This window comes from Loxodonta africana, chromosome 6 (genome assembly GCF_030014295.1).
Source record: "Loxodonta africana isolate mLoxAfr1 chromosome 6, mLoxAfr1.hap2, whole genome shotgun sequence".
NCBI classification, from domain to species: Eukaryota; Metazoa; Chordata; class Mammalia; order Proboscidea; family Elephantidae; genus Loxodonta; species Loxodonta africana.
Genome location: NC_087347.1, coordinates 14697773 through 14841951, shown reverse-complemented (window position 1 = coordinate 14841951; position 144179 = coordinate 14697773). Strand labels below are relative to the sequence as shown.

Below are 144179 nucleotides of genomic sequence, written 5' to 3'. Positions count from 1 at the left end.
GATTCTTAGCTCTGTTACGTCCAGCGTGATTGTCTGCCCTGTAAAGAATTCATGTTTGAATTATCCTTGACGGCCTGATTCAGCAAAGGAGGAATGTGGGTGACTGATTTTAATAGTAATAAAGGACAAAGACAATGTTCTGCTACTATTCATAAGGTTTTCACTGGCTAATGCTTTTCAGAAGTAGACTGCCAGGTCCTTCTTCCTAGTCTGTCTTAGTCTGGAATGGGAATTCCAGAACACTTAAGTGTGTTCATGAGGAACCTTTACATAGATCAAGAGGCAGTTGTTCAGATAGAACAAGGGAATACTGATAGGTTTAAAGTCAGGAAAGGTGTGCGTCAGGGTTGTATTCTTTCACCATACCTATTCAATCTGTATGCTGAGCAAATAATACAAGAAGCTGGACTATATGAAGAAGAACAGGACATCAGAATTGCAGGAAGACTCATTAGCAACCTGCGTTATGCAGATGACACAACCTTGTTTGCTGAAAGTGAAGAGGACTTGAAGCACTTACTAATGAAAATCAAAGACCACAGCCTTCAGTATGGACTGCACCTCAACATAAAGAAAACAAAAATCCTCACATCTGGACCAATGAGCAACATCATAATAAATGGAAAAAAGATTGAAGTTGTCAAGGATTTCATTTTACTTGGATCCACAATCAACACCCATGGAAGCAGCAGTCAAGAAATCAAAAGACACATTTCACTGGGTAAATCTGCTGCAAACAACCTCTTCAAAGTGTTGAAGAGCAAAGATGTCAGGTGTGCCTGACCCAAGCCATGGTATTTTCAATCACAGCATATGCATGTGAAAGCTGGACAATGAATAAGGAAGACCGAAGAAGAGTTGATGCCTTTAAATTGTGGTATTGGAGAAGAATATTGAATATACCATGGGCTGCCAAAAGAACGAACAAATCTGTCTTGGAGGAAGAGTGGCCAGAATGCTCCTTAGAGGCAAGGATGGTGAGACTGTGTCTTACACACTTTGATCATGTTGTCAGGAGGGATCAGTCCCTGGAGAGGGACATCATGCTTGGTGGAGTACAGGGTCAGCGGAAAAGAGGAAGACCCTCAAAGAGGTGGATTGACACAGTGGCTGCAACAATGAGCTCAAGCATAACAACAATTGTAAGGATGGCGTAGGGCTGGGCAGTGTTGCATTCTGTTGTGCATAGGGTTGCTATGAGTCAGAGCCGACTTGACGGCACCTAACAACAACAACAAAGGACAAAGATCCTAGACTGTATACACTGTACAGATGCTTCACGTACTAAATATCACCATGAAGTCTCCACTAAGCCTTAGCTGCGCCATTCCCATAAATACCCTGAAAAATGCCAGAGGATCAGACAAAGCACATTAGGAAATGTAACACAGTTGTCCCTGAACCCAAGTGACAGATTTTAATTCAAGTTAGCTCAATAGTGCAGAAAAGCCCAACCTTATTTCTGTAGGAGAAAAAAAAATATAATCAAGGCACAATTTCAAGGAAGGGATGATTCCTTCAGAGGCTAAAGAGCTGTTGTTTTTCTTAGGTGCCGTTGAGTCGGTTCCGATTCATAGTGACCCTGTGTACAACAGAACCAAACACTGCCTGGTCCTGCGCCATCCTCACAACAGTCGCTGTGTTTGAGCACATTGTTGCAGCCACTGTGTCAATCCATCTCTTTGAGGGTCTTCTTGTTTTTTGCTGACCCTCTACTTTACCAAGCATGATGTCCTTCCCCAGGGACTGATCCCTTCTGATAACATGTCCAAAGTACATGAGCCGAAGTCTCGCCATCCTTGCCTCTTAGGAGCATTCTGGCTGTCCTTCTTCCAAGGCAAATTTGTTCATTTTTCTGGCAGTTCACGGTATATTTGGTATTCACAGCCAAAACCATAATTCAAAGGCATAAATGCTTCTTCAGGCTTCCTTATTTATTGTCCAGCTTTCACATGCACATGAGGTGACTGAAAATACCATGGCTTGGGTGAGGCATATCTTAGTCTTCAGGGTGACAGCTTTGCTTTTTAAAACTTTAAAGGGGTATTTTACAGCAGATTTTCCCAACGCAATATGTCTCTTGATTTCTTGACTGCTGTTTCCATGGGTGTTGATTGTGGAACCAAGTAAAATGAAATCTTTGACAATTTCAATCTTTTTTCTGTTTATCGTGGCATTGCTTATTGGTCCAGTTGTGAGGATTTTTGTTTTCTCTATGTTGAGGTGTAATCCATACTGAAGGCTGTATGTACTTCAGTAAGTACTTTCACTCCTCTTTGCTTTTAACAATCAAGGTTGTGTCATCTGTATATTGCAGGTTGTAAATGAGACTTCCTCCAATCCTGAAGCCACGTCCTTTGTCATATAGTCCAGTTTTTTGGATTATTTGCTCAGCATGCTGATTGAATAAGCATGGTGAAAGGATACAACCCTGACGTACACATTTCCTGATTTTAAACCATGCAGTATCCACTTGTTCTATTCGAATGACTACCTCTTGATCTATATATAGTTTCTGCAGAAGCACAATTAAATGTTCTGGAATTCCTGTTCTTCAAAATGTTATCCATAATTTCTTATGATCCGCACAGTCAAACGCCTTTACACAGTCAATGAAACACAGGTAAACATCTTTCTGGTATTCTTTACTTTTAGCCAGGATCCGTTTGCCATCAGCAACAATATACCTTGTTCAACATCCTCTTGTGAATCTGGCTTGAATTTCTGACAGTTCCCTGTCAATGTACTGCTGCAACCATTTTTGAATTATCTTCAGCATAATTTTACTTGTATGTGATTTAATGATATTGTTCGATAATTTCTGCTTTCCGTTGAATCACCTTTCTTTGGAATGGGCACAAATATGAATCTCTTCCAGTTGGTTGGCCAGGTAGCTGTCTTTCAAGTTTCTCGGCACAGATGAGTGGGTGCTTCCAGGTTTGCATCTGTTGAAACATCCCACTTAGTATTCCATCAATTCCTGGAGCCTTGTTTTTCACCAATGCCTTCAGTGCAGGTTGGACTTCCGTTAACACCACTGGCTCCTGATCATATGGTACCTCCTGAAATGGGTGAATGTCAACCAATTCTTTTTGGTACAGTGACTCTGTGTAGTCCTTCCATCTTCTTTTGCATCATTCAATATTTTGGTCATAGAATCCCTCGGTATTGCAATTTGGGTCTTGGATTTTTTCTTCAGTTCTTTCAGTTTGAGAAATGCCTAGCGTATTCTTCCCTTTTGGCTTTCTAACTCCAGGTCTTTGCACATTTCATTATGACACTTTACTTTGCCTTCTCGAGCTGCCTGGAAAAGGACACCACGCCTGGTAAAGTAGAGGGCCAGCAAGAAAGAAGAATACCCTCAACAAGATGGATTGTCATAGTGGCTGCAACAATGGGCTCAAACATAGCAACCAATGTGAGGGTGGCCAGGAACCAGGCAGTGTTTTGTTCTACTGTGCATAGGGGTGCTATGAATTGGAACCGATTCGATGACACCTAACATCAACCTTGACACTACTGATGTTTTGGATTGAATGATTCTTTGTGGATGCATCTGTCCTGGGCTTTGTAGGATGTTTAGCAGCATTCTTGGTCTCTACCCAATAGATGCCAGTAGTATCATTCTTTCTTCGCAGTTGTGTCAACCAAAAAGCCTCTATCTGTATTGTCAAATGTCCCAAGGGGGGCAAAATCACCCCCAGTTGGGAGCCACTTGACTTAAATTCAGCAGTGTGTTTTACGAATAGTCTCTGGGAATTATTTCAGAAACTTCCAAAAATTACAAACTATAACAGAGCAGGATTTGACATGGCTCTAAATTTTCCTCGGTCATTTGCCTAAAATGGCGTGTCAGCCTCTCCCAGGAGATTTGGGCCCTGTCCAGGAGTGGACTTTGATGATCTAATTGATCTTTCTCTTGTGTCAGTGTTCTGGCTAATGACAGCATAATCAATGCGCTGATGCTGAAAACATGCTGAGAAAACAATGGGAGCAGGGTCAAATTCTCCTGAAGAAAGATTTTTTTTTTTTTTTAGTAGCCTGGGCCAAACATAACATTGCAGTGTGCATTTTTCATAAGGTAGAAAACTCTAGTGACTCAAGACAGAGTAAAACGTCAGCTTTTTTTTTATTGTATTCAAGTCCAGTACACATTTGAATATAGATGCAGCTAAGATATAGTCACAAAAGGAGAAATCTTGAAATATGCTACCAGGTGGCTTAAAATCACAGCCAAATCTATATATTCAGTTTGGCAGTTAAACACATTATTTCCTTTTTCGGGGGGAAATATCACACTATGCTTTTTTTATTCATTGGAGTTATGAAATGCAGAAATTGAGACTTGGGTAGAAAAAGAAAACCACTTTCCCTTCCCCCTTTCTCCCTCTTTCCTTCCTTTTTTCTTTTCTTCCTTTTTTTTCTTATGGTGTTCACACATATAAGAAAAGTTGATTCAACACATCTGTATTGTGAAATAAAGCATGAGGTATGAATCTGTCAGTACAAGTATTGCATACTGTTCGTGTTTATTTGAACATTTAAAATTAAGCAGCTGCCTTAGCAAGCTCTACCAAGAAAGGAGTGTGGATTTTACCAGCTTCTTCATGGGTTGCAGAAGTTTTCGATAGTATGAACCGAGGACAGGTCCTTAGTTGTAAAAGCTAAGTATTATTCCACCGTTTTAATTCCTAGTGGGTGGCCCTGGCACACTGGCTGTAACACCCATGTAATTTTAACCAGGTGCCATGGAGTCAACTCTGACTCCAAGTGACCCCATCTGTATCAGAGCAGAAGTGTGTTCCACAGGATTTTCGATGGCTGATTTTTTGGAAGTAGATTGCCAGACCTTTCTTCTGAGGTGCCTCTGGGTCGATTCGAACCTCCATCCTTTCGGTTAGCAGTTGAGCACATTATTAACTTTTTGCACCACCCAGGGACTTCCCACGTAGTTTCACAAGTCTGAAAACATTTTCTTCTGCTAGGAAAGCTGAGACGGGGTCAGAAAAGTAACTGTCTAATTTATAAGAATTTCACTTTATTGGAAGACACCCCTATTAATGCTTTCTAAACTTCATTAACAGAAATTACAGTTAAAAGTTAAAAATCAGTAATAATCTGATCTTCAAGCACCCTACACTATAAACAAACTGAATTCTCTACTCTGTGTGTGAGTCTTGTATCTCCCCAACACCAGTAGCCTTTGTCCAGGTTGTTTCCTCTGCCTGGGTTGTTCTTTCTTCCCAGGGCCACGTGCCCTCCAAATCCTGCCCATCTCAACTGCCACCAAGTCTTTCCTTATCCTTGGAGACCGAGGGAATCACGTCTTCCTGTGGGCTGTCTTGGACTTTATCTCTCTGCCCTTGTGATAGCTCCCTTTCTGTCTTGTTTTAGGGTCATTTATGTTTTCTTTCCTACTGTACAGAAAACCCTTTGAGGGAAGGATCTGTGTCTGGTTCCTTGTTTTATTCCCCACACCGCATGGTGTAGGACTTGGAACTCTGGGTTCAGTAGATAACATGATAAATAAATGACCCATTAGGTATCGTGTCTCTGTCTGCTATTTGCTCCAGTCCCAGGAAGTCCGTCTGGAGATGGAGATATGTATTTGAGCCCTTCTCCAACCCCCATCAGCTGTCCCAGTGAAGAAAGGCAAAGGTCATTTATAGATCAACTCCCTGGATGGATGTTGCAATCATTCTCTTTGCAAATGTGAGTCAGCATTTCTGCCTCCATTTTTTTCTACGTATCTGCGCTGAACAAGCTCCTTAGTAAAGGCTGGCTGCATCTCGATACTTGCTACTAAAACCCTGAGACACAGCCATTCTTTTGCTTTCTCTGTTGCATAACACGCCAACCTGCTCTTTCCTATTTAGAAATATAAAAGCAATTACATCACCTAGTCCAACCCCTTTGGGGATACTACTGCCAGAGAGATGTTGAAATGACACTGTGCCTGACTTTTCTGAAAAAGACAAGAAAGATTGCTCAAGAAAGTGAATCATTACGAACGAGAATGGCCTATGTTTAGAATTCCTAAAAATTCTTGTTACTTCGAGTGAATCCATACCTTGGTTAAACAAGCTATTTGAGCTTAGTATTTTCTCCCACAGAATGAGAATTAGACTTGTTTAACTTGGCCTGGCCCTGGGTCTCTCTGTCTTCCTCCTTTCAAGGAACTGAACTCTGGCAAAGCAGTTCTGTACTTTCTGCTAATTTGTGGTCATTGCCTTTTTTGAAGTCTTTGAGATTTGTATAGGGTTTATTTTGTCTCCATGACTTTGTGCCATTTGTTGGGTCATAGACAGTGCTGGGAAAAAGGTAATAGTGATCTGTTGTTGTGTGCCATCGAATCGATTGGACTCCTAGTGACCCTATAGTATGACAGAGTAGAACTGCCCCATACGGTTTCCTAGGCTGTAATTTTTAATGGAAGCAGACTGCACATCATTCTTCTGTGGAGTGGCTGGTGGATTTGAACTGCTGACCTTTTGGTTAACAGCTGAGTTCTTAACTGTGGTACCACCAGGTCTAGTTCACAGTATTTGGAAGAAGACCTGGATTTGAGTCCTGGCTCTGCCACTTGTTGGCACTTTGGTTTGTGGAAAACCAGTAAACCTCTCTGCTTCCTAGTGTCCTATCTGAAAGGAGTAGGGTCAGACCTAGAGCAGGAACCGGAACCAAGCTCATGCTCAAGAACCACATTATATCGGGAGAGAACGAGGACGGGGAGGAAGTAGAAGCATTACAGGAGCAGAGACAACGGATGCAAACCTCTAGGTCCTTCCTTGTCTGAGAAGACTTACTTGATGGAAACGGTTTAGGAATGACAGGGCAAGAAGGACAGGGTTGTCAGCAATGTCACAGGGTCACAGAGAATCACCTGCCATTGAACCTAGTTAATGCCTGTGGACTACAAAGGCAGTGTTCTTTTTTTACCTAGTGCTGCCTTAGCAAAAATACCACAGATGAGTGGCTTTATAGAACAGAAATTAATTTTTTTCACAGTTCTGGAGGCTAGAAGTCTGAATCAGGACATGGCACTTGGGGGAGGGGTGGTCCTTATTTGTCTATTTCAACATCTAGTAGCTGCCAGAAATCCTTGGTGTTCCTTGGCATTCTTTGGAATTCCTTGGAGTCTGTCTTCCCCTTGTGTGTGTGCCTCTGTGTCTATTCTGCCCTTTGCATAACTCAGAAGTGCCTAGGTTTAGGACCCACCAAGCTGTCATGAATATAACAAAAGAAAATCCCTATTTCCCAACTGGATCATATTTACGGATGCAGGAGTTAGGACTTCACTGCATATTTTTGGCAGACACAATTCAGTCTATAACAGGCTGCAAGGAAGAGGGAGCCAGATTTTGCAAAGCCAGACCAGATTTAAACACAAGGCCTGGCTTTTCTTGGGAGGTTATTTTGTCTGGAAAAAAAAAAAAAAAAATTCAAGGTTATCCCCTTTTTCCTCCGCAAAGTGCTGATGACCTTTGACTTTCACCAGAGATTCATCTGAAAAACTTTCTTTTGGCCTTGTCACTCATCAGCCCTTAGCAATTACATGTACTCTTTTAAGAGGGTAAGTTTGTTTTTTTTTTAAGGTTGCACAGTAGAATGTCATTGCGTGCATATTTAATTAATCACGTTGTCATCTAGTCTTGAAAAGCTCTTCTGCAAAGCACACTGAAGGAAATAAACACCCTTTAGTTTTTTTTTTTTTTTAGTCTTTAGTACACAAATAGCAACAAAAACGTACGCTTCCCATAAGAAGTAGAAAGGCTCGAGTTACATCTAATTTGTAATATTTTGCATGAGGTTGCTTCTGCTCTCTCAAATTCAGAGTTTTATGGACACAATTTTATGGAGCCTCAAGTGTTAGAGTTTTCTTCAATGAAATCTGTGATGTCTTTATATGGCCCAATATCGTTAGCATTTGGATTCAAGGTTGCTTCTTCTGCAAAAGTTAATGGGGTGGGATGATGGGTATTCAATGACAAGACATTGCACTGTCTTAGTGTTACCCTGGGGCCTGTCATTTCATTAATAGTCCAGACAGCATGTCTCACTAAGGCTTTTTGGCTCCTAATCACAGAGCTCACCTCTGCATGCCAAGTCAGAGTCTCAGAAAGGTAGTTAGCATAAATCAGTCCATCATCCAACCACACAAGCATCCTTCTTTTGGCAAAATATTTATGACTTTTAAGTAACTTTCTTGTGCAAGCATTTCTGCTTCTTAAGTTCATCATGCAGTGAAGTAAAACTTCATGTTCTATCTGTGCAATCAAGGCAAAAAATCTGGTTTTTGCCTAAAAGGCTCAAAGAATTGCTGCAATCTTTTTGTTTCAAAAAAACAAAACACTGCTTTGTTTTAAAAAAAAATTACTCTAAGAACTAACTGCTAGAAGATTTATCAGTTTTGCTCCTATTAAAATGGATAAACACCATCCATGAGTATACATCATGAGGAAGGCCCTCAGTGAGATGGACTGACGCAGTGGCTGCAACAATGGGTTCAAGGCAGAACAATGATCGTGAGGACGGTACAAGACCGGGCAGTGTTCCGTTCTGCTGTACATGGGGTCGCTATGAGTTGGAGCTGACTCAACAAGCGGCAGCTAACAACAATGGGTATATATTAAGAAGAGAAATAAATCCTGTCTAGCATACGTATTCAGTCTTTTTTACTCTAGATTTTTTCCCCCATTCTTTTACTTCAGAAACACTTTAGAAGTGGTAGATAGTCTTGCTACTGGAAACCCTGGTGGCATAGTGGTTAAGTGCTACGGTTGCTAACCAAAAGGTTGGCAGTTCGAATCCACCAGGCACTCCTTGGAAACCCTATGGGGCAGTTCCACTTTGTCCTATAGGGTCGCTATGAGTCGGAATCGACCTGACAGCAATGGGTTTAGTCTTGCTACTAATCAGCAATCAGTCCCGAGCAAAGGCTTTATTCATTCATTTATTTGTCAATCATTTACTTATCAAATATTCATTAAGCAGCTGTTTAGTGCCTCACACTATTCCAGGCACTTGGAATACATCTGCAAAAAAACAGGAAAATACAGGAATATATAAGAGCCCTTGTAGAGCTTACATTCCCATGGGGATAATTAAATAACAAACAATAAACATAATAAATAAGAGAATTATATACAGTGAAACCTGTGACAGCCAGAACTTGGTGGGACTGCCTTGTTTTTCCAGGTCTCACAAGTTTTCCACCTTTGACAGGGTACAGTCTTTTTTGTCCTATGGCTCTTTATTTGTTGAAAATATTTTATTTTTCCTTCTCTGGTAGGTTTCTACCTTACACAGGTTCCAGCTTTCACAGGGTTAACGGCAATATATTTTTGTTATTGTTGCGTGCTATCAAGTCGAATCCGATCCATAGTGACCTTACAGGACAGAGTAGAACTGTCACGTAGGGTTTCCAAGGCTGTAATCTTTACAGAAGCAGGCTGCCACATCTTTCTCCAGTGAAACAGCTGGTGGATTTGAATCACCTACCTTTCAGTTAACAGCAAAGCACTTAACCGCTGTGCTACCAGGGCTCCTTACGACAAGGTCATAAGTGCTCTGGAAAAAAAAAAAGTAGAGGAGGATCAGGAGGGAGAGAGCTGGGAGTATGAGGGAGCCGGTTGCCATATTAAATAGGGTGGCCAGGATAGGTTTGTTGAGAAATGAGATGGACAGAAGGGAGGAATTAGCCAGGCGAACAGCTAGTTTGAAGCACAGAAACTAGTAGAGCAAAAGCCACAGGCAGGAGTGTGTCTGGCATGTTCCCCATACAGCAAGACAGCGTGTGGAGCAGAAGGAGTGAGGAAGAGGGGCCTTGTAAGAGAGGAGGACAGGGAGGTACCAGGACACTGTAGGCCATTAAAGGCCTGGTTGTTGTTCTTGTCAGGGGCTGTCGATTTTGACCCGTAGCAACCCATGTGACAGATAGACTGCCCCACAGGGTTTTCTTGGCTAGAGTCTTTACAGAAGTGGAGGCATCAGGTCTTTCTGCCATGGTGCCATTGTGTGGGTTCAAACCGCCAACTTTTCAGTTAGCAGCTTAACAGTTGCATGGCCAGGGTACCTTAAAGGCCTTGTGTGTCTTTGATTTTACTCTGAGTGGCCCAGGGACCCATTGTAGGATTTTGAGTAGCTGTGTAACATGATCCCACTTAATTGAACAGGGCCCCCCTCTTACTGGGTTGAGAATGGACAGTACAGAGGTAAGTGTGGAAGCAGTGAGATCTAGTTCATATTTTTTAAAGTCATACCGAAAACCCACTGCTGTCGAGTCGATTCCGACTCATAGTGACCCTATAGGGCCGAGTAGAACTGCCCTATAGAGTTTCCAAGGGGTGCCTGGCGGATTTGAACTGCCGACCTCTTGGTTAGCAGCTGTAGCACTTAACCACTACGCCACCACGGTTTCCTAAAGTCACATCAGAAAGTATTAAAAACCCTTCTTGGTTTACACTGTTTTAAGCAAGATTTAGGAAACAGGAAAACAACACAAAACAACAAACCACCTTCCGTTCAATCACCCTCTTGCACTCTATCTGTTTGTCTTAGTCATCTAGCGCTGTCATAACAGAAATACCCCAAGTGGATGACTTTAACAAAGACTAATTTATTTCCTCACAGTAAAGTAGGCTAAAAGTCCAAATCCAAGGCGTCGGCCCCAGGGGAAGGCTTTCTTTCTCTGTCGACTCTGGAGGAATGTCCTTGTCCTCAATCTTTCCATGGTCGAGGGGCTTCTCAGGCACAGGGACCCTGGGTCCAAAGGCCACGCTCTGCTTCTGGTGCTGCTTTCTTAGTGGTATGAGGTCCCCAAATTTTTGCTTGCTTCCCTTTCCTTTTATCTCTTGTAAGAGAAAAGGTGGTGCAGGCCACACCCTAGGGAAACTCCCTTTACGTTGGTTCAGGGATGTGACCTGGAAAGGGTGTTACAATCCTCTTCAACTTAAAATTACAATCACAAAATGGAGGACAACCGCAGAATACTGGGAGTCATGGCCTAACCTATTTGACACACATTTTGGTGGGGGAGGGGGGACACAATCCAAGCCATGACACCATTGCACAGGAAACGTCATTACCCTCCCCATACGGGCTACAACGTTCCTAGCATGCTGCTTCTTCCACTTTGGAAGAGGATTAAAACAGTATGAGCTGGGCTTGTATGTTGCTATGATGCTGGATAGGCTTCAGCAGGGCTTCCAGACTAAGACAGACTGGGAAAAAAGGCCTGGCTATCTACTTCTGAAAAATCAGCCAGTGAAAACCTGATGGATCCCAACAGTCTGATCCACAACTGGTCATGGGGATGGCACGGGGCCAGGCAATGTTTTGTTCCTTTGTGTACGGGGCTGCCATGAGTCAGCAGTCAACTTGATGGTAGCTGACAACAGCAACAAGCTAACTTAGTAGTTCCCTTCGAGGCACTGCAGTTATATCACAGAAGACAAGTCTTCGAGTCAAGGGGCATTGAGACAAATGCCAAGTTGGAAAGTTCCAGAAGTGATTCTGGAATGCCTGGTGACAAAAAGCAAAGAACGGAGTCAAGAAAAGGAATCAACGCTGGCTCCATCCCAATATATCCCATAGAGGTAAGAGATGCTCGGAGCTGATATTCTTTAAGAAGATGTGAAATACCACACCTTGCCTTACTCTGTTGTGGTCTTGAACTGGCACGATGCAGCTAAGACTTGTGTCAGTTCTATTTTTTTTTTTCTTTTCCAAGGTCTAATAAAAGACAGCAATTATTGATGTGACGGGGGAATCAAAAATCAAGACCTAAGATCTACCGCCAGTAATAAATTTGAACTTGAAACTTCTGAAGAATTGTCTTCATAGTCTATGTAAACATAGGTAAGTTTTAAGCAGTTATTTCTCTCTCTCTCTTAATTATGTCACATGACTGAGAATGCAAGAGTGCAGCTATTAGAAGAAATCCTCAGAGAGCTCACTGCCCTAGAAAGAGAGGCCTCTAGGCCTCTGCTGAACCAAGTAAAGCCATCAGAAGGTCTAAATGGGACTGCAGGGAAATATCTAATCATGAGGGACTAGATGGAATGTTGGTTGGTCACTTAAGCTGTGTGATGGCAAATAGGTTGCCGACATCATTGCCAATTGAGATCATTTGGGAATAACTTCTGGAGGACTCTGAGACCACGCCCGGCGTTGGCTGGAAATGGTACAGTGCTGCTGACTAATGCCTGCGATGGGCTAAGGAGGCAGGAATGCATACACACACTCTTTCTTCACGTCTGTCTACATGCAAACCATGTAGAAAGATGAGATGCTATTCCGCCATTCTGTTTTTTAAGAGGGCTGAAGAAAACATTATACAAACTTCTTCCAGACATGCAAAAATTGTAACTTAGAATAAATCCTCCCTGTGTTATCTCAGGTCTTTATGCTTGAGTGTAAGGTTATTTTCTTCCGGCCTGACCTGGGTAGGGAAGGGAGGAGGCCGGTGTCTGAGGAATCCGCTGTGGTGTCCTCACTACCATTTCCTCCTGAAGGTCTAGACTTTGGACTCTCCCTTTCTTCTAGCTTTTCCCTTCTTTGAATCCAGGGCCTCTCTCCCTTGTGTCCTCCCTGGCTTTGTCACCCTCCAGGCAAACTGGGGACTTCAGATGGAGGCAGAGAGAGAGAGCCTCAGGAAAATGAGGGGTTATGGTGAAGCCGGGTTCTTCTGGTTTCGCCACCAGGGCCCCTAAGACATTTACTGTACCGTTTGAAGCCTCATTTTCCTCATCTGTAAAATGAGTGGAATGTTAACCTAGGCACATAGACCCAAGGATTCCATTTTGCGTGTTTGGTGCACAGCTCAGGGAAGGGGGTTCTGTATCTTCCATCAGATTCTCAAAATGGGTTGTAATCGGCCTAGAAGATTTCTAACATTCTTCCAATTTCAAAGTTTGTATATGGCGATCCCTTTTTACATAGTCAATAATTGGGTATCATGCTCACAGCTGGAAAATGAGGCAAAGCATTCTTTAAATGGCAGTTTCCAGTTCCTACAAAGAATGGACCCATTAGTTGGGTTTGTAGATGATGACTTAAGTAGACTAAAAATGCAACCTGCATAAGAACAAGGAAGCCAGAGTTACTTAAAATTACCCTGAAGGCTTGTAAGTAGTAAAAGACGAGACACTGTTCTAGAGAATTTCCTTGGCTTTTTTGTTTTTATTGAGGTGAAAGTCACATAATGTAGAATTAACCATGTAATACATTCACAATGCTATGATCACCACCTCCATCTAGTTCCAAAACATCTTCATCAACTGAAAATAAAATCCTGCAGCCATTGAACAATTAATCCTCATTTCCTCATGCCCCCAGTCCCTGGCAGCCACTAATCTGCTTTGTGTTCCTGTGTATTTACTTATTCTGGATATTTCATGTAAATGTGAACTTTTGTGTCTGGCTTCTTTCATTTAGCCCAATGTCTTCAACGCTCATCCATGTTGCAGGATATATCAGCGCTTCATTCATTTTTATGGCCCAATAACATCCCGTTGTATGTATACACCAAATTTTGTTTATCCGTTGACGGACATTTGACTTGTTTCCACCTTTTGGCTATTGAGAATAGTGCTAGAGTGAACATTGGTATACTTGTTACCTATTTGAGTCCCTGTTTTCAATTTTCTCGGGTATATATCCAGGAATATATACCCAATATACACTTTTTTTTTAATATCTGTTTTTTCTACATCTAGGAGTGGAATTGCTGAGTCATATGGTAATTCTTTCATTTTGTGTATTTTGGGCATGTTATCAGGGGATTCCAGTCCCTGGAGAAGGACATCATGATTGGTAAAGTAGAGTGTCATCGAAAAAGAGGAAGACCTTCAATGAGATGGGTTGACAGTGGTTGCAACAGTGGGCTCATTGCATAACGATTGTGAGCATGGCGCAGGACTGGGCAGTGTTTCATTCTGTTGTGCATAGTGTCGCTATGAGTTGGAACCGACTCAACAGCACCGAGCAACAACAACAACAACATGGTAATTCTGTGTTTAACTTTTGGAGGCACTGTCTTCTAATGACAGTAAATCAGAAAAGACTCTTATTCGAGACCATCAAGATGCTCCCTGCTGTACCCTGTGAACAGCAGCAGCAGGCCTTACTCTGGCCATGGTCCAAGTCCACCTGGCTGCAATCACGGCTGTAGAATATTGTTTAATGGTTAACTGTTTAATGGTTAACTGCAGTAAAAAAGAGTTCGCCACACTCACCAAATGTAGTTGTTGTCCACTAGGTGAAGTACGTTGGCTATGTGTGTACAAGCACAGACGTTCTAGAAAGGTACAAAAGTGACACCACCATTGGGAGAGGGGACGTGGATGGGGGAGTCTGTGCCATGAACAAGGAGAATTTTGGCTTTACCAACATTGTCTGACTTTTTTTTTAATAAAAAACCAAACTCATTGCTGTCGAGTTGATTCCATATTTATATATTACTTAGGATATTAAGAAACAAAATGTAACCAAAAGATGGGTGTACAGGAAACCAGTACACACATACACATTTGTTTGCTTACTTTGGCTGAATTGTAGAGGAGGTGGTTGATGGGAAAAGAGAGGGATATAATAATAGTAGCTAATACTTATGGAAGGAGCTTTGGTGGTGCAATGGTTAAGCACTCGACTGCTAACTGCAAGATGGGCAGCTTGAACCCACCAGCTGCTCCTCAGGAGAAAAAACCTGGTCATCTACTCCTGTAAAGGTCAGAGCCAAGAAAACCCTATGGGGCAGTTCTACTCTGTCACATGAGGTCGCTGTGATTCGGAACTGACCTGGTGATACCCAACGACAATACTTATAGAGTGCTTACTATCTGCCAGACACTGTTTTAAGTGTTTTTTTATATCCTTACTTTTTTTATAACAAACTTGGAAACCCTGGTGGCGTAGTGGTTAAGCGCAACAGCTGCTAACCAAAAGGTCAGCAGTTCGAATCCATCAGGCGCTACCTGGAAACCCTATGGGGCAGTTCTACTCTGTCCTATAAGGTTGCTATGAGTTGGACTTGACTCGATGGCAATGGGTTTTTGGTTTTTATAACAAACTTATGAGGTAGACAATATTATCATCTCCAGTTTACAGGTGAGGAAACTGAGGCACAGAAAGGTTAAGCTGCCTGTTCAAGCAAGCAGGGGAGAGGCAGGGTTAGAACCCAGATGGCCTGACTCAGAAGCTGTGTTCAGGACTAGCATGCTGCATGGTCCTTAATGTAGGGCACACACAGAAGATACAAGTCTGATTCAACCTGACACCATCTCCCATACATGCACAGACATACACACTCCCTCTCTCCAAATAAAATAACAATAAACGACCATGTAGTTTCTATCCTTTCCATGTTCAGATGTGTTTGGGGCATTTCACCTGTAGAATCTGTTGATCTGGACATTGTCAGAGATTTACCTGGAAAGAACAAAACTATCCTGGACCAAGGAGAATATAGTTGTCTGTGCACATCACTGCCTTCCTTTGGAACTATTTAGACCCCAAGTGATTTCAACCAATCAAAGCACAGCAACACATGAGTCAAAGGGCAGAAGAGCACACAAATTCACTTACAGCAGCTTCTAGAAAATTGCAGCTAAGCTCCAGTTGTGGTTGACTTGGTACCTTAAAAGCAATACACACCTAGTCAATAAAAGGGGATTAATAAGATGGCAGTGGGTTGTGGGTAATACATATACTTAAGATGACAAGAATAATGATAGTAGAGCTTACATGTATGCCCAGTGCTGTGCTATGTATATTTTCTCATTCAATCCTCACCATCACCTTTTGAATCATTAATAGCCCCAGGTCTGGGATGGTGACTAACAATAAAACAGGAAGGTTATCCTAATAGTAAAATGGCTATGGCTGGTTCCTGTAAACTTGCTCCAGGGGCTTTCCCCCTCTGAAGCATCTTTACCATATATGCCTCTACGCCCATTCAGCATGCACAAATCTGTACAGCAACAATTACCTAGATGAGTACTCGGGACTTCTCACTGTGGGAGCATGGTGCAGTACCTTTTCAGGTAATTTCCCTCATCTGAATAACTTCTTGAGTGAAATCAAGTCCTTCAGTGCACAGCCTGAAGCTTGGGATGCAGGGTGGTGTCCTCACACACAAAAACCTCAGGCTAAACAAGGCCAGGTAGGTCCCAGAGCCCACATTAAGACCAGGAAAGTGTTCTTGCTTTTCCTACTCTCAGGTAGGGTCAGGATTGAGTCACAAGACGATGACCCAACAGAGAGTTGCAGTGCTGACTGTACACGTTAAATCAGGGTCTCTGATGTTAAACCAAAAAAAAAACCAACCCATTGCCTTCGACTCGATCCTGACTCATGGTGACCCCATGTGTTACAGAACTGCTCCATAGGGTTTTCTTGGCCCTAAGGTTCATGGAAGCAGATCACCAGGCCCTTCTCCCATGGTGCTGCTGAGTGGGTTCAAACTGCCAATCTTTAGGTTAGTAAAAACCAAAAAACCAAACCCGTTGCCATTAAGTTGATTCTGACTCACAGCGACCCTACAGGACAGAGTAGAACTGCCCAATATGGTTTCCAAGGAGCAGCTGGTGGATTCGAACTGCTGACCTTTTGGTTAGCAGCCAAGCTCTTAAAAAATGTGCCATGTTTTCGCTACCCAGGGACCTTGAAGTCAAACCACCAGTCTTCAGATCCCAGCTCCATCACTTCCGTTAGACCTTGCCATCATCCACTACTCGGGAGCCTTAGTTTCTTCATCTGTAAAATGGGCCTAACAATTAAACTGACCTCTAAAGGCTGCCACGAGGATTAATGGAATAACTCTGTGGAAAGTGCTCTCTGTAGAAAAGCTTGGTACTTGATATAGGAAATCTTAGTCTTCAGTGTTAGGGCATCAACAGCGGTGTTCTGAGTAATTTCTCCCTTCTCAGGGGATGGGGCACAAGGGAAAATCAGTCACCTGGGCTCAAGAGAATTTCTCTGTGCTCAGCTCACCCCATGTTGTGTAAGGAGCCACTACCTATCTGCTGACATTCAGTGAGAATTAGAAAAGAAAGGAGAGGAGTATTTTTCAGAGACCCACTCTGAAAATGCTTCCCACTGGCCCCTTCAAAATGGAGGGCTGTGAGGCAGGGCCCCTTTTCCTTTTCTCTAGGCTCAGCAAGTCCTGCTGATAACTAGAGCAGGTTTCTTTCCCCTACAGGGGCCCCTTTCTTTCCCCTGAACCAGAAGGGAAGGTCCCCTTTCTCTCTTCAGTAATGCCAAGAACAACGTTCCATTGACAACGTGAATGGAGTGTTTCTTACCCTGGGACTCTCCTCCCTCTGCAGAGAGGGACTTTTTCTCTCTTCCTTGGCTTCTGAAGATTATGATTCAAGTTCTCCACAGGCTGCCAGGGGGCAGCCCAGGAGTCCCGATCCAAACCAGCTAAAGAAGAAGGGAGACTGCTTGGCTGCAGGGTCTCCATGCCAAGTCATTTAACCTGTATTTTCTGATAAAATCAAAGTCTTTGAATTCCCCCTGCTTCCCCTATCTCTGGGTCTGCCCTGACCACCCAGTGGCTCCCTCTTCTATTTTGTTCTATCCCCTTACCCTACCTCAGTTTCCATCACTTGGTCCACTTATAACCAAAAAACAAACCCATTGCCAACAAGTCGATTCTGACTCGGGGCTACCCCACATCTTACATTGTAGAACTGCTCCATAAGGTTCTTTTAGCTGTAATCTTTATGGAAGCAGATAGCCAGGCCTTTCTTCTGTGGTGCCATCCTTTTGGTTAATAAAAAATAGCTGAGTACAAACATTTGTGTCACTTAGGGACCTTGATCCACTTATAATGACATGTTTATTGTCTGTCCTCTCCTTATGAGAACACAAGCTTCAGGAGACTAGGGACTTTGTCTTGCTAATTGCTGACTACCCAGTGACCAGCACAGTGGTTGGCCAAAACCAAACCAGTTACAGCTGAGTTGATTCCGACTCATAGCAACCCTACAAGACAGAGTATAACTGCCCCATAGGGTTTCCAAGGAGTAGCTGGTGGATTCAAACTGTCGATCTTTTGGTTAGCAGCCATAGCTCTTAACCAGTATGCCTCCAGATAGTAGGTATTCAATAAGTACTTATTGAATACATGAATGAAGGCTGAAAGTTACCTCTAGTTTCCCTCTGAAATCCAGAAAATGCCTTTCTGATAAGCAGATAAAGGAAGTCCAGTTGCAATGGTTCCGAGCTTCCAGAATGGCCTGAGGTCTCATCAGTGCCTCAACTGGCATGAATTCATGAGGCACCTTCTACACCCAGCACACTGAGGACACAGAAGGCTCTGACCTGGTCCCTGCTCTCCGGGTGCATAGAATTCCACTGGTGAGGCAAAGCTCACAAATGACAGCGTAAATGAACCAAGGTAGAAGAAACGCAGGCTGTCAGTGGCACGGGCAGCTTGAGAGGGCAGGTCTGAAGCCTCTCCAATTTTCCTGGCATCAGTCTGGATAAGGTGGCCAGGTGACCACCTGTCAGCTCCACAGCCGTGATGTTGATGGAATCACGTCCTTCCTACAGGTGCCCACTTAACATACTCGATGACCTGGAAACCACCCGGATGTGTCCAGGAAGCATGCACCAACTGCTTGCTCTCTGTAGTTTTTTTCCCCCTCTGCCTTTTCTACCTTGCTGCTTCTTGCATTTTCAAAAGCAAGTCAGGAAGCGATGTTAAAAATAATCAATCTACAAAGAAAGGAAGGCGCTATCAAAAGAAGAAAAAGAAAACGGAGTTGAACATTAATTCGGCAGTGCTTTATGCCCCAGGCCCTCTGACTATTCTTTCTGTGAAATCCCCCGGAGCCTGGGGGAGTTAATGGGGCCAACACCACTTTCCTTTTGCATTACTTAAATGCGCCATAAAAATTACCATTGGCTTCTTGGCCAAAGGGTGGAAAAAGTCACACTACAGGGAAGGAAGAATGCTAATAAAAGCGGACAACCCATCCTTCCAGTGTGCTGTTGTAAGTAAAAGCTTATTGCTTTCAGGTAACTCCCCTCCAGAATCGAGATCAGCTTGAGGCATCAGAAGGGGCCTGAGGCAAAGGAAGATTTGACAGCTGTGATTGTTGTTGTTAGGTGTTGTTGAGATGGTTCCCACTCAGAGTGCCCTAAGTACAACAGAACGAAACACTGCTCAGTCCTGTGTCAACCTCAGAATTGTTGCTAGGTTTGAGCTCATCGTTGTAGTCACAGTGTGAATCCATCTTGTTGAGGGTCCTCCTCTTTTTCACTGACCCTCTACCAAGCATGCTGTCCTTCTCCATGGACTGGTCCCTCCTGATAACGTGTTCAAAGTATGTGAGATGAAGTCTAGCCATCCTCGCTTCTGAGGAAGTCTAGCCATTCTCGCTTCTGAGGAGCATTCTGCTTGTATTTCTTCCAAGATAGATTTGTTCATTCTTCTGGCAGTCCATGATATATTCAATACTCTTGGCCAATGCTGTAATTCAGAGGCATCAATTCTTCTTCAGTCTTCCTTATTCATTGTCCAGCTTTTGCATGCATATGAGGCAATTGTAAATACCACGGTTTGGGTCAGGCACACCTTAGTCCTCAAAACCACATTTTTGCTTTTTAATGAGGTCTTCTGGAGTGGATTTGCCCAACGCAATATGTCTTTTGATTTCTTGACTGCTGCTTCCATGGGGTATTGATTGTGGATCCAAGTAAAATGAAATTCCTGACAACTTCAATCGTTTCTCCATTTATCATGATGTTGCTTACTGGTCCAGTTGTGAGGATTTTTGTTTTCTTTATGTTGAGGTGTAATCCATATTGAAGGCTGTGATCTTTGATCTTCATTAGTAAGTGCTTCCAGTCCTCTTCACTTTCAGCAAGCAAGGTTATGTCATCTGCATAACCTAGGTTGTTAATGAGTCTTCCTCCAATTCTGATACCCCGTTCTTCTTCATACAGTCCAGCTTCTTGGATTATTTGCTCAGCATACAGATCGAATAGGTATGGTGAAATAACACGACCCTGACACACACCTTTCTGATTTTAAACCACACAGTATCCCCTTGTTCTGTTTGAACGGCTCCCTCTTGATCTATGTACAGGTTCCTCATGAGCACAATTAAGTGTTCTGGAATTCCCATTCTTCACAATGTTATCCATTAATTTGTTACGATCCATCAGTCAAATGCCTTTGCATAGTCAATAAAACACACGTAAACATCTTTCTGGTATTCTCTGCTTTCAGCCAGGATCCATGTGACATCACCAATGATACCCCTCGTTCCATGTCCTCTTCTGAATCCAGCTTGAATTTCTGGCAGTTCCCTGTCGATGTACTGTTGCAATGGTTTTTGAATGATCTTCAGCAAAATTTTACTTGTGTGTGATATTAACGAAGAAGGATTTGATGCAAGAAACGTCAGAAGAAGATGGAAGGAATACACAGAGTCACTGTACCAAAAAGAATTGGTCAATATTCAACCATTTCAGGAGGTGGCATGTGATCAAGAACCGATGGCGTTCAAGGAAGAAGTCAAAGCTGCACTGAAGGCACTGGCAAAAAACAAGGCTCCAGGAATTGAAGGAATACCAATCAGATGCAGTGCTGGAGGTACTCACACATCTATGCCAAGAAACGACTGGAAAGAGATGTATGCCCATTCTAAAGAAAGGTGATCCAAATGTGGAAATTACCAAACAACATCACTAATATCACACGAAAAGTACAATTTTGCTGAAGATAAATTCAAAAACTATTTCAGCAGTACATCAACAAGGAAATGTCAGAAATTCAAGCTGACAGCCCTAAGAATGGGGAATTCAGGTGGTGCAATGGTTGAGTACTTGAATGCTAACCAAAAAGTTGGCAATTCAAACCCACCTAGCAGCTCCCTGGGAGAAAGACCTGGTGATTTCCTACTGTAAAGATTAATTACAGCCTAGAAAATCCTATGGGGCAGTTCTACTTTGTCACATGGGATCACGATGAGTCTAAATGACTCCATGGCACCTAACAACAACTCAGGTTTACCTGACTGAAACTGGGTGCCGAGAGGAAGGGTGCCAGTGGTAGAATTCTCTCCTTTCATGCGGGGAGACCCAGGTTGGATTCCCAGCCAATGCATCTCATGAGCAGCCACCACTCGTCAGCGGTGGCTTGTGTGTTGCTTTGATGCTGAATAGGTTTCAACAGAGCTTCTAGACTAAGACAGACTCGGAAGAAAGGCTTGGTGATCTACATCTGAAAATCAGCCAATGAAAACCCTATGGATCACAATGGTTTGATTACCGTTGCACATGGAATGTCATGAATTGAGTTGTGTCCCTCAAAACTATGTGTATCAACTTGGCTAGGCCACTATTCCTAGTACTGTGGGATTGTCCACCGTTTTTTCATCTGATGTGATTGTTGATTTGTGTGTTGTAAATCTTATCACTGTGATATTAGAGAGGGATTAGCTGCAGTTGTGTTGATGAGATCTACAAGATTAGATTGTGTCTTAAGCCAGCCTTTTTGAGACATAAAAGAGAAGCAAGTAGAGAGACAGGGAACCCCACACTACCAAGAAAGCCACGCCGGGAGCAGAGCGCATCCTTTGGACCCAGGTTCCTATGTGGAGAAGCCCTTAGTCCAGGGGAAGATTGATGAAAAGAACCTTCCTTCACAGCTGACAGAGAGAGAGAAAGCCTTCCCCTGCAGCTGACACCGTGAATTTGGACTTCTGGCCTACTCGATTGTGAGAAAATAAATTTCTCTTTGTTAAAGCCATCCACCTGTGGTATTTCTGTTATATTTCTAGATAACTAAGACATTGGGTCACCATGACTCAGGGAACAACTTGATGGCTGTTAACAACAACATTGAAACCCTGATGGTGTAGTGGCTAAGAGCTACGGCTGCTAACCAGAAGGCTGGCAGTTTGAATCCACCAGGCAGTCTTTGGAAACGTTATGGGGCAGTTTTACTCATGAGTTGGAATCAACCTGACGGCAATGGGTTTGGTTTGGGTTTTCCTTAACAACAACATAAATGGGAAGCCCTCCTGCCCCTGCCCCCACTGGACCTGCCTTCCTCTACTCACTCAAATATTTCTAGGGATGAAGCCACCACTGACCATCCTGGGATATTTGTCCTTGTTTGTCCTGCTTTGCTCTGAAGTAGACACAGAGAGGGGCCTCCTCTCTTGGCCTTGAGACAGGCATGGAGGGTGGGGTAGCCCAGCATTAGTTGGCAGCTGGCTTGCTGGCTCCCTGGAGCCTCTCCAAACACCAGGCTTTGTTTGGGACATTTTTCTCTGACTCACCCTGGGTGATAAGACAGGGGAGAGACTTGAGGCAAGTCCATCAGCACTCAGAGAGGTTTTAGATTGTTACTGTTGGAGGTTTGAATCCAGAACTTACAAGTTCCTTAACAAAATGATTGTAGCTTTGACAGAACTGTAGTCATTCTGGGAGCCAAAAAAGCAGAGACAACAACAAACAGAGTGCTGAACCCACTGCATAAAGCTGAGAGAAGCTTTATTCTCTCGCTCCCCATTGTTGCATTTATTTATTCATTCAACTGATATTTACTGAGCCCCTGCTAATTGCCAGGCCCTATGCTAAGTGCTGGAGAAATAATGGCAAGCAAACACAGACCTGGTCCATTCCCAGATGAAGCCAGCGGTATAGCTGGGGATGATAGAGCCTCCCTGAAAATCACAAGGCAAAGTAAAGTAGCAGCAAGTACCACAAAGGAGAGGTACACGGAGCTATGGGCATATATGATGGGGGTCTGACCCAGTTAGTCACATCAGGGAAGGATCCCTGAGGAATAGATTTTGAGCTGGACCTGGGGGCTGAGAAGGGAAAGAAGAGAAGGAAGAGGCAAGATGGTTCTTGGACATGAAAACAGCATGTGCAAAGGCCCTGTGGTGGGAGAGAAGACAATATTAAAAAATGAGAGGGGAATGGGGTTGGAGCAGAGCATTGGAGACCTAGGGTGGTGCCAGGAGAATACGGGGTACAATGGGGATGGGGCAAAGCAGGGCAGACCTAAAAGAAAGAGGCTACCTATGAGGGGCTGGCCTCCTTAGGTTTTCTTTCATCCTAAGAATATTGAAGCAGTCCCTACGTAGCACAAATGGTTAAGTGCTAGGCTATTAGGTGAAAGGTTGGCTGTTTGAATCCACCCAGAGACCTCAGCAATCTGCTTCCAAAAGGTCACATCCTGGAAAACTTTATGGAGGAGCTCTATTTTGCACACATGGGGTCACCATGAAGGAGAAAGGACTTGATGGTAACTAATAAAAACAACAAGAGTAATGAAAAGTCACTGAAAGGCTTTAAGCAAGGGGAGGTAACTGGGGAGGCCTGGATTGCATTTGCCTTCTGAGAAGATCATTCCAGCTGCTAGGCTAACATCGTAGAAGCTAGTTTCTGCTTTGAAAACCCAGTTAGCAGGGTTAGTATGCAGTCACTGGACACAGCAGCCAAGAGCTTGGCTTGAATCCTGGCTTCATGCCTCAATTCCAGCGTCGCCTTGGGCAAATCAGCCTTGCCAAGGGCTTGGTTTCCTCATATATAAAATGGGGATAATAATACCTCTCCCCATTGTTGTGAGCATTAAGGAAGTAAAGTAAATAAATAGTCTTGCTTGACCTGGCAGACTCTCTTTGGGGTTAAAGTAGAAACCTAGTTTGCTATTCTAAGTGGCATGAAAACACCAGCCCTCAGTAGGTCACACACTTCGAGCTTTACTTGAAGAAAACATCTTGGACTTTACCTTCCGACAAATCCACAGTTTGGAACTACCTTCTCCTGCCTTTCACGGTGACAACAAACATAATAATAAAACAACTGCTCACTGAATCGTTCACACAAGGTGCTGCCATCACGCCTTCTGATTTTGGAATTTATCAGATGATAGGCCGTGGCGAGATCACCAACCAGAGAGCATACAAATGACAAGTGACCATTACAAATATAGAAACAAAAAAGTAAGCTGTTGGCTGTGGGATCAGTGCATTTGTCAGTGGTGAATAAGAGACTGATGGACATTTTATATTTAGCCAGAGTGGGGCTGGTAAGTAAGCCTTCTGATTTGATCAGTCTGGGATAGGACATTTCAGGGTTTTTCTCTCCTAAAAAGGGAACCCTGGTGACAGTAGTTAAGAGCTACGGATGCTAACCAAAATGTCAGCAGTTTGAATTCACCAGGCACTCCTGGGAAACCCTTTGGGGCAGCTGAACTCTGTCCTATAAGGTCCCTACGAGTTGGGATCGACTTGACAGCAATGGGTTTGGTTTTGGGTTTTGGTTTGGATCTCTCTCAAAAAAAAAAAGAGCTCTGGTGGCACAGTGGTTAAAGAGATCACCTGCTAACTGAAGGTCAGTGGTTTGAAACCACCATCAGCTCTGCGGGACAAAGATGTGGCAGTTGCTTCTATAGAGATTTACAGCCTTGGAAACCCTATGGGGTTAGTCAGAACCAACTTGAAGGCAGTGGGTTTGGTTTTTGGTTTTCTCTCCTAAATAGCCAAGGGTCCTGCTGGAATGGACCTCCAGTAGACCTTAAGTCAAGGATCTTGTAAAAAAAGTCAAGGGCCAATGTTAAGAGGCTCTCATTGGCCAATGAGGACACAATTTGAAAATCGAAGATATATATATCAAATATGTTTAAATCCTTGATTTATAATGACACTGAAAAAATATCGATCATCACTGGAAGATGCTATGGAACCAGTATATTATTTTCAAAATTTGTGAAGAAAAGGAATCAAGCGTATTCTGCCTTTCTGACATGACCTGTACCAAAGAGTATAACAAGGAAAGTTTTCTTTTTTCGCAAAAATATTTCAGCTGATAAATGAAGAAGGAATGACAGAAATAGAATATCACCATTTTGTATGCCTTCATGAATTAGTGAATTTAGACATTAATCAACAATGGCTGCTAATATCATAAAAAGAGAGACAACACTCCATTGTATCCTTCCTGATGGAATAACATGATGAGAAAACATTTTGTTTAAAAAAAAAAAAATCGAACCTGATCCAAGTGAAAGAGATCCAACTACCAATTTCTGGGAAATATAGAGGACATAAGAATATGTTAAATGATACAGAGGGTCATAGAAAAAGAGGAAGACCCTCAATGAGATGGATTGACATAGTGGCTGCAACAATGGGCTCAAGCCTAACGACGACTGTGAGGGTGCCGCAGGACCGGGCAGTGTTTTGTTCTGTTGTGCGTGGGGTCGCTATGACTTGGAACCGACTTAACAGGCCCTAACTATGACAAGTGAAATTCTATAGGACAAAGGGCCAGTTCTTAAAATGAATACATTGCAAGGAAAAAAATAAAGAGAGAGAGAGATGGATGGGAAACCCATACAGTTAAAGAGACTCTGAGGGATCTATTACCCAATTTCAAACTGTAGATTCAAACAAACTGTAAAAATCTTTTTTAAACATTGATGAGATATTTGGAAACTTGAACACTGATGTGATATTTGATGATGTTAAGGGATTATTGTTAAATTTTTAGGTGTGCCAATGGTATAGAACCAGAATGCTCCTTATAAGCAAGAATGGGGAAACATTGTTCTGCTTACTTTGGACACGTCCTCAGGAAGGACCAAACCCTAGAAAAGGACATCATGTTTTATTCAGTAGCAAGTCAGTGACAACAAGGAAACCCTCAATGAGATGGACTGCCACAGCAGCCACAACAATGGGCTGAGACATATCAAAGACCGTGGAGATGGCAACAGACCAGGCGACATTTCATTCCATTACATGTAAGGTTGCCATGAGTCGTAGCCACCTGGAAGGCGACTAACAGCAATGGTATTCTGGTTCTTTTCTTAAAAAAGAAAAGTTCTTATTTTTACTGATACAAACTGAAATATTTGTAAATGAAATGATACAATGTCTAGGACTTGCATAAAAATAATAGCAGGGGGGCATAGACAAAACAAGATTAGCCATGAGCTGGTAAATATTGAGGGTAGCCAATGGGCTCATGGGAGGTCATTATACAATTCTGTCTACTTTTGCATATCCATGATATTTTTCATAATAGAAAGGTTAAAAAAATCATTTGACCAATCCAACATCTGTCTGTTTCTTTCTTTTACTATTAAAAAAACTAATTGTTATGAGTGGTAATATGCTGATATTAAGTCTCACTTGGTTGATTTACCCGTCACTTTCATTAGAGATCTGGAGGTTGGCTTTGGCAATTAGGAAACTTGGATCTAATCCCACTTTCCCATTCCCTGGTGGTGCAGTGGTTAAGCATTCGGTTGCTTAACTGAAAGGTCGGCTGTTTGAACCCACCAGCTGCTTTATGGGATAACGATGTGGCAGTCTGCTTCCATAAAGATTATTGTTGTCGTTGTTGTAAGGTGCCTTCGAGTTGGTTCCTACTCATAGTGATCCTATGTACAACAGAACAAAACACTGTACTGTCCTGCACCACCCTATGGGGACGGTTCTACTCTGTCCTATAGGGTCGCTACGAGTTGTATTTGACTGGAGGGTAACGGGTTTGGTTTAGCTGGGGACTAAGAAACTTCAGCTCTCTGGGTCTCCTAGTCCTCCTTTGGGAAATTAGGATTCAGGATGATTTCTTTTGCTGACAGTCATTCTTGCAGTGATTAAGAGATTTGTGTCCCCGAGTCTGCCTGTCTGGGTTGGAATCCCAGTTTACCCACTTAATACGTATCTCTGGGTAAACTTCTTAATCCCCTAGAGCTTCAGCTTCCTGATTTGTAAAAGCAGAAAAACAATAACCTCAATAAGGTTGTTGTAAAGATTAAGTGAGATATTTCATGCATTCATCCCTGTTAACTGTAGATCCTCCAGCTCTGGGAGGTGCAGTGTGTGGAGGAGTAAACAAAATTCTTGGGCCAGGGTTGTTGTAAGCCTAAAGGGAGAGCTCAGATAACACAGAATAAACACCAATTAAGACATGATATTTCAAATAGCTAGGTCCCAGAGGTGCGTTGGAAAAAAGGCCTGGTGACCTACTTCCCCAAAATCAGCCGTTGAAAACCCTATGGAGCACATTTGTACTGACACACATGGGGTCACCAAGAGTTGGAATCCACTAGATGTCAACTGGTATTTTTATGAAGAAAATATTCGATGGAGAGTGACTATGAGGAGAAGGGTGATGCAGCATTAAATAGTGGGATGGGGGCAGCCTCACTGAGGAGGTGACATTTGAGCCCCACCTGACTAATGGCAGTTTCTTGCCATAAATGATCTGGGCTTCCACCTGGAACAGTAGTTTTCAATCAGGTGATTTCACGCTCCCACCCATTTCCCACACCTCTCCCCTATCCCCAACATTTTGGGTTGTCACAACTGCAGAGGGGAGTAGTGTGGGAGGGCTCTACTGGCATCTGGTGGGTAGAGGCCAGGGAGGCTGTATGACATCCTACAATGCATTGGACAGCCTCCGCAACAAAGAATGAGCCAGCCCAAGTCGTCAGTAGTGTGGAGGCTGAGAAATCCTGATGTAGAGAGAACAGCAAAGGCAAGGGCTCTTACGCAGAAAGGAGCTTGCTGTGTTTGGGGAACAAGCGGAAATCCAGCGTGCCTGAGTGACCTCGGATAAAGTGGGGGAGGTAGGCTGGGCTAAGCTCTGTTTTTTAGGGCACGTGAAGAATCTGGAATTATTCCAAATGCAGTCTACAGTCATCAGAGAGTTTTAAGCACAGGAGGGAGATAACCCATGTAAAGTGCTTAGCACATGTAAGCGCTCAATGTGCCCTGGCTGCACGGTGGTTAAACACTTGGCTGTTAACTGAAAGGTTAGTTTGAAGTCACCAGCCGCTCTGCAGAACAAAGATGTGGCAGTCTGTTCCAGAAGATTACAGCCTTGGAAATCCTATGGGGAAGTTCTACTCTGTCCTATAGGACCACTATGAGTCGCCATCGACTCAAAGACAATAAGTTCTGGGGTATAATCATCACTATTGTGTATAATACCACTATTGTGTCTTCCCTACTTTGCCCCACCTCCGACCCAGGCTCTAGCGTGGCCGCAGTGACTCCTCCTGGCCAGCAGAGGGCGCCGGCCGACACTTGGCCTGCGGCCGCTTGGGGCGGGCCTCCTCTTGCCGTCTCCCTTCTTCGTCTTTTCCCCTCCCGAGAAGTCGGGAAGGTGGTGGCGGCGGCGGCGGCGGCGGTTGTCCCGTCCGGGCCGGCTGGTGTGGCCCGTCAGCCCGCGCTCCGCAGCGTCCGCGCCGCGCCGAGCCCCGCAGAGCCGAGCCGAGCCGAGCCGAGCCGAGCCGCGGCGGCCGGGTCCGGCGCGGGCGGCGTGCGCTGACGGAGGGCGGCGGCCGCGGCCAGGGCGGCCCGTGGGACCGCGGGCCCCCGGCGCAGCGCCGCCCGGCTCCCTGCCCTGCCGGCCTCCTCCCTCGGCGCCGCGGCCATGGCGGCCAGCGCGAAGCGGAAGCAGGAGGAGAAGCACCTGAAGATGCTGCGGGACATGACCGGCCTCCCGCACAACCGAAAGTGCTTCGACTGCGACCAGCGCGGCCCCACCTACGTGAACATGACGGTTGGCTCCTTCGTCTGCACCTCCTGCTCGGGCAGCCTGTGAGTGCGGGGCCCCGGCCGGAGGGCCCTCCGGGCGCGGGGCAGCGGGCGGCCGTTAGGGCGCCGGTCCCCGGGGCGGGGCGGGATGCGCTCGGTCCAGGCCGCCCGGCCGGGAGGCGCTTTCGGTTTCCGGGGCCGAGGGGCAGGGTCCGGGCTGCCGGCGTGGGTGGGGCTGGGGTCGCGGAGGGGGCGCCGCTGGTGGTCGCCGGGCTGCCGGCCGCCTTCCGGGGCCCCAGGGCTGCGGGGCGACCGGTGGAGACGGGCAGGAGCGTGCGGGTCCTTTGTGTGCCCCGCCTCTCGGCGGCCCCCAGCTGGGCACCTGCCGGGCGCTCCGGGGTCGGAGCTGGGGCGGGAGGGATGGAGCGCGTGATGGGGCCTTCTTCCTCGGGGCGAGGGTCCTAGACGACGGGGAGAAAGCCGGCATTTAGGGACAGTGGCGGGACTAAAATGCCAGGATGTCAGAGACGGGAATCCCAAGGGGGGTAGTTCAAGCGGCTTAATTGATAAAGGAAGGCAGAAAAGCAGATAGGAGTTTGGGGGGTTTTAGCTTTATGCTTTGAAGAGAGTCTTGAGGAGTTTGGGGAAAGTTAATGGAAATAAGGTATCGATTAGGAGCTGTGTGATGATAATCGGAATATGGAGGCGGTATAAGAAGTCTCTATCGATACACAAGTGTCCTGGCTGTGTACAGAAATGGGGAGAGATGGAAGACAGCATTGCTTCTGAAAAACTGAGCCTGCCATGTCGAATGACTGGTATGGCTTGTACTGTTTTTTGCTTCAGTAGGTTTTATTGTGGACTGCTTTTTGTCAATATGAAATTTGGAAAATTGATAGATGACTTTGAAACTGATAAGTTGCTTTTGTGTGCTACCCGCTGATACCCGTTGCTGTCGAGTCGGTTCCGACTCACAGCGACCCTATAGGACAGAGTAGAACTGCTCCATAGTTTCCAAGGAGCGGCTGGTAGGTTCGAACTGTTGGCCTTTTTGGTTAGCAGCCGTAGCTCTTAACCACTACGCCATCAGGATTTCCATTTATGTACTAAAACCAAAACCCACTGCCGTCGAGTCGATTCAGTTTATGTACTAGTTATCTTAAATTCAGAGTTGGTGGATTATTGATGAGGTGGTAGTAACTAACTTTAAGCCTTCGATTTTAAGTAGTGAGGCAAAGTACATAATATCTGAGAAAAACACATTTATTAAAGGTTTGGGAAATGGAAGACATGCCCAGTAGTGTCTAATTTCTTTTTTTAAAGTTGGTCGAAGAGGCATTATTATTATTAGTCTGCCATAACTTACTTCCTCAATAAACATTTATTGAATTCCTACGAGGTTCTGTGTGGGGCCTTGGGATGCGCTGATAAACTCAGCAAAGTCCTTCTTCTCTGGGTGCTTACATTCTAGTGAAGGAGACAGTAATAAATAATTAAGAAATGTCAGGGATAAGTGCTGTGCAGAGCATTAACGTGGTACCATAGGAGAGACTGCCTGAGAGGTTACTTTTGGTTTGTGTATTACTTAGGTTATTGAACTACAACAGAATTGTAGAGCTGGATGGTATCTGGGAGATAGTCTGCTTCTCATTTACAAATAAAGAAGTAAAACTAGTAACTTAAGTGAACTTTGTTGGGCAAAATGTTAGTTGAGAAATAAAATTGTCTCATTGATTTTTAAATGTATCTGACTTTTGTTAGGTGCAAGAAAGTTATATTCTGTTTTTACTAAACAGGTCCTTTGCTGCATTTAAATTATTTGGTTTGCGGAAAAAACAATACATATATTTGTATAGTTAGGTGCTTCGAGTTGGCTCTGACTCATGGGACCCTGTGTGCAATAGAACAAAATACTGCTTGGTTCTCTATTCATATACATATATTTACTGTTCTCAGTTTCAGACATTTTTGTGTAGCCCTTTTTAAGTACAAAAGGATAACAATTTATCACAATGTGTGTAATATCAGTGAAGTATTTTCAAATTTCTTCTTAGATCCCATGTTTCAGAAATAGTTTATGTAAAAGAATACCTCGGTATAATGTTGTTAGGTGCTGCCAGGTCGGTCCCAACTTACAGCCATCCTGTGTACAACAGAACGAAACACTGCCATGTCCTTGGCCATTCTCACAATCCTTATGCTTGAGTCTATTGTTGGCAGCCACTGTCATTCCATCTCATTGAGGGTCTTCCTCAGTATAATGGTACTTGTTTAGTTAAATTAGATTTAATCTGTAATAGCTAGGCTTCCATTTCTCTGTTTAGTTGTTATTTTACAAATATTTATTGCTCTACTGGTCCCAATCATACACTGTGGGATGCTCCAGAGTTATCCCAATCCTGCTGTTCTTAAGGAGCTTACATTCTAAGGGAGTCAGGCATGAAAATATGTAGTAACAATACACGTAATATTTCATTTGTATGAATGAGCTGTCTGTGAGGTATGTATATAGCTGGTGTCGGGGGTATGCACATGGCTGGTACAGGAGTTTTCGGAGGAGCCTTAGGGAACGCATCACAGAGAAGTTGATGCCTGAGTAACACTTAAAGAGACAAGTTCCATGTGGCAGGCAGCTTAATGTAGTTGAAAGAATAAGTACTTAGGAGCTAGACAAAGCTGGCTTTGAGTCTTGGCCCCCTTGTTAGCTGTGTGGTATAAATAATGGCCCTCAATATCTTTGAGTTTGAGTTTTGTCATCTGCGAAGTGGAGAGGGTAGGTTTGTTTTTAGTATCGGAGATATTAAACGTCTGACATAGTGCCTGGTACTTAATAGGTATCCAGCAGATGAAAGACACATTTAGCAAGGGGAAGAAGAACATTCCATGTGTAGGGAGCAGTGCTCGAAAAGCGCTGAAATGAGAAATATCCTTATAAAGTTCTGTCAGCTCAAGTTTTTTGGGTATAACTCAAAACCTGACTCAAATTGGTTTAAAAATATAAAGGGAATTTATCGACTGGCTTTCAGTAAGACCTTATTCAGTGGCTTAGTGATGTTGCCTAGATTTCCCTCATCAAAGGATGGCTGCCTCAGAATTACATTGTTGTCCCAAGGTGTCCTGAAGTCCTGTAGTTCAGTCTGATTGTGTGAGATTAGGTCACATGGCCACCCGGAATCAGCCATTATGTGCCCTGGTTGGACACATGTTCTACTCTAGCTTCATTGGAACACCCAAAAAAACTAAGCCAAACCATCTGCCTTTGAGACAGTTCTGACTCATGCGAACCTGATGTGTTGTAGAGTAGAACTGCGCTCCATAGGTTTTTCAAGGCTGTGACATTTTCAAGCAGATCACCCGGCCTTTCTTTTGAGGTACCCCTGGTTGGGTTGGAGTCAGCAACCCTTTGGTTCATAGTTGAGCTGCTTAAGCACTTGTACCGCTCAGGAGCTCCTATTAAAACAACAAAAAACCAAACCAAACCTGTTGCCATTGAGTCTGTTCCAACCCACAAGGATCCCTAAATAGAGTTCCCAAATTTCTAATTTGGGATTCTTGGGAAGGAGGAATGGATGCTAGAATGGCAACCATCAAGTGTTCACTGCAGAAATATGGGAAACTGGCTCCTGAGGATTTTTTTCATTGAAAAGCAATAATGCAGGACAAGAATTTAATACTAATATAATAATTGAGTTTAATAATAATTATGTATTTCCTGTTTACATGACAAGGTATAATAGAAAGAATATGAATTTGGCAGTCAGATTTTGACACTGCCACAAACTTTGTGATTTAGGGCAAGCGTTAATCCAGGTCACTGTGTAGGGATGTGCAGGTTGGCCTGGATCCATCTTCTCAGCCTTAGTGTCCTTCTTTGTGGTAAGATGATAATATGCATCTTTGGGTTGTTATGAGGATTAAATGATCCAATTCATTGAATATTGAACAGGTACTCTTTGATGACTGGGCTAAGCGATGGAGATATAAATATGAAATAAGTCTTGCAAGCTACCCTTGAGGCACCTTGATATGTGTAGATAATGTTGATACACAGCAAATGGTATCTACTATCATGAAATCTGGTGGCCCAGGTGGTTAAGAGCTCAGCTGCTAACAGAAAGGTTGGCAGTTTGAATCCACCAGCTGCTCCTTGGAAACCCTGTGGGCAGTTCTACTCTGTCCTGTAGGGTCAGTATGAGTTGGGATTGACTTGACAGTAGTGGGTTATTATGAATTCTAAATTTTAGAATAGTCACATACTCTTCATTTTTTATCCAGCAATATTTTTGTGTAAATAAATTGAGCCAGTGATTTTTGTTAGTATTACTAAACCTAGAACTAATCTTTCCTGATTTTTCTGTTTTTCCAGATGACTGTTCCATATGTATGTGTGTTTGTATGATGCTCATTCAGGGTATACAATGGAATTCAGATTCTGAAACTAAAATAGACTTTAGATTTAGATACAGTAAAATTACTTGTTTTTTGAGTCATAATGGGATGTTCTAACAGATTGGTTTGTCACTTTCTTTCTGATTCTATCTACGGAAATACTTAAAGAAGTATGAAGGACACTCAAACCATTTAAATTATAGCCAGCAATAAAATACGGCCTTCATGTTAAAGGACTTCACTTGATTTTAAGACTAGTTTTAGACCAAATTATTTATATTGTAGAGACTATAAACATTAGTGTAACAAAGCAAAAGATTGTCCGATCTTTAAAAAATGATTCATAAGTTTTTCAGTGAGTGTTTAGATAAAATCTAAAGTAACATTTTGAAAAACACTGCCACTCTTAACACCAGGTATTTCATGTGGAAAGTGCACATAAACTGGGAATTTCAGGTGGATAAGTGGGCCAGATAGTAACTTAATGCTTTGTTAGTTTTATGTGCGTTTTGACTTACGTGGTAATACATTACTGCAAGAATTTTAAGTGGGTTTTATTATTTAAAGTTGGTCAGATGAAAAGAGGCATATATTTATTTATATACAATTATTTACTATTAGGGTTGCAATCGTATACTTTTGAAGCTGGGTTTATGATATTTAGGACGTCATGAAGTCACAGTGGGCAGTGATTTATATTCTTAATTCCTTTTTCAGTTTATTTTTGGCACTATAACTTGGCTACATTTAGTGAGAAATTTTGACAACATAGTAAACTTTGAATTTAGAATAAGTGAGGAAACTCTTTTGGTAGTTTTTCAATTGTGTATGACAAAGTTTTTTTTTTTTTTTTTTATAGCAAACATTCACTTAGTGCCAGGTACTAATGCATGTGCTGGGGATACAACAGTTATTTATCGAAACAAAAAAAATGATAATAACAACTAAAATTGAGTGCTAGCTGTGTGACAGGTGTTATTCTAGTAACAGTCATGTGAGGAAGACACTCTATTCCCCTACAACTTTAAATTATAAAATCAGCTTACACTTCTCATGTTTGCTGTGGGTGATGCTTTCCTTATGTTGGGATTCAGGCCTAAAGCTGATTCCGCCACTAATGCTTGTATAAGGAGTTTCTGTGGGTTAATCTAAGTTGTTATTTCTGTCTTTTGGAAATTTAAAATATTAGATTTTACTTTAAAAAATTTATTGTGGTGAAATATATACAGTAAAACCTGTGAAATCCGGAACCTGTGTAAGGCATAAAAATGTCAGAGAATGAAAACAGATAGTTTCCACTAAAACGATAGAAAAGTGGTAAGATTGCACGCTGTTAAAGGCAGGAAGCTTGAGAGACCAGGAGGAACAAGGCAGTTGCAGCTCTCACAGGTTTTACCATACTACAGAAAGTTTGCCATCGTAACCAATTTTTAGTGTACAATTTAGTGACATTAATTACATTCACCATATTGTGTGACCATCTCCACTATTCATTTCCACCTCATTGGGTTTTAAATGGCAGGGCAGATAGTTTATAAATGTATTATTCATTTTTATTTTATGAGTACTGTATGTTTTTCTTTTTTTAAAGGAAACTTTTTAGCTCCAAATGTGTATTTCTTGTCTTTGAACTGTATTCAGAAACTAGTGTTGTGTATTGTGAGTGCAGTGGAAATATGGTGCTGACTGCTTTGATACTGATCTCTTTTGAATTTTTTTTTTTTTTTAATTCTCACATGTTTTCATTGGAATCCTCATGCTTTGAACTGGAGTTAAAACTCCATTCTGTACAGTCAGGATTGGTAGTGGATAGGATCCTTAGTCACCTAGTGCTGCTGTAACAGAAATACCACAAGTAGATGGCTTTATCAAACGAAAGTTTATTCTGTCACGGCCTAGTAGGCTAGAAGTCCAAACTGAGGGCATCAGCCCCAGGGGAAGGCTTTCTCTGTGGGCTCTGGAGGAAGGTCCTTGTCTACAGGCTTCCCTGGACTAGGTGCTTCTCTGCAAAGGAACCCCCAGGTCCAAAGGACGTGCCCTGCTTCCAGCTCTGCTTTCTTGGTGGTATGAATGAGATCCCCCTCCTCTCTGCTCCCTTCTCTCTTTTATATTTCAAAAGAGATTGGTTTTAAGACACAATCTAATCTTACAGATCTCATCAGCATAATTGCCCCTAAACCATCTCATCAACATCATAAAAACCCTTAAACCCGTTCCAACGTCATCGAAATAGGATTTACAACACATAGGAAGATCACATCAGATGACAAAATGGTGGACAGTCACAGTACTGGGACTCATTCATGGTCCAGCTAAGTTAACAGATACTTCGGGGGGGCACAGTTCAATCCATGACAACAGGCTTATCAAAAATTCAGTTAAAGCAAAGTTTCCTAAGAGTGGAATGAATGAATATGTGAAGTGTTTTTATTTTAACATATAACTTCTAATTTTACAGGGCCTTTTCTGTAATACCAAAGTCTTTTCTTTGAATATAGGTCAACTGATTAGATTCTTTATTATTGGATATAACCAGGGATTTGTTTGATTTGAACCCCTGCTGAGAATTTGCCGTTCTAACAAGTTCCCAGGTGATGCTAATACTGGGTTAGGGACCAATTCTGAGAATCACTAGTAGAGCAGTGGTTCTCAAAATTTATTATACATAAGACTCACCTGGGAATCTTGTTAAACTGTGGATTCTGATTCAGTATATCTGGGGTCAAAATGCAAATTTCTCAGCAGGGGTTCAAACCAGACACTTATACTGTGTTGTTTGATTTCTAGAATTTCATGTTACTTTTAAAGCAGACTGATTGCTGAATTCCAGATTTTTATGATTTGTTTTCCAGTCTTTTCCAGTTGTCACAGTTAAATAACAGTTTTTCTAAGTGACTCGATTTAGTTAAGTCTAAAATATCTTGCTTAGTTTTCATGGAGAATGACTCTTCTTGCTCATGCGTCATTATTTTACATAATATGCTATGTACTTAGGAGCCCTGGTGGCACAGTGGTTAAGCACTTGGCTGCTAACCAAAAGATCTGAGGTTCGAATCCACCAGCTGCTCCAGAGGAGAAAAGATGTGGCAAGCTGATTCCTTAAAGATCACAGCCTTGGAACACTGTGGGGCAGTCCTACTCTGTCCTGTAGGGTCCGTATGAGTCAGAATTGATGGCAGTGGGTTTGTTTTGGTTTTGAACTGTTTACTTGCCAATTACTATACCAACAATGTTAGCAAATACTATGTACCAAGTACTACTAGCATAAACACGTTTGACGAGAAGCCCAAACAACTCTCGATAAGTATAAAACTCAGTGGGAGGAAACTAGAGAGAGGGGACTTCATTGTGCAGCAGGCATTAGCTGTCAGCTTTTTGAGAGGGAAGGAGATACATGGATTAATCTAGTAAATTGGTGGACAGGGGCTCTTCCATACAATCCTCCATAAAGTGAGCACCTTCTGTACTGGGAAAACTCTTCAGCGTACAGAGTGTGGTGACATCTTTTGACCTTACCTTGGGGCAGAGGCATCGTTTTCATATTGAGTTTGTCTCTGTTCTTTTCTGCTTTGTCAGTGGCTTTTGGCACAGTGTGATTGTAAACATAAACTTTGGTCCTTAGTTTAAAAGAAGTGGTTATACAATTAACCTAGATTAAATTTATATAAAAAATTTAAATATCAATGAGTTGAATTATAAATGAAAACAAATTCTTTTAAGGAACTTATTGGATTTCAATTTAAGAATCATTATCTCTTTAGAACCTCTGTATTTATTCCATTGTTACTCTCTGGAAAACAAGTATATCCCTTAGACTGATATTTTCAATCTTTTCTATGCCGCACGCATGATGTTCACATCCTGAGAAGCTCCTATAGAGATACTTAGCACTAGGTGTCATTATTCTTCCCATTCGTCTCCCACTCAGTAATGTATTTCTCAATTCCCAAAGCCATGAGTGTCTAGGATAGCCTTGGGTTCTTCCGATTTATGTGCAAAAAATTAAATCTTTCATAGTTTGGTACTTAATTAGTAGCAAGTTCCTTTTGACACCCTTTACAACCTCACAGATGAGATCTATTATCCCAAAGACACCTGATTAGACAAGATTAGAATGAAGTTAATTAACTTTACGGTGGAGCTGGGAAATCTATCTGAATTGTTTGATATATGGGGATTGACAACTGTTTTCTTTCAGTTAGAACGTATTTTGTTCAGACTCCTGAGTAAGACATTCTTTTTTGACTGATACTGTAAATGTTTTTAGAGGAAGAGAGGTCATGATTACACCTTTTTTTAATTCTGGCTGCTTACTTTAAGAGAAAAATTGCTCCTTGGAAACCCTGTGGGGCAGTTCTACTCTGTCCTATAGGGTTGCTATGAGTCAGAATCTACTCAACAGCAACGGGTTTGATTTTTTTTGTGTGTTTTTTTAAACTGGAGCATGCTCTAAGTAATGTGATTAGGATGATAAGGAGATTTGAAACCATGCTTGAGAGGAAAATTTGAAGGAGCCAGCAATGTTATTAGCTTAAAGAAGAGAAGACTTGGGAGGTGGAGGCTTGTCTTAGGCACTAGTGCTGCTTTAACAGAAATACTACAAGTGGATGGCTTTAACAAAGAGAAATTTATTTTCTCACAGTCTGGTAGGTTACAAGTTAGAGTTCAGGGTACCGGTTCCAGGGGAAGGCTTCCTTTCTCTGTCAGCTCTAGAGGAAGGTCCTTGACATCAGTCTTCCCTCGGTCTGGGAGCATCTCGGCGCAGGAACCTCGGGTCCAAAGAAAGCACTCTGCTACCAGTGCTTCTTTCTTGGTGGTATGAGGTCCCCAACTCTCTGCTAGCTTCCCTTTCGTATTATTTCTTGAGAGATAAAAGGTGGTACAGGCCACACCCCAGGGAAACTTCCTTTACATTGGATCAGGGATGTCACTTGGTAAGGGTGTTAAAATTCCACTGTAATCCTCTTTAACATAAAATTACAATCACAAAATGGAGGACAGCCACAGAATACTGGGAATCATGGCCTAATCAAGTTAATACACACTACCCCTCTTTGCTATCTTTGGATAGTATCAAAGAGACGATAGATTTTTTTCTGTATGACTTTAGGGGGAGATTCGAGACTGGTGTGTGTGGACATTACAGGGAAACACACCTTTTAAAAAGGAAGAATTTTCGTTGTAATTGTCAGATTCTAAAAATTCTTATCCTCTCATTATTATTACTTTTTTGTTAAATTTTGCAAGCTGTTTGATGAGGGAAGTATGAAAATCAGCATAACTAATAATGTGGAAAGATGGGAAAACTTTCTCATTTTTCTCTTCAAACTATGTCTTACTCGGTGAATCTTGGTGGTTCTAAGTTGGAACAGTTGCATTCAGTAGGTGCTGCTATACAAGGATTGCTGTTTTTTATATAAAGAAGCTTGGTGTGATTTTTCAAATTAAAAAATTTCCTCGTGTTTTCTTGCAAAGCCTTTTCATCAATTAAAGGAAATATTCTTTAAGAATAATCAGTTACAGAATTTCCATTTGAAGAGCAAGACCAGTTTTTCTGTTTACTTTTAAGCCAATTTTAATTTTTATCAAAGACTGCATATACATAATTTTAAAAGGCAAAAGGCTTATAACAAACAGCAGTCCGTTATATACCCTTCTACAGTTTTTGATTGCCATAGGCAATGACTGAACTCCTTTGGCTGTTCCCCCTTCTGTAGTTATCTTAATGTTTTTAACTAATGTAATACTGCCTTTTTTTAAAATTTGGTTTCTATCTATTGATTTATCTACTGTGAAAGGAGAAAGATAAGAATTTAGCCCTTACAACACTCTGCCTCTCATCCTCTCCACTTATACCCTCGTTCTACCCCTTCAGTATTAAAAAAAAAAAAAAACCCAACATCACAATTTTTGGTTAAATGACTGTTAAGTATTTGCTTTATTTTGACAATGCACATATTGTTCACATCTGAGTCATGTATATTATTATTGTATTTTCTTTCTGCTACACCCTTTTTTCCGTTGAAATTTTTAATTGTTCTGTTGTCTTCATTTGGTTTTTATATGATTCACATATGTATCATTTTTATATCTCCACGTAAATCGTCTGTGGCCACGCTAGAAAACTTCTTTGAACATGACCAGACACATCAGGTTTTTTTTTTCCTTTTTTTTGATAAATCTTTTCTTGGTACCTCTGTCATCCTCTGCCTTGGAAACATTGCTCTGTAGGTCTGCTGTCAGCTATCATCTGGGACTTTTCAGCCACCTTCATTCTAGGAATTCCGTTTGCCCATAATTTTTTTGGACCTTCCCTTTTCTGGGTCCCATATCTCGATGAGCCTCTCCATTAAAGGTGAATTGGAGGTCTTTTTTGAGAGATATATGGCTGAAAATGTCTTAATCTATCCTTATTTTTAAATTAATAGTTTAAATTTACTAGAATGAAAATGCTTTACCCTTGTAGTTTTTAAGGCATTGCTTCTTGTCATTGCATGCCATCGAGTTGATTCCAACTCATAGCAACCCTGTAGGACAGAGAACTGTCCTGTAGAGTGTTCTAGGCTATAATCATTACAGGAGTAGATTGTCAGGTTTTTTCTCACACAAAGGAGCACCTGGTGGATTCGAACCACTGACCTTTCAGTTAGCAGCTGAGCACTTAACCACTGCATCAGCAGGGATCCTTAAGGCATTGCTTAGCTATCTTCAAACTTTCAGTGTTGCTGTTGAATAGTCTGATGCTGTTCTTACTCTTTGTGGCCCCTTCTGGAGAGTATTTATGTTCTCTTTATTTCTGCCAACGGTATAGAGCAATTCTGCACTGTAACACATGGGCTTGCCATGAGTTGGAATCACCTTGATGGCAAAGGGTTTGGTTTTTGGTTATCCCTGCTGTTCAGAATATCAACTCAAGTATTTTGGTGTAGGTTTTTGTTCATTGTTCTGGGCAGTTTTGGGGCTCATTGGTTTGGAAACTTATTTTTTTTTCTTTAAATCAGAGATATATTCTTCAATCTTTTTGCTGGGAATTAAAAAGCCTGGCTGACACTGTTCTAGGAGCCAAGTTGAGGGAGGACACTTAGGGGAGATGGTATAGTAGAACCTACCGTTAAATATGTAGTCTCAGATAATCCCCCATTTTCAGCAGAGTACCTAACAACAATCCTCAGTTGCTTGGTATATCTTCTCCAGATTAAACATTCATCTAGACCTCTGCGTAGGGCTTGGTGGAGGTCGATTCTTGGATTTAGGGAACTGGAGATCTGTTCTTGACCCTTCTTAAACTCACCTGCCCCCAGATATCATCCGGTGAATTCTCCAGGGGTTCTGAGGCAGAAATCAACTTCCATTTCGTTTCTCCCACCTCTGCAGATGGTTTGGTTTTGGCTTTCCACACTCTGCGAAGTCAGTTACTGCTGACATACTCACTTTTTATCTTCCAGATTTTGTTAACTAGGGAAGAACTATAGTATACTTTTGGGCTCCTTACTTGCTCTCTCAGTCTTTGTGGGTTAAACAAACAACAACAAAAAAAACCAAACCCAGTGCCGTCGAGTTGATTACGACTCATAGCGACCGTATAGGACAGAGTAGAACTGCCCCATAGAGTTTTCAAGGAGTGCCTGGTGGTTTCGAACTGCCGACCCTCTGGTTAGCAGCTGTAGTACTTAACCACTATGACACCAGAAATACCTTTTTATTCCTTTGCTGTCATTTCAGTGGGGTTTGGGGAAGGCAATGAAGACATACTTGGGTTTTGTTTACCACATTTAACTGAAATACTGTAATTGGGTTTAAATTGTTACTTGAATATAATTTTTTAGATGTTTTGCCCTAAGCTTACAATATAGTATTTGTGACGTTCCAAAAAATAGCAGTTGTCTTTTATATTGTGTTTTATACGCACATTTCTCCCCCCCCACCCCCCAGTTTTTTAATGTTGTATTCTGGATAGACTAAATATTTTGGACCATCTTAATGTTTCCTCTAGGGTCGCTATGAGTCGGAAGCGACTCGACGGCATTGGGTTTTTTTTTTTTTTTTTTGTGAATGTATGTAGTGTCTTGGCCATAACAGCCTGCAGAAATCTTGATAACCTACTAAAGATATCTTCCATCTATTCTAAATTGTAGATAATTTTTACAGTATGAAACATCATTTATATGTAGTATTTTTTGAACATTTTATTGTGCCTTAGGTGAAAGTTTGCATAGTATAGTGTTTCCCAGTCAGTGATTCGTGCACAGACTGTCCGGTGACATTCACTGCAGTCTGTGACATTGAGTGCTGCAGTGTTTTAGCACACTGTTTCCACACTGGGTTCCCTGTTTCCATTTGTCTGGTTTTCCTACCCCTGCCTGCCTTCTCTCATCTTTGCTTTTGAACGAATGTTGGCCTTTGGCTCTTGTATGGTTGATTGTTCTAAGGAGCACCTTCCTCACTGGTGGTGTTTTTTATTTTATAGGCCAATTATTTGGCTGAAAAGTTCTCTGGGAGTGGCTTCAGTTCCACATTAGAAGGGTATCTTAGGGCTTTAGTCTTGGTGATTCCTCCAGTCTTTATCAGACCAGTAAGTCTGTCCTTTTTTGTTAATTTGGATCTTGTTCTACATTTTTCTCCCACTCTAACTGGGATTTTCCACTGTTTCTGGTCAGAGCGGTTGGTAGTGGTAGCTGGGCACCATCTATCAAGTTCTTCTGGTCTCATCCTAGTGGAGGCTGTTGTTCGTGTGGGCCATTAGTTCTTTGGTCTAATTGCTTCCTTGAATCTTCGGGTTTTTTTCACTCTCCTTTGCTCCAGGTGGGAAGAGACCAATAGTTGTGTCTAAGATGGCCACCCACGCTCTTAAGACCCCAGATGCTACTCACCACAGTAGGATGTAGTACATTACCTTTAAGAACTATGTTACGCCAGTTGACCTAGATGTCCCCCGAGACTAAGGTCCTTAGAATTCAATCCCAATATCTTAGTCCCACAAGGTGTTTGGTTATATCTAACCGCGCCGTCTATGTGCTGTATTACATATATGAATATACACACACCACATATAAATATATATGTGGAAACATCCACAGCCATACCTTTGTATGTGTGTGGATGTACTTCCATATGACCTCCCACATCTATTTAGTATAAATATCTACCTATATATCAACTTGTAAATTATTGTTTTTTATTACTGTTATTGCAGGATTATATATGCTATAGTGTTTACTGTAATTTCCCTTTATTCTTGTGTACCTCCCATTGTCTTCCTTTGCCTTAGTCACGTTGTGCCGACTTCCCCCCATATTGTGTATTGCGTTTTCCTTCACCAAAATTAATGTGTGTCTACTCTGTCTACTATCTAGTTAGTGATTCTCCATCCCATCCCTGGTAACTATCAAAGAATGTTTCTTTCTGTGTGTAAACCTTTTTTTTGATTTTTTATCATAGTGGTCTCATACAATATTTGTCCTTTTGTTACTGACTTATTTCACTCAGCATAATGTCCTCCAGGTTCATCCATGTTGATGTTTCCTGGATTCATCATTATTTTTAATCATTGGATAGTATTGTATGTACCACAGTTTGTTTATCCATTCATCCATCCATGAGCACTTAGGTTGTTTCCGTCTCTTTGCTATTGTGAATAATGCTGCAGTGAACATAGGTGTGCGTATATGTCTATTTGTATCACTGCTTTTGTTTGTTTGAGACATATCCCTAGGAGTGAGATTGCTAGGTCACATGGTATTTCTATTTCTAACTTTTTAAGAAAGCACCATATTGTTTTCCGTAGCGGTGTTACCATTTAACATCTCCACAAGCAGTGTATAGTAGTTCTAATTCCCCACAACCTCACTAGCATTTGTTTTCTGTTTTTTTTTCTGATCAGCGCCATTATTGCCAGGGTGAAGTAGCATCTCACTGTAGTTTTGATTTGCATCTCTCTAGTGGCTGATGATTGTGAGCATCTCTTCATGTGTTTATTAGCCACCTGCATGTCTCCTTTGGTGAAGTGTCTGTTTATGTACTTTGACCCATTTTTTAATTGGATTGTTTTTGTTGTTGAGGTGTTGAAGTTTTCTATAAATTTTAGAGATTAGGCCCTTGTTGAATGTGTCGTTGCCAAATTTTTTCCCCCAGTTCGTAGGTTCTTTTTACTCTTGCAGAGAAGTCATTTGATGAGCTAAAGTATTTAATTTTTAAGAAGTTTATATGTAATGTTTTTACTAACAAAGACTGGGATAGGTCTGTGTGTCAAATTAACTTTATTGTTTTTTCCAACATTATTAGCAACCGCATAAATTTCCATAGCCTATTAAGATATTTTAACCAGCTTTTACCCCAGCAGGAGAGAAACAATTAATAAAACTAACTAAATAAGCTTTCTTACTTATTCACCCAGTACAGATTGTTATTTGAGTGGAACAAATGGCTATTTGTGAAGATGGTATTAGGCATAGTTAAGAGCAGCATACTGGTGGACATATGGAATGAGTCACACCATCTGGTTACGGTCATACCTAGGTGGTGATGGTTAAAACGAAAACTCCTGGGGATCTGCGGATGACTTAATTATATTGCAGAAGCATATTGGGCTCCACCAGTAGATGACTGAAAATTTTTGAAACCATTTAGTTGGCAAACGTGCTTTCAGAGTGTCAGTGCTGCTGTTACTAAATAAGTCAACTGATATAATTTTTTTCACACAAAACTGGAAATTTAAAATGTGTATTTTAGGATCTGAAATGGGTGGTATTTCATATTGGCACTGTAAAAATGTTGTTGTTTACTTGCCCAACACTTTGATCTAATAAAAAAAGTTATGACTAATTTCATTTCAGTAAAATGTTTTATAAACAGTGAGTTCACATGAGAAGAAAAAAAGTGACATGAGCCTTAAAAAATATATGAATCTACTTCAAACAATTTAACAGTAACAACAATACGTGTGTGTATGTGTGTGTTTGTATTTCCATTTTGAGCCATTAAGGATTTCTTTATGATTAAACTTGGTAGGTGGAGAAGATGGTCTGCTAATGAGAAGTTTATTTTAACTAGTGTAAATATTGAGGTTAACTGTGGATAGTAGCATAGAATCAGGACTGTAGTTTTTTTTTTAAAAACATATATTAAAGTTAACTCCTTTGGCATATGAACTGTACAGCAAAAAAGTTAACTTTAATGTATGGACCTTAGCATATGTATAGATTTGTATAACCACCACACAATCAGAATGTGGAACCATTCTGTTATCCCCAAAACCTCTCTCAACACCATGTCACACCTTGTTGTTAGCTGCTGTGGAGCTGGCCCCTGCCTCATGGTGACCCCATGCACAGTGGTCCTGTGCCGGTCACATGATTGAGTGTGGATTGTTGATTTTTTAAAGCAGATCACCAGCCCTTTTTTCTTCCTCGTCTGTCTTAGTCTGGAAGCTGTGCTGAAACCTTTTCGGACAGGCTGGTGGTGACTATGCTTGAGGTGCACTAGCTGGGAATCAAACCCAGATCACTTGCATGGAAGGCTGGAATTCTGCCATTGGACTACTGCTGCCTCCGTCTCATGCTTTAACTCCGGGAAACTACTCATCTGTTCTTCAACACTAGTTTCTGTCTTTCCCAGAATGTCCTGTAAATGGAATCATACAGCATATAACCTTTTGAAATGGCCAACTTTCACTCAGTATAATATCTTTAAAGATTCATCCAAGTTAGTTGTGGCATATTTCAGTACTTCATTCTTTTTTTTTTTTTTTTTTTTAAATTTTTATTAAGCTTCAAGTGAACATTTACCATTCCAATCAGTCTGTCACATGTAGGTTTACATACATCTTACTCCCTTCTCCCACTTGCTCTCCCCCTATTGAGTCAGCCCTTACAGTCTCTCGTTTCGTGCCAATTTTACCTTCTTCCCTCTCTCTCTATCTTCCCATCCCCCCTCCAGTCAAGAGTTGCCAACACACTCTCCCGTGTCCACCTGATTTAATTAGCTCACTCTTCATCAGTATCTCTCTCCCCACCACTGACCAGTCCTTTTCATGCCTGATGATTTGTCTTCGGGGATGGTTCCTGTCCTGTGCCATCAGAAGTTCTGGGGAGCATTGTCTCTGGGATTCCTCTAGTCGCAATCATACCATTAGGTGTGGTCTTTTAATGAGAATTTGGGGTCTGCATCCCATTGGTCTCCTGCTCCCTCAGGAGTTGTCTGTTGTGTTCCCTGACAGGGCAGACATCGATTGTGGCCGGGCACCAACTAGTTCTTCTGGTCTCAGGATATTGTAGATCTCTGGTTCAAGTGGCCCTTTCTGTCTCTTGGGTTCTTAGTTGTCGTGTGACCTTGGTGTTCTTCCTTTGCCTTTGCTCCCGGTGGGTTGAGACCAATTAATGTATTTTAGATGGCTGCTTGTTGGCATTTAGGACCCCAGGTGGCACAATTCAAAGTGGGATGCAGAGTGTTTTCATAATAGAATTGTTTTGCCCATTGATTTAGAAGTCCTCTCAAACCAAGTTCCCCAGACCCCAGCCCCTGCTTCGCTATCCTTTGAAGCTTTCATTTTATCTCGGAAACCTCTTTACTTTTAATCCTGTCCAATTAGGCTGACCTTCCTTGTTTTGAGTGTTGTCTTTCCCTTCACCAAAAGCAGTTCCCATCTACAGATTGATCAATAAAAAGCCCTCTCCCTCCCTCCCTCCCTCCCTCCCTCCCTCCCTCCCTCCCTCCCCCCTTTGTAACCACAAAAGTATGTGTTCTTTTCCGTTTTTTCTATTTCTCAAGATCTTATAATAGTGGTCTTATACAATATTTGTCCTTTTGCAACTGACTCATTTCGCTCAGCATAATGCCTTCCAGATTCCTCCATGTTATGAAATGTTTCAGAGATTCGTCACTGTTCTTTATCGATGAGTAGTATTCCATTGTGTGAATATACCACAATTTATTTACCCATTCGTCTGTTGATGGACATCTTGGTTGCTTCCAGCTTTTTGCTATTGTAAACAGAGCTGCAATAAACATGGGTGTGCATATATCTGTTTGTGTGAAGGGTCTTGTATTTTTAGGGTATATTCCGAGGAGTGGGATTTCTGGGTTGTATGGTAGTTCTATTTCTAACTGTTTAAGATAACGCCAGATGGATTTCCAAAGTGATTGTACCATTTTACAATCCCACCAGCAGTGTATGAGAGTTCCAGTCTCTCCGCAGCCTCTCCAACATTTATTATTTTGTGTTTTTTGAATTAATGCCAGTCTAGTTGGTGTCAGATGGAATCTCATCGTAGTTTTAATTTGCATTTCTCTAATGGCTAATGATCAAGAGCATTTTCTCATGTATCTGTTGGCTGCCTGAATATCTTCCTTAGTGAAATGTGTGTTCATATCCTTTGCCCACTTCTTGATTGGGTTGTTTGTCTTTTTGTGGTTGATTTTTGACAGAATCATATAGATTTTAGAGATGAGGCGCTGGTCTGAGATGTCATAGCTGAATACTCTTTCCCAGTCTGTAGGTGGTCTTTTTACTCTTTTGGTGAAGTCTTTAGATGAGCATAGGTGTTTGATTTTTAGGAGCTCCCAGTTATCTGGTTTCTCTTCATCATTTTTGGTAATGTTTTGTATTCTGTTTATGCCCTGTATTAGGGCTCCTAGGGTAGATCCTATTTTTTCTTCCATGATTTTTATCGTTTTAGTCTTTATGTTTAGGTCTTTGATCCACTTGGAGTTAGTTTTTGTGCATGGTGTGAGGTATGGGTCCTGTTTCATTCTTTTGCAAATGGATATCCAGGTATGCCAGCACCATTTGTTAAAAAGACTATTATTTCCCCAATTGACTGACACTGGTCCTTTGTCAAATATCAGCTGCTCATACATGGATGGATTTATATCTGGATTCTCAATTCTGTTCCATTGGTCTGTGTGCCTGTTGTTGTACCAGTACCAGGCTGTTTTGACTACTGTAGCTATATAATAGGTTCTGAGGCCTCCCACTTTCTTCTTCTTTTTCAGTAATGTTTTGCTTATCTGGGGGTTCTTTCCCTTCCATATGAAATTGGTGATTTGTTTCTCTATTCCCTTAAAGTATGACATTGGTATTTGGATTGGAAGTGTGTTGTATGTATAAATGGCTTTTGGTAGAATAGACATTTTTACTATGTTAAGTCTTCCTATCCATGAGCAGGGTATGTTTTTCCATTTAAGTGTGTCCTTTTGAATTTCTTGTAGCAGAGTTTTATAGTTTTCTTTGTATAGGTCTTTTACATCCTTGGTAAGATTTATTCCTAAGTATTTTATCTTCTTGGGGGCTACTGTGAACGGTATTGATTTGGTTATTTCCTCTTCGGTGTTCTTTTTGTTGATGTAGAGGAATCCAAGTGATTTTTGTATGTTTATTTTATATCCTGAGACTCTTCCAAACTCTTCTATTAGTTTCAGTAGTTTTCTGGAGGATTGCTTAGGGTTTTCCATGTATACGATCATGTCATCTGCAAATAGTGATAGCTTTACTTCTTCCTTACCAATCTGGATACCCTTTATTTCTTTGTCTAGCCTAATTGCCCTGGCTAGGACTTCAAGTACGATGTTGAATAAGAGCGGTGATAAAGGGCATCCTTGTCTGGTTGCTGTTCTCAAGGGAAATGCTTTCAGGTTCTCTCCATTTAGAGTGATATTGGCCGTTGGCTTTGCATAGATGCCCTTTATTATGTTGAGGAATTTTCCTTCAATTCCTATTTTGGTGAGAGTTTTTATCATAAATGGGTGTTGGACTTTGTCAAATGCCTTTTCTGCATCAATTGATAAGATCATGTGGTTTTTGTCTTTTATTTATGTGATGGATTACATTAATGGTTTTTCTGATATTAAACCAGCCTTGCATACCTGGTATAAATCCCACTTGATCAGGGTGAATTATTTTTTTGATGTGTTGTTGGATTCTATTGGCTAGAATTTTGTTAAGGATTTTTGCATCTATGTTCATGAGGGATATAGGTCTAAAATTTTCTTTTTTTGTAATGTCTTTACCTGGTTTTGGTATCAGGGAGATGGTAGCTTCATAGAATGAGTTGGGTAGTATTCCGTCTTTTTCTATACTTTGAAATACCTTCAATAGTAATGGTGTTAAGTCTTCTCTGAAGGTTTGGTAGAACTCTGCAGTGAAGCCATCTGGGCCAGGACTTTTTTTTGTTGGGAGTTTTTTCATTACCGTTTCAATCTCTTTTTTTGTTATGGGTCTATTTAGTTGTTCTACTTCTGAATGTGTTAGTTTAGGTAAGTAGTATTGTTCCAAGAATTTATCCATTTCTTCTAGGTTTTCAAATTTGTTAGAGTACAATTTTATGTAGTAATCTGATATGATTCTTTTGATTTCATTTGGTTCTGTTGTGATGTGGTCCTTCTCGTTTCTTATTCGGGTTATTTGTTTCTTTTCCTGTTTTTCTTTAGTCAGTCTAGCCAATGGTTTATCAATTTTGTTAATTTTTTCAAAGAACCAGCTTTTGGCTTTGTTAATTCTTTCAATTGTTTTTCTGTTCTCTAATTCATTTAGTTCAGCTCTAATTTTTATTATTTGTTTTCTTCTGGTGCCTGATGGATTCTTTTGTTGCTCACTTTCTATTTGTTCAAGTTGTCGGGACAGTTCTCTGATTTTGGCTCTTCTTTTTGTATGTGTGCATTTATCGATATAAATTGGCCTCTGAGCACTGCTTTTGCTGTGTCCCAGAGTTTTTCATAGGAAGTATTTTCATTCTCGTTGCTTTCTAAGAATTTCCTTATTCCCTCCTTGATGTCTTCTATAACCCAGTCTTTTTTCAGGAGGGTATTGTTCATTTTCCAAGGATTTGATTTCTTTTCCCTAGTTTTTCTGTTATTGATTTCTAGCTTCATTGCCTTGTGGTCTGAGAAGATGCTTTGTAATATTTCGATGTTTTGGATTCTGGAAAGATTTGTTTTATGCCCTAATATGTGGTCTATTCTAGAGAATGTTCCATGTGCGCTAGAAAAAAAAGTATATTTTGCAGCAGTTGGGTGGAGAGTTCTGTATAAGTCAATGAGGTCAAGTTGGTTGATTGTTGTAAGTAGGTCTTCCGTGTCTCTATTGAGCTTCTTACTGGATGTCCTGTCCTTCTCCGAAAGTGGTGTGTTGAAGTCTCCTACTATATATGTGGAGGTGTCTATCTCACTTTTCAATTCTGTTAAAATTTGATTTATGTATCTTGCAGCCCTGTCATTAGGTGCGTAAATATTTAATATGGTTATGTCTTCCTGATCAATTGTCCCTTTTATCATTATATAGTGTCCTTCTTTATCCTTTGTGGCGAATTTAAGTCTAAAGTCTATTTTGTCAGAAATTAATATTGCTACTCCTCTTCTTTTTTGCTTATTGTTTGCTTGATATATTTTTTTCCATCCTTTGAGTTTTAGTTTGTTTGTGTCTCTAAGTCTAAGGTGTGTCTCTTGTAGGCAGCATATAGATGGATCGTGTTTTTTTATCCAGTCCGTGACTCTCTGTCTCTTTATTGGTGCATTTAGTCCATTTACATTCAGCGTAATTATAGATAAGTAAGTTTTTAGTGCTGTCATTTTGATGCCTTTTCATGTGTGTTGTTGGCCATTTCATTTTTCCACATGCTTTTTTGTGCTGAGACGTTTTTCTTAGCAGCTTGTGAGATCCTCATTTTCATAATGTTTAACTTTGTGTTTATTGAGTCGTTACGTTTTTCTTGGCTTTTTACTTGAGTTATGGAATTGATATTCCTTTTTGTGGTTACCTTTTTATTTACCCCTATTTTTCTAAGTAAAAACCTAACTTGTATCCTTCTATTTCGCCTTGTATCACTCTCCATCTGGCAGTTCAATGCCTCCTATATTTAGTCCCTCTTTTTGATTATTTTGATCGTTTATCTATTGATTTCCATGATTTCCTGTTGTGTGTATTATTTTGTTTATTTATTTATTTTTTAGAATTAGTCTTAATTTGTTTGTTTTTGTGCTTTCCCTGTTTGAGTTGCGTTGATATCAGGACGTTCTGTTTTGTGACCTTGTATTGTGCTGGTACCTGATATTATTGGTCATCCGGCCAAACAATCTCCTTTAGCATTTCTTGCAGTCTTGGTTTAGTTTTTGCAAATTCTCTAAACTTGTGTTTATCTGTAAATATCTTAATTTCTCCTTCATATTTCAGAGAGAGTTTTGCTGGATATATGATCCTTGATTGGCAGTTTTTCTCGTTTAGTGCTCTGTATATGTCGTCCCATTCCCTTCTTGCCTGCATGGTTTCTGCTGAGTAGTCTGAACTTATTCTTATTGATTCTCCCTTGAAGGAAACCTTTCTTTTCTCCCTGGCTGCTTTTAAAATTTTCTGTTTGTCTTTGGTTTTGGCAAGTTTGATGATGATATGTCTTGGTGTTTTTCTTTTTGGATCAATCTTAAATGGGGTTCGATGAGCATCTTGGATAGATATCCTTTCTTCTTTCATGATGTCAGGGAAGTTTTGTGTCAGGAGTTCTTCAACTATTTTCTCTGTGTTTTCTGTCCCCCCTCCCTGTTCTGGGACTCCAATCACTCGCAAGTTATCCTTCTTGATAGAGTCCCACATGATTCTTAGGGTTTCTTCATTTTTTTTAATTCTTTTATCTGATTTTTTTTCAGCTATGTTGGTGTTGTTTCCCTGGTCCTCCAGAAGTCCCAGTCTACATTCTAATTGCTCGAGTCTGCTCCTCTGACTTTCTATTGCGTTGTCAAATTCTGTAATTTTATTGTTAATCTTTTGGATTTCTACATGCTGTCTCTCTATGGATTCTTGCAACTTGTTAATTTTTCCACTATGTTCTTGAATAATCTTTTTGAGTTCTTCAACAGTTTTATCAGTGTGTTCCTTGGCTTTTTCTGCATTTATCCTAATTTCATTTGTGATATCTTTAAGCATTCTGTAAATTAGTTTTTTATATTCTGTATCTGATAATTCCAGGATTGTATCTTCATTTGGGAAAGATTTTGATTCTTTTGTTTGGGGGGTTGGAGAAGCTGTCATGGTCTGTTTCTTTATGTGGTTTGATATGGACTGCTGTCTCCGAGCCATCATTGGGAAACTAGATTTTCCAAGTAGTCAGCTGGTGCGCTGGCTCCTAGTTCTGAAAACAGTCGCTGTCTGCCCGTGTTTGTTCGTTTTCCGTCTCTAAGTCTGTGCTTGTTGTTCAGAGTTCGTAGATTGTTATGTATGTGATCGATTCCCTTGTTTTTCCGAGTCTTTGTTGCAAGAGGGATCCGCGGTAGCGTCCACCTAGTCCGCCATCTTGGCCCCCGCCCCAGTACTTCATTCTTAATTGCTGTGTAGTATTCTATTGCTAGTTTACTTATCCATTCCCCATTTGAGGAGCATCTGGGTTGTTGACAGTTTTTTAATAGAGCTGCTTTAAGTATTTATGTACTGGTTTTTGAGTGAACATGTGTTTTTACTTCACTTGGGTAAATACATAGGAGCGAGATTGCTAGGTGATACGACAAGCGCATGTTTAATTTTATTTAAAAATCTGACGGTTTTTCATAGTGGCTGTACCATTTTGTATTCCCACCAGCAATATCTGAAAGTTCCAGTTGTTCTGCATCCTTGCCAACTTTGGTATTGTTAGTAATTCTTCCACTTGATACAGAATTTTGGGTTGATATTTGTTTTTCTTCAGCACTTGAAAGGCTTTATGACACTTCCTTTTTACCTCCATTATTTCTAATGAGAAATCCACATTAATTCAAATACTTGTTCCTCTATTACTAATGCATTCCTTTCCTCTGATTTAAGGTTTTTTCTTTAGTTTTCAGCAGTTTAATTCTGTGTCAACGCACGGATTTCTTTGGGTTTGCTCTCTTTGGGTTCACCAAGGTTCTTGGAACTATAGTTTTCCATCTTCCCCTAAGTTTGGGAAGTTTTCAGTTATGTCTTCATATATTTTTTCTGAACAGCATTTTTTGTTTTCTCCATCTGGATCTCCAGTGACAAAAATATTAGAACTTTTGGTATTGTCCCCCAGGTCTTGAGGCTCTCTTGATTTTTTTTTTTTTTCTTCCAATCTTTTTTTGTTGTTGTTGATCAGCTTAGATACTTTGTGTGGGTTTATATTTAAGTTTTCTGACTCTTCTGTCAGTTTTGTTCTGCTTTTGAGCCTATCCAGTGAAGCCTTTTATTTCAGTTGTCTTACTTTTTAGTTCTAAAATACTCATGTTTTATAATTTGTGTTTCTTTGATGAGTCTTTATTTTTCCATTTGTCTCAGTGGCACCTAACAACAAGTTATTCCATTGAGTAGGTTTAACAATAGCAAACTAAGCTTTGCCCAACGTGAGCCAATAAACAACATTGTAATAAATGGAGAAAAAATTGAAGTTGTCAACAGTTTCATTTTACTTGGATCTGTAATCAACGTCCGTAGAAGCAACAGTCAAGGAATCAAATGACATATTTGCAAATGGAAAATTTGCTGCAAAAGACCTCTAATTTTTTTTTAATTGTTGTAAAAATATATGTGTAACATTTAAAAAAGCAAAGATGTCACTTTGATGACTGTGTGGACCTACCCTAGCCATGGTCTTTTCAGTTGCCTCGTGTATGCCGAAAGCTGGACAAGAAAAAGGAAGACAGAAGAAAAATTGATGCACTTAAGTTGTGGTGTAGGTGAAGAATACTGGATATACCATGGACTGCCAGAAGAACAAGGAACCTGGGTGGAGCAGTGAGTGGTTAAGAGCTCAGCTGCTAACCTTTAAGTTTGGTGGTTGTAACCCATCAGCTGCTCCACAGGAGAAAGATGCAGCTGTCTGCTTCCGTAAAGATTTACAGCTTTGGAAACCAAGTTCTACTCTGTCCTACGAGGTCGCCATGAGTTGGAATAGATTTGCTGGCAATGGGTTTGGTTTTTTTTTTTGGCCAGAAGAATGGACAAATCAGCCTTAGAAGAAATGCAACCAAGATGCTCCTTGGAAATGAGAATGCTGAGACTTGAAAGATCAGTCTCTGGAAGAAGATATCCTGTTTGGTACAGAGGGTTAGCAAAAAATGAGGGAAACCCGTAATGAGATAGATTGATGCAGTAGCCACAGTAGTGTACTCAAACACACCAACGATCATGAGGATGGTGCAGGACTGGGCAGCATGTCGTTCTGTTATACGTAAGGTTGCTATGACTTGGAGTTGACTTGATGACAGCTAACAACAACTAAGCTTTTACCGTGGAGTTCAAGATTTATTTCTGTTTTTTTCCCCAGTGTAATATTTTAATGCATCTAGCACTTCCTTTTTTGGGGTCATTTCTTTTAAGAATATATCCTACAAATATTGCTATTGGTAACACATTTGCTGAAGTCTAGGCATTTTTATGGAAATTTGTGCTATATAATTTGGATTAAAACATGCCATTATATGGGTTTAATTAAATTATTGAAGTAATTAAGCACTTATTTACCTCAGTAATAAGGCCTTGTGGTGGTGCAGTGGTTAAGCACTGGCTGCTAACCAAAGGAAGGATTGGCAGTTGGAACTCACCGGCTGCTCCAGGGGAGAAAGATGTGGCAACCTGCTTCCATAAAGATTGACAGCCTTGGAAACCGTATGGTGCAGTCCTGCTCTGTCCTGTAGGGTTGCTATGAGTCTGAATCAACTGGACAGCGATAGGTTTGGTTTAGTTTGGGTTATTGTTAGTATCATTTCTCCTAGAAACATCCCCATTGTAGACAAGGGAAGGGCTTTTATTCCTTTATACCAGGGCATCAGACCAATTCCTTATGGTTGAAACCCCTGCTGAGAATTTGCATTTCTGACAAGTTTCTTGCTGAAAATTTGCATTTCTAACAAGTACCCAGGAAATTATACATAAGAATCACCTGGGGATCTTGTTAAACTATAAATGCTGATTCAGTATACCTGGGGTAGAAATGCAAATTTTCAGCAGGGAACTTGAGAAATGCAAATTCTCAGCAGAAATTAGAACCTGGAACCAATGGGTTTGAAAAAAAAAATTAAAAAAATTTTTTTTTCGCTACCTTATTCACAATTTTTTGACTATTTTTGTTTTTGCCCTAGGCATGCTTTCAGGATGAGGTCAAATGCTTTGCCTTAGTTTACCAGGCAGTACAAGGAGAGGTCTCTTTACCTTTTTGTTTTATTTAAATTTTATTGTGCTTTCTGTGAAAGTTTGCAGTGTCAATTAGTTTCTTATTCAGAAATTTATACACAAATTGTTTTGTGATATTGGTTGCAATTGCCTAACGTGTCAGCACTCTCCTCCTTTCTATTCCGGTTGCTCGTGTCGATTCATCACGGTTTCCTGCCCTCCTGTTGTCTTTACTTATTGACCTTCATTTCTACCACTTTCCTCTTCATATTCCACTTTGCAATATCTTGCATATAATTTGTAAGCTACATTTCAGATTCCTTCTTTAGAATCGATTCTCAAAAGTGGTGTTGTAGGGTCAAATACAGTGAATGAGGTTCTTGATATAAATTGGTGAATTAATCCAACCATCAGTATATGGGACTACATATTTTCATGACAGACTGATCAGTCTGCTTCTGCTTAAGAGATTGATAGTTTTCAGTTTTTCACCAGACCGTTTTATAAACATGTAATATCCATGTAGAAAGTTCTTAGAGGCTAAAAGAAAAGAACAAGAAAGAGAGAAATAAAAAGCCTTGTATTTCCTTGCACTGAGAATGTAGTTAATCTACCTGGATAAATGGAACATAAAAGAAAAATTAAAGTAGAGAAAGTAGCAGGAACAAATGCAAAATTTCCTTGGAGTTATTCAGTTTATATGTAATGAATGTGGAAACCCTGGTGGCGTAGTGGTTAAGTGTTACGGCTGCTAGCCAAGAGGTCAGCAGTTCGAATCCACCAGGCGCTCCTTGGAAACTCTTATCGGGGCAGTTCTACTCTGTCCTATAGGGTCACTACGAGTTGGGATCAACTTGATGGCAGTGGATTTGGTTTTTGGTTTGGGTAGTGAATGTGACCTTGAAAAGTTGTGTCCCCAAGTGTTGTAAATCAAATCCCGTTTTAAGTGCACTATGAGCCCATTTAAGGAATTCCTATAATGAGGTCTTTTGGAAAGTGGAAAAAATGTTCTTTCATAGTTTGGTGATGAGTAAATTATAGTTTATTTGTTTCATAAATCCAAATTTTGTTCCCTTATTTAATATGAATATTTTATTTGTGCATAAATGAACCCCATGATATGATGGCGCCTGGAGATACATCAGTGAATAAGTTGCACATTGAACTGCTTTCATGAGATTACATCTGTGTAATATAACTTAAAAAGAGTTGGTTTTATGAATTGCTATCTTTTCCTCATTGAACAGTTTGAGAAGTATAGGGAATTCTTCGCTTCAAAATTTAATGTCCAGGAATACACCCTTGTGACAGTGTTTGACATTTCATCATACAAAAGTTTTTCCTTTACCTTTTACATTTTTTAAAAAGAGAACTAGGAGGGAGGTAGAAAGGCTTGGCTAGAAGAAGGAGAGGAGGAGTTATTAGGGCATAAGCAGAGACAAAGGTGCACAGTGATTAGGAAGAGAGTTAGAGGCATTGAGAGAACAATTGTAAGTTTATTCTTAAATTGTTTTGGACAAGGTAGGTTTTAAATACAAATCATTAATTAACTTCCCAGAAAATGATGAATTCAGTTTTCTTCTCATAAATTGGATGCAATTTACTTTGGATACTTTTGTTAGGAGAACAAAAAGTTGTACTTAAATAATATTGACTTTTCCTAAATTTTCACTTTTGGAATTTTTTTTTAAATTATCCGTTAGGTGAAAGTTTACAATTCAAGTCAGTGTCTCAAACAAAGGCATATAAATGCATTGTTATGTGACCCTAGTTGATCTCCCTGTAATGTGACAGCACACTCGTCTTCTCCGCCTTGTATTTCCCATGCCCGTTCAGCCAGCTCCTGGCCCCCCTTGCCTTTTCATCTCGCCTCTGGACAGGAGCTGCCCACATAGTCTCATGTGTCTACTTGAGCCAAGAAGCACACTTCTCACCAGTATCATTTTATGTCTTATACTCCAGTCTAATCTTTGTCTGAAGAGTTGACTTTGAGAACGGTTTTAGTTTTGGGCTAACAGAGAGTCCAGGGGCCATGTCCTCTGGGGTCTCTCCAGTCTCATTCAGACCATTAAGTCTGATCTTTTTAACTAGAATTTGAGTTCTGCATTCCACTTCCCTGCTTCATCAGGGATTCTCTGTTGTGTTCCCTGTCAGGGTGGTCATTGGTGGTAGTTGGGCACCACCTAGTTCTTCTGGTCTCAGGCTGATGGAGTCTCTGGTTTATGTGGCTCTTTCTGTCTCTTGGGCTTGTATTTTCCTTGTGTCTTTGGTGTTCTTCATTCTCCTTTGCTCCAGGTGGGTTGAGACCAATTGATGTATCCTAGATGGCTGCTTGCTAGCTTTTAAGACCCCAGACGCTACTCACCAAAGTGGGATGCAGAATGTTTTCTTTATACATTTTGTTATGCCACTTGACCTAGATGTTCTCTGAGACCATGGTCCCCAGACTCCTGCTCCTGCTACTCTGTCCCTCAAAGTGTTTGGTTATATTCAGGAAACTTCTTAGCTTTCATGTTAGTCCAGGTGTGCTGACTTCCCTTGTATTGTGTGTTGTCTTTCCCTTCACCTAAGATAATTCTTGTCTACTATCTAGTTAGTGAATACCCCTCTCCCTCTCTCTCCACCCTTGTAACCATCAAAGAATGTTTCCTTCAGTGTTTAAACATTTTCTGGAGTTCTTATAATAGTGGTCTCATACAATATTTGTCCTTTTGCAACAACTGGCTTATTTCATTCAGCATAATGCCTTCCAGATTCCTCCGTGTTATGTTTCACGGATTCATCATTGTTCTTTATTCTTGTGTAGTAAACCATTGTGTGAATGTACCATAATTTTTCCATTCATCTGTTGATGGGCACCTTGGTTGCTTCCATCTTTTTGCTATTACAAACAGTGCTGCAGTGAACATGGGTGTGCATATATCTATTTGTGTGAGGGCTATTATTTCTCTAGGATATATTCCAAGGAGTGGGATATCTGGATCGTATGGTAGTTCTATTTCTAGCTCTTTAAGGAAGCGCCAAATCGATTTCCAAAATGATTGTACCATTTGACATTCCCACCAGTAGTGTATAAGTGTTCCAGTTTCTGCACAACCTCTCCAACATTTCTTATTTTGTGTTTTGGGATTAATGCTAGCCTCTTTGGGGTAAGATGGAATCTCATTGTAGTTTTGATTTGCATTTCTCTAATGGCTAGTGATTGTGAGCATTTCCTCATGTATCAGCTGCTCTTGAATATCTTCTTCGGTGAAGTGCCTGTTTGTATCCTTTGCCCATTTTTTATTTGGGTTCACTTTTGGAATTTTATAAGTAATCTTTAAAGCCTTAGTTTGTGATTGCAAATTGTAAAGGTAATTTGCAAAAGTTATTCGTACCACAGTTGTTTTTCATGAAAGTTTAAAGTTTTTAAGTTTGAGAAGTTTTACTAGGGTAAAATTGCTTTCTTTTTAACTTCTCTGACAAGTTAAAAAAAAAAGGAAGAAGCAAGGTACGAAAGTTGGGGAGCTGTTGATAATTTCAGTTTTGGTGTTTTGATGGAAACTTGTGAATTTTTAGATAATTACGTACCCATAGGTAATTATTCAAAAATGTTTCCAGAGTAATATTTTTAGAAAATGTTGGTTCACTTATTATTTTAGATCAATATTAAATCTCTCATTTAATTACTGTGGATGATTGCATGATGACTATAAGAAATTCTGTAAAAATACTTTTAATCAGTCTTAGAACCTAGATTCCAAATGTGACCTTTACCAGAGGGTATGACCTCAAAATAATTTTATGGAATTTGGCATTGGTTGCTTGTTACTTGGCACAGATTATTTAAGCTCATTCTTTTTATGTAATAAAACATTTGCCATTAAAAATTTTTTTTTCATGTACTTAATCTCATTCTTGTGAATGGAATAGGCCACTTTGTGATAGTTGGACAAAAAGGGTGTAGTTCTTACTTCCCCTGTGCGTATTTCTATTCACCTTTTCATGTACATGATAAAACTTCATCAAGAAATTTAGAGGTTAAGATCCTTTTAAGGCTATCCATACTAGAAAGACGTCAGGGTTGTCAGGGACCTTAAAAGTTAATTATGTATCCTATTTCTTGACTCCCTTTTCAATATCTATATACTTTCTTCTTGAATGCTTATTGCCTCTGGAGGTGATTGAAAATGTTTATTATAAATCCCTACTTGAATTAATGGAGAGGTGGAACTTCATTGGTAAATTACTTCATTTCCTTGGGTTAATTTTCATAGTTTTCTGAATTAGCCTCAAACTTATTTAAAGGTGGTACCTGTTTGTTAAGAATATTTGTGTAGCTCCAAACTTAACGCATCGTTGTCTCTCTCTTAGGAAATATGAAAATATTTTAAGCAATTACTTCTTGAACTCTTTACTGTAGAGCTTTTCACATACGTAGTCTTCTTCCATCAGAAACTCCATAAAATAATATTTGTATTTCCTGGAAACTTAAGTTTTCCAGATATCCTGGGTTTCTAACTAGGTAGTTACTCATTATTTTTCAAATGTATTTTTTAGTATGAGTTTGGTTGCTAACCAAGACTTACCTTATCTATTGTGGGGATTAATATTTTGAATAACCTTCAAATACTTTTTAGTCTATGGAATGGAAACACTGTTCCAGGTTTAAATGTGCTAATTAAAAATGTTTTGAATTATTAGCTGTGTAATTTTAAAACTTACAGTATATAATAGTAAATTAAAAAAAATTTTTTTTTATCTTTTAGGCGAGGGTTAAATCCACCGCACAGGGTGAAATCCATCTCCATGACAACGTTCACACAACAGGAAATTGAATTTCTGCAGAAACATGGAAATGAAGTAAGTGTTTTTACAATTTTCAACTTTTTTGCTGGCAGTCATTTTAATAAGATTTAAGTTGTTTAGTTAGAATGTTGAGTTTTACTGTAAAAAAAGTTATTTTTATATTCTGGAATTAATATCTACTGTAGTTTTTTTTTTTTTATAGTCTTTACCTTACCGTGGGGTGAAATGTGTATTTAAAATTCATCAGTGTTGAATGTAAAAGGCATTTTGGGAGGACATCTAGGTAATGGAGTAACTGTACTCTTGTGCTTTAAAAGACCAAAAAATAAAAAAGGAAGAGCATTAGCTTTATGGTACTGTATTAAACTTCTTTTAAGCTGTTAATGTGAACAGCTTTTACTGGAGTGTCCCTCCTTCTTTCCTCTATGCTGAATTTTAAACTTTGGATATATATGTGATACTTAATGTACAGAAGGTGCTTGGTAGGGTTAGTAGTTCTGTGGCTCTGCATGATGGCTAGTTAGAACCAGGTAACAGTAAAGATCTGGAGGGGAGCCTTTTCCTTCTACTCTGCTTTCATGGGCTTTCAGTTACCTTTTTTTTTTTTTTTAAGCCGTACGTTTTGCTATGAGTAAGAGTGGTGATTTCATTTATTTTATTGTTTAAATTTATGGTATCATGTTAGTTGCCATCGTGTTTGTCAGTTGTATATGTGAGAGGTGCTTTAACAACTAAAATGTGGTATATTTTTTTCTGGACGTAAGTAAATCCTGGCTGCTTCCCTCACCCTTCACAGGTAGGCCTTGGCTCCGACTGATACCCTCTCATCTCTGAGGGCAGCTCACATTAGTTTGCACAGTCATTGGAGCTTCCTAGTGGCGCAAAGAAAAGACACCCAAATGCACTTTGATCTGTTTTCAACTCTTAACAATGCAGAATTGTCAGGTGTGTGCACTGCCTGGGTGTGTGTATGCGTGTTATTGCTTCCTTAACTTCTGCTGTATTTGTTTTAAAGCCAAGATCGTACTCAGTGTATTTCAGAATGCTTAAATAAATGGAGGTAAAAAGACTTGGCTCTCTTTAACACACCCGTATTCTGTCCCTTAGTCTTCTCATCCTAGCGTCCATGCATTGGAGAAGTACATCCCAGAAGTACTAGTATGTCAGGATCCTTTAGCAGTAAAGAAATGGAGACATATAAAATACTCTTAGATTTCCTAAAGAAGTTTTTTTTTTTTTTAAGGATTGATTACACGGGTCTTATCCTTGTAATTGGAAACCCTGGTGGCGTAGTGGTTAAGAGCTGTGGCTGCTAACTAAAAGGTCGGCGGTTTGAATCCACCAGGCCCTCCTTGGAAACTCTATGGGGCAGTTCTACTCTGTCCTGTAGGGTCGCTATGAGTCGGAATCGACTCGACAGCAGTGAGTTTGGTTTTGGTTTTTTTGGTTATCTTTGTAATTAATGAATAATCTGTGGGAATGATACTTTTAGACCATGTGAATATCCTTGATTCTATAGTCCTTCACCGAGTGAAAGTGAGAGATTCTTCAATGAGCCTTGCCTGGATCAGTTACTACAGTGATATTTGTAATATCTAACATTTCAAATAGTAAATTCAAAGCAGTTAAAAAAAAAATTAGGAATGAAATACATGTGCCACTATAACATTATGTAAAATCTGTTACATATAAGCATATATGTATAGTTTATTGTAAAAAATACAGAACTTTTAAAAGGATAAGAAATAAAAATAAGCTGTAGTTTTTTCTTTTTGCAACACAGTGGATCATCTTGTACACTCACTTTGGAGACCAGAGTTCTTCATTACTGGTTCTTATGTTTAAGTGTGTGTGATAGTCACTTGAAGTGCTTGTTTAAGTGTTCATTCTTACTCCTCAGTTGGTCAGTAGTAGGACCCAAAATTGCATTTTTAATAGGCATTCTTAGATGATTTTGATGTAGATAGTCTGTGTACTGCATTTGGGGTTGGCACTTCTGAGGTTATATAATCTGTGAAAAGTAATAAATTGTTTTTTTGAGCTATCAAGTTAATTCTGACTCATAGCGACCCTATAGGATAGAGTAAAACTGCCCCATAGGGTTTCCAAGGTTTAATCTTTTTTTTTTTTTATTGTGCTTTAAGTGAAAGTTTAGAAATCAAGTCAGTCTCTCATTCAAAAACTCATACACACCTTGGTATGTACTTCTATCTGCTCTCTCCCTAATGAGACAGCACGCACCTCCTGTCTACCCTGTATTCCCCGTGGCCATTCAACTAGCTCCTGTCCCCCTCTGCCTTCTCATCTCGCCTCCAGACAGAGCTGCCCACATAGTCTCATGTGTCTATTTGAGCCAAGAAGCTCACTCCTCACCAGTATCATTTTCTATCTTATAGTCCAGTCCAACCCCTGTCTGGAGAGTTGGCTTCGGGAATGGTTCCAGTCTTGGGCTAACAGAAGGTCCGTGACCATGACCTCTGGGGTCCTTTTAGTCTGTGTCAGACCATTAAGTCCGGTCTTTTTACAGTAATTTGAGGTCTGCATTCTACTGTTCTCCTGCTCCATCAGGGATTTTCTGTGGTGTTCCCTGTCAGGGCAGTCATCAGTGATAGCCAGGCACCATCTAGTTCTTTTGGTCTCAGTCTGATGGAGTTTCTGCCCTTTCTGTCTCTTGGGCTCATATTTACCTTGAGTCTTTGGTGTTCTTCATTCTGCTTTGCTCCAGGTGGGTTGAGACCAATCGATGTATCTTAGATGGCCACTTGCTAGCTTTTAAGACCCCAGATGCCACTCACCAAAGTGGGATGCAGGACATTTTAATAGTTTTTGCTATGCCAGTTGACCTAGATGTTCCCTGAAACCGTGGTCCCCAAACTCCTGTCCCTTCTACTCTGGCCCTCAAAGCGTTTAGTTGTATTCAGGAAACTTCTTTGCTTTTGGTTTAGTCCAGTGGTGCTCACTTCCCTTGTACTGTGTGCTGTCTTTTCCTTCACCTAAAATCATTCTTGCGTACTATATAATTAGTGAATACTCCTCTTCCTCCCTCCGCACTCTTGCAGCCAAGGTTGTAATCTTTATGGAAGCAGACTGCCACGTCTTTCTCGTGTGGAGCAGCTGGTGGGTTTGAACCGCTGACCTTGTGGTTAGCAGATGAGCGCTTAACCGCTGCACCACCAGGATCCCTTTTTTGAATGATAGCCATTTTCATTTCATAAGAAAGTCCTATCACTTCCTCAAAAGGAAATACTACCCCAGTTGGACTATCTTGGTTGTATATCTTTAATATCATCCTTAATAGACATAAAATAAGTTACCAAAATCCATACCAAAGCCAGTGCTATTCAGTTTGTTCCAACTCATAGTGACCCTATAGAATGGAGTAGAGCTGTCCCATAGGGTGTCCAAGGAGCAACTGGTAGATTCAAACTGCTGACCTTTTGGTTAGCAGCCTAACTCTTAACCACTGTACCACCAGGGCTCCTAAAAGAAGTTAAGTGTTAAGATTTTATTAGTTTCAGTCTCTCTTTTATCCACAGAAGATACATGCAAGCATTTTGCAGCCTGCCTCTCTTTCTAGCAGTTTGATAGTAGTATCTTCAACTTACTTGCCTACTTGTGATGCCTGTGTGCTTTTGGTTCTAAAGTGTAAATTCAAGGCTATGACATTTTTTTTAATAAATGATTTAGAGGAGTGAGCACACTTCAGGGTCTCCAGATTTTGCCAGTGACAATTCTGAAATGACTCGATGGCAATGTTTTTTTTTTTTTTTTATTCTGAATAGTCAGAATCCAAACTGATGTAGGTACAAATGCAGGAAAATCTCAAGGTAGTTGAAAGGGTAAAATCTGGCAGAAGGTTTTTAGTGACAGTAAGTATAGAGTAATATGATGTTTACTGATTAAACACAATTTGACCTTTTTTTAATAAAATCTGAGATTAATCTGTTTAAATTATTTGTATAAAATTTAGGATTAGGCTAGCAGTACAAACTGAAAGTATTTTCTTAGAATGTTGGTTGAGTATGCAAAATTTTGGAAATCAGTGTGGAGTCAGAAATAAAGTAAGGAATATTATCCTGTTCTTAGATTTGAAATGTAATGACAGTAGGTAACGCCAGAGTAGCAGATCTGGTAAGGTGACAGTCCACTGGAGAAGTAAGTACACCTACTCCTCACTTATTGATACTCTCATTATCCGATACTTTGCATTTATGAAAAAAACCTGCTATCCAACTATTTTGTACATTAATGATGTATGTCTGTCAGTAGTTAATGCTGAGATGCAAGGCTAGAGTAATGCTGGCTATGATGGTTAAAGTTTTGTGTCACCTTGGCTGGGCTGCGATTCTGTTATTTAGCAATTATGTAATAATGTAATTTGGAGGTTACATCATGATGTAATTTGTCCATTGTGTAATGATGTAGTAATCCTCCCTTTTCGCATAATGCCAATTTCTACGTAATGACCTGGTCTTTGGGACCTAACCATGTTGATAAGTGACTAGGGGGTATGAAAAACATAAACGAGTTAGTGGATGAGGCTAGGTAGAGATTGGTCCAAAAATACTAATACCGAAGGCACGTTTTTAAAGACTAACATCAAAGTAAATTTAGACTATATAAAAGGAAATTCTTGATTTTAGAGAACTCATTGTATCAATAAGTAGAAAGAAAATATAACATTAGAAATGACTAGAACAGATTTCATGAATTTTCTTAAATCCTACAATGAGACATGCAATATGATGGACATTTACTGAGCACTCACCATCAACGTCACTGTGCTAGATGCTGTGGGTGCGGTTACAGAAGTGCCACACAGGCTTAGCCCGCAAAGAGCTCAAGTCCAGTAGGCCAGACAGATAGGTAACAAATAATTATAACAGGGTGTTCGAAAAATAATAATAAGTTTCAGAAGTAATACGGAAGAGAAACTCAATATTTTGGTGGATAGGAAAGAATCGAGCAGCCTCGCAGAAGGAGGTGAAACAGCTGCTGATTTCAGAAGGTGACTAGAACTTAACCTGGTAGGGAAAGTACAGTTATGCTAGAAAATATATAGCAATCTTTTCAATGACTTTTTTAAAAAAAATTTTTTATTGTGCTTTAAGTGAAAGTTTAGAAATCAAGTCAGTCTCTCACACAAAATTAATTTTTTTTCTTGTGGATTTTTAAAAAAATTTTATTGTGCTTTAAGTGAAATCACACAAAAATTTATGTACAACTTGCTATATACTCCTAGTTGCTCTCTCTCTAATGAGATGACACACTCTCTTGCTTCACCTTGTATTCCCGTGTCCATTCAGCCAGCTTCTGTGCCCCTGTACTTTCTCATCTCCCCTCCAGACAGGAGCTGCCCACATAGTCTCATGTGTCTGCTTCAGCCAAGTCCAGCCCAATCCCAGTCTGAAGAGTTGGCTTTGGGAGTGGTTCTGGTCTTGGACTAATAGAAGGTCTGGGGACCATGACCTCTGGGGTCCTTCTAGTCTCAGTCAGACCATTAAGTCTGGTCTTTTTATGAGAATTTGAGGTCTGCATTCCACTGCTCTCCTGCTCCATCAAGGATTCTCTGTTGTGTTCCTTGTCATGGCAGTCATTGGTTGAAGCTGGGCACCATCTAGTTCCTCTGGTCTCAGGCCAATGTAGTCTCTGACTTACGTGGCCCTTTCTGTCTCTTGGGCTCATAATTACCTTGTGTCTTTGGTGTTTTTCATTCTCCTTTGCTCCAGGTGGATTGAGACCAGTTGATGCGTCTTAGATGGCCGCATGCTGGCGTTTAAGACCCCAGATGCCACTCACCAGAGTGGGGTAAAGAATGTTTTCTTAATAGATTTTATTATGCCAGTTGACTTAGATGTCCCTTGAAACCATGGTCCCCAAACCTCCACCTCTACTACTCTGGCCTTTGAAGTGTTTGGTTGTATTTAGGTAACTTCTTTGGTTTAGTCCAGTTGTGCTGACCTCTCCTGTACTGTGTGTTGTCTTTCTCTTCACTTGAAAGTTTAAGTGACTGTTAAGGAAGACAAATACACCATCTTTAGTGTTCTAGGGGCACCTTAGAACCAAAATATTGGACTAGATATGCTTTGGTTCTTTAAAGTATTAGCAATGGCTACGTTCCTAAAGACTTAAGAAATGTGAGAGGGTGACGATTGATATTAGAAAGTACAGAAGGGTTGGTATAACTTCATTTGTTACAAAACCTTTATGTTCTTCCAGTACAACAAGTATTATCTTTTTAAGCATTTAAATTTTAAGTGTAGCATACATAGAGAAAAGCACACAGGTCTTAAATTTCCGTTTCAAAATATGTTGCCGTATCTTGACTGTCATCTTTCAAAAACAGTGGTTTAGAAAGGAGCACATTCAGTCACATAAATTTCGGATAAAAAAGGCGCTGTCATACATCTTGTGAATAAATGGTTTCATACCTGAAGGTGAATATTTTAGAGATTGAAGTTCAGAAAGTATATTCGCTTTTTAGCAGTAGTCTGGGATCATCTACCCTCAGGGTTGAGTTTTGATGTTCCAGGGGCATGTTTGGTTGTCACAATTGGAGGGTGTTGCTGGCTTAAGCAGACAAGTGCCGGGGATGTTGAGTGGCCTGCAGTGTGTTGAACTCTTCCCTTAAGAAGAATTAATTTTCATGCTGCATGCTTTGAATGTTTCTCCAAACATTTATATGTGGGAAAAACATTTTTTACAGTCATTTGTGTGTATAACTTAATTCTTTTTTACATACCTGCCTTAAACAGTTGTGAATATCCTATTGCCAAAGCAAGTCATGCTGCCAAGTCCAAAGTTAGACTGGGAGGGGACTGGCAAGTTACAGGACAAAGGGCATGGGTACAGGGAAGCCCAGTAATTCAGATTTATCAGTGCAATCAGCTTTTACCACATGCATATATCTAGGGAAGATTTCACTTTGTTTAGAACTTTATCAAGAATTGTTCATTGTTTTAGAAAATCACAACATTACCCATGGCATTTTAGTTATCAATAAAATATATTGATGTGGTAAGCATATGTTGATATTACTATAAATAAATATGTATCAAGGACGTCCAAAAAACCCGTTGGCTTTGAGTTGGTTTCGACTCACGGTGACAGTATAGGGCAGAGTAGGACTGCCTCATGGAGTTTCCAAGGCGTGCCTGGTGGATTCACACTGCTGACCTTTTGGTTAGCAGCTGTAGCTCTTAACCACTATGCCACCAGGGTTTCCATCAAGGACATAGTTAATATTTATTGCAGAGTATGTCATTTGTTTCTATAGAAATTGTTTACAAATAACATAAATATTACCTTGGTATTCACAGACTCCTGCAGTATGTTTGGTGGAGCAGATATGTGTTTGTTAGGTTATAGAACATCCCAGACCCAAACATAGTATACCTAATATTAGTAAAATATTGTACAGCGAAGCACTTTGTATTTATTTTTTGCTGAAATGGTTTTTGACATATATATCTCCAGAAGTTTCCTGTAATGCTTTCTTTTGTACCAAAAAGTTACATAAAAACGTCAAAGGGCTTTCCGTATACGTCTTCTTTCATAATGTTGTGATGTCATGGTTTCTCTCATTAAAGGAATTTCACTATTGAGTTAACTTAATTACAAAGGCTAAGGGAAAGAGTGCTGGTGAACAGTTCTGTAGATAATTCATTAGAAAAGAAAATGTAGAAATAATTTTGTTTTGAATTGTTAGTTTTTCTTTTCTAGTAACAGATTAACCTCGCTTATTATGTTTTAGAACTGAGAATAAAAAGTTACTTCTGATACTTGACAGGCATACAGTCTGCGTGTACGAAGTAAAGTCATCCATTGATTGACAGTATCTGATTATTTGTATGCTTGGTTATTGGTGTCCCTGGGTGCACATATGGTTAAGCACTCGACTATTAGCCGGAAGGTTGACGGTGTGAACCCACCCAAAGGTGCCTTGGAAGACAAGCCTGTTGATGTGCTTCCAGAAGGTCACAGTCTGAAAACCCTTTGGAGCAGTCTACTCTGCACACATGCGGTGGCCACAAGTTGGAATTGACTCGATGGTAACAAACAACATGCTAGACTATTAAAATATATATGTATGTTTCTTTTTAAAATTCTTTTTAAATAGGCCCATTAGGTACTTCTGTTAACATTCATGGTTGAGTCATTCTTCATTCTTGAAGTAGATATTTACTAATCTCTTTCTGTCTACCAGAACTGTCTTTAAGTGCTAGTGATAGGAAGATATGCAAAAACAGACATAACTTCTACCCTTATGTAAAACTTACAGTCCAGTGGGGGAGAGAGAGCCATAATAAAAATTATCAGTATTTTTTTTTTCAGTTCTACTTTGGTATAAGCTTTTGGAGTTGCAAATATTTAGGAGTGTGAATACGCAGTGATTGTTCCTACACTTATGACTATGTTTTAAATAGGCCTTACTTTATGAGACAGCTATTCAGGCTTTTGGGGCAGTTACGTTGCACCTTTGGGAAAGATTGGAGCTATTTTTATAACCAGAAAAAAAAAAGCACAGCCATGAATAAAAACCCTTTTGTTTCTAATTTTTTTAAAAAATGCCAAATTCACATGTTCCAGTTGTGCTGAAATACGCTGGCTGTCATTTTATTTGGTGTGTTAAGCTCAATCTTTGATGGTGTCAGAACTGAACAGAAGTCAAAAGTAGAGGTTTTGATTTCCGTTGATTATTGTCCTCACAGTGGGGGTAAGGAAAAAGTGCATTTAATACTTGATCATATCTGAATCTCTCCACGTAGCTGGTGAGAAGAGACTTCTAAACAAGCTCTGGACTTCAGGTTTCTGAGGAATCGGTGATGACATTGAGGGTTTCTTGGTTCTGTTGCATGAATTGAAGCTAGTTGCACCAGCAGGGTCAGCTTTGGGTAGGAATAGTCAATGGTCAGGGCCAGCAGGACCTTCTTGGAGATCTGGGTGATATCCTTTGTCAGTCTCATAGATCATAGAGTCTGCCACTTCTCCACAATGATCCTGTAGTGGCCTGTGATGCTAGGGTCTTTCTGAGGATGGGGTGGCTGCGAGCAGTCACCTGGTAGGAGAACTTGTCCTGCTTCGTGCACTCGATGATGTCACCTGAGACCAGCATGTTGCTGTAGGTCTTCCTTCAGGTGAGCAGGATCTCCTGTACTGTGGGAGTGGTAGTACAGCAGCTGCTCTTCTCCAGGTGGCCTGGTTGGGCCACGCACTACATTGTCTCTCAAGACCTGCCCTCACAGATGGCCGCAGCAATACTTTGGTCCCAGGTAGGGGCTGCTCAGCACCACAGCACAGTGACCAGATCTTTCTGTCTTCTCCTTCCTCCCCTAAGGCTGTATTATGAAAAATTCAAATATATGTAAAAGTTGAAAAATTTTGCAGGTGCAATAAGCTTTTTGCTACATTTGCTTTAGCAATATCTATCCATTCATCAATCCTTATATTTCTTTCATTTCAGAGTAAGTTGCAAATGTTAGTTCACTTCACCCCTAAATACTTTAGTGTATCTGTCATTAACGAGAGTTCAATATTCAGTTTTTTTAGGTATAATTTATATACAGTTAAATGCATAAATCTTAAATGTTAACATTGGGTTAGTTTGACAAATGCACCACATCCGTAACCCAAAGCCCTCTTCAGATACAGAACATGACTGTCACCTCAGAAAGTTCCTTGACACCCATTTCTAGTCAGTCCCTGGTCCCAGAGGAAACCACCGTTACTTCTTTTATCGTTCATATAAATTAGATAGTAAAGAATATGCTCTTTTGTGTAAAGTTTCTTTTTGCGATTTGTACATATGGATGAATGTAGCTTGTTCCTTCTTATTACTGAGTACCTACTGTATTATCTGATTACATCAGAAATTGTCCATTCTCCATTGTCATATACATGTTTAATGAATACTTTTTCCTGCTCTGTGGGTTTTCCATTCACTTTCTTATTGGTGTCCTTTTGCAAGCAGAAGTTGTTAGTTTCGATGAGGTCTGATTTATCAGTTTTTAATTTTATGATTATTGCTTTTTCTGTTCTTCCTTAAGAAATCTCTGCCTATTCCCAAATCATGAAGGTGATTCTTTATTTTATCTTAGGAACTTTACAATACTAGCTTTTATGTTTACATCTATGGTAATTTTAGTGTATGATGTAATAGGGATTGAGGTTCATGTTTTTCCGTGTGTATAAACAGCTGTTCCATCTCCATTTGTTGAAAACACCTTCTTTTTCTCAATGGGTATAAGTATGGGTCTGTTTCTTGGGTCTTTACCCAGTTCCATTTTAATTGTCAGTCCTTATGCCAATACCACACTGTCTTGATTACTCTGATTTTATATTAAGTCTTGAAGTCGGGTAGTGCAAGTCCTCTCATCTTTTAAAGATTGCTTTAGATACTCTAGGTCAGGGGTTGCACACTATAGCTCCCAGGCCAAATCAGACCCATTGCCTACTTTTGTAGGGTGTGCTTGGGCAAGCTATCATTGTGCGACACAGAGGCCATTCTGGGTTGTCATTCTCTGTCCCTGTTCACCACATTCCCCTCTTGGCAGCTGCCAGGGCACTAGGTGGTGGAATCTGCCTGGAGTTGGTGACTCACTCACCTTTGGCCCTCTGCCCAAAGTGAGATGGCAGAGCTCCCTGGGAGGAGAGAATGGTGCAGTGGGATCTGGGTGTTGTTGGGGAAGCTACACAGCTCCTCAGAATTTGTTTCTCATAACCGTTTCTGGTGAATTATGTTTTTCAGGGAATTTGTTCATTTCACCTAAGTCATCATGTTTATTGACCAGAGTTTATTCATGGTAGTCCTTTATCTTTTAATGCGTATAGGCTCTGTAGTAATTTTGCTCTTTATTATTTCCTTCCTTCTATTTACTTTGGGTTATTTGTTCTTTTTTATCTTGTTAGGGTGTGGAACCTAAGATCATTGATTTGAGAACTTTCTTTTCTAGTTTTAGCGTTTTAAAGTAATAAATTTCCTCTAAGCTCTGCTTTCACTGCATTGCACAAATTTTGATATGTTGTATTTTCATTATCGTTCAGTTCAAAATGTTTTCTAATTTCCCTTGTGATTTCTTCTTTGACCCATGGATCATATAGAAGTAGTTGTTTAATTTCCACATATTTGGGCTTTTTCTAGGTCTCCTTTCTAGACTTGATTTTTAATTTAATTTTGCTATTGTCAGTGAATATTTTCTGTATAATTTAAAGTCCCCCCCCCATTTAAGTTTATTGAGACCTGTTATATGATCCAGCACATGGTTTATCGTGGTGAACATACTGTGTACACTTGAAAAAGATGTGTTTCTGAAGTTGGGCATAACCTGTTGCCGTCGAGTTGATGCCGACTCATAGCGACCCTATAGGAAGAGTACAACTGCCGCATAGAATTCCCAAGGAGTGCCTGGTGGATTTGAACTGGTGACCTTTTGGTTAGCAGCCAGAGCTTTTAACCACTGTGCTACCAGGGTTTCCGAAGTTAGATATAGTGTTCTGTAAATGTGAGTTAAAGGTCTGTGATTGATAGGGTTTTTCGTATCTTCTGATTTATTGATTTTGTCTAGTTAGTCAGTCGTTGATAAATATGCCAGTTTTTGCTTCATGCATTTTGAAAACTATTATTAGGTGCTAACATATTTATGATTGTTATGTCTTATTGAAAAAGATACGTCATTCTGTCATTATGCAGTGTCTATCTTTATCTTTGGTAATATTTTCTTTCTTGAAATTTACTTCACCTGATATTTATATTGTTCTTCTGTTGTGATATGTTGTTTTCAAGCCCTTTATCTTTGTTTTTGAGTTTGATTATTTTGTAACGTGGTGTGCTTTTTTTTTTTTTTTTTTGGCCTTGGCCATTTGCTGAGCTTCTTGAATATATAAATTTGCCTTTTGCCAAGTTGGCAAAATTTTGACATTTTTTCTTAAAATATCTTTTTCTGCCTTATTCACTCTCATATCTCTTTCTAGGACTCCAATGACACGTACTTTAGACATAATATTGTCCTACAGATCTCTGAGACTCCGGTCAATATATATTTTTTTTTTCTCGCAATCATCTTCATAGTTTTCAGATTGGATAATTTATATTAATTTATGTTCGGGTTCACCAACTGTTCTTGCCATTTCCAGTTTCCAGTTACCAGACTGAATAACTTCTCTTTATCTGTGTCCACACTGACTGACTCTTCTGTCATCTCCAAACTCCAATTTTTTATTTCAGATATTTTCTCTTAAGGTTCTAGAATTTCCATTTGTTTTGTTTTGTTTTTTTCTGTAGTTTCTATTTGAGATTTCAGTTTTATTCATTGGAAGCATGTTTTATGTTGTTGAATATAGATGCAGCATACTCATAGCAACCCTATAGGACAGAGTAGAACTGCCTCATAGAGTTTCCATGGAACACATGGTGGATTCGAACTGCTGACCTTTTGGCTAGCCACTGTAGTGCTTAATGACGACACCACCAGGGTTTCCATAGATGTACTTACCCACTGCCATTGAATCGATAGATGTACTAAAAAACAAAACAAAACAACAGTGTACTAGCTGCTTTAAATTCCTTGTCTGCTAATTCCAGAATCTTTATCATCAGTCTCTGTTGATTGTGTCTTTTGATTATGGATCATACTTTCCTGTTTGTTTTTCCAACCAAATCAAAACCAAACCCACTGCCATCGAGTTGATTCTGACTCATAGTGACCCCGCAGGGTTTTGAAGGCTGTAAATCTCTATGGAAGCAGACTGCAACATCATTCTCCTGTGAGCCACTGGTAGTTTCAAACCACTGACCTTTCAATTAGCATTCGATTGCTTTAACTGCTACACTACCAGGGCTCATATTATTATGAAAATACCAAAACTTTATTTGCTGTTTTTACTCCCCTTCTCTTGTGAGTATACGGTGGAGCTTTCCAGAAGCTATATAACATGTAATAACAGAGAGGCAGGTAGGAGATAGCCACTGTGTTCTGTTTAGCCAAGGCATTAATGAAATTAGCAAAAATGTAAAATAGTGTCCTTCTCCTATTTCTTTTTTAAAGAAAATACAGCTTATTTTTTACAAATAAAAGTTACTACATTACCATGCAGTGGGTTTATTATTTTTTAATGTATTAACATCTTTTATTATGGTATCAGTAGATATAGTACACATAAACAAAAACTACTTGACAGTTTTCAAAATAATGAGTTAGATCCATAGCATCCTCCCATAACGACCGATTAGGTTGCTATTGTTTGTTTTTAATATCACGTATATATTTGATGTACTTGATGTGTTTGAATCAGATGTGGTTATTTTTTTAATAATCCTTAAAAAATAATCCTTAAAAAAAAAAAGGAAATCCTTTTTTAAGGATTTCCTTTTTTTTTTAATTGTGCTTTAAATGAAAGTTCACAGTTCAAGTTAGTTTCTCATGCAAAAATTTATACACACATTGTTAAGTGACCCTAGTTGATTTCCCTACAGTGTGACATCACACTCCTCCTTTCCACCCGGGATTTCCTGCGTGCTTTCAACCAGCTCCTGTCCCTTTGTGCTTTCTCATTTCTCCTCTGGGCAGGAGCTGCTCGTTTAGTCTTATGTATCTACTTGAGCTAAGAAGCACACTCCTCACCAGTATCATTTTATGTCTTACAGTCCAGTTTAATCTGTAAGAGTTAGCTTCCAGAATGGGGGCCATGTCTTCTAGGGTCCCTCCATTCTTAAGTGTGGGCTTTTTGCTAGAATTGGAGTTCTGCATCCCACTTTTCTCCTGTTCTTTCAGCGACTCTCTATTGTGTTCCCTGTGAGGGTGGCCATTGGTGGTAGCTGGGTACCATCTAGCTCAGGTCTCAGGCTGATGGAGTCTCTGGTTTATGTAGCCCTTTCTGTCTGTCTCTGTCTCTCTCTTTCTTTTTTTTTTTTTTTTCAACTTTTTATTGTGCTTTAAGTGAAAGTTTAGAAACTAGGTTAGTCTCTCATTCAAAAACTTGCATACGCCTTGCTGTGTACTCCTAGTTGCTCTCCCGCTAATGAGACAGCACACTCCTTCTCTCCACTCTGCTTTCCTGTCCATTCAGCCAGCTTCCGACCCTCTCTGCCCTTTCATCTCTTCTGCAGACAGGAGCTGCCCATGTAGTCTCATCTGTCTACTTGATCCAAGAAGCTCACTCTTCACCAGTATCATTTACTATGCCATAGTCCGGTCCAATCCCTGTCTGAAGAGTTGGCTTTGGGAATGGTTCCTGTCTTGGGCTAACAGAAAGTCTGGGGACCATGACCTTTTGAATCCTTCTAGTCTCAGCCAGACCATTAAGTCTGGTCTTTTTACCAGAATTTGAGGCCTGCATCCCACAGTTCTCCTGCTCCCGCAGATTCTCTGTTGTGTTCCTTGTCAGGGCAGTTATCAATTGTAGCCGGGCACCATCTAGTTCTTCTGGTCTCAGGCTGATGTAGTTTTTGGTTCATGTGGTCCTTTCTGTCTCTTGGGCTCATATTTTCCTTGTGTCTTTGGTGTTCTTCATTCTCCTTTGCTCCAAGTGGGTGGGGACCAATTGATGCATCTTAGACGGCCACTTGTTAGCCTCTAAGACCGCAGATGCCACTCACCAAAGCAGGGTGCAGAATATTTTCTTAATAAACTTTGTTATGCCAGTTGACCTAGATGTCCCCTGAAATCATGGTCCCCAGACGCCTGCTCCTGCTACTCTGTCCCTCGAAGTGTTTGATTGTATTCAGGAAATTTCTTAGCTTTTGGTTTAGTCCAGTTATGCTGACTTCTCCTGTATTGTGTGTTGTCCTTCCCTTCACCTAAAAGATAATTCTTTTCTACCGTCTAGTTAGTGAATATCCCCTTCTCTTCAACCCCACCCCCGTACCTGTTCTACCTCTGTTTGTGTTAGCTTAGGTAGGTAGTGTGTTTCTAGAAATTTGTTTATTTCTAGGCGTTCGGATTTGATAGAGTACAGTTTTCATAGTATTCTGTTATGATTCTTTTAATTTCAGTTGGTTCTGTCGTGATATCACCCATCTTATTTCTTGTTCAGGTTACTTGCTTCCTCTCCTGTTTTTCTTTTGTCCATTTGGCCAGTGGTTTATCAATACTGTTGATCTTTTCAAAGAAGCAGCTTTTGGTCTTGTTAATTCTTTAAATTGTTTTTCTATTTCATTTAATTCTGCTCTAATTTTTATTATTTGCTTTCATCTGGTGCCTGAGGGCCTCTTTTGCTGCTCTCTTTCTATTTGTTCGAGTTGTAGGGTTACTGTTTTGATTTTGGCCCTTCTTTTTTTTTTTTTTTCCCAATTGTGCTTTAAGTGAAACTTTACAAATCAAGTCAGTCCCTCATACAAAACTTTATATACACCTTGCTGTGTACTCCTAGTTGCCCTCCCCCTAATGAGATAGCAGACGACTCCTATCTGCCTGTATTTCTGTGTCCATTCAGCCAGCTTCTGTCCCCCTCAGCCTTCTCATCTCCCCTCCAGACAGGAGCTGCCCACATAGCCTTATGTGTCTACTTGAGCCACGGAGCTCACTTCTCACAAGTGTCATTTTCTGTCTTATAGTCCAGTCTAATCCCCTTCTGAAGAGTTGGGTTTGGGAATGGTTCCTATCTTGGACTCACTGAAGGTCTGGGGACCATGACCTCCGGGGTCCTTCTAGTCTCAGTCAGATCATTAAGTCTGGTGTTTTTACCAGAATTTGAGGTCTGCATGCCACTGCCCTGCCGTGCTGCATCAGGGATACTCTGTCATGTCTCCTCTCATAGCAGTCATCGGTTGTAGTCAGGCACCACCTAGTTCTTCTGGTCTGAGGCTGATGTAGTCTCTGATTTACATGGACCTTTCTGTCTCTTGGGCTCATAATTACCTTGTTTCTTTGGTATTCTTCATTCTCCTTTGCTCCAGGTGGATTGAGATCAATCGGTGCATCTTAGATGGCCACTTGCTAGTGTTTAAGACCCCAGACATGGCCCTGCTTTTTGGATGTGTGCATTTATTGCTGTAAATTGACCTCTGAGCACTGTTTTTGCTTGTCCCAGAGGTTGTGGTAGGATGTGTTTTTCATTCTCATTTGATTCTGTGAATTTCTTTATTCTGTCCTTAATTCCTTCTATAACCCAGTAGTTTTTGAGCAAGGTGTTGTTCAGTTTCCATGTGTTTGATTTTTTTCCCTTTTTCTATTACTGATTTCTATTTTTATGATCAGAAAAGATGCTTTGTAATATTTCAGTGCTTTGGACTCTGTTGAGGCTTGCTTTGTGGCCTAATATGTGGTCTATTCTGGGAGATGTTCCATATACATTAGAAAAGAAAGCATACTTGGCTGCTTTTGGGTGGAGCATTCTTTGTATGTCTTTGAGATCAAGTTAGTTGATTATGGCATTTAGATCTTCTCTGTCTTTATTGAACTTTCTGGGTGTTCTGTCCTTCACCAAAAGTAGTGTGTTGAAGTCTCCTGTTATTGTGGAGCTGTTTATCTCTTTTCATTGCTATTAGAGTTTCTTACATATTTTGGATCCCTGTTGTTAAGTGTGTAAATAATTATTATGGTTATGTCCTGGTGTATTGACCCTTTAACCATTACATAGTGTCCTTCCTTATCCTGTGTGGTAAATTTTACCTTAAAGTCTATTTTGTCAGAGATTAATATTGCCACTCATGCTCTTTTTTGATTGTTGTTTGCTTGATATATTTCCATCCTTTGAGTTTTAGTTTGTTTATGTCTTTAAGTCTCAGGTATGTCTCTTATAGGCAGCATAGAGATGAATTGTGTTTTTTAATCCATTCTGCTACTTTTTCTCTGTTGGTGCATTTAGTCCCTTGACACTCAGTGTAATTATCGATAGATATGAGTTTAGTGCTCTCATTTTGATATAATTTTTTGAGTATGTTTTTGACAGTTTCTTTGTCCCGCTTGATTTTCTGTGCTGAGTCATTTTTCTTTGTTCTCTCTTTTCACCTTTTTCATTGTTGCTGATTTTGTGTTTGCTTAGTCTTTATGTTTTTCTTGTTTTTTTATTTTGATATGTTGTTAGGTGCCATTGAGTCAGTTCCGACTCATAGTGACCCTATGCACAACAGAACGAAACACTGCTTGGTCCTGCGCCATCCTTACAATCATTGTTATGCTTGAGCTCATTGTTGCAGCCACTGTGTCAGTCCACCTTGTTGAGGGTCTTCCTCTTTTCTGCTGACCCTGTACTCTGCCAAGCATGATGTCTTCTCCAGGGACTGATCCCTCCTGACGACACGTCCAAAGTATGTAAGATGCAGTCTCGCCATCCTTGCCTCTAAGGAGCATTCTGGTTGCACTTCTTCCAAGACAGATTTGTTCGTTCTTTTGGCAGTCCATGGTATATTCAATATTCTTCGCCAACACCACAATTCAAAAGCGTCAACTCTTCTTTGGTCTTCCTTATTCATTGTCCAGCTTTCACATGCATATGATGTGATTGAAAATACCATGACTTGGGTCAGGCGCACCTTAGTCTTCAGGGTGACATCTTTGCTCTTCAACGCTTTGAAGAGGTCCTTTGCAGCAGATTTGCCCAGTGAAATGCGTCTTTTGATTTCTCGACTGCTGCTTCCATGGCTGTTGATTGTGGATCCAAGTAAAATGAAATCCTTGACAACTTCAGTCTTTTCTCCATTTATCATGATGTTGCTCATTGGTCCAGATGTGAGGATTTTTGTTTTCTTTATGTTGAGGTGCAGTCCATACTGAAGGCTGTGGTCTTTGATCTTCATTAGCAAGTGCTTCAAGTCCTCTTCACTTTCAGCAAGGAAGATTGTGTCATCTGCATATTCCAGGTTGTCTTCCTCCAATCCTGATGCCCTGTTCTTCATATAGTCCAGCTTCTCGGATTATTTGTTCACCATACAGATTAAATAGGTATGGTGAAAGAATACAACCCTGACGCACGCCTTTCCTGACTTTAAGCCAATCACTGTCCCCTTGTTCTGTCCGAACAACTGCCTCTTGATCTATGTAAAGGTTCCTCGTGAGCACAATTAAGTGTTCTGGAATTCCCATTCTTCGCAATGTTATCCATAATTTGTTATGATCCACACAGTCATGTTATGATCCACACTGCGTAGTCAATAAAACACAGGTAAACATCCTTCTGGTATTCTCTGTTTTCAGCCAGGACCCATCTGACATCAGCAGTGATATCCCTGGTTCCACGTCCTCTTCTGAAACCGGCCTGAATTTCTGGCAGTTCCTTGTCGATACACTGCTGCAGCCGCTTTTGAATGATCTTCAGCAAAATTTTGCTTGCATGTGATATTAATGATCTTGTTCTATAATTTCCACATTTGGTTGTACCACCTTTCTTGGGACTAGGCATAAATATGGATCTCTTCCAGTCAGTTGGCCAGAAAGCTGTCTTCCATATTTCTTGGCATAGACGAGTGAGCACCTCCAGCGCTACATCTGTTTGTTGAAACATCTCAGTTGATATTCCATCAGTTCCTGGAGCCTTGTTTTTCGCCAATGCCTTCAGAGCAGCTTGGGCTTCTTCCTTCAGTGCCATCAGGCTTCAGTGCCATCGGTTCCTGATCATATGCCACCTCTTGAAATGGTTGAATATCGACTAATTCTTTTTCGTATAATGACTCTGTGTATTCCTCCCATCTTCTTTTGATGCTTCCTGCGTCGTTTAATATTTTCCCCGTGGAATCCTTCACTATTGCAACTCGAGGCTTGAATTTTTTCTTCAGTTCTTTCAGCTTGAGAAACGCCGAGCGTGTTCTTCCCTTTTGGTTTTCCATCTCCAGCTCTTTGCACATGTCATTATAATACTTTGTCTTCTCGAGAGGCCCTTTGAAATCTTCTGTTCAGTTCTTTTACTTCATTATTTCTTCCTTTTGCTTTAGATGCTCGACGCTGAGGAGCAAGTTTCAGAGTCTCCTCTGACATCCATCTTGGTCTTTTCTTTCTTTCCTGTCTTTTCAGTGACCTCTTGCTTTCTTCATGGATGATGTCCTTGATGTCATTCCACAACTCGTCTGGTCTTCGGTCACTAGTGTTCAGTGTGTCAAATCTGTTCTTCAGATGGTCTCTAAATTCAGGTGGGATAGACTCAAAGTCATATTTTGGCTCTTGTGGACTTGCTCTGATTTGCTTCAGTTTCAGCTTTTTGATGTGTAGAATTGCTAATTCCCTTTGTGGTTACCTTAGTATTTACCCCTGTTTTCTAAGTTTAAACCAATCTCTTATTTCTTTATATTGCCATGACTTCATCTCCCTATGAAAGATCCATGACTACATTTTGTAGTCCCTCTTTTTTGTTTTAATGTTGTTGTCTTTTACATATTGACATCTCTGTTTCCCTATTTTTAGTGTTTTAGCTTTGATTTGTTTTCGTGACTTCCGTTTCTGAGTTTGTATCTGGTTGCTCTGTCCTGTGTTCTAGTCTTGGGTTGTTATCTGATGTTATTGATTTTCTAGCTGGAGAACTCCGTTTAGTATTTCTTGTAATTTTGGTTTGGTTTTTGCAAAATTCCTAAAATTATGTTTATTTGGAAATGCCCTAATTTTGCCATCATATTTGAGAGACAGTTTTGCTAGATAAATAATTCTTAGCTGGCAATTTTTTTCCTTCAAGGGTTTGTATATGTTGTGCCATTGCCTTCTTGCCTGCATGGTTTCTCCTGAGTTGTCTGAGCTTATTTAGTCTTATTGACTCTCCTTTGTATATGACTTTTCTTTTATCCCTAGCTGCTCTTAAAATTCTCCCTTTGTCTTTAGTTTTGGCAAGGTTGATTATAATATGTCTTGGTGACTTTCTTTTGGGATCTTCCTTGTGTGAGGTTTGATGAGCATCCTGGATAAATATAGTCTCATCTTTCACGATATCAGGGAAGCTTTCTGCCAACAAATCTTCAACAACTGTCTCTGTATTTTCTGTTATCCCCTCTGTTATGGTACTCTAGTCACTCATAGGTTATTCCCATTGATAGAGTCTCACATAATTCTTCAGGTTTCTTCATTTTTTTTAATTCTTTTATTTTTCCTCAAATAAATTGTGTCAAGTGCTTTGTCTTCAGTCTCACTAATTTTGACTTCCATTTTCTTAATTCTGCTCCTATGACTTTCTATTGAGTTGTCTAAGTCTGAAATTTTATTGTTAATCTTCTGGGCTTTTGTTTGCTCTCTCTCTTTGGATTCTTCCAGCCTGTTAAGTTTGTCATTGTGCTCTTCTCTAATCTTCTGAAATTCCTCTGTTGCTTTGTCTGTGTGTTCCTTGGCTTGTTGTGTGTTTTGCCTGATCTCGTTCCTAATCTCTTGATGAGTTCTGTACTTTTATCTTTTGTATTCTACTTCTGGTAATTCCAGGAAATTCTCTTCCTCTGGAAGATTTCTTGAATCTTTGTTTCAGGAGCTTGCTGAAGCCGTTATGGTCTGCCTCTTTACGTGATTTGATGTTGACTGTTGTCTTTTATGTGATTTGATATTGACCGTTGTCTTCTATCGGGTCGCTATGAGTTGGAATCGACTCGATGGCACTGGGTTTTATTGTCTCTTAGGAGAAACCCTGATGGTGTAGTGGTTAAGTTCTACGGTTGCTAACCAAAAGGTTGGAAGTTCAAATCCACCAGGCGCTCCTTGGAAACTCTGTGGGGGCATTTCTACTCTGTCCTGTAGGGTCGCTATGAGTCGGACTTGACTTGACGGCACCGGTTTTGGTTTTGGTTTTTTGGTTGTCTCTGAGCCATGAATAAGTTATTGCATTTATTTTTTTTATGTTTGCCTGCTGTGTCCTAGCTACTTGTTTTGTTTTGATATGCCCAGATAGGCTGCTCTTGTGAGCTAGTTTGATTATTGGCACCTTTGAAGCTCCAATGTCCTATCACCAGGTGGTTAGATTTGTTACTAGGTATGTGAACCCAGGAGTCTTTTTACTTTTCTTGCATGGATTCAACTCAGGTGTCCAGATTATTGGTTGCCAAGTGTGTGATGTAGGCTCTTACCTACAGTCTCAGATGGGCAGGGGTGATAATGAGTAGGCACAGGTATCTGGCTGCAGTAGGGGGTCACAGGCTGAGCAAGGCAGGGGGTTGACAGCTGCCCTAGTGTCTGTGAGGAAAGCGTGTCCATATTCCTTAGAGTGCATAGGTGGGTGGGTTTTGCAGCCAGACCATGGGCACCCAATACTGTTGGCTGTAAGGACGAGGAGGCACCACTTATTCTTCGACCCCTGTTGTAGGTGGCTAGGTGGCATAGGTGGAGCCACCAGTCCTCAGGCCCCTGATGTGGGTAGGTGGGGACCCTGCTTAATGGGTAGAGCAATATCAAATGTCATGAACCTGCCACTCCACCATATAGCTGATACGGAGAAGTTAGGCTTCAGGTATATACCCTGTTGTACTGTGCAAATGAGGGCCTACACTGTTGAAATGGGCCCACAAAGCTCTGTGCAGGAGTGGAAGGCATTCAGAGTCCGCGGACCCTGTATGCCTGTGCCTAGGCAAAGGAGCCGTACCTGCCCTGGGTTCTCAGCTTAGGAGAGCTGGCGGTTATTTTTTCCGGTTTGTTAATTTGTTCTCTTCCCCAGGCTGCGAGAATGAATGGCTCAGGGCATGGATGGACTGTACTTCTGGCTCAGGGGAAGCGGCAGTCCTCGGTTGCCAATTGCTGAAGCCAGCCTGGGACCCGGTACGGGGCAGGGAGGGAGCAGGGAGAGAGGTTCTTCCCAAAAGGGGTGTTTTTTGATCTGTGCTGTAGGTTAGACATAGGTACTCATCTTTTGCCGATCGGAGGTCACTTCTTGCTGGTTCTGGAGGGTTGAGCAGACTCCGCTGCGTGGTCTCTTGTGATGTGGAAAACAAGTGCCGAGCACCACTGCTTGCTTCACTGCACCTGTCAGCAGATCTGGATCTGGCCTGCAGGGTGCCGGTTCCTGCCGGGTTAGGTCTGGCAATTCCTTGCCGGTTCTGAACCATCTTTCCCTTCCCCTGCCACTTAATCTGATTCCTCGACTTTGTCTTTGATGTCCAGGGCTCCTAGATTGTCATGTATAATTGATTCACTTGTTTTTTTCGGGTCTTTGTTTTAAGGCGGACCACCGGAAGCGTCTGACTACTCCCCCTTTTGGGCCCCGCCTTGAGGTTATTCTTATTGGTGCTCAGAACGGCCACACTTTGGCCAACGAGATAATCTGTTTGTGAAACTTTCTTAAAACTCATTCCTTGTGCAAATCTCGTTTTTACTTAACAGAGCTTTGACTGAGCAATCCACTTTCCTTTTTAAATTAACTGTGAGCCACCCATGTATTTGCAGAGGTTCAAAGAAAATGAAATGTTTCTTCCTCAACTTGTGGTTGATTTATGTAGAATATGGTACAGATTAGACTTAATTCAGAGGCTTGTTCTGCATGAGCCAGTTTAGCCTCTGTTCCTCGATCCTTGGGCATAGTGGGTAAGTGTTACAGCTCCTAACCAAAAGTTCGGCAGTTTGAATCCACCAGGTGCTCCTTGGAAACCCTATGGGCCAGTTCTTCTCTGTCTTATAGGGTCGCTGTGAGTTGGAATCCACTCGATGGCAGTGGGTTTGGTGTTTTTTTTTTTTTTTTTGGTTCCTCAACCAGAGACTATACTCCAACCTTAGTTGCCTCACAAATGCATGCCTTCAGTTACCAGGCCAACCAGAGAATAGTGTCAGTGCCAATAGATCACTGTCATTGAGCCTTAGAGTGAATTGAACAATATGAGTAGTGTTCCTTTTAGAGGTGGTACACTGGTATTGATGATATCCCTAAACCATAGATAATCACAGACAGTTCTTATTTCATATCAAGAAAAATAACAAAAGCTGTGTTCTTTATATTCAGTTCTAAGGTAATATATCAGCTTGCCCATTTTGCTCCCTTGCTCAGCTGCTGCTTCTAGTTACATTCTAGAAAATGTAAAAGATATAGTGCTTTCTGTGTGTGTGTGTGTGTAAGTGTAAGAGAGACAAACAGAAACAGACAATTTTGGCAAAGTTTTCGTTCTTGGCAAGCTTGCTTATTATCAAATTAATCCTGTCTCTGGAAATGAGAATGCTTTGCTTTAATAGGCTTCACTAATTTATAGCTGTAGAACAATTAGAATCATAATACTGGTGGAATTTTTTTTTTTTTTTAAAGAAAATAACTCTAAAGTTCATCTGAAAGAACAAACACAAAGAACTAGCTAGGAAGAATTTGAAAACCAGGAAGTAATCAGGATTGGGTCTATCTCTGTCTATATAAAATGACTTGTAATAATTACAACAATCTGAAACTAGTATAAGTATAGATACAAATCTGTTAACTAGATATACTGTAGTTTTATATAAAATGCAGATATAAATTTAGTACAAAGTAAATGAAGTTCACCCGTCCAGTGGGGGAGGAATTGATTATTCAGTAAATGAAGAATCAAGTAGAATGTTAACTGGCACAGAATACCAAAATAAATAATAAAATTCAGAAAAATTTTAGAGTTAAAATTTAAAAGCCGATAAGGAAGGCATAAAATACAGAACATTGCCTTGTTACTAGTCCCAAAGGGAAAAATAAGTACCTTTATGGTGGAGAAATCTGGCAGACAGTGTTTTAATAAAGTGACCAAAGTGATCATCAGGATTGGGACAGATGGGCATCATGTGCCTTCCGATACGATGCACTGAGAGGGACACTGACTTGCTTCTGTGGTAGCCTGGTAAAAATGTGTAACATGAATTTAATTATGCAGAAATCACAGACAATTCCAAACTAAGGGCTAGCCTACAGAATAACTGGCCCAGACTCTTCAAAAATGTCCGGGACTTGAAAGACAAAGACAGAGGAACTATTCCTGATGAAAGGATGCTAAAGAGGCATGACAGTAGTGGATTCCGGGCTAGGAAAAAAATTTCCTTTTGGTATAAAGGACATTATTAAGACAATTGGGTAGTGTGTGGGTTAGAGATAATTGTTTAAGATGGCGATTTCCTGATTTTGGTAGTTGTGCTATGGTTATTAAAAGAATGTCCTTTTAAAAAGAAAACACACTTAGGGGTAAAAGGCTCATCATGTCTCTAATTTAAATGATACAGAATAATATTTATCTTGAGAGTATGATAAAGCAAACATGCTAAACGCCAACATTGGGGAATCTGGGCAAAGGATATATGTGAATTCTTTCTACTAGCAACTTTTCTGTAAAACAAGTTGCTTCATAATAAAAAGAACAGGCAAAAGCTGAACTAAAAAGCTGAATGTTTAAAGATACACACTTGGAGGGTAAGACAATAAAGAAGCACAAAGAAGTGATTCTCATAAAAATTAATAGAAAATTATAACTGACTACTTACCTAACAGTTGAATGTAGAAAGACTATCGAATAAAAGCAATAGATGTCACAAACGAAGAATCTATAAATTTAACTAGACGAAAAATGAAAACTCTGAAAACCATAGCGAATAAAAGAGTAATCACTTTGTGACAGGCACTGTACTGTACAGGTTAATTTGCATGCATCATCTCAGTTTGAGGAAGTGGGACAAATGACATTCTGTTTTCCAAAGTACCGAGACATCACTGATGATAATAAAAATCTCACATTTCTGAGGCTCTTAGTGATTTACACTGCATAGTCACAAATAAATGTGTGTGGGGGTGGGGCTTAGAGGAGCTTTTGCTCCCTGTTGAAGGAAGGGGGAAGGCGCTCTGCCATGGGAGAAGCACATGTGCACGCAGACACAGACACGCACACACAGACACACAGAGACACACACACAGACACACACAGACACAGACACACACACACACACAGACACGCAGCTGGATCAGGAATGGACTCTTGACCCTGGAAGAGCTAATCCTGGTTGGCCAGTGACTAATCAGATCCTCCCTTAAGAAATCGAGTTAAGGTTCACAGAGACTGCACTCAAGCAAAGAATCACTTGAAGTAAAAAGGCAGTATGTAGGTGGTTATGTGTAAACTATCAAGAAACAGGAAAAAAGTTTCTACTAAGAGAAGTAAGAGCAGGGGTTGTACGTAGTATCAGAAGCAAAAATGACGAGCTCTGTGTTGTTGGCAGGGGGTGGGGAGTTAGGAAATAGACACTCAGACTGCCTGTATCCCCGATGACTTTCTGTTTGCAGCCCCAGTTCCCGTGATTTTGTTTGTTTCTGTGAAGTGTTCTGTTTGCTTCCTGTAAATCTGATTTTTCAGAGCTCATGTGGGTGGGTTTTGGTTCTTCTCAACTGTCTGCAACACAATTTCCTCTGATATTAGAGATGTAAAATGAAACAAGGTGTGTGAGTGTGCTTTAAGTTGCGTATGGTACCTTTTACTAAGCCTTCACAGGTGTCTCAGAGGTCCTGGTCTTCTTTACAGCCGCACAGATAGATACTTGGCAAGGAAATTTACTTGCTGTTGCCACTGCATTTCATTTCTTTCTAGTTTTCTAAATATTTGCTTCCTCTTAATTTCATTTATGAGCTTTCTTAACCCTTTCCAACTTTTTTGTTATTTCAGTTTCTTTGTACTTAACCAGTTGTTCAGCAAACAGGTATTAAATACCTATTACTCTTTCACAGCTCCTTATTCTGGAACTCTTTCTCCTATATTCTCAAGTGAACGAGTACGTATAATAAATTGGCCCTCAGATCTCGCTGTCGGAAAGTTCTTTCTCTGGGCCTCCTTCATTTTATGTCAATCTCTTACCACTCCCCACACACATTTTATAATACCTGCCTCTAAAACAGATTCTTAATTATTTATTGTTCTATTTAAATCATTATTGTACTTGGATGGTGAGATGGTGTCATAGTAAGTTCATAGTTATAAGTCTGTATTAAGTCAGAGGTCAGCAAACTTTCTGTAAAGGGTCAGTTAGTAAATATTTTCACTCAGTTCTGCTGGTAGATCGTGAAAGGGACCAGAGACAATAGGTAAACAAATGAATGTGATATGTTCCAGTAAACTTTATTTACAAAAACAGACTGTTGGCCAGTTGACCCAAGAGCTGTAATTTGCTGATCCCTGGCCTATATGTGATAAGAATTTGGATCAGTGAGTTTATTACTTCTGCATATGTAAGTTGGGAAGCTAAATATTCTAGGCCAGCATGTATGTTTTAGATGGGGCACAGGGAAAATAAGATGATTTCTCCTGTACATATATCTCCTGTACTCATCAGGACTGGTGAGGAAGGTTTAAATGTAGGATTACCAGTTTCTCTTGCACAAGGCATATGCATAGTGTTTTTGTTTCTATAAGCATCATTAATGAGTTTTTATATTATTTACATACATTATCCCTAAGAAGTACCTATCAGATGGTGGTCTAGAAATACTACGCTATACGTGTCGTTGCCAGCTGAACGGGAGTATGCAGTGTTAATGATGTATTTGTTTGTCCATTAAGTATTTTTTTCCATTGATACATACATGAGACATTTTTCTGATTGTGGACTTTTTCTCCTTGTTTCTTCCTTTTAGGGCAAAATAATGTCTTGGTGATAGAATTTTGTATATGTCTATTATTTCCTATTAATATTATTTCTGTTCAGTTTTTATGCTTCCCCCCCAAAAAATGATATTCCACAATTTGTCCATTGACCTGTGGATAGATATTTAAGTTGTTTCCATTTTGAAGGTTGTTACCAATAAAGCTGCTGTGAACATTTATGTACAAATTTGAGTATGGGCATATGTTTATATTTTTCTTGAGTATTTTTAACCCAGAAGTGAAGTGGCTGGTACATGTTTAACTTTTTAGAATCGCCAATCGCCAAACTATTTCTAAAGTGGCAGGACCATCTGACATTCTTGAGTGTTCTGGTTGCTCTACATTCTCACCAGTATAGGATGTAGTCAGTCTTCCTATTTTCAGCCATTTAGTGGTGTCGATGTAGTGGGTCTCATTGTAGTTTTAATTTGCATTTCCCTAAAGGCCAGTGATGTTGAGCATCTTTTTACATGCCTTTTTGCCCTTTGTGTGTATCTTCTTTGGTGAAGTGTCTATTGAAATCTTTTGTCCCTTTTTAAAAGAAATGGGGGTAGCATGTCTTATAATTGAGTCATTGGAGTTCTTTATATATTCCTGATTCAGGTTCGTTGTTTTGTGTTATGTGTGTGTGTGTGTGTGTATGTGTGTAGTCGATTCTGACTCATGGCAACCCTACTTGTGTCAGTAGGACTGTGCTCCATAGGGTTTTCAGTAGCTAATATTTGGGAAGTAGATTGCCAGGCCTTTCTTTTGAGGTACTTCCTGGTGAGCTTGAGCCAACCTCTTGATTAACTGAACTGTGTAGTGCACCCTGGGGACTTCTTTGTCATATGTGTATGTTTTGTAAATGCTTTAGACCAGTTGATGGCTTACCTTTTCATTGTTTTTTCTTCCAACAGTTTTTTGAAAAGCAAGAAGCTTTTAATTTTGGCAGAATATATTTTTCCTTTACAGTCCTTTTGTAGTTCATGCTCTTTGTGTCCTGTGTGAGCGCTACGTCATTTCATTTCTCCTCTGATTTTTCTAAAAATGTTAAATGTCTCATATTTTCCTTTTTTTAGCCATGGGGAATAAAAGCAGAGAAGACAACTATGAAGCTAGAGTTGTACTCTGCCTTGTATTTTTGTTATTGTTGTTGGACTTTAATAGCAAATTGTTTCTGATTCTAGTACTTTTTGTCTGCTCTTCTTGGTTGGTTTTTAAACCTGTAAGGAACTGTGAAATTGATTGTGATCTAGTTCCTCTGTTTTATGGATGAGGGAACTGAGGTTCGTAAAGGTTACACAGCTTCACTCAGGGCTTGCAGTTTGTTTCTGATCATGCCAAGACCAAAAATCCCAGGTCCTTTCAAATCCTGTTTCATTGCTTGTTTCCCTATGAGGTGCTGTTTTTTCTGATGCTGCTGTTAAGATTTTTCCTTCATACTACAACATATTAAAATAAATTTAGTTCATTTATTTGTTCCTTCAGATCTCGTTGTAATAAATATCCTCATTTAAAGCACTGCTATTAAGGTTATTAAGTAGGTTAGCTTTCTGAAAGCATTATAATTTCCCCTTAAAATTTTATTAAGTGAAGATGTTGAATTTAACAGGTTTTTTTTAATTCTTTCCAAAGGTCTGTAAACAGATTTGGCTAGGATTATTTGATGATAGATCTTCAGCAATTCCAGACTTCAGGGATCCACAAAAAGTCAAAGAGTTTCTGCAAGAAAAATATGAAAAGAAAAGATGGTGAGTGAATAGTTTATAATTAGAGTAAAGCCTCCCAACATCACATTAATTATGGGTAAGATTAGCCCAAAATGAGGGACGGATGGGCAGATGGAAAGAAAGTAGGAGATAGATAGATACCCGTTATCTTTTGGATTTTATTGAATTTAGTTTGTAAAAAACTTATAGTTTATGTTAACTCATCTATGCCTAGAAACAGCTTTTTCATAATAGTAATTACCAGGCCTCTGACCCTTTATGAAATAGTTAGGGATGTTGATGATCTTTCCTTAGTCTTGTTAGCTTCTCTAGACATTTTTAGTCCTACAAAGCCTCCTTTCTTGAAATCTGTATTCATTTTGCAAGTATTTATTGTGTTCTGTATACCAGATACTCTGGTGTAGTGATCCATCTGCTTAATTGCACTTTGCAGTCTTTGCTCAAAATATCCCTTACTTCCCCTTGAAGAAATTAACTACATTGTTAAGAAGGAAGCTTTTGTACTCCTCCTAGCTAAATCCATCTGATGTTAATTCCTGTAAAGAAATTAAAAAGATTGAGACGTAGACCTAGTAAGACTCTTAAAGTGGAGCGAGGACTATTTCCATAGGATAATGTTCAGCTTCTTAGGGTATTTCATTTTCATCTATATGAGCACAATTTAAATGTAGTTACTAAAATTCGTTAACTGTGAACTGTTTTAGTTTTTTCTTAATCAATATTGAAAAGTGTATGTTTCCTTCTTGGACATTAAGAAAATTAGGTAGAGTCACAAATAGAAGGAGCATAAATAGATAATAAGGGAAGTAAAAGGTTCCTTGTTTCTCCGAGGAGCTCGGTTTTAATCTGGAAAACAATCTGTTCAGGGGCCTGTTTTGGTTCTGAGGGAGCTCTTGCTTTGGTTTGTTTGTGAGATATCTTTAGTCAGTGAGCACATTTGGAAAAAGTAGTTTTAACTTGTACACTCACCCAGACTTTGTATTCTTCTTGTTCCCCAGAATGGACTACTTTTTCCATAGCAGTATTAAAGCAAAAAAAACCAAGTAACTGCTATTGATTCTGACTTAAGGCAATCCCACATTAAGACTTTCAAGAGCTGTTTTTCTGGAAGTAGACCACTAGGCTCTTCTTCCAAGGTGCCACTGGGTAGAGTCAAACCACCAATCTTTCAGTTAGCAGCTGAGTGCATTAACCGTTTGCACCCCCCAGGGACTCCGAAACAAGGTTGTTGTTGTTAGCTGCCATCGAGTGTATTCCAACACGTGACGGTCCCATGTGTACAGAGAACTGCTCCATAGGGTTTTCAAGGCTGTGAACAGATGGTTAGGCCTATTTTCTGAGTCACCTTTGGGTGAATTTAAACTGCCAACCTCTTGGCTAATAGAGTGTAATCATTTGCCCCACCCAAGAACAAAGCTGGATTAGAAACCTGAAACCCAACCCATTGCCTCTGAGTTGATTCTGACTCATAGTGACCCTATAGGACAGAATAGAACCACCCTATAGGGTTTCCAGGGGGTGGCTGGTAGATTAGAACTGCCGACCTTTTGGTTAGCAGCTGCACTGTTAATCACTGCGCCACCAGGGCTCCAAAGCAGAATTAGCCAGGGCTATATTTAGCAGTACTAGATGAATAAAGAACATTAGGTATGAAGTTAGATTAAAAACACACCAGTAAAATTTTAGTTCAGGAAAGAAGAAAATATTAGGAAATGGGGTGATAGCAAAAATATGGTAATTTAAATGATTCTTTTAAAACAAAGGGTATAATTATCCTTTTATCATTTTAGTTCTTAATTTCTTACATCTTCTACCCTGTAATTATGACCTATCTTTTTGTATAGCCCTAACCTGCTTTTTGGTTTTCCAGCCGTCTTACCGATTTAGAAAGCCAGTTCAGTAAGGACTTAGCTGGGATTTTCCATAGTTTTTTAAAAAAAATTGTTTAGCCTGAGCTAAAAAGAGAAAAGTGAGTGTGAATAAAAGTTGATAGAGTTGGAACCTTAGCTCTCCACCCACCCCTGGCATTTATTAAAAAAATATATTACTATTAGTTAAACCATAACCCAAACAACTGAAAACCTCAACTAATTAGAATTTGTGGGGTTTTTTGTTTGTTTTGTTTTGCTTTTCTGAGAAACAGGAAAGTAATAACAAGAAAAATATAAGTACAGATGAGTACAAAGTGGTGGGTGGGGAGAGAGGTTTCCAGCACTCAGGAGGCCAGGGCCCATTATTTTTAAAGCAAATGCCTTGACAGTTATAACATGTAACGAGAGAGCAGTGACATGAGTTTTACTGTGGTGTAGCAAATCCAAACCCACTCCTGTCAAGTCAGTTCCAACTCATAGCAACAGGGTTTCCAAGCTGTAAATCTTTATGGAAGCAGACTGCCAGATCTTTTCTCCTGCAGAGCAGCTGGTGAGTTCAAACCACAGACCTTTTGGTTAGCAGCTGAGTGCTTTAACCACTGCACCACCAGAGCTCCTTAATATGGTATAAAAACTCAATGCCATCAAGTTGATTCCAACTCATAGTGACCCTATAGGAAAGAGTAGAACTACCCCATAGGTTTTCCAAGGAGCAGCTGGCGGATTTGAACTGGTGACCTTTGGTTAGCGGCTGAGCTATTAACCACTGTGACAACATTGCTCCTGATATGGTATAAGCACTATCCAAATGCAGTCTACCTAAAAATACTCACTGCAGGGAACTACAGTTATCCTGGTGATGCTGCTGTTGTCATCCAAAGTGATTTTGAAATAGTTCTTTTGAACAGTTAGTTTCTCAAAATCATTTTTCTATGTTATATAAGATTAACTTCTTTAAATCAGGTGAGATTTTTGAACCAAAACCATTATCTGCTTTTATCCTCTGGTAAGGCTTGGCTGTAACTGAGGAAGTTATATCAACAGTGGTAATGCTGATCTATGGGAAGGCATAACTTCTTGGATCCATTCTCACATCCATTCCTTCTCTCCCATTTACTAAAAAAGAGCAGTTTCGTGTTTCTGATTATTATCTAGTTTAATGATGATAATAGTTAACACTTACTACGTGCTGGGAGCTGTTTTAAGTGCTTTACCAATGTTAATTCATTTAAACCTCACAGCAACTCTCTTTTGTAGATGAAGAAACCAAGGCACAATGAGTAGAAATAGTTTGCCTAAAGCATCACAGGCATTAAATGGTGGAACTGGGATTCGAACTCAGGCTTTCTGTGTCTGGAATCCAAGTTCTTAACTTGCTCTGTTTTCCTACTTCCCCTACTGTCACCTACTTGCTATGGGGGCAGGGAGGAGGAGTGTAGGACAAAACCCCAGAGATATAGAGAGTTAACCAAACCAAAACTGGTTGCCATTGAGTCAATTCCAACTCATAGCGACCCTGAAGGACAGAGTAGAACTGCCCCATAGGGTTTCCAAGGAGTGGCTGGTCAATTCCAACTGCAGGCTTTTCAGTTAGCAGCCAAGCCCTTAACCACTGCGCCCTCAGGGCTCCATAGGGAGTTAAAGCTCTGACATAATCCCACCCCTAGAGATTAGCACTTTAGTATTTGGGCATTATATCCTACTGTGTCTTTTTCCTTCCTTCACTCCTTTCTTCCCATGAATCATATATTTTCATCACTGGTATCAAACCTGAAAGATGTATAAAATCTGAAAATGTCAAAAGATAGAGTAGCTGTGTAGTACTTTATTACATAATCTCTTTAAATAGTTCCCTCCTGATGGATGTTTATTTCCCAGTTTTTTGAAATTATAGAGAGCACTGTGGTAAACATCTATGTATATGTATCTGTGTGTACGTCATCATCCTCGGGAAAGATGCATAGCTAGAAAAGGACTTCATCGTTGATAAAGTAGAGAGTTAGTGAAAATGAGGGAAACCTTTAACCCTTTCAAGACCGTATGATTTTCTGTTTTAAGTTTTTTGTTGATACCATGTATTTGCATTAAGGGAAGCATGCTGAATCATTGAGCATGTCTGAAGTTTTGGTAGGTAGTATGAATTTTTTTTTCCTTGCCCCCTCCCACAAGCATACCCTCAGAGATCAGTGGGGCAATATATTGTCCCACTTATTCGGACCCCTAAAATCACAGAGTTCCACAGGAGTCCCCTGGACAAATGGTGTCCCACATAAAAATTTTCCGTTTTTCCTATGAAAATGAGCTCACCTCATACAATACCCTATAGAAACAGTAATTTGTGGCACACACCTGTTTTTTCAGTTTCAAACAGTCATAAAGGCCCCCGCACTGTCATTGGGAAAGCAGCTTCCCAAAAACCTGAAAGCTGGACAAAGTGGGTGGGCAACCAGTATACCTCACAGATCCCGAAAGGGTTTTAACGAGGTGAATTGACACAGTTGCAGTGGTATATGACTTAAACATACCAGTGATCATGAAGATGAGACAGGACCAGGCAGTTTCCTTCTGTTCTATTTAAGATAGCCGTGAGTTGGAGTCGGCTCAGTGGCAACTAACAGCAACCACATTTATTAATTAATTCCTAAGGATAAGTTCTAGAAGTAGTATTGACAGGCAGAGCATACCTATTTATATATTTCAATAGATAGCAACAAATTTATTTAGTTTACACTCAGATCAAACTTTAACACTTTATTTTTAATTGACATTTTTGTTAGGTTACAAGTGTTTTCATTTGATTATTAGCCATTCGTATGTCTCCTTTTGTGAATTGCTGCTCCTGTCTGTTCTAAAATTGGGTTGCTGATCATATTTTTATATAGTTGTAATAAGCCTTTATATTTAAGGTTATTAACTAGTGCAATAAATGCTTTCTCTCCCTTCTCATCTGGTCTGCAAATGTTATTTGTATTCTTCATATATTTTAGTTTAAAAAAAATTAAAGTACAGTGGTAGCTATTCATCATGATGAGTGAACTGTAGGTCCTCAGTTGTTAAAAAAATAATTGTATTTATTATCTTAGAAAAATCATAAGTAAATAATTGAAACAAGTTTTGTGGTTAGCCTTTATTACTCTTTGAGTATTTCAACTACATATAGTCTTATGCCGTCATAATTCTAAGTGAGAGAGTTTTCAAATAAGATTAATGTCAAAACAGACTTGTACAAAATTAGAATTAAGCTTATCATTTTTGAGTATAGGATTCCTTATGTTTTTCTTAGTTAACTGCCTGCTCTAATTTTCACATGTTTTAGGTACGTCCCGCCAGAACAAGCCAAAGTGGTGGCATCAGTTCATGCGTCTATTTCAGGGTCTTCTGCCAGTAGCACAAGCAGCACACCTGAGGTCAAACCACTGAAATCTCTGCTAGGAGATTCAGCACCAGCACTGCACTTAAGTAAGGGCACACCTAGTCAGGTGAGTAGTCTAAATACTTGGGAGAACTTCTACTTAAGGAACTAAGTCTCGTGAATTTGAGAATTCTTTAAGACAGTAGCATAACCTTGTATGCCAATAGCATTATGTCCTGTTGGTTTATGGTACATTAAAAGAGTGTTAGTTAAGTGGTTGGAATGTGTGTATTTTTTGTTATTTTAGCTACTGCTAATAAGAGTTTCTTAGATGACCGTACAACTCTGTAAAGGTATATAGGAATGTTGCTGAGTTATTTAATATATAGCTTTATACATATAATAAAATGGGACTCTCTGGTGACATAGAGTGATGTAGTTTTTCAGGAAAGAATTTGTCAAGGTGTAGAATTTTCCCACATGGTTGATTTTGTTGAAGCATGTTTATCACTGAAATACAGGTGGTTTTTCATTCTACATTATTTTAAAAAACTGAATAGACTGAAGTTTAACAATAAGTTGGTGCCTAAAGATTGTACCACTGCACTTCATTATAGTTGACTGAGCTGTAACAATCTGTCACTGTGTGGCATTTCAGCATCCATCCCATATAAGAACGTTGCTGAGGTATAGTACTATTTGGGTTATCTGACCTTTTACATAGTACCTTGTAGAGCATCTGTGTAAGTCACCCTGTTTTCAGAAAAGGTTTGAGTGAAAAAATGCAGGAAGAGGTTAAGTCAGTATACTATAACACTTCCTGTGAATACCTTAGTCTAGCACTGTCATGGCAGTGGTCATGTTGTGGCGTAAGTTTTAACAACTATCAGAGTAGTGCTTCTCTGCTTTGACTCTGTATTTAAAATTGAGAGATGCCTTTGGAGTAGAAGTTAAAAAAGTGTGCTTTTCAAAAGACATCAAAGTATTCAAAACTAAAAATAAAAGATTACGTGATCTCTAAAATGTATTTTATGCTTGGTAAATTAGAAATAGTTTCATAAACTTTAGCAGATCTGACTGAAAACTCCTTATAGCTAATGTGTGGTTTATAGTCCCCTGTTGTAGGTCGTTCTCAAGGCCAGCAACAGGAAAAGAAGCAGTTTGACCTTTTGAGTGATCTTGGCTCAGATATCTTTGCTGCCCCAGCTCCTCAGTCAACGGCTACGGCGAATTTTGCTAACTTTGCACATTTCAACAGTCACACAGGTAAGTGATTTTTTTCAACAGCTTTTGCCAGCACAGCACCAAGAAACATCCGTTCTTTTTTTTTTGTTTTTAATAATAATATTTTACTGTGTTTTTGGTGAAGGTTTAGAAACATTCATTCTTGATTAAACTTAAGTATCGGTAAACATTCTGTTGAGAGTGTTTGGTCACCCATAACCATTGATGTATAGTATGTTACCATGTGACCCTTTTGCTTTTTAATCACCAAAGATAATTGACATGACCCCTTTCCATGGGAAAAATGGAGACTTTTCAGTGTATTGTGTTATCCTTTCATTATGGAAAATTGCAAATATTCAGAAATGACTGAATAATATAACCTTCATGTGCTCATCTCCCATGATTAGCCACCCCACCTTCCCCCACCTAATTATTTTGAAGTAAATTTCAGACATAATATCAGTTCATACTTAAATACTTTATTTGTATCTGTAAAACAGGACTTTCTTTTTTAAACATAACCACAATAATATTGTCACTCCTTAAAAATAGTAATAATACTACTTCATTAGTAAGCAAATTTCATTAGTCATTTGTCTTAGATATATGTATATATATATTTTTTTCTTATTTGAATCAGATTTAAAATAAGGTCCAAGTATTGTAATTGTCAGTTATGTCTCCTCTTAATCTGTAGATTCTTCTTCCATGTTTTTCCTTTTTTCTCTGCAATTTATTTGTTGAAGAAATAGGTCATTTGTCCTGTAGAGTTTTCCACAAGTCTAAATTTGCTGATTCTGCCATTGTGGTGCCCTTCAGCATGTTCCTTGTCCTGTTTATTTCTTGTAAATTGGTTGTTGTGTCTAGAGGCTCGATGCGTTACAGGTTCTGTTTTTTGAGTGAAAAAGCCTACTAAGGGTTTAAGAGGCACATAATATCTCTTTTTATAATACCAGCTGTTGATGCTCAGGGCCTGGATTCATTTGTCTGCCAAAATACTTGTTTAGAAAACCTTTAGTTATCCAATGATATAGTTTATATAGGAATCCGATCACGATTGAAGATTGATTTTTTCTCTTTATTTACCAGATACAAGAATAATGTGCTGATTTCCTAGAATTCTGTAATGATGATCTTTTTCTTTAGCATCCTTATGAACTCACAGATTTAAACATAAGGTACATTTCAGTTTGTTGCCTTTATCACCCTTATTCATGCTCACGTTATTCCATTTTTGGAGTGAGAATATCTTCAGGGTGGCTCTCAGTCTTTTTGATAGAACTGTTGTAGTCTTTAAGCAGCTTTTTTTTTTTCTTTCCTTAATTCCCAGATTTGACACGATTTATTTTGTTCAAGAGCAGAAAGATTGTTGTAAAGAGTTTAATGCACTTTACCAGCAATTAGAAATTATGTAGCATTCTTAGAAACATAGAAATTATGTTCTTTAGGTAATGAGTATACAAACCTTTTTACCTAGATAATATTAAAAAGTTTGTTTTTGAAGTACAGATGTAGTCATTTGTTGCTGACCTTAATTGGAATAGCAACAGTCTAACAGACAGGGAAGCGGCATAATTTAGTGAAAAGAACATGGGCTCTGGAGTCATAATGACCTAGGTTCAAATCTGGCTTTGTTACTTCTTTGTATAATCTTGAGCAAGTTGCTTAGCATTTCTTAGATTTCCATTCCGTGAAATGTCTATGATAACTTCGTAAATGGTTGGGTTCAAATCAGATGATAAATTTAAGGGATTTGGCATAGAGAAAGTACAGTGAATACTGGCATTCTTCCTTCTCTCTCTTTCTCTCTCTCTCTCTCACAGCTGTGCACATGTGTATGTATACTTTATGTATATCCATTTGCGTTTTCACAAAATTAGGACCATACTCTATGTAAAGTTTCAAATCTTTGGATTTTTCTTATTCTAATCTTTGGGTTTTAACTCTGGTTTCCCAAGTGTTTTAGATTCTTTTCCTAGCAACTGTTAATTTTTTAGTCCTTAGAGTTGTTTCTTTATGCTTCCCTCTAAGGTTCCTTTTAGACAGTATGCTAAAAGCATATCTTGTATTTATACTGTAAGTATGTGTAGAATCCATTTTTGATTCCAGTAAGATTTGATGTATATGTCATAGAAAGTTTACCCATCTGCATTTGTGAGTGATTGATAAAGCCTCAAACGAAATGCAGAATGCAGATTTATCTAATCAGATTGTGGCAGTTTTATTTGATAATTTGAAACTTTGCTTTATATTTAATTTTGTGTGTGTGTGTGTGTATTGGGTTATTTTTTTATTGAAGTATTGGACAAAAATTCTTATTTCTGTGTCACTATTTCTATAACTTAAATTATAGGCAGAATACTCAAGGCCCTCTCTTAAAACACTTATTTCATAATTTTATGAACACAAAGGGGACCAGTGCCTACAGAATTGATTTCTTCTTTGTATTTTAGAAGTTATTTTACCTTCTTTTAATCACTTGGGTCTTTATGGTGCTGTTGCCTTTTTTCTTTCAATTTGATGATCTGGCTTGTAGTTCGAAGGTGGTTTAAAGTATACCATACTTAAACCCAAAACCCATTGCCATCGAGTTGATTCAAACTCATAGCGCCCACATAGGACAGAGTAGAACTGCCCTGTAGAGTTTCCAAGAAGCGCCTGGTGGATTTGAACTGCTGACCTTTTGGTTAGCAGCCATAGCACTTAACCACTACACAACGAGGGTTTCCATACTGTGCATACACACCCCCCAAAAATGTGCTGCTTAGAATAGTTTGAAAAAGTATAGAAAATCGTCTCACCAGCCACATTTCTTCCTAGCCAGCATTACAGAAACTTCTTTGTTTTAAATATTAGCTAGTGAAAAATTTTCTAAGGACATACTTTGGAAGGAAAATATGGTGTAGTTTACATGTGTTTGTGTGTATGTTTCTTTCAAATATAGAGTGAAACTTCTATAGTTTATGAATATGTCCTCCATATTAGGTTTATTGAAATGTAATTTGAAATTACAGCCACAAAGTTACATTTTTTTTTTACTGATTAAAAAAATTACTGATTAGTGACTACCAAATTCTTTTGTCAATTTGAAACTTCATGTTTCCCTTGTGCATTTTTGTGTAAATGCAATTTGTGAGTATTTACAGGTCAGGGAATTAATGTTGCACTTTTCCATTGAGCCATGTTAGCCAAGAAATGTTTAATAATGTTAGACAAAGCACTGCAACCCCACAGACTAACTTGTACCATGGCTGCCTCATACGTTCAGTAACTTCCTGTGAAAATAATAACCATTACTTAAATGGTAGGAAATGCAAAAAAGAAACATTTTTGTCAGATAGGAGATTGTAGATCTTAACTATCTTGTCTCTTTTTCAAATATGGCAGAATATATGAGTCCCTGGGGAAATAGCTTAACAGTCATATAGCTTAGGACAGCTTGCCTAAGAGTAGTTTCTTAGCTTCAAGTTCTTTTATTTATGAATGACTACCCAAAGCACCTTGAATACCGCATTTGACTTGTAGTTTGAGTCCAGAAGAATAAAATATGTACAGAAAAAGGGCTGAGAAATTATTTCCTATTATACAGTAGCTGTTGCCCTCTTCTGACATTTGGTGTTAGAGTTTTTTTTAGATGTAAATCAGTGTCGTAGTTCAATCTGAAATGCCTTTTCTATAGTCTTTGCAAGCACTCTGAATCTTTTTCCCCCCATAAAGTTCACAGATAAAGTCCTTGTTATTTGAGTTCTCACCCTGAGGTTCTCATTTATTTTTTTACAATTATTAGATGAAAAGTATAACCTGAACATATTGATGTGACAGATGGAACCTTTAATAACAAATGATAATTATTCAGATATGCCAGTCTGGTTAGCATTGTTTTATAGGAAATGTGTTCTTTTGCAGATAGATTAGTACTTAAAAGTCAGAACCATCTTTAGCCTTTGCATGAACATTCTGGCTGAGGTATGTGTGGATGTATGTGGGTGGAAGCAGGGTGATTATTGTGTTCACAGTAAGTATCTTCTACAGAAATACTCACAAAGATAGAAATATAATTTACCTACAGAATTTAATAGTTAATTTGCCTGCTGTATAATTTTGGGATAATCATCATATCACAGAACCTGTGAACTGTAAACTGGAATTGATTCTTGTCACACCTCATACTACTGTGATGCCCTGGTGGCATAGTGGTTAAGAACTTGGCTGCTAATGAAAAGGTCAACAGTTCGAATCCACCAGGCAGCCCTTGGAAACCCTGCGGAACAGTTCTACTCGTCCTGTGGGGTTGCTATGAGTCGGAATCAACTCAATGGCAGTGGGTTTTACACTACTGTACCAACCAGCTAACACATTATGAGTAAGGGAATGTGGAAGGAACCCTTGTGCCCTTTTTAAAGGGAGTGTTCTAATCTGCTGTTGCCATGTGGGAATACGAGCTCAGGATTTCTAGATACACTCATTTTCTAAGAGAAGCAGGAAATTTTATTTATTTATTTTTTAATGTGAAATGCCTCTTTTTTAAATGTTAGGAACTGATGAAAAAGCTTAAAATTCTGTATAGTTGACACAAAGCATATCTGTTGACTGACTTTGCTGAGGGCTGCTACTTTACATATTCTGGTCTCTTATATTTGTCTTTCACTCTCATGAATATTTGTTTCTTATTGAAGAGGAAAGAGATCTCAGCAGGGATCAGGCTCATTAATTTGATACCTTAAATTCAACTAAATTAACTCATATGCACTTCATGAAATGAGAATATTAAGAAGCATCTTTACTGTTTTGTCATATTCTGCTTAGTTTGGATTTCTTTGTGCAGAGATTGCTTGAAGGTTTAGAAAATTATTTTTATATTATTAAATTTATCAGTGTTTAATCTCCAGAATTGTGTTTCCCAAAGTTTAATTCTACAGCATTTATAAATTTTAAAGGCTACTATAGCCAATCCCTGAAGACAATCTCTGAAGACAATGAATAGAAATAAAAACTGATATAAGTATTACCAAGCATTGCCTTGCCTTAATGAATAGGTATTTGATTAGTGTATTTAGTACTCTGATTGAAAAACACTGGGAAAATATAAATATGATAAAATGGGCTCGAATAACCAAAATGGATTGTGTTAAACAGATATTTTTCCTAATGTTGTTGTGTTGTTGTTGTGTGCCAACTCATTGCAATTCTATAGAACAGGGTAGAGCTGCCCTGTAGGGTTTCCAATGCTATAATCTTTATGGACGCAGATTTCCACATCTTTCTCCTGCAAAGTGAGTGCGAACCACTGACCTATTAGTTAGCAGCCAAGCACTTAAATCCTGTGCCACCTGTTGTTACAGCTCTGTGAAATGTTGATTTTTCCCCCCCTGTATGTTATGAGGTAAATGTAAAATGTCAGAAGAGGGTTTTAGCTCTGCTGAAACCTGTGCACCATGGGTGACCTTAACAGTATTTGAGGTACTGGTGGCATGGTAACATAGAAGCCACCAGAGTACAACAAACTGACAGATGGGTGGTAGATCCAGAAAATACCATATTTTTATTGTTAAACAGTAAACATCATTTTAACTTAGGCAGTTCTGTGTAGTGTTTGAGAGATAGGAAAAATATTGCGCTTAAAAAACATTTTCAAGAACAAAGTACGAGCAGTGATACATTGGATGATGTTGTTAGGTGCCATCGAGTCGGTTTTGACTCATAGCGATCCTGTGTACAACAGAACGAAACGCTGCCTAGTCCTGTGCCATCTTCATAATCGTTGTTAGGCTTAAGCCCATTTTTGCAGCCACTATATCAATCCATCTCTACTTTACCAAGCATGATGTCCTTCTCCAGGAACTGCTGCCTTCTGACAACATGTCCAAAGTATGTGAGATGTAGTCTCGCCATCCTTGCTTCTAAGGAGTAACCTGGTTGTACTTCTTCCGAAACAGATTTGTTCATTCTTTTGGCAATCCAAGCAGTCAGTAGTATTCTTCACAAACACCACAGTCCAAAGGCATCAATTCTTCTTCAGTCTTCTTTATTCATTGTCCCCCTTTCACATGCATAGGAGGCGGTTGAAAACACCATGGTTTGGGTCAGGCGCACCCTAGTCTTCAAGGTGTGACGTCTTTGCTTTTCAATACTTTAAAGAGGTCTTTGCAGCAGATTTGCCCAGTGCGATGCATCTTTTGATTTCTTGACTGCTGGTTCCATGGGCATCGATTGTGAATCCAAGTAAAATGAAATCCTTGACAACTTCAGTCTTTTCCCCAAGTTTATCGTGATATTGCTCATTGGTCTAGTTGTGAGGAGTTTTGTTTTCTTTATGTTGAGGTATAATCTGTACTGAATGCTGTGGTCTTTGATCTTCATCAGTAAGTGCTTCAAGTCCTCTTCACTTTCAGCAAGCAAGGTTTTGTCATCTGCATAACGCTGGTTGTTAATGAGTCTTCCTCCAATCCTGATGCCCTGTTCTTCATACAGTCCAGCTTCTCAGATTATTTGCTCAACATAAGATTAAATAGGTATGGTGAAAGGATACAACCCTGATGTATACCTTTCCTGACTTTAAACCATGTAGTATCCCCTTGTTCTGTTCAAACGACTGCCTCTTGATCTATGTACAGGTTACAGGTTCCTCATAAGCACATTTAAGTGTTCTGGAATTCCCATTCTTCACAATGTTATCCATAATTTATTTTGATCCGCACAGTCGAATGCCTTTGCATAGTCAGTAAAACAGAGGTGTTAAACATCTTTCTGGTGTTCTCTTTTAAAGCCAAGATCCATCTGACATCAGCAATGATAATCCCTGGTTTCATGCTCTCTTCTGAATCCAGCTTGAATTTCTAGCAGTTCCCTGTCAGTATACTCCTGCAGCCAGTTTTGAATGATCTTCAGCAAATTTTACTTGGATGTGATATTAATGATATTGTTCAGTAATTTCTGCATTCGGTGGGATTACCTTTTTTGGAAATAGGCATAAATATAGATCTCTTTCAGTCGGTTGGCCAAGCGGCTGTCTTCAGATTTCTTGGCATAGACAAGTGAGCACTTCCAGCGCTGCATCCATTTGTTGAAACATCTCAACTGGTATTCCGTCAATTCCTGGAGCCTTGTTTTTTGCCTTCATTGCAGCTTGGACTTCTTCCTTCAGTGCCATCAGTTCCTGATCATACGCTACTTCCTGAAATGGTTGGACATTGATCAGTTCATTTTTGTACAGTGACTCTCTGTATTCAATCCTACCATCTTCTTTTGATGCTTTCTGAGTCATTCAATATTTTCTCCATAGAATCCTTCAGTATTGCAGCTTGAGGCTTCAGTGTTTTCTTTAGCTCTTTTAGCTTGAGAAATGCAGAGTGTCTTCTTCTCCAAGTCCTTGCACATGTCATTATAATACTTTGTCTTCTTGAGCCGCCCTTTGAAATCTTCTGTTCAGTTCTTTTACTTCATCATTTCTTCCTTTTGCTTTAGCTGCTCGACATTTAAGAGCAAGCTTCAGATTCTCCTCTGACATCCATTTTGGTCTTTTCTTTCTTTCCTGTCTTTTTAATAACCTCTTGCTTTCTTCATGTATGATATCCTTGATGTCATTCCACAGTTCATCTGGTCTTTGGTCATTAGTGTTCAGCACATCACATCTATTCTTGAGATGGTCTCTAAGTTCAGGTGGGATATACTCAAGGTCATACTTTAGCTACACTGGCTTCACTGGATAGCACCCCACGTTTCAGAAGTACTAAAGGCGAGGGTGCAAGAAGGGATGTGGCACAGGTAACTAGTAAAAGGGGGCCTACCTTAGTTACATTTCCCTGTGCCTTACCTTTCAGATACATGCAAAGCAATAATTACATAAAATATTTTAAGTTTTCCTGATTTTCTTTCTAAAATAGTATTTAATGTGTTGTTTTGTTAAAAAAAATATTTTCTTGTTTAGTATCCTTTTTTGTTTATGAGTGGAATATATGTTCATTGCAAAAGCTTGGCAGTTAAGTCGAACATGAAGGAGAAAGTGATACTGATTTGATGTGCCGCTGTAATGCAGATTTTTTATACACGTATTAGTATGTCTAGTTTAACGAAATCAGAAAATTAAAAGTGTATCTGGAATTCATTAGCCTGTTTATTTACCGTGTCTTAAACATTTTTGTGTATGAACTAAATCATTACATGAATTTTTATGGCTGCAGTATATTCCATCCTGTGATGTTCCATAATATTTTTAAGCAATCCCCCATTGGTTGAGTTTCTCATTTTTTTACTGTTACTTTTGGATACAGCCATGCTCATTTCTAAGATTTTTTTCTTTAGGAAAAACTAGGAGTAGACTTGATTGTGAAGGATTTAAAGTGGCTGTCTCTTACTATGGAAACCCTGGTGGCGTTGTGGTTAAGTGCTACGGCTGCTAACCGAAAGGTTGGCAGTTCGAATCTGCCAGGCGCTCCTTGGAAACTCTATGGGGCAGTTCTACTCTGTCCTCTAGGGTCACTATGAGTAGGAATTGACTCGACTGCAGTGGGTTTGGTTTTGGTTTTGGTCTCTTATTATTGGCGACATTTATCCTTCCTTTTGGACGTGCTTTTCATTCTCAATACTCAGCGCTGCCTTTTGTGTGTACCACGCCACTTCTTATCCTCATTATATTCTCTATAAAACTCTCATTCAGCGTCTGTTTGGACTTTTTGTTTTCACTTTTGATTTGTGTTATTTATAAATGTACTCTTTTACATTTAGGGGAAGTCTAGCATTTTACTCTAAGGTAGAGGACCAGGTGGGAGAGAAATCTTGATCTTTTTCTATGAGTTTGAGGTGCAGTTATGTTACAATTTCTACTAGCTTTTGTAGTTTCTTAAATTTTAATATGTGTTTAAAATGACAGATTTCTATAAGAATGTGGTTGTCTTTAATTTGTTTGGCGATCGTGTTCTATTTGTTATCTGTTCAAGTTTTTATTTATCGATACTTTATGCCATAGCGTGATATATTTGTAAGCCTGAAACAAAATGAAAAAGATATTTTATTAAAGTAATTTAACCAACTTTGGACTATTAGATTCACATAATGGACGAGTCACTCAATACCATTTTTAATCACTGAATTTTCCAGGTTACTTCTCTGTCTTCTCTGTTAATAATTCATGAATTTGGTGCTCTGAATTCAGAGTTCTCTTTGGTAACAGTCACTTTTATAGTACTGTTTCTGAGAATATTTAAAGGGTATTGTGAAAAATTTTATCATTGTACAAAGCGTTTTTGGAAATCTCTGGATACCCTTTAATATTGGTTGAAATTGGTTTAAACACTAGTAGGATTTCAAATCTGATCTTTAAGTGAATTCTACTTAAGTGATGATACACAGAAACTTTCATTAAATTGTTAAGTTCATTTGTCATCTGTTTTCATTTATATCATATTCATTAACATATTTTGTTCCTTACCATTTACAGCTCAGAACTCTGCAAATGCAGATTTTGCAAACTTTGATGCATTTGGACAGTCTAGTGGTTCGAGTAATTTTGGAGGTTTCCCCACAGCAAGTCACTCTCCTTTTCAGCCCCAAACTACAGGTAGAGCTTCTCCAGCGTTACACTTAAATGTTTTCTTTAAAAAAAAGGAAAAGAAAACTCTCTAGGTATAGTTTTGAAAAATTACTCTAAACTTAAATTCTGTAATTATCTGAGTTGACAATAGTTCTGTCTTACCAAGCTCTGGGGAAACCTGAATTTTTAATTTTTTTCTATGTGTTTGTTTTTCTGAACTTTGGTGTGCTGTTTAATTCGTTATATCCGTTCTCCTCCTTTTCCTGCACAGGGACCTTAATGTACTGAAATCTGTTTAGGTTCATGTTGAGGCTGACATACCTCTGAACAAAGGGAGCGAATTGCCTGCTTCCATAGAACTAAAATGTTTAAAGTTATTATTAGAGTCAAATGATGTACAGGCTGCTTGAATCAAACTTGGGAACGGTTCTCTCTGCAGGAATTGAATACTGTCCCGTAAACGCTATTGTTCTCTGAAATGCATTGACCGCTTACTTAGATATTTGGCTGGTTACTTTTCTTTCAACTTTTAACTCTGTGTGTTGTCTTAAAGGCTTTTCTTTGAATTTTCCCTTTTTCTTTTCTTTTAAATTTCGCAATTTATATAATTTCTGGCTGTCCAGCATTTAGAATGCTTTCATCTAGCTGCAGTTTTGATGAATTTACTTCAGCTTTTCCTCTTCAGGCCACCCACAGTAAGTTCTGTTGTCAAGGAGGCTTGTTAGTAATTTGTATGTTTTGTGCTGTATTTCATGGGTTTTTCTGTTATAGATTGTTAATCATCTTTTGATGGTAATCTTTTAAATTCCCACTTACCTATTAATAAACTCAGCCTTAGATACCACAGTAGTGTACAATAAAGTGAGTAATTGAATTTGGTAATTGAATTTTTAATAATTTGAAATACAACTTCGTATTTCAAAAGCTTAGTTATTTTTGTTCACCAGCTACTTGTAGCAGATCACCATCTTCTAAATACAACCACGTATTACTCAATACTAATTGAAAACAGCTAAGAGTTTAATTCCTGAAAGAAATTTTATCAGTATCTATTTGTTCCACAATCTCTGAAGAACTGATTGATGGAAAGTTTTTTTTTTTTTTTTTAGAGAGTGTATCCATTCTGCTTTTTAAATGTCTGGATATGCTTTGCCATCACTTTAATGTATGACTCTCTGAAGGAGCCCTGGTGGAACAGTGGTTAAAGCTCTCATCTGCTAACCAAAAGGTTAATTGTTCAAACCCACCAGCCACTCCCCAGGAGAAAGATGTGGCAGTCTGCTTCCGTAAAAATTTCAACCTTGGAAACCCTGTGGGGCACTTCTATTCTGTCCTGTAGCGTTGCTGTGAGTCAGAATCGACTCAGCGGCAATAGGTTTGGTTTTTTGGTTTGGTATATACTATTCTGGTTGCTAAAACTGAAGTTTAGGAGTAAAGAACTGTTATCTAAAAAGTGTGGTATCAGAAGCGTAGAATCACATATACTGGCCATGGAAGAAAAGCCTGGTAGTACTTTGAAGGAGGTCTCTAGAATAGAAAATAGACTTTGATGATTAGGTGTATCGCGCTTTCATAAAGTCAATTTTTGCTATAATATTTATATATTATCTACTATAGTTTTTATTTCTTGAACTGTGTGGCAGGACAGGATTCTACTGTGGGCATCATGGTATTGCATGCACATTAAATTGTTATGTGGAATGAAAGAAAAACCAAACCTGTTGCCATTGAGTCGATTCCGACTCGTAGTGACCCTGTAGGGTAGAGTAGAGCTGCCTCGTAGGGTTTCCAAGGAGTGGCTGGTGGATTCAAACTGCTGCCCTTTTGGTTAGCGGCCGAGCTTTTAACCACTGCCCCACCAGGGCTCCAGGAATTAAATAATAGCTCTTAAAATGAGGCCAGGGCCCAGTGATAATCTTCTAAGAAATTTTGGATCAAAATAGTGCATCTTAAACACTGTTGTTAATCAGTAGCTGTGGGATTTGTGTATATCATTTCTCCATGTAGCTTATAAAAGCTTGAATCCTCAAGTAAGTACTTTGCATCTTTTCTGTAGGATTTCTGTTTAGGGAGAACTAGTAAGAGGTCATAATTAGTATGTTGCTGGATGTTCTACAGGTCCGTGGGTGCCGCATATGGCTTGCGCTCAATTACTAACCTAAAGGTGGGTGGTTTGTTCTCACCCAGCGGCACTGCAGAAGAAAATCCTGGCCATTGCTCCCGTAAAGCCTAGAGCCACAAAACCCTATATAGCAGTTCTACTCTGTAACATGTGGGGTTGCTGTGAGTCAGAATCGACTCCACGGCAAGAAGGTTGAATGTTTTATAAAGTAACTGAGTCTCAAAACACGTAGCATGGAGTTACTCACCCTGTGGATTATATTCTTCACTCCAGGGTAGATATTAAAACATGTTATTCTACATGTTGTCAGGGCCTTTGAAAATCTAGCTTCACAAATTATAAAAAGTCAAGTGTAGATTAAAATTTAGGACGTCTGTAATCATTAATTTTAAAGATGTAGGGTCACTTACGGAATACTTAATTTAGGAAGAAATGATCATGTTATCTACCAAAGGGTATTGGGAAAAGTCTAGAAATTTTAAGTGTTTTGTTTATTCTGTTACAGGTGGAAGTGCTGGATCAGTAAATGCTAATTTTGCTCATTTTGATAACTTCCCCAAATCCTCCAGTGCTGATTTTGGAACCTTCAATACTTCCCAGAGTCATCAAACAGCATCAGCTGTTAGTAAAGTTTCAGCAAATAAAAGTGGTCTACAGACAGCGGACAAATATGCAGCCCTTGCTAACTTAGACAATATCTTCAGTGCCGGGCAAGGTATCATGCTTTAAACAAAGTGAATACAAATTTGTATATTAAATAGTACTCTAAATTTGGTTGTATTCATTAAAATTCTGAGGATGTTAGCTTTTCTCAATTGTATCAAAATTTTGTCTACACTAAACATTTTTAAGTAAAATATTCATGGTTACTTGGCACATTATAGACCTGAAATGTTTCTGATTTCTAATTATTATAAATCTTTGAAATATTATGTAGAACTTTGTTAATAATACCAGTCTATATTTTTTTATATTTAGCCATTAGGCTGCTGTCATAGGGTTTTTTTTTTTTTTAAACTTTTTGAGCACTCAGTTAAAGAGCTTATCTTTACATGTGGATTAAGTTGAAAAATACATTGATACCTTGGGGACCCATAATTGGAAGTATCTCATGACTTAATACTCTAAGAAATTTTGATAGTATTGATAACCCCTTTATGCGGAGTTGGAGTCCCTGTAAATGCAAAGGGTTAATGCACTTGGCTGCTAACCGAAAGGTTGGTGGTTCACATATATTCAGAGTCACCTTGCCAGCATTGATTGCAGGTGCCACCCCAGTATTAAGATCTGTTGAAAATATCTTTTTTCATCCTCCCACAAAAAAGGAGTTAATAGACATCCTTCTAAAGAAATTCTCAGGGATTGCAAAAGGATCATAAAATACTCGTTAACACATGTTATATGACCTTTTCCTCCTTCCACTCACAGCTCATCTGAATGTAGGTGAGTTGAGAGGGATGTCATCACTGTTTATCTGTGAATCTGTTCTAATTTATTAAAATAAACTAAATTATTTGCGCCCTATTTATTGCACGCTATTTGAGACACATCTCACAATTGGTTTTTTCCTCACTTCCCGATTGCCTCTTGCCTTTCCCCCTCATTTCACAAATGAAAAACTTGAGGCCTGGGTCTAGCATATTCAAGACCAAACACCTAGTCGGAAGCAAAGTTAAGGGCCCAAATCTAGATTTTTCTCACTCTATCCAGATTTATTTCTTATACTACCTCAAGCTGTCTCTTAAAGAAAACACTTCATATTTAGTTAAAGGACTGTGTGCCACTAAACTATGAAAATAATCTTTTACAGTTGATTTTGACAATGGGCAAGTGTTTTTAAATGATCGTAGCCAGAATCAATATCCTAGTCAGAAAGCCCTTAATGCCAAGTACAAACTGATAGATTATTTTTAAACTTCTAGTTTCAAAAGTTGTCATGAATCAGAATCCACTTAACTATAGCAGGCCACAACTGCAAATTTTAAAAGAGGAGCCCCTGGGTAGTGCAGACGATTAATAGGCTCAGCTGTTAACCAACAGGTTGGAGGTTGGAGCCCATCCAGAGGCACCTTGGAAGAAAGGCCTGGAGATCTACTTCCAAAAACTCAGCCATTGTTTTATTCTGACACATGGGGTTGCCATGAATTGGAGTAGACTTGATCTGAGCTAATACTGTTGGTTTTAAAAGAAATGTGAAAATTTAAATTTTGCCCAGAATTCTATTAACAGAGTTGACCAAAGGGTTATTTGGTTGTTTCTATAATACATTCATTTGGGAATATTTTTTATCAGTATCTTGGTACTTCATGATTTGGTATTTTCTGTTTTTAAAAGTATGTTCTTTCACCCAGTTTTTGTCTCAAGGCTAGTATTTCGCCTCTAAAAACAAATAGTGCAGTAGTGTCTTAGTAAACCTAGTGCTGCTGTAACACAAATACCAGAAGTGGTTGGCTTTAAAGAACAGAAATTAATTTTCTCACGGTTCTGGAGGTTAAAAGTTCAAATCTGCATCTTGATCATATCAACTGCTTTCTTGCCAGTAGCCCTGGGCATTCATCCTTGCGGACGAACCTCATGTTGCATCTGCTCTGTACGTCTCTGTGTCTGTTCTGGTCTTTTGATGACTCGGATGTGATTACGTTTAGGATCCACCTTCCACTAGTATTCCCTCATTAACGTAACAAAAGAAGCGTTTCCAGACAGGATCACGTCTGTAGGAATTCAACTCATATTTCTGGGCCGTACAATTTATTCCATAACAAATGGTGAAAAGAATGGGTCGTTGGGTTTTGGGGGTGCTAGACTGGATTTTGCATCTTGATTCCTGGACTTAGTTTTTTTCATCTCTGATATGAAGATGATAGCATTGACCTTACACAGTTGTCTCAGAAGGCATTCAGAACAGTGCCTAGCCATCTACTGTTGTAGTTTGCTAGTGCTGTCATAGGACAAATACCTTAAGTGGTGGCTTTAAAGAACAAAAATTTATTTTCTCACAGTTGTGGTGGTACTTCTGTGGGCCTTCCTCCTAGTTTCTTTTGACTGCCAGCAATTCTTGGTATTCTTTTGCTTGTAGACACTTCTCACATTCTTCTCTCTTCCCCTGTGTGCCTCTCTGTGTCTATTCTGCTGTTTTTTTTGTTTTTTTTTTTTTAAACACCACTTAGAGGTGATTAGGTTTAGGACCCACCCTACTCTGGTATGGCCTGATTAATGTAACAAAAGAAAACCCCAGTATTTCCAAATAGGGTCATATTTATAAGTACAGGGTTTAGTACTTCAGGATTTTTTTTAGAGGACACAATTCAATCCACGACATACATTAAGTGTTCAGAAAAGTTTACTGTTACTACTATCTCTAATTATTTGTGGAAAACCACGAGAAAATAATACTTTCGACAGAACGTGTACATTTGGTTCTAGCATTGTGTGAATTTATATAATCCATTGAATGAATAGGTCTGTCTTGGAGATGTTAACATACCACTTTGAGAATTTCTTCTTTGCATAATCTAGATCTGTTACTGATGCAGAGTCTTCGTTGTTACACAAACAGTATTTCATCTTTACTGCAGTGGCACATATAGCAGCTGGTCCTGTCCAGTATCATCTAGACAGTTTATTAGTTTAATATTCTGGAGTGCCGTGCATTTATTTGCTCAGCTCCAAATCAGTTTTAGGTTTACCTGTGTTTCATGGTAAGTGTGCTTGAGGCATTGAAAGTATAAATTCAGGTTTTTGGTGTAATTCTGTTTTTTGTTTTTATTTGTTTCCAGGCGGTGATCAGGGGAGTGGCTTTGGGACTGCAGGAAAAGCTCCTGCTGCTTCTGTGGTTTCAGTTCCCAGTCAGCCAAGTGCATCTTCAGACAAGTACGCAGCCCTGGCCGAACTCGACAGCGTTTTCAGTTCGGCAGCCACCTCCAGCAACGCGTATACTTCCACGAGTAACGCTAGCAGGTACCTTGGCTCAGTCAGCGTTCCCACTTTGTGTTTTATCTTGTCATTTTTTCCGCTCTCAGTAATGTGGTTAAATAATGACTATTTCTGGACATAATCTTAAAATTTCTGAGTGCTTTTTATAAATATGAGGAAAAAAAACTGAGTTTAACTTGCTAATGAAAATATACTCTTTGATTCATTGCCATAATTTTGCCTTTTTATTGTCACTTCTATTTCTTGAACACTAACATGTAATTACGAGCACATACACATCTGAAAGTGGACAATTACATGCAGATTTAATTATGCTTAGGGTATCCATTTAGCAGTCACATTATATACTTTTTAATATATCATTTTCACTCACACTAAATAATGAAACTATCACATTGTAGCCTTAGTTGTAAATACACAGTTTTAGAAATATTTGTACCAGGGACCAGCAACAATTCTCTCTCTCTTCAGTGTCATACTGGCCTTTATAAACAGGTGTTTCTGTTACTAGGTCCAAATATATCTGGTATAAAGCAGTTCTTAGCAGCTGGAAGTGTAACACATTTTGAAGACATCAGACCTTTAAAAAGGTTTTGTAGTGTTGACTTCTTCATTTTATGATTAAGGAAACAGAGCCAGAACAGTTAAGTGATTTAGTTGTACAGTGTTTTATTCGTCTCTTTTTTTTCCATTCCTGTGAATTTTCTCTGTTATTTTTGTTATCCCATACTTTTTCAATTTCCCTTTAGTGTGTTCTCTAGAGAGAAATGGCGGGATTGTAACGCTAACTATTTGGGCTCTCGAGTACTAATTTTTCTGTATGCTACTGCTTGCCATCAAGTCGATTCCAGCTCACAGTGTCCTTATAGGACAGAGTAGAACTGCCCCATATAGTTTCCTACGCTGAAATCTTTATAGGAGCAGATCGGCAGGTCTTTTTTCCCTGAGGAGCGGCTGGTGGGTTTGAACCACCCACCTTTCAGTTAGCAGCTGAGTGCTTAACCATTGAGTCACCAGGGTTCCTTATTATCTATATTAGGCATAGATAATAGTGGACTATAACAAGGTGACCACAAAGTCTGGAAGCAGACAGATATACATAACAAACGGTCTATTAATATTACATTGTGATACATCAGTGGTTCACAGAGTGTGGTTCAAAGAACACTTGGGGTCCCTGAGACTCTTTCAGGGGGATCTGTGAAACTAAAGCTGTTTTCATAATAATTCTGAAAGGTTACTTGCCTTTTCACTAAGTTGATATGTGTATTTATGGTACAAAAGCAATGGCAGGTAAAACTTGGTACTTTAGCATAAATCAATGACAGTTGCAATAAACTGTACTAGTAATTATGTTCTTTACCACCGAACGCTGTAAAAAAATTTTTAAATGCTAGTTTTACTTACGAATGTACTTGGTGAAACGGTAAAAATTAATTTCATTGACCCAAAACTCGTTGCTGTCCAGTTGATTGTGACTCATAATGACCTTACAGGACAGAGTAGAACTGCCTCCATAGGGTTTTCAAGGAGAGACTGGTGGATTCAGACTGCCAACATTTTGGTTAGCAACTGAGCTCTTAACCGCTGCGCCACCAGGGGTCCAATTTCATTAAATCTTTAACAGATTTTTGTTAAATCTTGACCCTTGAATATATGTCTTCATAATTTTCTGTGTTTTGAAATAAGAAGGTGTGCACCAAGCAGTTCAGCAGCATATCGAAGAATGATGGTTGTCTTAAGGAAAAGCACTGTGTGGTTGTTGGAGTCGTGGAACTCAGCCTCTTTTTTGTGGAACACCCATTTTTCCTTGTAATTATGACAAACAGTGGTTATTCAGACTTAGGTATTTGACTGACATTTTCTCAAAAATGAGCTGAGCAGTCTGTCACTTTAAAGAAATCAACTGATAAAATTTGCATTTTCAAGTAACTATAGAATTTTGGGGAAATTGTAGCCCGCCGTGAATTTGACAGCTTCCTACTGCTTTTCTGATGAGGTGGTGATATTAATATGATTTTTTTGATATTACATAACAAAATGTGTCAACATTTGGAAGATTGGCATAACTCAGTAAACTAATATTTTCCCAAAGACCAATACATGATATAAAATCAGTAAAAGATTCATTGAAAGTACTAGATAAATCAGTGAATTTTATTGTAATGTGAAAAGATCATTGCTTTGGCTTCAAATTGCAACTAACGTAGGAAAGTATCACGTTGGCTTTTGGTGTATCAGAAAAAATATCCACAGTTATCTGAAAAAGCTGTTAAAATACTGCTAACTTGTTCAACTATATAGCTATGTAAGGCCACATTTTTTTGATACACTTCAACCAAAACAACTTAATCACAATAGATTGAATGCAGAAGTCGATGTAAGAATTGCGCTACCGTCTGTTAAGCCAGACATTAAAGAGATTTGCAGAAATGTAAATTGGTGTTACTCTTCTCACTGATTTCTTTTTGTTTTGTAAAATATATTTTTGTGTTGTAAAAATGTTACTTAAGTTAGCTTGTAATAACTATTATTTTTTAACTTGTACTTTAGATGAAGGTTTACTGAACAAACTTAGCTTCTCATTAAACAGTTAGTACACATTTTGTTTTATGACATTGGTTAACAAATCCCATGACACGTCAACACTCTCCCCTTGACCTATTACGAGCTTTCCTGTCCCCTCTTGTTTTCTCGTCCTTGCCTCTGGTCTGGTGTGCCCATTTAGTCTCATTTTGTTAAAACAAATGGGCCTGTCTAATCTTTGGCTGAAGGGTGAACCTCAGGAGTGACTTCAGTACTGAGCTAAAAGGGTGTCTAGGGGCCATACTCTCAGCGTTTCTCCAGTCTCTTTCAAGCTAGTAAGTCTGGTCTTTTCTGTGAGTTAGAATTCTGTTCTACATTTTTCTCTAGCTCTGTCTGGGACCCTCTCTTGTGATCCCTGTCAGAGCAGCCAGTGGTGGTAGCGGGCACCACCTGGTTGTACTGGACCCAGCCTGCTGGAGGTCGTGGTAGATGTATTGTCTTACCCTTCACCAAAGATAAATAGGATTTTTTAAATGAATTAAAAAATAATTTTTAATTTCTTGGTTTTAATTTCTGTACAGCATATATTGATAAATATAGTACATTAAGTGAAAGCCCTTTGGGATTCTCAAATATTTTTCAGAATTGTAAATAGTTCATGAGACTTAAAAAGTTTGAGAACTGTTAAGATGCATGAGGAGCGCTGGTGGCACAGTGGTTAAGAGCTTGGCTGCTAACCAAGAGATTGGCAGTTTGAACCCACCAGGCGCTCCTTGGAAACCCAGTTCTAGTCTGTCCTATAGGGCTGCTATGAGTCAGAATTGACTCCATGGCAAAAGGTTTGGTGTGGTTTATGATGCGTGATATGTTTAATATAGCCTGTTTCTACATTTTATGACGTCCCTGTAAATAGATTACTTTTTTCTTTTCATGAATGAGCTCTTTCAATATTTGTTTTCAGCAGTGTTTTTGGAACAGTACCAGTGGGTGCTTCTGCACAAACACAGCCTGCTTCTTCGAGTGTGCCAGCTCCATTTGGAGGTATGTGTTTCTGGTATACCAATTTTTATAATGAGCTCAAATGCATATTGTATTGCATTTTCTTAGCGGTACCAGAAGATAGTCAAAGCAATGATTTATCATCAAAAGCTAGTTTTCTGTTTAAGTACTTGAATACAAAAAGTATTAGGATTTTATTCTGTATTTTATAATTTTTTAAAGCTACGCCTTCCACAAATCCATTTGTTGCTGCTGCTGCTGCTGCTGCTGGTCCTTCTGTGGCATCTTCTACAAATCCATTTCAGACCAATGCCAGAGGAGCAACAGGTAAGAAAAGATGCCAAATTATTGTTCAATAAGCTTCAGAGAAGGTATTTATCACAGAGACACCACAGGAAAACACTGTGTCAAGCGTGCCAGAAAGGGTCTATCCTCCTTAAGTACGTGGGAAATAGATGGAAGACTTTGTCCATAAATAAAAATACGAGCTGAAAGTTTGTAAATTCCTGGAATTAAATAGCTGAGATGGACCTTCAAGGTTATCTACTGCCTACCACTCTCCCGTCAAGCTTTCTTTTTCAGATAAGAAAACCCAGACGTGAAGCTGAGGCTACCTCAAAGAAGCACAGCAAATTTATGGCAGAGAGAGGACTTGAATGCAGCAGTTTTGACTTATTTGGTGGGCTGGTTTCAGAGTTACTGGCTGAGACTTATTCAATCTTTATAGAACGATTTCATGAGTTTATATATAACCTTGCATGAGGCAAATGGGCTTTGTGCCGTGAGTTGTTCATAATTAGGTATTTCTTCAGTGCGTATCTCTTTCAGGGTGGTAAATGAAAATTTTAGCAACGGAATTTAATTTGGGGCATAAATTTTTGACTATTTTAGGGTTTGTAAGCTTTGTTTTTGCGTGTGTCAGTAATCTTAGAGCTGAAGCCTAAATTCCAGCAAATGTTGGTAAGAAATCTTGAGAGAATAGGTACTTGAAACTTTAAAAATAAATTAATACCATTGACTATTAATAATTATTTACAAATCTGTAAGTGGCATGATTAGGGGTTGTGATATTCGGACTTTGAACTATAACTCTTAATATTTTCCTTTTTACATGAATGTCTTCAGCCATAATTTGTCAGTATTTAGCATAATAGGTATTTATTAAAAAAAATTAAATACTTAAATTTCACAAAATCACACCAAATTTAATTTTCTTTAGATGGTTTCGTTTAATTGGACAGAAGTATTTGTGTATTTCTTCATCAGTAATGATATGTGCAGCATTCTTGTTTCTTATTATATTATTTTGGATTGGTAGGATTAGTTTGTAAAACGTCTCAGGACAGTGGGTTTGTTTGTACATTGTCTTGTTTAATTCTTTCAACTCTCATGAAATAAATGTTTCCATCTCTGACAGCTGAGGGAACTGAAGCTCAAGAAAGTTAAATGGATACATTTTGGATACAGCCAGATGTGTTCAAATCTTAGTTTTTGCTGGGTGATCTTAAAGCTTTCTGTGTTATTTTAATGAATAGGGTAACGATGATAGCACAACGTTCTCACATTTACTGAACGCTAAACATTATTTGCAATGTACTGTTTAGGTGTTTATGGATAATTATAACCACATTTAACAACTGAGGAATGGAAACTCAAATTTTACCTTGACTGAAGTTAATTGTGTTGACTTAACTTTTCTGAGCCTTATTATTGTCCTATCTGTGGAAGGTGAGCAGTGTTCTGTGGCTAGCAGAGTCGTTGCAAGAGTTAGGTTTATGTTAATTACCCTGCCTGGTCTTTATATTGTAGTATATGTTCGGTAAGTCGTAGCTGTGATTTTCCTTTCATGACGACCTCTGAGTTGGTTCTGTCATTGGAATTAAGGGCTTTTTGACTTGTTTTATTTAGAGTATGGAAGCCTTTTGAAGTTAAGGGTCTATGTGAAATATAAAATAATAGAAAATGTACAGTGTATCTTCAGATGATGGGAAATAATTTTAGTACTAGCTCAAGCATAGTTTATTATAATTAGAAATGTAAACCTAATGTGTTTCCAAATTTTTGATTTCAAATTTATGTACTCCACTAGAAGTTTGATAGCTTTCCATTATTTTTCTAATGGTATTAATGAGTATAACTTTTTGATATTGTGTAATACAGTGTGTCAATATTTGGAAGACTAGCATACATTTTACATTGTCTCATTTAATTCTTTGAAGTTTTATTTTTTCCACTATGAACAGTTTTGAGTTTATTACATTCATCTGTCACATTGATCATTTTTCTTAGGTTATTTGACTAAATAATGTTAACTGTATGTTTCTATTGAAGCTGAAATATGATCAATACTTCTGACAAATGAACTGCTGTTAAGAATTTCCAGTGTTTTGTAACATCAAAATGAATCTTCTTAAAAAAATATATTTTTGTAGCCCTCTTATGTTAATTTTGTTAAATTACATTCTGAGATAGCTTTTGAAAGAGGATATCAAGTAATAGTTCCTGTGTGAAATTTTAAAAGTTTTACTGATATATTTCAGTCTAAAAATAAGCATTTTAGTAATCATATTGTTCTGGATTTACAGAACTTTCAGACTTTAACTTTTTGCCCTTAACTTAAGTAGCACCCTTCTGTAGGAGATTAGCTGAGATGATCTGAGACTTAATCCTCTAATTTTAGGATTCTGTGATATTTAGCATTCTTTTTTTTTTCTTAGAACTTTTAAAACAAATAGAGTTAATTTAGTTTTCAGTTTTTAGAAATCCTGCCCTATAACTTTTGCCTCTCTCTTACCACTGAATGAATAACGTTTCCTTCCTAGCATTCTTTTTAATGCTTTTAAAGGTAAACTTATAGGAATGTAGAGCTGAATTATAGATAACATCTAACCAGCATCCTTGTTTTATTACCTAGGTAGAAACTGATTTTTAGAAGTGTTAATGGATTTGCCTTGAGGGTTCAAGAATAATTAATGAGTAATCTGGTTTTTAGTTTAATCTGGTATTAGTAGTCAGAACTCTTCTAAAGCAGTACTGTGTTCACTCTAGGATAACATACTGCCTCTATAATTATTACACATCTTTGTAGACATTATATGGAAGTAGGCTTCATTATTTTTGTTTAACCTTTGTACTTTGTATTAATTTTTTCTCTATTTTTCTGGGATTATAAACTGTAGAAACCAAGAAGTATTTATAATTTTGTACAGATAAAAATACACAAGTTAGGACTGTGTACTGTTCCTTGTTTATATGTAAATACTCAGTAAGCCCACCTCACTTGTCTAGTATATCCTGGAAATTAATACAAAATGGGGTTGGGAGGAGGAGGAAAAGCAGAGAAAAAGCAAAAATAGATGTTATGTGGAACATGTAAGATATACTTTGTTTATTGAAGATCTGATTTTTTTCTTCCTCTACTTTCACCTTCAATTTACTGTTAATTTTTAAGATTTGAACACATCTAACATTTAATAATTTGTAGTTGGCACTTGTAGCAGATAAAAGTTTGTCAGTTTGATAATAAACAGGAAAGTTTCTAAGTTAACAGAAACCAGAAAATTAAAGTGTATAGCAGTCTAGAGAAAATACTTGCAAATCATAGATCTGATAAGGGACTTGTGTCCAGAGTATGCAGAGAATTGTTGTAAGTCAGTACGCCTACTCCTCACTTATTAACTGTCTTGTGACCTGACATTTTGCATTTATGACAATAGTAAACTATCCAGTTATTTTGCTCGTTAACGTCATATATCTGGCGGTAATGAACACTGAGGTATGAGATGAGGGTACCGCTTGGCTGTGATAGTTAAAGTTATGACTAGATCATGATTTTCAGTGGCTTGGCAGTTATGTAATGATGTAGTCATCCTCAATTTTGTGATCTCATGTGGTCATCCTCCATTTTCACATAATGACCCTGTCTTTGGAACCTGACCATGTGGATATGTGAGGAGTGGGTGTAATAAAAAAGAAAAACTATTATAAAATGGATTTGAATTCAGCATTTCTCCACAGAAGATACACAGATGACCAATAAGCACGTGAAAAGGTGAGTTGATTCCCACTCAAACTCATAGTGACCTTATAGGACAGAGTAGAACTGCCCGTGGGATTTCCAAGGCTGTAATCTTTACGGAAGCAGGCTGCTACATCTTTCTCACCAGGAGTGGCTAGTGGGTTCGAAATGCCATTTCCATTAGTATCCTAGCACTTAACCATTGCACCACCAGGGCTTCTTTCATTAGTCATTAAGGAAATGCAAATCAAAACCGCAAAGAGCTATCACTTCACACCAACTAGGATGGCTGCAATGAAAAAGATAGACACTAACAAGTGTTGGTGAAGAGAGAGAAATTAGAACTCTCATACATTGCTGCTGGGGATGTAAATTGGTACAGCTGCTGTGGACAACAGTTTGATACTTCCTCAAAAAGTTCAACATAGAGTTACCATATAACCCAGAAATTCTACTTCTGGGTTATATATCCAAGAGGAATGGAAACACATGTCTACACAAAAACTTACACATACGTGTTAACAGCAGGATTATTCTCAATCCCTGAGAGTAGAAGCAGCCCAGATGTCTTATCAGCTGATGAATGGATAAACAAATTGTGGTGTTTCCATACTATAGAATATTATTGGGCCATAAGATAGAATGAAGCACTGATCCATGTGTGGCTGAACCTTGAAAACATGGAGCTAGTCACAACAGGCCACATCATACAGTAGTATGAGTCCATTTACATGAAATGTCCAGAATAGAAGATGCCATGGTGGTGCAGTGGTTAAAATGCTCAGCTGCAGACTGAACGGTTGGCAGTTCAAACCCAGCAGCTGCTCTGTGGGAGAAAGATGTGGCGGTCTGCTTCTGTAAAGATTTACAGCTTTGGAAACCCTATGAGGAAGTTCTCCTCTGCCCTGTAGGGTCGCTATGAGTCGCAGTTGACTCGACCCGGCAGCAGGTTTTTTGGGTTTGGTCTAGAACAGGCAAATCTATGGAGATAGAAGATAGATTAGTGAGTGCCAAGAACTGCGGCGGTGGGTGGTAGAGGTGTAAAATGAGTGACAGGTAATGGGCACGGATTCATTTCAGGAGGAATGAAGGTGTTCTAAAATTAGATTGTGATGATGGTTGTGTCTTCACATGAATAAAATGTTAGTGTTTTAAAAAACAGATTGCGTCAGTGTTTTTTCATCTTATATTATTCTAATCTCACTTTTCTTTTTCTAACGGTATAACTAGTACAGTATCGTGAATATAGTTGAAGTAAAAAGGCCCCTTTTATGGACGTGCTTTTATTATGTGTTATGCTACCTGCTTTAGAGCATACATTCTAATTTTAGAACTTTTGAGTGAAACTATTTTTATTTTAACAATAGTTACCTGTAAGTTAATTGACACTGGTCTCTTTATGGCTTTCCAAAAGGCCTTTCTGGAGCAATGCCCTCTCAAGTGTTTCCTCACGCTCATTTTGGTAGGTGGCCACAACTAATACTAAATTTTGTGTGGCAGTGTGTCTACCTGCTTGTGGAAGCTTCTGCTGATGTTCTCTGCATGTGGAGTTAAGTTTTTCCTGTGTTTTAAAATGGAGTGGGCATGGATGGGCGGCACCAGGATCACACTGTATTTAAAGTTACATGAAAATCCTTTGTGATCATTTATAAATGCTGATAAGCACTATTGCTTGCCTCCATGGTCACATTAGAATTTTAGTAGCTTCTTTGATTATTTTTCTTGAACTTTGAGTGACACCTTTGGCATATACCAAACCATTTTACCACATTATTCCATAGACTTTGGTTTTGCTTAACTGTATCCAAGTGTTGCTTTTTTAGTGCTTTCTTAGAAAGTGACCTGTCAACGTTATGTTAGTGCGTTGTTGTCTGTTATGAGCCCCTCTTGTTTCCCTTGCAGTGCGCTGCTTATTCGGTCATTGACTTGCTTCCCAGTGGCTTGCTTCTTTATTTTCTCATTAATAATAGTAAAAAAAAAATTTAAATCCTGGCAAATTCTGATTAGCCTCATTGAGGACAATTGCATCGTTACATACATTAGAACTATGCAGATTACTTGGGGCAACATCTATAGCGTGTTTTCAAGTTTGTTTTGATAAAAGACATTAATTCTAGGCAGCATTTATAGATTTTAATTTCTATGCCTATATCAGTGATCAAGTTGATGATTTTTAAAAATCAGGTACTTATTGACTTAAAGCTTTTTGATGGCATCATGCCAAAAATATTTCACCATGTAATTACTAGTTTTCTGTATTTAAAGTAAATGATTGGCTCATAGTTCTCTGAAACCCTTCCTAGAACATATAATTGGAAGGTTTTGGTTGAAATCTTCCCTAGCATATATTATACACTATTCTGCTACTGTGTGTGTCTGTAGTGCAGATTAGTTCATCGGTGATCAGTAAATTGGGGGGACGGCAGTAGCATGCCACATACGTAGTGTTGGTTCACACACAGATTTCCTCCAATACGTTAATGTCCTGTTCCACCAAGTAATTGCAGCTAGACATGGCAAGCCATGGAGGAGTACAGTACTGAACGTAATGCCCATTTTACTGAACGTAATGCCCATTTAACCCATTCATCTTGCCTGACGAATGCTTGTTTCACTGCGTTTCCAAGATGTGCATTTTGCCCTAATTTGCATAACTGGGCTGTACAAACGGCCTCTATTATACCCCCTTCCAAAGCCGTCTTCATTTACCTTGCAAAGGAAGAGGAAGTCATATGTTTTGGAATTGATTTATTATTATTTTTTAACATGTCCTCTTGAATATGCTAGTATTTTTATTAGAATTTTATTTTTTGTTCTGGTTACAAAATGGTCTGTCTCTAACCCAGCTTCTCTTACAAGCGCTGTTTTAGTGAACTGTTTTGCACAAATCTCCCCCCCCCCAACACACATATATTATAGCAGACACTTGAATAGGTAAAATAAAAAAATTGGCTATTAGTATGTAGCAAAACAAAACTGTAAACACAAAAAATGTATACTAGTATACATGTGAATTGAATGATGGAGAACTTTAAAACATAGACTGCTGTTTAAACTTGAACTTTATGTAATTGGGAAGTTTATTTTCAGTTTCAAATGATGGCTTGATTTGTTTCATTCTGATCATTGGATTATAGGAGAACATATTTCATTGGTTATGTGAAATTATATAGTGCTTGTTATTGTTGTGTGCTGTCGACTCTATTTTGACTCACAGTGACCCTAAAACTCATAATTACCGACTTGGTTGGAATTTTGTAATTTAAAATGCCTTTAATATACATGTTCATATTTTTCAAGATAAATGATACCTGTTGTATAATGTTGAATATGAGAAATGAAACCTGTCCTTTTGCGTGTAACTGACCATCCCCTCCTTCCTCTGGTTAGCGGCAACCTTTGGCACTGCGTCCATGAGCATGCCCGCAGGGTTCGGCACTCCTGCTCCCTACAGTCTTCCCACCAGCTTTAGTGGCAGCTTCCAGCAGCCTGCCTTCCCAGCCCAAGCAGCTTTCCCTCAACAGACAGCCTTTTCTCAACAGCCCAATGGTAAGATCTAACATTTGGCTTGCTTAAGTCTACTTTAGGTATTCTTTATACATCATAATGTTATGTGTTTTGGCAAAAATAAGTATCTAAAGAGTGTTTTCACGTTATCTCCTGAATTTTTATCACACAAAATAGAACCTTTGGCAATTTGGGCCTCAGTAATGGAGCAGTTTAGTGCATTTGTGTGACTAGATTTTAGATTACAGATTTAGGAGAAATCAGTGGCTATCTACAAAGTACCACTTCTTTCACAGACTCTCCAGTGTCTCTAACTTATTAATTCCTCTTATATGTTCTCATGCCTCTTGATTTTAAAAGGAAGCTTTAGAGACCTAGAGTTATATTTTTTGGCATTACAACAATGTTGCCAATGTACCATTTTGTATAAGAATGTTTTTGATGAAATAGAATGGTTTTCTAAATAGGTAAGTATACCGTAGTTAGATTTTGTTGTTTCAGAGTCAGCAAAATTCATTAGAGAACAGTTTTTTTCCCATTTTTCTCATTTGCTAAAGTTTGAGGTCCACAATCTTGAAGGCTGTCTTGAACTTACAATTCCATGTTTTCTTTTTTGAAGTCAGTGGCTAGGTAACAATTTGGAAATAAAACCCGTGGCAGATGGATAAATGATAAAGTATGTCAGAGGGAATACTGGAATGTTCGCGTAGAAGCCACGATGTTGCCCTTAAACAGCCCTCCCAAATAGCCACAGATTTATCTATTATTAATTCAGTCCTTTAAATGTCAGCAGTTTACGGAGCTGAGACCAGTGGAATTAACCATCTCTGGAGAGCTGTTTGAAAGCTCTTTTAAGACGTGCCGTAGTGAGTTTTTGGTACATAGAAGAGCGTGAGACCCAGTGGTTTGACATTGATATTTCACTACTGCCGCTCTGGTAGGAATTTCCCTGAAACTCGCTGTAAAGCTTTGTAAGCGTTGGGCTGTCTCTTGAAGATACAAGTTATAATTGGTGGTTTGTTTTAATAAGGTGCAGGTTTTGCAGCATTTGGACAGACAAAGCCAGTGGTAACTCCTTTTGGTCAAGTTGCAGCTGCTGGAGTATCTAGTAATCCTTTTATGGTAAGTGAGATTCATTTTTCAATTTTAAGCATTTTAGAAATTGTTACATGTTGTTTTCAAATTACCAAAAGCGGTATGCTCCTTGGTATTCTACTGCTAATGACAATCACAAGGTAGTACAAATGGAGACAAAGCCATTACCCATGATCCCTTCTGACTCCAAGAGAACAATGAGTTTACAACTCAAAGCGCTGACAGTAAATAAGCTATTTTACAGCATGAGACTTGTCTGTTTTCTTGGCGAAAATAACACTCCGTGATCGGCTGTAGGAGTGAGTGAACAGTGAAAACAGGGCTCTTCGAGTCAGAGTGGGTTTGAATCACAAGTGCTTTTTTTTTTTGGCTTTTTTTTTTTTTTTTTAAGGGAAGTCCTTTTTTGAACCCTTTACGAGAAGGATCTGAAATGATGGCAGTGAAAGGAACCACAGTGTCTGACTCATGATAGTTTTGTTACGGTGTGTCTTCAGTAACAATAATGAGTAAATGTTATTGCTAGTAATACTAAGGTAATTCTTAGTCTGATAATTACAGTTTAATGTCTCCATGTTTTCCACACGCCACTTTTTACCTGTTTTGTCTTATGTTTTCCTTTAGACTGGTGCACCAACAGGACAGTTTCCAGCGGGAAGCTCATCAACCAATCCTTTCTTATAGCCTTATACAGACACTTTACTGGAACGAACTTTTATGTGGTCACATTACATCTCTTCGCCTCTTGCACTGTTGTCTTGTTTCACTGATCTTAGCTTTAAACACAAGAGAAATCTTTAAAACGCCTGCATTGTGTATTAAACACCAGGTAATGTGTGCAGAACAGAGGGCTCCAGTAACAACTTTTAACCTGTGAATTGGCATAAAAAGGTAGCGGTATCATGTATATTAAAAATTGGCTAATATTAAGTTATTGCAGACACCACATTCATTATGCTGCAGTACTGTACATATTTTTCTTAGAAATTAGCTATTTGTGCATATCAGTATTTGTAACTTTAACACATTGTTGTGTGAGAAATGTTACTGGGGAAATAGATCAGCCACTTTTAAGGTGCTGTCATGTATCTTGGAATGAATGACCTTAAATCATTTTCACCGTTGCTACTGGAAGGTTACAAAGGCAGAATTGGAAGGTTTTATTCAGTCTTGAATTCTTCCTTTCTAAAGAGCTCTTCTATTTATACATGCCTAAATTCTTCAAACCTGTGGAGGAATACCTGTCTGCATAATAAAGCTGATCATGTTTTGCTACAGTTTGCAGGTGAAAAAAAATAAATATTAGAAAATATGCTATTGTTTTTGTGTTCTTGCTGCAATGCCTTTACCAAAGTGGCCTTAAATACGAGTAGTGAATTGAGAACATCTTGAATTCTTAAATCAAAATATCAGAAAACTTCCTAGTGAATAACTTTTAATGTCTAAAAGAGAAAATTTTATAAAAAGGCCATGTAGAAAATTTATTAAAACTACTATGACTGCTATATTCAGGAATATGTCAGTGGTAAAGCATTTAAATGTAGCTTGTCAAATTCACCGTAATTCTTCTAATTTCGTTGCAACTTCCTAATTTTGTGAAAATTTGTATATATGAAAAATTTGCATGTATGTGTATTTACAAAATTTTTTAAGTATCTTGAATTCTCAGACTGAAAATGCAAAAGGCCTATTTTAACTATTGATTTTTTAAAAAATATTGTCTTTGAATGTATTGGAAGCAGACATGCGTTAACTGTGACATGATTGCACCTCGGTTTTTTTTTAATCCCCTCTTTTTTTTTTTTTGGACAAACTGATATGAGTAGGATATTTGTTTATGTTCAGTTTGGGGGGAAAGAAACTGGAATGTTAACCAGAATACCCAATGTTACCTTGAAGTTATAGAGTACTTTGTTTAAAAAGGTAATGATACTAATGTTTAGTTATATCTTGTTGTTAATATTCAAATGAACTCGTTTAAATATTTATGTACAGTAATGTCTCATTCATCCAGAGATAACCTGGCAATCTTAACAAAACGGAACACAACTGAGAAAGTTGGGCGTTTTAAAAAATGCCTCTCAGCAACCCACATAAGCCACACAGTCTGTCCATTAGAGCTCATGCATTTGTTTATATGTGGGATTTTAATAATTTTGATTCTTTGATTTCCCAGCCCATAATAATTAGCCGTTGAGAGGGATGACTTGAAAGGAGACCGAAAAAACTGAAGAGCATACGTACTCTGTCCAAGCCCATTCAGTGTAGGAGCAGCCAGCCCAGCCTGGAGGGCTTCACTCTGTTACATCATCTTCTGCTAATTGTCTACTGTGATGACTCTGTGTCATCCAGAAAAGGTGAAATTACGATTAACACAAATATGTAATACATGTTTAATGACTGGTATGAAAAGAGCTGAACATCAGTTTCCTCAAAGACGTTATTCATGTTGAATACCTTTTCCAGTGGTGGCTACATGAGTTGTTACCCTAGTCGTATTTTGAAACCTGTATAGCATTCTAGACTTGTTACACCGCTGCTGTCGAGTGCACATCTAGCTGACTGTGTTTGATGAGCAAGGCGACTGACAAACCTCTACCCGTGTTCTGAGCCGTATGCCTCTTCTCTTAGAATTAAATGAGTGCTGCAAAGGTCCAGGTGTGTGTTGCTGTATGTTTGAAATGTCTCCTACGTTTTGGGGGATCCCTCCAGCCTCTTTTTCCTGGAGGGAAAACTTGAGAAATGTCTTTGAATGTCTATGTTTTAGATTCTCTCGGGTCACAATCATTTCATATGTACAAAGTTATACTATATAATTGTAGGCCATTACCCAAATAGCCTGCCGGCTTTCCATCTAAGAAACAAGTAAATTAAACAGTTGTTATCAAAATAGCTTTAAAGACTTTTTTTTTTCCCCTGGGTACATTTTAAGTTTTTAATTAAATGGGAACTCTTACTGGCATGGTTTTTAAGTAAGTGCTTATAGAATCAAAATACTTTAAGAAGAGATCCAGCTTTAAAAATGGATTTTCTCATGATCTGTTTACTGTTAAAAACTTTCATAGAGTTTTCTATTCAGATTTGCTTCTGCGTTGAATGCTGAAAAGGAGAAAACGCTCGAATGTGACAAGACTGAATGAAGACTTTTAGGTTTTCTGGCTACCGGTCATATCTTCTCTCCTGTTCTGTATTTGCTCAGGGGAAAAAAGTTTTCCTTTAGGGCAGAAAACCTTGATGTAGTTTACAGGCATATTTTGTTCTCATTTTGGTAGAAATAGAAATTAGCTAATCACTTTCTTAAAATAATTCCTTCTGTAAATTTGAAGAAGCACATCAATACTTTGTGAGCCCCTCCCACCCCCATCACACACACTCTTTAGTATAATTCCTACAAATTAGGCAGAATGGAGAGAGTAACTAGTTGCTTCCTCAGACTGTACCAATAGTTTTCAAACTTCGCTCTCAGGAGCATAAGTCTTAAAAGTTATTGAAGACTCCAAAGAACTTTTTTTTAGGTGGTTTATAGCTACTGAAATTTACTATATTGGAAATTAATACTGAAACTTTTTTTTAAAAATTGTTATTCGTTTAAAAATAAAAATAAACTCATTACATGGTAAGATAAATAACATTTAATAGAAAACAACCTTCTTCCCAAACCAAAAAAATTGAAGAAGAGAGTTATTTGACATTTTTGTCCATCGTTACTGTCTGGCTCAATAGAAGCAGCAGGACTCACACTGCTTCTGCAGTCACCCTTTGGATATCACACATTATGTGGGTGCTCAGAAACTCCACTGTGCGCTGTGAGGTAATGAGAGTAAAAGGCATTTAATGTCTTAGGAGTGTTACGAAACAGTTTTGACCTTGCATAGCCCCTGAAAAGGTCTTGGGGACCATCAGGAATTCTCAGAACATACTTTGAGAACCACTACGCTACACTTTTTAATTTGCATTTGTACTATTGCCTTAACTTCTAAGTTTGGTTTTTGGTTTTTTAGTGAGCACATAACTCTCCCTTCAACTGAAATTCCAGTTAATATTGCAGTTTTTTTTAATACTGTTTTCTGAAAGTATTTTAATAATAAAATTCATAAATATCTTCAGTATGTACCATTTGGATATTGCAAGTTTCAATTCATGAATATTGATGTTTGTTTAGGAATCATTTATTATTCTGATCACTCTGAAATTCTGTGATTTTTTGGGGGGGAAACTATCAAATAGCTAATTTAAAAATTTTAATAGAACAGTTTGCTGAAGGAAAGTTTAAAATGTAGAATAGTTTCTTACATCTCTTATGCTTACAGTTTTCAAAGAATTTAGCTTTCGATAAATTTTTTGAAAGCTATAAGCATAAGAGATATAAGAAACTATTCCTCATTTTAGAAGTTAAGGCTATTTATATATATATGCAGCCCTGGTGACACAACAGTAAAGCTATCACATGTAGTTACTGTGAGTCAAAAATGAACTCAACAACACAACTATATCTTTTTTTTTTTTAAATGAAAATTGGATTCTTCCAACAAAATCACAACCATCCAGGAGGTCAGCTAATACAATTAAAGAATATGCTTACTTTGGAAAAAATTTATTTTAGCTTTTACTGTCCCAATTTACACTTTGTCCCTTTTAAAGAAAGCACTCAACTTGCTGGTGCTTCTCTTTTTAAGCAGAATGTTGTAAAATTTCGTGTGAAATCATAGTGACTTTTTAAAAGGTAGTTTATAATAAGTAGTCACCAGAATTTTTTGCTATTACTGTTTTTGGTATACTGAAAAATATGCTATTTTAGAGGCAGTATTCCATTTTTATCTTTGTTGTTGTTTGGTGCTAGTGAGTTGGTTCTGACCCATAGCAACCCTATAGGACAGAGTAGAGCTTGTCTCATAGGATTTCCAAGGAGTGGCTGGTGGATTTGAACTGTTGACCTTTTGGTTGGCAGCCAAACTCTTAACCACTAAGCCAGCAGGGCCTTATGCCTTATTTCTTGAATTTTCTCTTATCTGTTGTGCTCCTGTACCTAACTCAAGCTCAAAGTGGCTCACGTCATCTTTGCTCTCTACTTGTAGCCTTAGACTGTTACTGGAAAATTAATCTCCTGGCGACCACAATGAAGATGTGCTTAAAAAAAAAAAAAACTTTAATAGTAGCGGTGGCATTATGTGCTGTGGTTTATGAAACCCTTTTTATTTATCTGACACTTGCTAAATGCTTTTTGTGTATTATACAATTCTTAAAGCCGAAAGAAGGCACAAAGAGTTGAGCCAGTAAGTGACAGAGCTTCTGCTCTTAACAAAATATTTTATTAATTGAATTAAAATGCCATCACATTTGTGGGTAAGTAGATTTTTGAAACTTTTGAAATTCTGAGTCACAGTTACTTTCTACAATTATATACCTAATAAAATACAATAACTTATTTTGGGTTTCATTCATAATTTGGTGATATCAATACAGCTTCCCTGGGATTTTATTTAAACTTTACAAGCAAATTAATAGAGTAATAAGTGGAGCGTGTTTTAAACTAAAGACACCTGAAACAGCACAGTGACTCATATTTTGTGAAACACATTAAGGATCTTGTTTATACTCTATACGATTTTAAAATTTACTTTCTTAAAAAGACATGCTGTTATTAAAATTTGTATTGGTTTCATCTTTGTTCATTAAATTTTTCTTTATTTTAAAATATACTGTCATTAATTAAATATCTTATGTGGTTGTATTTGAACAGAGGACTCCCTGGGTGACACAGTTAAGTGCTCAACTACTAGCTGGAAAGTTGGTGGTTCAAACCCACCCAGAGAGACCTCAGAAGACAGGCCTGGTGATCTGTTTCAGAAAGGTCACAGCCTTGAAAACCCTGTGGTTTTCAAGTCCTGCCCTTCACACATGGGGTTCCCATGAATCAGAATCAACTTGACAGCAAATAACAGCAGTAGCATGTTTGAACAAATATATAACAAATTTGTAATCCAGTGGCATGCTAATGAATGCTTCACAGCTTGTCTTAGTCATCTAGTGTTGCTGTAACAGAAATACCACAAGTGGATGGCTTTAACAAAGAGAAATTTACTCTCTCACAGTTTGGTAGTCGAGAAGTCCAAATTCAGGGTGTCAGCTCCTGGGGAAGGCTTTCTCCATCAGCTCTGGAGGGAAGGCCATTGTCATCAATCTTCTCCTGGACTAGGAGCCTCTCTGCACAGGAACCTGCTTTGCTCCTGGCACTGCCGCCTTGCTGGTACGAGGTCCTCCTCTCTGGTTGCTTCCCTTTCCCTTTCTCTCTTGTAAGATAAAAGGTGGTGCAGGCCACACCCCAGGGATACTCCCTTTACATTGGATCAGGGATGTGACCTGATCAAGGGTGTTACATCCCACCCTACTCCTCTTTAACCACAGGCAGAGATTATGATTTACAGCACCTAAGAAAATCACAAAATGGAGGACAATCACACAATACTGAGAATCGTGGCCTAACCAAGTTGACACATATTTTTTGGGCGGACACAATTCAATCCATGACACAGCTGTCTCTTGAAAAAGTGCCCTTTGTTGAAGTGTTTGCTGAGGTGTAAATACTCTCACCATGACCAGTTTCATCTGCCAGTCTGATCTCAATAGGAAAAAGGTAGACATCCGTGGCTCTACCAATCCTTTGCAGGTCATCTCCAGCATATCATTGACATGTAATTCCACAACCCATCCATTAAATTTACTGTTTATTTGGTGGTTGTATCCAGTTTTGTTTGTGTCAGTTTTATAGTTCAAAGATGGTATTTTGTGTTTCCTTTCATTACTGTTAAGGATTTTGTTTTACTTGGATCCATAGTCAACACCCATGGAAGCAGCAGTCGAGAAATCAGAAGACAGATTGCATTGGGCAAATCTGTAAAGAACCTCTTCAAAGTGTTGAAAAGCAAAGATGTCACCTTGAAAACTAAGGTTTCATCATATACATGTGAAAGCTGGGCAGTGAATAAGGAAGACAAGAATTGATGCCTTTGAATTGTGTTGGCAAAGAATATTGAATTTACCATGGACTGCCAAAAGAACAAAGCTGTCGTGGAAGAAGTACAACCAGAATGCTCCTTAGAAGAAACAGTGGCGAGACTACGTCCCTGGAAAAGGACATCATGCTTGGTAGAGTAGAAGGTCAGCACAAAAGAGGAAGACCTCAATGAGATGGATTGACATAGTGGCTGCAACAATGGGCTTAAGCATAACAACGATTGTGAGCATGGTGCAGGACCAGGCAGTGTTTTGTTCTGTGGTACATAGGGTTGCTACGAGTCGGAACCGACTCGACGGCACCTAACAACAAGGTTGATCATTTTTTTGTTTTCTGGTGGAGCGGGTGGGGTATAAGCCTAGCTGTTGAGATTCTGAACCAAGTAAGGGAAGGAGACTGGGAGAGGCCTGAGCTCTTAACCACTGCACCACCAGGGCTCCGAAGATCAAGGATATGAAGCACAAAACAAAAACCCAAAGTGCAGTAGTGCTGTGATCTCTTGCAGCAGAGGATGAGTTCACCCTCAAAGCTCCCAAGTCCAGAGTAGATGTAAAGGACAACTAACCAGTTGCCATTGAATCGATTCAAACTCATGGTAACTTTATGCGTGTCCGAGTAGAATTGTGCTCCATAGGATTTTCAATTGCTGATTTTTTGGAAATGGATCACCAGGCTTTTTTTCCAAGGCACATCTAGGTGAACTTGAACCACCAACATTTTGATTAGCAGCCCATCATGTTAACCATTTGCACCACCCAAGGACAACTAGAAGGAAGTTAAATGCACATATTTTAAAAAGGAAGGGTGGCCCACTGCAAAGGGGTGGAAATAGAGGTAGTAGGATGGATAGAAGGTACTTAGAGGCAAGAGTCTGGTTGGAGGGGAGAAAGGAACAGGCCAAGAGTAGCTTGTTTTCCCCGTAATGTGAAGACGTGTCATCTGTGGGCAGACATGACACCAGAAAATATTGTTGTAAAATGCTTATACTCTACACACAGCCTGCTAGTCCTAGAGAAGCATTTTGATAAATTTATCATTAAAGTGGAGGAATTTGGTCATCCATGTAAAGAAACTAGCAATTTAAATGGTGATTCACGGAGTTCTCCCACTGAATTGCTTTAGGAACCCTCAGAAGAAATTACGATCCTCATCTCTAGTTTCAGTTCTTAGTTCACATGGATTGGATTCTCTGGTCATGGTAGGATCTAGGATATCAGCAGGAAATAATCAGCATTTTGTAAAAGGGAATACTTCTTGAGCATAGACAACTCAGCATATAAGGGATCAAGAGAAGCATAAAAGTGCCTGCACTAAGAATTGTTAGATTTAAAGAGAACGTGTGCACGTGACAAATAGTAAGTTCCATTTCTTTTCGTTTTCCCTAGTCTACAATTTAAATTACTATGTGTTCTATTATACAATGAATACAGTATCACTCTAGATTAGAGGTCAGTAAGCTACTGCCTGCTGGCTAAATCCAGCTAACGACCAGTTTCTGTAAATAAAGTTTAGTTGGAGCACCGCCATGCCCATTCGCTTTCATATCGTCTGTGTTACTCTCATCCTGAAAATGGCAGGGACCATTCCACAAAACCTGCAGTATTCCTTTGCAGAAAAAAAAGGTTGCTGAACACTGCTCTATATAAGTTAGTAAATGCAGAGAAGTATAAAAAATGTAAATTGTTCATAATATCACCTTCCAGAGATCATTTATAATATGTAATTTGTGAGTGTACATCTTACACAAAAATATAAAATGGGTATGTTGTTAGGTGCTGTCGAGTTGGTTCCAAACGAAACACTCCCGGGTCCTGCACTGTGTCCCTGATCGTGAATGCTTGAGCACATTGTTACAGCCACTGTGTCAATCCATAAAGAGGTCTTTTGCAGCAGATTTACCCAGTGTGATGCATCTTTTGATTTCTTGACTGTTGCTTCTGTGAGTGTTGATTGTGGATTCAAGTAAAATGAAATCCTTAACGACTTCTATCTTTTCCATTTATCATGATGTGGCTTATTGGTCCAATTGTGAGGATTTTTGTTTATATTGCGGCGCAATCCATACTGAAGGTTGTGGTCTTTGGTCTTCATCCAAAATGGTTATATACACATTAAATATTGTGAAAACATGATTTTCAGTACCTGCATAGTGTTCCATAACATAGATATGCAATGATTTAGTCAAGCATTACTCCATTTAGTTTGCTTCCAGTTTACATTATACAAATAATTTTCTAATAAGTGTCCTTATACATAAATCTGTATGTAGTTTTTTTTTTTTTTTTAAAGGACAAATTTCCGGGGGTAGACTTAATGAAATCAAGACTATTTCCAAGGTTCTTACTTTATATTGCCAAATTGGCCTTGAAAGAGATTTTACAAAGTTTACACTCCCACCATCAGGATTTGAGTATTCGTTTTACTGGATCTTCACTGCTGTGGGATTTTTAGATAATTTTAGGCATTATGACAAGCAAAAAGCAGTTATTTTCATAAATTTACTGTTAGAAATCAGTTTTGAGACATTAAGTCAAATACCTTTTTTTTTAGTTTTCATTACTGCCTTTTATTATCACTATATAAATCATAACGTTGAAAGTGAGTGAATATCTGAAAATGATAACATAAGCAAATTATGCACTGCAACATAGCACATATTTCATTGAGCACTTGTGTGTATCCCGCACGACACTGTAACTCATATCACCTAAATTTCAAAACAGGCACTATAAATTATTTAAACTCCAGTACCTAGCATGGTCCTGGCTCATAGCACATACTTAATATTTGTGCCAATAAAGGTAATAAAATTATCAAAAGGTATTAAGTAGTAAATATATTAAGGGCTGATACATTACCAGTGCCAAGCACTGCCCCGTCATGCACCATCCTCATGATCGTTGTTAAGCTGGACTTTTGTTTTTCAGCTAGGATTGAGGACAAGAGTGATTAATCATTGAATGGTTTTAAGGAGATGGGTGATATGATCGGATTTGCAATTTGGAAATGATACTTTGGCTATGGAGTGGAGAATGAATTTACTGAAGGGACAAGAATGGAGGTAAGGAGACATTAATGAATTTTCAGTAAAGTATGTGAAAAATGACAGTGACCTGAATCAGCATAATTGGGAGAAGGTGTAAATTTTGAGGGGAGAGGGTGAGAGCAATCACGGATGACTCCCAGACTTCTGGTTCAGGCAGTTGGATCGTTGCTGTTTTTGAGAAACGATTGGATGGGAAGATGCTGAGTTCAGTTTTAGACATGTTCCTGAAAGTCATACATGTACAGGCGTGCTGCGGGTTAGGTTCCAGACCACCGCAATAAAGCAAGCCACACAGATTTTTTGGTTTCCCAGTGTCTATAAAAGTTATGTTTACACTATATTGTCGGTTATTAAGGGTACAATAACATGGCTAAAAAAACAATTTACATACCTTAATTAAAAAATGCTAGCCATCTTTTAAGCCTTCAGCAAGTTGTAACCTCTGCTGGTGGAGGGTCTTGCCTTGATGTTGATGGCTGCTGACTATCAGGTTGGTGGTTCCTGAAGGTTGGAGTGGCTGTGGTAATTTCTTAAAATACGACAATGAAGTTTGCCACATTCTTTGACTCCCTTTCATGAAAGATTTCTTCATGTAGCATGTGATGCTGTTTGACAGTGTTGTACACTTCTTCCTCTCAAGGCCTGCCACTGCTTTATCAACTAAGTTAATATAATATTCTAAATTCTTTGTTTTCATTTCAACAATGTTCACAATATCTTCACCAGGAGTAGATTGCATCTCAAGAAACCACTTTGCTCATCCATAAGAAGCAACTCCTCATCCATTAAAGTTTTTCCACGAGATTGCAGCAATTCTGTCACATCTCGAGGCTCTACTTTCTAGTTCTCTTGGTGTTTCCATCACATCAGCTGTCACTTCCCCCACTGAAGTCTTGAGCTCCTCAAAGTCATCCATGAAGGGTGAAATCAGCTTCTTCCAAACTACTGTTAATGTTGATATTTTGACCTCCTCTTATGAATTCCAAATACTTTTAATGGCATCTACAGCGGTGATGCCTTTCCAGGTTTTCAGTGTGCTTTGCCTGGATCCATCAGGAATCACTATGTATGGCGGTTACAGCCTTATGAAATGTATTTTTTAATAAGACTTGAAATTACTCCTTGATCCATAGGCTGCAGAGTGAATGTTGTGTTAGCTGGCATGAAAAGAAGCCCCTCATACATCTCCATCAGAGCTCTTCAGTGACCAGGTACATTGTCAGTGAACAATAATATTTTGAAAAAAATTTTTTTCCTGAGCAATAGGTCTCAGCAGTGGGCTTAAAATATTTAGTAAACGATGTTGTAAACAGATGTGCTGTCATCCAGGATTTCTTGTTCCATACATAGAGCACAGGCAGAGTAGATTTAGTGTAATTCTTAAGGGTCCTATGATTTTTGGAGTGGTGAATAGGCATTGGCTTCAACTTAAAGTCACCAGCTGCATGAGCTCCCAACAAGAGAGTCAGCCTGTCCGAAGCTTTGAAGCCAAGCGTTGGCCTCTCTCTAGCTATGAAATTCCTAGGTAGCATCTTCTGCCAACATATGGTGGTTTCATCTGCATTGGAAGCCTGTTGTTTAGTGTAGCCATCTTCATCAGTTAGCTAGACCTTCTGGATAACTTGCTGCTGCTTCACTTTGCACTTTTATGGAGATGATGACTTTCCTTAAACCTTATGAACCAACTGCTGCTAGCTTCAGACTTCTGCAGCTTCCTTACCTCTTTCAGCCTTCATAGAATGGAAGAGAGGGTTTTGCTCTGGATGAGGCTTTGGCTTAAGGGAGTGTTGTGGCTGGTTTGATCTATTCAGACCACTAAAACTTTTCCACATCAGCAATAAGGCTGTTTTGCTTTCTTACCATTCATGTGTTCACTAGAAGAGCACTTTTTAATTTCCTTCAAGAACTTTTCCTTTGCATTCACAACATGGCTAACTGGCACAAGAGGGCTAGCTTTCAGTCTAACTCGGCTTTTGACCTGCCTTTCCACTAAGCTTAATCATTTCTAGCTTTTGATTTAAAGTAAGAGATATGTGACTCTCATTCACTTGAACACTTAGGGGCCATTGTGGATTATTAATTAGCCTAATTTCATTATTGTTGTATCTCAATGAATAGGGAAGCTTGATGTGAGGTAGAGAGAGGGAGGAACAGCCAATTGATGGAGCAGTCAGAACACACACAACATTTATCGACTAAGTTCGCCATCTTATATGTGTGCAGTTTGTGGTACCCCAAACAATTACAATAGCAACATCCAGGATCACTGATCACAGATCACCATAACAGATACAATAATAATGAAAAAGTCTGAGATATTGCAAGAATTACCAAATTGTGATGCAGAGACACAACATGAGCACACGCTGTTGGAAAAATGGTGCTGATAGACTTGCTCAAGACAGGGTTGCCACAAACCTTCAAAATGTAAAAAGTGTAATATCTGTAAAGTACAGTAAAATGAGGTATGCCTGTACAGGTAACCAGTAGGTGGTGTCAGAAACACAAGTGAGAGACCTGAGCTAGAGATACACATTTGAGGTTGGTTCTTAGCACTTGGAAGCAAATCAAATCTATAAAAGGGCTTTCCTTCTCTGATAATGGAGGATTGATTCATGTCAGATCAACCCTCTCACTAATAACTACAAAGTCTAGAAAAATATTGAAAACAACTACCTGAAGGCACAAAAGAGTAACCAAAAGTGTGCGAAAACGAAGAGAGTTGACAGTTTGAAGAAAGGAACAGCACTGAATTTCCTGGTTTTATACCTTTTGCCTTAGGGCAGGCCCCAGTGGGTTTCCTGTAAGAGAGCTAAAACTTGATTTAAAAAAAAAAGTCTTACTGGCTATGAAAGAACTAAGGACTAAGTTTGAGGAGCCAAGCAGCTAAGAAGTTTGGGAGCAAAACCCAGAAAGGAGAGAACCACAGAGGGGGAGCCCTAAGTTCAACATATAAACTCTATTTGAATATCAGATCAACCCTTGAACCATATACACCAGTCAGATTCGATGCATCCTAACTAAGGCTAAAAGAACTGATTTCTGATGCTCCCTACTTCATGAGTGATGGAGTTAGGAGTATGAGCACAGCAAAGTTAACTGCCTAGTTAAAAAAAAAAACTTCAGAGGAATTTAATAAAATCCATTCTCTATGACAAATAACCACAATGTCCAAAATTCAGTTCAAAATTACTGGATATACCAGGAGTCAGCAAACTTTTTAAGTTGTTAGGTGCTGTTGAGTCAATTTCCAACTCAGCAACCTCATGTGACAGAGTAGGACTGACCCATGGAGTTTTCTAGACTATAATCTTTACAGGAGCAAATCGCCAGGTCTTTCTCCCACAGAGTTGCTTGCTTGGTGGGTTCAAACTGCCAGCCTGTCAGTTAGTAGCCAAGTACTTAAATGTTGCACAACCAGGGCTCCTTTTTCTTTAAGTTGTCATATAGTAAATATTTTAGGCTTTGCAGTTCATATGGTCTTTGTTGCATTTAACGTTGCCATTATAGTGTGAGCAGTGGCAGATAATATGTACATGAATGGGCATGGATGTGTTCTAATAAAACATTATTTATAAAAACAAGCCATGTGCTGGATTTGGTTAGCAGGTTGTAGTTTGTCAACCTTTGAAATATATAAAGAAACAGGAAAAATTGACTGAATAGAAGAGGCAATTGGTGGAGATCAACCTGGAGATAACATAGACAAATATTTTAAAGCACTTTATGTTTATGTCCACAGATGTAAAGGAAAATATGTACATAATGAGTAAAAAGATAGGAAATCTCCTCAAAGAAAAACTACAAAAACCAAATGGAAATTGTTGAGATGAAAAATACGACTTTCAATATAAAAATTTACTGGATGGATTTAACAGTAGATTCAAGATGACAAAGAGTGACTTTGAAGATAGATTAGTAGTAATTATCTACAAACAGAAAAATGATTTAAAAAGATAAACAGAGCCTGAATAACTTGTGGGGCACTACTGAAAGGTCTAACTTGTGTAGTTGGAGTCCCAGAAAAAGAAGGGAGAAAATAGAGGAGAAAAAAAAGAAGAAATAATGGCTGAAATAATTCCAAACTTGTTGAAGGCATAAATACATGGACCCAAGAAGCTCAGGAAATTCCAAGGATATATGTAAAGGAAAGTATTCCTAAACACATCATAATCAAATTGTTGAAAACCAAAGATAAAATCGTGAGAGCAGCAAGAGAAAAACAACACAAAACAACATGAAAGGCCTCAGACTCATAATCAGAAGAAATGGAGACCAGAAGGTAGTGAAGCATCTTTAAAATGCCAAGAGAAGAGAGGTGTCAGCCCAGAATCATATATCTGATGAAAATATCCTTCAAGAGTGAAGGCAAATTTTATCAATTGATGCAGAAAAGGCATTTGACAAAGTTCAACATACATTCAGGATAAGAACTCTCAGCAAAAGAGGAATAGAAGGAAAATTCCTCAACATAATAAAGGGCATTTATACAAAGCCAATAACCAACATCATCCTAAAATGAGGAGAGCCTGAAAGCATTCCCCTTGAGATCGGGAACCAGACAAGGATGCACTTTATCACCACTCTTATTCAACATTGTGCCGGAGGTCCTATCCAGAGCAATTAGGCTAGATAAAGAAATAAAGGGCATCCAGACTGGCAAGGAAGAAGTCAAAGTATCTCTTTTTGCAGATGACATGATCTTATACACGGAAAACCCTAAGGAATCCTCAAGAAAACTACTGAAACTAATAGAAGAGTTGAGCAGAGAATCAGGATACAAAACAAACATACAAAAATCAGTTGGATTCCTCTACACCAACAAAAAGAACATCGAGGCGGGAATCACCAAATCAATACGATTTACAGTAGCTCCCAAGAAGATAAAATACTTAGGAATAAATCTTACCAGAGATGTAAAACACTTATACAAAGAAAACTACAGTACACTTCTGCAAGAAACCAAAAGAGACCTACATAAGTGGAAAAACATACCTTCCTCATGGATAGAAAGACTTAACTTTGTAAAAATGTCTATTCTACCAAAAGCAATTTATAGATTTAATGCAATTCCAATCCAAATTCCCATGACATTTTTTAATGAGATGGAGAAACAAATCACCAACTTCATATGGAAGGGAAAGAGGCCCTGGATAGGTAACGCATTACTGAAAAAGAAGAACAAAGTGGGAGGCCTCACTCTACCTGATTTTAGAGCCTATTATACTGCCACAGTACTTAGAACAGCCTGGTAATGGTACAACAACAGATACGTAGACCAACGGAACAGAATTAAGAATCCAGACATAAATCCATCCATATATGAGCAGTTGATATTTGACAAAGACCCCAAATCAGTTAAAAGGGGAAAAGACAGTCTTTTTAACAAATGGTGCTGGCATAACTGGATATCCATCTGCAAAAAAATGAAACAAGACCCATACCTCACACCATGCACAAAAACAAGCTCAAAATGGATCAAATATATAAAATTTAAAACAGTAAAGATCATGGAAGAAAAATAAGGTCAACGCTAGGAGCCCTAATACATGGCATAAAGAGTATACAAAACATTACTAACAATGCAGAAGAGAAACTAGATAACTGGGAGCTCCTAAAAATCAAACACCTATGCTCATCCAAAGACTTCACCAAAAGAGTAAAAAGATCACCTACAGACTGGGAAAAAGTTTTTAGCTATGACATTTCTGATCAGCGCCTGATCTCTAAAATCTACATGATACTACAAAAACTCAACTGTGAAAAGACAAATAACCCAATTAAAAAACGGGCAAAAGATATGAACAGACACTTCACTAAAGGAGACATTCAGGTAGCTAACAGATACATGAGGAAATGTTCACGATCATTAGCCATTAGAGAAATGCAAATCAAAACTACAGTGAGATCCCATCTCACTCCAACAAGGCTGGCATTAATACAAAAAACACAAAATAATAAATGTTGGAGAGGCTGTGGAGAGATTGGAACACTTAGATACTGCTGGTGGGAATGTAAAATGGTACAACCACTTTGGAAATCGATTTGGCGCTTCCTTAAAAAGCTGGAAATAGTATAAACTGAGAAGAACACATTCTTTTGTGGTTACGAGAGGGGGGAGGGAGGGAGGGTGGGAGAGGTTTATTTACTGATTAGTAGATTTTTTTTTTTTTTTTAGTAGATAAGAACTACTTTAGGTGAAGGGAAGGACAATACTCAATACAGGGAAAGTCAGCTCAACTGTACTGGACCAAAAGCAAAGAAGTTTCCAGGATGAACGGAATGCTTCAAAGGTCAGTGGAGCAAGGGTGGGGGTTTGGGGACTATGGCTTAAGGGGACTTCTAAGTCAATTGGCATAATAAATTCTATTATGAAAACATTCTGCATCCCACTTTGAAGTGTGGTGTCTGGGGTCTTAAATGCTAACAAGCGGCCATCTAAGATGCATCAATTGGTCTCAGCCCACCTGGAGCAAAGGAGAATGAAGAACACCAAGGCCACACGATAAGTAAGAGCCCAGGAGACAGAAAGGGCCACATGAACCAGAGGCTTACATCATCCTGAGACCAAAAGAACTAGTTGGTGCCCAGCCACAACATATGATTGCTCTGACAGGGAGCACAACAGAGAACCCCTGAGGGAGCAGGAAAACAGTGGGATGCAGACCCCAAATTCTCATAAAAAGACCAGACTTAATGGTCTGACTGAGACTAGAAGAATCCCGGCGGTCACGGTCCCCAAACCTTCTGTTGGTCCAGGACAGGAACCATTCCCGAAGACAGCTCATCAGACATGGAAGGGACTGGACAATGGGATGGAGAGAGATGCTAACGAAGAGTGAGCTGCTTGCATCAGGTGGACACTTGAGACTGTGTTGGCATCTCCTGTCTGGAGGGGAGATGGGAGGGTAGAGAGGGTTAGAAACTGGCAAAACAGTCACGAAAGGAGAGACTGGAGTGAGGGAGAGGGCTGACTCATTGAAGGGAGAGTAAATGGGAGTATGTAGTAAGGTGTATATAGGCTTACGTGTGACAGACTGACTAGAAATAAGAGCCTTTACACGAACATACATGCACACCCATGTTGATTGCAGCACTGTTTCCAATATCAAAAAGATGGAAGCAGCCAAGGTGCCCATCAATGGATGAATGGATAAATAAATTATGGTATTTTCACACAATGGAATGTTGTTCTTAGGTGCCATCGAGTCGATTCAGACTCATAGCGACCCTATGCACAACAGAACGAAACACTGTCCGGTACTGCACCATCCTTACAATCACTGTTATGCTTGAGCTCAGTGTTGCAGCTACTGTGTCAATCCACCTCTTTGGGGGTCTTCCTCTTTTCTGCTGACCCTGTACTCTGCCAAGCATGATGTCCTTCTCCAGGGACTGATCCCTCCTGACAACATGTCCAAGGTATGTAAGACACAGTCTCACCATCCTTGCTTCTAATGAGTATTCTGGTTGTACTTCTCCCAAGACAGATTTGTTCGTTCTTTTGGCAGTCCATGGTATATTCAGTATTCTTTGCCAACACCACAATTCAAAGGCGTCACTTCTTCAGTCTTCCTTATTCATTGTCCAGCTTTCACATGCATCTGATGCGATTGAAAATACCATGGCTTGGGTCAGGTGCACCTTAGTCTTCAGGGTGACATCTTTGCTCTTCAACACTTTGAAGAGGTCCTTTGCAGCAGATTTGCCCAAAGCTATGGGTCTTTTGATTTCTTGACTGCTGCTTCCATGGCTGTTGATTGTGGATCCAAGTAAAATGAAATCCTTGACAACTTCAATCTTTTCTCCGCTTATCATGATGTTGCTCACTGGTCCAGTTGTGAGGATTTTTGTTTTCTTTATGTTGAGGTGTAATCCATACTGAAGGCTGTGGTCTTTGATCTTCATTAGTAAGTGCTTCAAGTCCTCTTCACTTTCAGCAAGCAAGGTTGTGTCATCTGCATAACACAGGTTGTTAACGAGTCTTCCTCCAAACCTGATGCCCCGTTCTTCTTCATATAGTCCAGCTTCTTGGATTATTTGCTCAGCATACAGATCGAATAGGTATGGTGAAAGAACACAACCCTGACGCACACCTTTCCTGACTTTAAACCAATCACTATCCCCTTTTTGTGTCCAAACAACTGCCTCTTGATCTATGTAAAGGTTTCTCATGAGCACAATTAAGTGCTCTGGAATTCCCATTCTTTGCACTGTTATCCATAGTTTGTTATGATCCACACAGTCAAATGCCTTTGCATAATCAATAAAACACAGGTAAACATCCTTCTGGTATTCTCTGTTTTCAGCCAGGATCCATCTGACATCAGCAATGATGTCCCTGGTTCCACGTCCTCTTCTGAAACCGGCCTGAATTTCTGGCAGTTCCCTGTCGATATACTGCTGCAGCTGTTTTTGAATGATTTTTAGCAGAATTTTGCTTGCGTGTGATATTAATGATATTGTTCTATAATTTCCACATTCGGTTGTATCACCTTTCTTGGGACTAGGCATAAATATGGATCTCTTCCAATCAGTTGGCCAGGAAGCTGTCTTCCATGTTTCTTGGTATAGACGAGTGAGCACCTCCAGCGCTGCATCTATTTGTTGAAACATCTCAATAGATATTCCATCAGTTCCTGGAGCCTTATTTTTCACCAATGCCTTCAGAGCAGCTTGGACTTCTTCCTTCAACACCATCGGTTCCTGATCATATGTCGACTAATTCTTTTTGGTATAATGACTCTGTGTATTCCTTCCATCTTCTTTTGATGCTTCCTGCATCGTTTAATATTTTCCCCATGGAATCCTTCACTATCGCAACTCGAGGCTTGAATTTTTTCTTCAGTTCTTTCAGCTTGAGAAACGCCGAGCGTGTTCTTCCCTTTTGGTTTTCCATCTCCAGCTCTTTGCACATGTCATTATAATACTTTACTTTGTCTTCTTGAGAGGCCCTTTGAAATCTTCTGTTCAGTTCTTTTACTTCATCATTTCTTCCTTTTGCTTTAGCTGCTCTATGCTCAAGAGCAAGTTTCAGAGTCTCCTCTGACATCCATCTTGGTCTTTTCTTTCTTTCCTGTCTTTTCAGTGACCTCTTGCTTTCTTCATGGATGATGTCCTTGATGTCATTTGACGCAGTGTTCAATGCGTCAAATCTGTTCTTCAGATGGTCTCTAAATTCAGGTGGGATATACTCATGGTCATATTTTGGCTCTTGTGGACTTGCTCTGATTTTCTTCAGTTTCAGCTTGAACTTGCATATGAGCAATTGATGGTCTGTTCCACAGTCGGCCCCTGGACTTGTTCTGACTGATGATATTGAGCTTTTCCCTCTTCTCTTTCCCCAGATGTAGTCAATTTGATTTCTGTGTGTTCCATCTGGCGAGGTCCATGTGTACAGTTGCCGTTTATGTTGGTGAAAGAAGGTATTTGCAATGAGGAAGTCGGTCTTGCAAAATTCTATCATTCGATCTCCGGCATTGTTTCTATCACCAAGGCCATATTTTCCAACTACTGATCCTTCTTTATTTCCAACTTTTGCATTCCAATCACCAGTAATTATCAGTGCATCTTGATTGAATATTCGATCAATTTCAGACTGCAGCAGCTGATAAAAATCTATTTCTTCATCTTTGTCCCTAGTGGTTGGTGCGTAAATTTGAATAATAGTCGTATTAACTGGTCTTCCTTGTGGCATGTGGATATTATCCTATCACTGACAGTGTTGTACTTCAGGATAGATCTCGAAATGTTCTTTTTGATGATGAATGCAACACCATCCCTCTTCGAGTTGTGATTGCCAGCATAGTAGACTATATGATTGTCTGATTCAAAATGGCCAATATCAGTCCATTTCAGCTCACTAATGCCTAGGATATCGAAGTTTATGCATTCCATTTCATTTTTGATGACTTCCAATTTTCCTGGATTCATACTTCGTACATTCCAGGTTCCGATTATTAATGGATATTTGCAGCTGTTTTTTCTCATTTTAAGTCATGCCACATCAGCAAATGAAGGTCCCGAAAGCTTTACTCCATCCACGTCATTAAGGTCGACTCTACTTTGAGGAGGCAGCTCTTTCCCAGTCATCTTTTAAGTGCCTTCCAACCTGGGGGGCTCATCTTCCAGCACTATATCAGGCAATGTTCCGCTGCCATTCATAAGGTTTTCACTGGCTAATGCTTTTCCGAAGTAGGCTGCCGGTTCCTTGTTCCTAGTCTGTCTTAGTCTGGAAGCTCAGCTGAAAGCTGTCCTCCATGGGTGACCCTGCTGGTATCTGAATACTGGTGGCATAGCTTCCAGCATCACAGCAACACACAAGCCCCCACAGTACGACAAACTGACAGACACATACACAATGGAATACTATGTATCAATAAAGAACAGTGATGAATCTGTGAAACATTTCATAACCTGGAGGAATCTGGAAAGCATTATCCTGAGTGAAATTAGTTGCAAAGGGACAAATACTATACAAGACCACTATTATAAGAACTGGAGAAATAGTTTAAACAGAGAAGAAAATATTCGATGGTTATGAGAGGGGGGAGGGAGGGAGACTGGGAGACGGGTATTCATTAACTAGATAGTAGATAAGAATTACTTTAGGTGAGGGGAAAGACAACACACAATACAGGCGAGGTCAGCACAACTTGACTAAACCAAAAGCAAAGAAGTTTCCTGAAAAAAACTGAATGAAGGCCAGCGTAGAAGGGGCTGGGGTTTGGGGTCCATGGTTTCAGGGCACATCTAAGTCAATTGGCATAATAAAATCTATTAAGAAAAGATTCTGCATCCCACTTTGGAGATCGGCGTCTGGGGTCTTAAACGCTAGCAAGCGGCCATCTAAGATGCATCAATGGATCTCAACCCACCTGGACCAAAGGAGAATGAAGAACGCCAAGGACACATGGTAATTATAAGCCCAAGAGACAGAAAGGGCCACATAAACCAGAGACTACATCAGCCTGAGACCAGAAGAACTAGATGGTGCCTGGCTACAACCGATGACTGCCTTGACAGGGAACACAACAGAGAATCCCTGAGGGAGCAGGAGAACAGTGGGATGCAGACCCCAAATTCTCGTAAAAAGACCAGACTTAAAGGTCTGACTGAGACTAGAAGGACCCCAGTGGTCATGGGCTCCAGACCTGTTCTCCCGGGACAGGAACCATTCCCAAAGCCAAGTCTTCAGACAGGGATTGGACTGGACAATGGGTTGGAGAGGGATGCTGGTGAGGAGTGAGCTTTTTGGATCAGGTGGACCCTTGAGACTATGTTGGCATCTCCTGCCTGGAGGGGAGATGAGAGGGTAGAGGGGGTTAGAAGGTGGTGAAATGGACACGAAAAGAGAGTGGAGGGAGGGAGCAGACTGTCTCATTAGGGGGAGAGCAATTGGGAGTATGTAGCAAGGTGTATATAAGTTTTTGTGTGAGAGACTGGATTTGTGAACTTTCACTTAAAGCACAATAAAAATTAAAAGAGTGAAGGCAAAAAAGACACGTCTACACAAAAGCTTGTACATGAATGTTCATAGTAGTATCAGTAGTATTAGCCAAAATGTGGAAACGCCAAATGTCTGTCAACTGATAAATGTGTAGACAAAACGTGGCATAACCATACAATGGAATATTATGCAGCTGTTAAAGAATGAAACACAGATTCATACTGCAACATGGTTGGGCCTTGAAAACGTTATGCTAGATGGAAGAAGCCAGACACAAAAGGCTACATATTGTATGGTTCTGTTTGTATGAAACGGTCACAATAGGCAAATCATTAGAGAGAAAGTAGATTAGTTGTTGCCAGGGACTGGTGAGAAGGGGGAATGACTGCTAATGGGTACAAGGTTTCTTTTTTGGCAAGATAAAAAATGTTCTGAAGTTAGATTTTTGAGATGGTTGCACAACTTAATGAATATGCTAACTACTGAATTGTACACTTTAAAAGGGTGAATTTTATGGTATGTGAATTATATTTCAAAAAATGTATATATGGATAAATTACTCAAATACTTATTCTTCTCTACTGGACTATGGGAATTTCATCTGCATCCTCAGCACCAAACTAGCATCTAGCAAGTACTAGACGCTCAATTTTGGTTTTGTTGGTTTTCTGCAATTAAATGAGTAAATGGCTGAGTGAAGTAAATGCAGAAATTATTCTGAATAGAATTCAAGCTTTGACTCATTTCCCAGGGTGATAAAATCAAGTCCCTGGGATGCATTTCCCAGTAATGGTGTGGCTGTCCTCCCTGCCATTGGTTCTACTGCCTACCTTCCTGGAGTGGACTTTGCCATCAGCCATGGACCAAATCCTATCCAGTTGCTCAAGTGAGGTTCTGATGAGCAGGGCCTAGTCAGCTTACTACTAGCTGATTAAGTTCCAGCACTTTGTTGATGACCATTCTAGGACTTCATAGATTCATAGGAGATTGTGTAACATGGATCAAGTAACCAGATGGAATGTTTCTGCAGCAGTTGAATCTGACTACCATGTCAGGTATGAGTTGACATGGGAGGAGGAGGTAAAGATACAAGTGGCAATGGTAAGCAAGGGGTGGGGTAGCTGATGGACTATATGGGAAATTGCCCTTAGTTTAAAAAGAACCTTGTATCATCATTTCTCTGCTACTTTTAAAGTACTAGTAAGCTAACACTGCTCAAATCAAGAAAGAGCTTAGTTGTCCTGCAGCTATTTCCTAATAAGATGATTCTCTTTATCCAGAAAGAATGAATAATGCTAATAGATACTCCTTACCTAGAAAGAATGAATAATGCTGACGGATATGCTAATACAAAGGTTCTAATCACCACCCCCCATTCAGCTATTTGCCCTTAGTTCTCAAGGATCCCAGTGTTGCCATGACTCTGCTGTTTGCAGTGCAGTAACTAAACATGGACTGTAGAATTACTCAAACCTCGAACCAGACTCCAGCAATACACCTTTGTGTGATGAAGCTTTGTACCTCTGGCAGCTTATTTAATTTTCCTG

General features: G+C 39.1%; 1 protein-coding gene across 9 annotated transcripts; it reads left to right on the top strand.

The window, feature by feature from the left end:
- Positions 1-28379: 28379 nt before the first annotated feature.
- Positions 28380-122926, top strand: AGFG1 (ArfGAP with FG repeats 1). 9 transcript variants are annotated; one of them, XM_064286609.1, is made up of 14 exons: positions 28381-28589; positions 58743-58836; positions 86852-86967; positions 92134-92296; positions 93282-93435; positions 102833-102952; positions 105553-105762; positions 108824-109004; positions 112471-112547; positions 112728-112832; positions 117938-117985; positions 119914-120072; positions 121061-121152; positions 121747-122926. In XM_064286609.1, exons 1-14 carry the CDS (start codon positions 28423-28425, stop codon positions 121804-121806), a joined length of 1746 nt encoding a protein of 581 aa, XP_064142679.1. In that variant the 5' UTR covers positions 28381-28422; the 3' UTR covers positions 121807-122926. The 9 variants fall into 9 exon arrangements, 7 of the variants coding, with proteins under 7 accessions (XP_064142684.1, XP_064142679.1, XP_064142680.1 ...); XM_064286610.1 differs by having other exon boundaries at positions 112468-112547; positions 121067-121152; XM_064286608.1 differs by having other exon boundaries at positions 28382-28589; positions 112468-112547.
- The last annotated feature ends 21253 nt before the right edge of the window (positions 122927-144179 follow it).

Bases quoted from the DNA above. Each gene is read 5' to 3' on its own strand.
- AGFG1 (XM_064286608.1), top strand. From the start codon at position 28,423: ATGGCGGCCAGCGCGAAGCGGAAGCAGGAGGAGAAGCACCTGAAGATG. The intron at 112,548-112,727 runs GTATGTGTTTCT...AATTTTTTAAAG, and splicing joins TGTGCCAGCTCCATTTGGAG to CTACGCCTTCCACAAATCCA. The intron at 120,073-121,060 runs GTAAGATCTAAC...TGTTTTAATAAG, and splicing joins CTTTTCTCAACAGCCCAATG to GTGCAGGTTTTGCAGCATTT.